General features: G+C 39.8%; 1 protein-coding gene across 7 annotated transcripts; it reads right to left on the bottom strand.

Moving 5' to 3' along the window:
* Positions 1-79,976: 79,976 nt before the first annotated feature.
* On the bottom strand, positions 79,977-128,919 carry wu:fa25f02 (uncharacterized protein C11orf24 homolog). 7 transcript variants are annotated; one of them, XM_052028888.1, is made up of 6 exons: positions 128,816-128,919; positions 128,426-128,649; positions 119,921-120,031; positions 86,013-86,252; positions 82,089-82,211; positions 79,977-81,573 (listed from the first exon to the last, which is right to left on the bottom strand). In XM_052028888.1, the coding sequence occupies exons 4-6, from the start codon at positions 86,167-86,169 to the stop codon at positions 80,600-80,602; spliced, it is 1,254 nt and encodes a 417-aa protein (XP_051884848.1). In that variant the 5' UTR covers positions 86,170-86,252; positions 119,921-120,031; positions 128,426-128,649; positions 128,816-128,919; the 3' UTR covers positions 79,977-80,599. The 7 variants fall into 7 exon arrangements, with proteins under 7 accessions (XP_051884848.1, XP_051884850.1, XP_051884847.1 ...); XM_052028890.1 differs by lacking the exon at positions 128,816-128,919 and having other exon boundaries at positions 119,921-120,068; positions 128,426-128,768; XM_052028887.1 differs by lacking the exon at positions 128,816-128,919 and having other exon boundaries at positions 128,426-128,768.
* Between the last annotated feature and the right edge of the window lie 1,087 nt (positions 128,920-130,006).

Genomic DNA, 130,006 nt, shown 5'->3' with positions numbered 1-130,006 from the left:
AATTCACTGGAAGGACAAGCAATCCAATGTCATCTTCTTTGTCTGGCCATCATCCCCAGTACTGGGGCACTAGTTATACTCATCATCTTGGATGGGTAGACCACATCATTGGCATGCCCACCACCAGACCCCCCAAACTGACTCTATTCTGAGCTCCATCATGGGAAGAAATTACCAGGCACGCACAGGAAAAGATTCAAAGATGTGCTCAAAGCCACTTTGAAGAAATGCAACATTGCCATTGACTCCTGGGAATCTTCTGCTCATGGCAGCTCAAAGTGGAGGAAGAGCCTTCAGGATGTTATTGAGAACCTTGAGGCCATACACATGCAGCACACAGAGGACCTATGTGGGTGGCAGAAGAAGTAGGCACTTCACAAACTACCCAAAAACAGCAACCACCTGTCCCATCTTTGGAAGAGTCTGTTTTTCCCACATTGGCTTCATTTGCCACCTCAGAACCCACAAAAATGGAGTGGAAGTAAGTCATCCTAAGAAGAAGAAGCAGGACTAATGATAATAATCCTTATTACTCTTATCCTTTATCCCTGATAGCCAACAGCTCAATTAACTTCTTTCCATTTTAGTAATAAATCTGTGCTGCATGCAGCAAATGGTGACACTTTTGGCTCCAACCTTACCAGATTCTTATGATATGATTAACAGTAATAAAGGCTCTGACATGGGCCTTGTTACATTTTCGCTGTGCTGTTGTTGGTCTCCAATAAAGTCATGGCTACAAATGCTGGCCCTGATATCCCAACAACCATCTGTTAATTCTCTTGTGACCTTCAAATAATGCAGACATACTAAATGTTTACATAATAAAAAGATTATAAGTGCTCCTGGATAATGGATATTAGTATGAAGGATCACAGTTGTGTGATCATAAACCATGTCCACGTTTATTGAGTGGTATTTCTTTCCTGTTTATGTATGTATCTGTGTGATGTGTGAAACCCTGTTGGCCACATGGGTTCCATCTATAAAGTTTCTTGGGAAGCATGCCAGAGAGTCAGACTTCTGTTGCTTTTCCAGTTGGTATATCTTCCCCACTGCAAAAGTGATTGAAGATTTTCCCTCAGAAAACATAACATTAGCCATTTGTTTCAAAGAGGAAAGAACTGAAAATAAGTTTATGAGACCAATTGTAGGCACCGGACTTCAGGAAGGATGTGACAGCCTTAAAAAAAGATTTAATCAAATATCCCCAAGAGTGAGAGACTTCAGTTATGTGAATATCTGAATAAGCTAGTGTTGTTCCCCTTACAACAGAGAAGATTAAAAGGTGATTGAAACCATGTATGATTTAGACAATATGGAAACATTTCCAGAGGCCATGAATTTAAGATGACTGGAAAAAGAACTGAAAGCGATGCAAGGATACTTTTGTTCACAGACCATGTAGTTAGAACCTGGAACTATCTGCATGAAATAGTGGTTGAAACAGACTCACTCATGGTTTTCAAAATAGAATGAGACAATTTCTGAAGTTAGATGATGGAACTAGAAATGAAAAAGCAAAAAAATTGCAGGTGCTTGAAATGTGACATAAAAACAGAAAACGCTGGAAATATTCAGTAGGTCAGACAGCATCTATTGTGGGAGAAACAGAGAAACATTTCAGTTTGATGACTTTTCATCAGAACTAGGAAAGATTAGAAAGCAAGTGTATTTTATGTCGTGGAGAATGGGGAGAGGTGCAGAGAACAATGGAAATATCTATGACCAGGTTGGAGACTAAGAGAGACTGAATGGTGTGTCTGGCTGAGAGGAGATAGTAAAGACTTGTCAATTGCAGATGATTGTTCTGAAGGAGATGTAAATAGGAGGTGAATGAAATAGAAAAGAGAGAATTTAAAAAAACTGGAACTGTGAGAAATAGAACACTGCAGATGCTGGAAATCTGAAATGATAATGCTGGAAATATCCAACAGGTGAGGCAGCATCTATGGAGAGCAAAGAACAATTGTAGGGCTTCCAAATACCTGTCACTTTAGTTATCCATCCCACACCCATACTGATCTCTCCATCTTTGGCCTATTGCACTGTTTCAGTGAAGCCCAACATGAACTCGAAGAATAGCATCTCATGTTCTGTCCAGCCACATTATAGCCCTTAGGAGTCAACACTGAATTCTGCATTTTTAGCTTCTCCAGACTATACAAGAACTGGCTAGTTCAGTTGAAAGGTAATCAGACTGTAATCATTAACCTATTCACAGACATTCTCTTTGTTCTTTGCACCCCTTCTACTTATCTGCAATTTTAAATTTGCTTGTTTTCCAGCTTATCCTAGTTCTGATGAACGGTAATTGACCCAAAGCATTAAATGGGAATGGGACTAATAGGCCCTGTAGGTTGAAAAGCCTCATGTGCTGTAAAGATTCTATGATAGTATGAGAAAATTTAAGTAGTAATTTTATAGGCCAATGCTTTTTTAAGTGTTCAGAATTAATGGGGTAATAAAAATACTGTCTGAGGATCATTCCACACATCAAATTGGTAAGCATATTACTGCATGCAATGATCATTTACCAGAGTGATGCAGAGCAGCTTATTGCAATAGTTGATTGGCATGATGGCTACCATTTTGGAGCTCTGTGCATGGGCAGCCTAACTACACACAGCTGATCACATATTTTAGCAGCCCCTAATTACAAATATGTTGCAGCCTAATTTACTCTGCAAGTTGCTGGTAGAAAATGGTGCCTTCCCTTGACTTGACAGTGACTGTGAAAAGAAGCAATGGCAATGCAGACTAAGACAACTGCAAGGAGTGAAAGGAGGAACAAGATGAAGAAGAAGAGAGCTGGCACCTCAGACAGATCTTTCCGCATGTGCTGTACATGAGAAAATAGTTTGAGTATGATTCCAATAACCAAAATCCCAATTCCCCTTTTGCCTACTGTCCTTCAATCAATTTTCCTTTTTTCATTAAACATCAAATCATCCTGTTGACCACAGTACAAAAATAAAATCCAACACAAAATAACATTCCAAACCAAAATTCTAAATTGATTCTAATTCCTACAAATGTAAACTAATTTATTATTTTTTTGTGCAGTTGTTTATTATCTGTTCTCCATGCACTCTTGCCTGTCCTTAGTGATGCACAAAAGGACATTTTAGGGCCATTGGGATCAGTTCTGAAAAATGGGAGATCTATACAAGCTGGCTGAGTTGCACTTGAATGGGGTCAGGACCAGAATTCTCGTGGGGAGATTAAATAACGTTGTGGAGAAGGATTCAAATCTTGGAAAAGGGAGTGCATGAAGGAAAATAAAACAGCAAAGAGGGAGAGATGGAAATAAATTGAGAAAATGAGCAAAGTAGACCAGTATGATGTTGGAATGCATGTGTGTTAATATGAGAAGTGTTAGAAATTAAGTTTGACAAGCTACAGTTGTAAGTTGCCACATGTGATTATACTATTGTGGCTTTAATAGGAATGTGGCTTTAATGGGAATCTGGCTTAAACATGGGCAGAAATAAGAACTCACCATTCCTGGGCACATGTGTTCATGAGGAAGGGCAGGAAAAAAAAACAGTGGGATGGTTATTGATGCTGTGTCGGGAGCATATATATGAGTGGGACTGCAGTATTGATCTTAGATTTTAAAACATTCAACGGATATACGAGGAAGTTCAAAATTGAATCTATTTAGTTAGAGTTATGTGAAGAGAAAAAGCTGTTACATTGCTGGTTGTTTATTATGGACACAGAGAGTGAAAAGAAGGCAATGGAGCAAATCTGTAGGAAGGTTTCATTGAAATTTTTTAAAAAAGATATGGTAGCAGATCTACAGTTATCCTAACGTACAGTGAAGAAAAATGGAGTAAAGACAGGATAAAGAGTGTAGGGAAAATTATTTTTTCCTTGTAGTTCCAACCCAAGGAGAAAAGAAACAGCATTCACTCTAGTTCTGCATAATGCAATAAGTGCAGTGAATTTCAGTCAAAGGACATATGGGTAATAGCAATCAGAGTGTAATTAGGTTTGGAAAGAGGCAATAAAACAAAGTGAAAAATACCCAACCAAAAGATAGCTAATTTCAGTGATTTAAGAGCTGACCTAGTACAGAGAGGCTGGATAATAACGATTGGCTCAAACAACAGCAAATGAACACATTCCTATGAGAAGAAAAGACAGCTATAAAGCTAGAGTTCCCAGCATGACAAACAAAATAAAACAGAAAATGGAAATTTATGACAAATGCCATGTACCAAATATGGAATACAGGAAGAACATGGAGAATGCTGGAGAAATTAATAAAGTATATAAAAAGGACAAAGAGATAGGATGGGAAAATATTCGCAAATAACATAAAAGTAAGCCCAAAGTCTTCTGTAATAGTAAAAGGATACTGGAGGCAACAGTGGAGGCAATTATACATCAAAAAAGAAATTTTCTTGTGGAGCTAGAGGCCATGTCTGAAGTACTGAATTAATATTTTGTGTGTCTGTTTTCACAAAAGAAGATGGAATTAATCTGGCAGTGTGAAGAGAGTTGGGGAAATGTAGTAATAGTGGTATTGGATAGGAAAAGAATGGATAGAAAGGCAGTGCTAAATTGATTGGCATTCAGCCCAGAAAGGATGCATCCTGGATTGCTGAGGGAAGTGAAGGTGGAGATAGCACAATCTCTAATCAAAACTTTTTACTTGTCCTTAGGGATTGGAATGGTGCCAAAGGCTGAAATAAAAAAAGTGAAAATGTTGGAAGCATTCAGCAGTTCAGGCGGCATCTGTGGAAAGAGAAACTGTGTTAACATTTCAGGACAGAGGCTCTTTGTTAGAACTAGTAAAGGGAGGTTAAAAAGGGTAATTTTAAGTGGCAGAGAAGATGGTGGGAGGAATGGATGGGATAAAGGGAATATCTGTGATAGGGTGAAATGAGGTCAAATGGATTAATGGGGCAGTTGGAGGGTAATTATGCTTCTTTGTATGTGTTATGTATTGCTTATAGCAGGGCTATACAGATCGAGATGTACTAATGGAGAGAAAAAACTGAGCCGAAAGCACAGATGGCTGACTTACAGCTGAAATGGCCAATGTGTAGAAGTGACAGATGGCATCCAAAAGTGGCACAGATATAAGTGGGAAGAGACTAGATCAAAGGAGATAGGATGCTGAGAAAGCAGGAAGAAATAAGTTTGGTGGGCATGAGCTGGCTGAAACAATGGGTCTGCCCAGATAGTCCTGCTTGTGGATCTTGGACAGAAGGTAGAAGTGGGCTCTAAGGCTGGAAACTGTGAAAGGAAAATCTGAAGAAATGTGGTCCAGGGCTGAATGGGATAAAATAGCTTGATGTTCAGTGGTGGAGTCATGATTCAGAAGGAAGTATAAAGATGTCTCTGAGAGCTGATGTTGGCCTCTGCAAGGTCAGTTTGCCAGACCTCAACAGCACCATATTTGTTGGCAGGTTTGATGACAATATCAGGATTGATTATTAATGAGTGGAATGCTACAAGTTCAGAAGAGGATAGGCTAGGTGAGTGAAAGTCAAAGCAGAGAGTGTTTTGACTGCAATGAATAAACCCTGAGAGGGTAAGAGGTCAGAGGGAGGGGTTCATGTGGAATAGAAATTCTGGAGATGGGAGAAAGGGTCTGCAGTCTGGGGAGAAGATTCCTGGCTAAAGAAATGGTACAGAGGCAGCAGTAGAAGAGTTCAATTTCATGTCAGGCTCAGAAATTATTAAGATGGGGATGGAGGGCAAATCGGAATCAGAGGAAGATCAGAAGGGAAGGTGAAATGACAGCAGTGGGGTGTAACTAGGGGGAGAGATGAGGTTAGAGGAAAGTGAAAGGGACAAAAGGTCAAGATAGGTATTGGAATCCAGGAGCTGTTGAAGTTTGATACCTTTGGCGTCTGAAAGGAAGGAAAAATTTGTCTATTGCAGCCGCCATTGCAGCAGAGAATAAAATGGAACAATGGACCACACAGCTTTGAGATAGAGTGGGTGCAAAGAGAAGTCAGAGCATAGCCTGGAAGATTACAATGGTTACATTCCTCTTTCAAAAATGGGAGAGGATTAAACCTGCTAACTACAGGCCAATAAGTGTTCTCTTTTAGTTTAGTGATGGTGGTAAGGGAACCATGAAAGGCCGTTGCCAAGGACCAAATTACTTCACTTTTGGAAAACTATGGATTAGAAAAGGATAGTGTGGACTTGTTAATGGTAAATCATTTGTGACCAGCTCAGTTCAGTTTTCTGAAGTAACAGTATGCACTTGATAAAGGCATTACAGTAGGTGATGAGTATATGTGAATTTTTATGTCATTTAATACATTACTTTGTGAAAGACTTATTTGGAAAATACCAACCCATGCTTTTAAGAGGATGGTGTTAATTTAGGTATGTAAAGGGCTAAGGGATAGGAGGAAGATAGTAGCATTTTTTTTCTGATTAGGGAGAAATATGTAGTGTGTTCTACCAGGGATTCATCCTAAGAATATATTTCTTGGTTTTTTTGGTTTATGTAAATGACTTACACTCAGCAATATCAAGTACAATTTCAAACTTTGCAGAAGAAGCAGAACTTTGTTAGAGCAGTTAATATTGAGCACGAAACACATTATAAGAGTCATTTACTGGTGAAAAGAGCAAACACTTAACAAATGCGATTTAACGTAGATAGCTGTAAAGTGGTAGACTTTGAGAAAGGCAAAATGGATTACAGGTATAGCCTGAATGGTACTGTGTGATGGAGTGGTGGAATAGAGGGAACTTGGTGATATGTATTCACAAGTCTTTGAGCATGGAAGGGTAGGTTTTTAAGTTGTTTTCTATACATTTTTAGACGTCATAGGGTATGATTTTTGAAAAGCACATAGAATTTGCTCCAGAATGATAAAATATGAAGAGTATGCCCTGATCCTACATTATCACTGGAAGCAACATGCAATTTGCACCAAATTATGCTCAGACGGAAGGGTAATGGTCATAGCTGCCTGGGTGCTCTGCCAGTTTCTCACTGCTAAATGTCTTGTTCATGCATCCAAAGAAAACTGCTTACAACTATTGAAAGTCAAAAAAATGCAGATGCTGAAAATCTGAAACAAAAACAGAACAAGTTGAAAATACACACTAAGCAAAGTAGCAGCTATGGAACCAGATCTGATGAAGGATCTTCAACCTGAAAAGTTAACTCTGTTTTTGTTTTCAATGATTCTGCCTAGCCTGCTACGTATTTCCAGAATTTTCTTGTTTTGTCACTTACAATAACTATAGGTAGAAATACTGTACATCAATGGTAGGCCAGCAAATTTCTCACATTTTCTTATATCGGAGAATACTGGGGAATAGAGGAATCTTGGTGTAAAAGTCTATTGATCTCTAAAGGTAGTAGCACAGATTAAAAAGGTGGTGAAGAAGGCTTACAGGTTATTTGTCTTCATCATCTATGGCATAAAATATAAGAGCATGGAAATCATGGTAAAATTTTATAAAAATTTGGCTAGGCAGAGCTGGAGTGTTGTCTGTGGTTCGGATAGCCACATCATAAGAAGAACGTGATTGTGCTGGAGAAGGTACAGAGGAGATTTACCAGGATGTTGCCTGGGGTAGAGGGTTTCAGTTATGAGGAGCGACTGGATAGGCTTGGTTTATTTTCCTTGGAATGGAAGAGGCTGAGGGGGGACCTGATAAAGGTATACAAAATTATGAGGGGCATAAATAGGATAGATAGTAGGAAACATTTCCTCAGAAAACCAGAGGGTGTGGGTTTAAGGTGAGGAATAAGAGGGTCAGAGGGGATCTGAGGAAAATGTTTTTCATTGAAATGTGGAACTGGGAAAGTGGAGGAGGCAAGTACTCTCACAACATTTAAAAAAATGTCTGGATGAGCACTTGAATCGACAAGGCAATCAACAAGTATGGACAGTGCTGATCGATGGGATTAGCACTAGGTGGTCAGCATGGCCATGGTGGGCCCAAGGGCCTGTTTATGAGCTGTATGGCTCTATGATGATCTCTTCCCACAATTGAGAAACTTACTGGATATTGGTGTGACTTTCAGAATTTCTCCATTAGACACATTAAGATTAAAGATTAGCATCAAATCCTGAAGCATTAACTTTAAATGTTTCTTAAATATATTTTTAGTGGTTTGAAAATGGGATGTAACAATTTTAAAAACACTTGTAGGTAGAAATGTATCTTTGGTCACTTGCTTTACTACTGTTGCAGTGTTGTACTCTGCTTCTGATATATGGTTGCATCAACATTAATGGAATTGAAGTTGGGAGGGGACGACAACAGGTAAAGTACCCGTTTAGTTCTGGTTACGAAAGACTAATTTCCACTCTTGGGTGTCACATAAAAGAGTTTTCTTTCAGTTGTGCTGAACCAGTCATTCAGTTCTGAGTGCTCTCAATTGCTAGTTGCAGTATAATTAAACTTGGAAGCTTTAGTTTTAGATTTTGAAATATTTCTTAAATTAGATCCATGTGACTGAACGTGGCAAAGTAAAGAGTTCCACCTGAATTCCCTGTCGACAAAGAGGAGTGTCGTACCAAGAGAGACCTGAGAGTTTTGTATTATCTCCAATATATTCTTTCAAATGGTGACTATTTCTTATGTGGAGGGATGCAGAAAAGGAAAAATAAAATGGTCCTTAAAAGTACATATTTTACATGGTTTCAAGATATATGGGAGCACCTTTAATGTTAGGAAGTATCTTTGCTTCACCGTTGTGTTATATGATATACCAGTTCTTCCCAGTTCCATTGTAGCCTTGAAAATTATTTCCAAAGGTGTGTTATTTTTAAAGAGGAAAGGACTTTTTTGACTTTGATAGATACCAAAATGCACAGAGATTTACAATCTCTTTGGTGTACTGCCACTCGGATTGATCAAATAAATATTCTGGACTCATAGATCCTGTGTGTTTTGCTCTGCTTCTTGCTACAACTAAATCAATCTGGTATTAATGGCACCCATGATATAAAAGTAAAGCTAATGGAGGGGGAAAAATGTCAGAATGAAGCAAAAAAAAGTTTAAAATACTTAGCCAGTTATGCAACAATGTTGCAAAGAGACACAGAGTTAGCATTTCAACTTGATGATCATTCGTCAAAAAGTAATTTGGAAGCTGGAAACTCTACTGACTGTAAGACACACCAGTGACACAGAGATCCTTTGAGCTTGTTACTTGTAGCCCAGTGCTCCTTTAAATACTATTTCCAGTAGTTTTGATATATAAATGCTTCTATGTTTCAGGTGATGGATAATAGCTGTGCAATTTCACATTATAATCAGATTTGGATACTAATTACATCACAGAGTCAGGACTTTTATGAATTCATAAAGATTTCATCAAATTTGATGGGCACTGATGATATTTTAAAAAGCATCATAAAATGCATGCCAGTTGGAAGCAGTGGAAAAAAACAGATTTTTCTGAAGCAAATTTAATAGCTTGCCCGTCTTATTTCCATCAGTGAGACACTTTGAAATATGTTCTACAGAAATCACTTCTATTGAGGTTGATCCTTTCATTAACCTAATTTTGACCCAGTGTTGACTGTTCTCATTTGGATGTTGTCTGCAAAGTTAACTTGGAGACGAACAACCTGTGGAAATAAGTTTCTGAGAAATATGGCATTTTCCATGAGCCAATATTCTGAAAAATGATTTGAAGGTTACAGGGAGGGATTTGTTGAACTCTTGATTCTTGCTATGCCATTTTGTAGTGCAAGACATCAGATTAATACAGGACTGTTCCATTACGCTTGAGATGGAAGTATTATTTGCTACAGCAATTATTTTATTAAACTTGCAAGCTTCATGAAGATTCGTCAGGTCATTCCCACTGTCTACACCAATCTTAAAAAAGATTGCCCTGCTTGTTGCTAATAGATCCACATAGCATTAAACCACAAAAGGAGGCCATTAGGAAGAGTTGTCCTTGGAACTGGGTTTTAAGAAGTGTCTTCTTTAAGGAAGGCAGAAGGGTTTAGTAAGGAAATTCTAAAACTCAAGGGTCTCAGTTGAAATGGTGATGTGATTAATATCAAGGAATGCAAAAGAGGCCATTGGAGGACAGAGGATATCTCAAGAGTTTACAAAACTGAGAATATGTGTTTATTTTTATAAACAATCACAGATTGAAAATACAGATCCATTGGAAGGGTCAAGAGAATTGGTGCTGAGGTAGATCTGGATGTCAATATTTCACAACCCGATGGTATTAAAACCTGATGATATTTTAATGGGGTTAAGGCATCAGTGACAGACATGAGGGTATTATTGTGCAGTTTGGTCATCCCAGAGTTGTTCTGCTGAATAGAATTGCAAAGGGTGGACAGTTGATATTTTGAAAGTGAAATTAGAAGTGAATTGAGAGAGAGTTTTTCTGGGCTTGGACATAGAACTATGTGGGAATGGGAAAGGGAAAGAGGATGTGGGTGGAAGGTAATAAAAAGTGAGATTACCTTATCTGGCATCCAAACAATGGGAACATCAAAGCCATGCTAGCCTTCAATGAGGAAGAATGTAAGGATGCAAGGGAAGGAGTAGTTGTTGTAACTGGATGATGTGAAGTACAATATTCTGCCCATATTCATCAATGATAATCAATTCATGTACCTTAAATGTGTAGCCATTTTACTGTACGGTATATTCTTGAAAGATACAGCAAGCAGTGTAGTTGTGTTGCATGTCGTAGAGCCATACAGCATGGAAGCAAGTCCTTTGGCCCAACTGGTCCATGCCGACCAAGAGTCTCACCTAAGCTAGTCCCATTTGCCCACGTTGGGCCCACATCCCTCTCAACCTTCCTATCTATACCACGGTCAGCAAACATTCTATAACATTGAGTACTCATCTAGAGATGGCTCTGCTACCAGGAACTATTAACTTTGTGCACAAAGGATTCAGATAGTATTTGGCTTCAGAGTTATATTGCCATTTTCAATTTAATATCCAAACAAAATAATTTTGCATTGATATATGCAAAGAAAGAGGCTAAAAGAAATTTAACTTTGCAAATGAATCAGAAATAAGGTGAGAGATGCACAGAAGAAATTTTCAAAAGGACTGGGACAGACCAGACAGACCTTTTCATTTACAAAAGGAAAACTGCATTAAAATCATTATTTTCTACTCTTGGTTTTTGGTTTGACTGCAAAATACGATGGTTTGTGAATTAAGAACATACTGATGCAATTTATAATAATCCTACCACAGCATGTTGCGATTCCAGCTACTCTTTCCATAGGACAACATGCAAGTAAAGAACATGCTGATAAACACCCAGATTTTGGCCTGAAGGCAGTTTAACAGCAAATATGAAACATATTGTGACTGAATCATTATCCAGTGCATGTCTAACAAAGTAGTAACAGCAGTGGATCAAAGAGTTATACAGTATTGTTGTGCCAAATTCTCTTTAATTTTCCACAGGGTATTGCAAGTAGGAATGCCTTTTGAGTGTTTCTGTACTGCAATTATCTATTATTGCATTATAGGTATTTTTATGGAGCTAGCAAAAGAATTTTCTTGTAATTCTCTCAAAGTCTTTATCCATTTTCTCAGCCCTCCTTCAGCTAGGAAAGCAAGCTACTATAAATCATGTTGGTCTTATTGGTCATAAAACAGCACACTTCTCTACTCGGTGTTTACCTTACATTGACATCAAGTGAAACTGAAGAGAGGGAGGCTATTGGGATTAAAACGGGTACACAGTTACAGACACCAAGGAAAGCACAGAGTGAAAGGAAAGAAGTAAGTCTCATAAAATTTGTTTTTACTATATCTGCAGGTACAACTTGTTCCATGTCTTGTACTTATGACATTTGTTTATGGGAAGTAAGTGTGGGTTAATCAATATATTAGTGAACGCGGATAGAATGGAAATTATTGTAGTTGTAATGGGGTGTTGTAGCAATAACAAGAAGATAGATGAGCTGACGAATATCTGATGGCTGGCAAAGATGGTCCTTTGCCTCCTTTCACAGGAATTCTGGCAGCTCCCAAGAGCTTACATATTTTTCTGCAGCGGATCTGTAATGGGCTGGATGATGAAAACTTTGTAATCCTTCTTATTTATGTAGTTAATGGAATTATGAAATGGCTAAAGTGCAGTCCATGACACTGGGGTTTGCAGGATTCCTGTCACATGGTAAAATTGTAGTGCCTCTAGAAGAATGGGGTTGCAGATCTCTTAGAAAATTGATGCACTGGATAACCCCTGCAACCACTGTTGTGATTTACTTGGTGCATTTGTGCAAAACTGATAAGGAAATAACATAATTACCCATTTATCATAAAATTTTAGGGTCATGGTAACCTTTACAGTGATTAGCAGTGTAGAAATAATAGTAAATGTGATTTCTTGGTCTTGTGCCAGTACATGGGATGATTGATTATTAGACTTGTAATTAAAGTGTAATCTCCACAATCACTGTTCACATGGTAACAAGAGCACTTTGATGATAACTTGCAAATGCAAAGTGCTCCATTAGGTGGGAGCTAGCCACACCTCGTTCAGCCTGATAAATTTGGATTACTACTGTTCCTTCAAGAATTTGAGGTAGGAAGTGATCTCAAAGGAATTCCCACTACCATCACTCTGGAACAACTGAGTAAATTGTTGAAGCTGCCAAGCAAAAGATATTTAAGTAAGATTTTTTGAGTAATGAACAAAACAGTGTGACTGAACTTCAGAAAAGCCACAAAGTTAGAGCACTTACAAAGTGCTTACTTCAGTAATCTTTTAACTTGTCCTGCCTATTAGGTGGAACCCAAGTATATCCTAAATGTGGGTATTTAAAGCACTGAGTAGGACTGAGTTACAAATATCAGAAAAGATGACATCTTTAAATCTTGAAAATAATTAAATGAATGCTTTCAGATATCATTATTGCTGGCAGATAGTCATCAGCAGGGAGGAAGTACAGGATAACTGGGTGGACTGCAGCTTTATAAATCCGCACTATTGTCTGAAACTACCTAAACACAAGTGGTTAAAACATTAAAAGGTCTACTCTAGGACTCATTCACCATATCCTACTTTGATTCACTCTCTTTAAGCGTTGAACCTATATGATGTTCTTTGTTAACTTCATTTCTCACTTCATTTTGCAGACATTAAAAACTAAATTTTACCATTACAACTTCTAACCACTTAGATTGTAAAACAGAGGACAATGATCTTAGATCCATAACAGAGGTCTCTAAATCCAAAAAAAATACATAACAGGAGTACTCTACAACCTAAAAGTATGGGCTTGATGTCAGCTAACAAATTTTTCAATAAAGGGAAGTGAAATCTGGTTTGACCTGGAAAATGTTCTCTGACCCTGTGAATGCAAATTAGAATTCATGTGATGTGTGGTTCTTTAATCATGGATAATGTATATTAATTGTTATTTTCTATATCACAACCACTGTGGTCAGTTCTTATAAATCATCATTTGATTAGGACTATTCTGAAACTCCAAAGCAGCACGTTAAAGAGCTATATTCTTCAAATTATATGAATTAAAAATGAATGCCTGAACATTCAGCAAGGAGAAAAATTAAGCACCACTTCAATTAGTCTTAACTGCACGCTCGTTCTGTGCTCAGTAAAATGATAAAATGTTATTACAGTGCCTAATTTAGGCAGACTATTGTCAATTATTATTTAGTTGCTACATCTCCACGTGAATTGTACTGATAAACACCAGTTAAATCACAGTGCCAAATATAAATCAGCAGTAATTGTAAACTGTATTCAGTGTGGATTTTTGGATATATTTATTCAAAAATCCATAACTGTCTCACCAATGTTACACTGTTGTTTAGATGGGGAGTAGTAACTTGTAAATTCATATGCCAAACAATTCTAATTTAGTGGCTTCGAGAACAGTGTCTTCTATTGCCTGTGCTCCTCCACTTCCCCCAACCTTATTATTCTGGTTTCTGTCCTCTTCCTTTCCAGTCCTGATGAAGGATCTCGACCCAAAATGTCAACTGTTTATTTCCCTCCATAGATGCTGCCTGCCCTGCTGAGTTCCTCCAGCACTTTGTGTGTGTGTTGCTCCAGATTCCAGCATCTGCAGAATCTCTTGTGTTTTCTATTTAAGATGCTGCTGGAGGTATTCTGAATTTTTAGTTTTCTGTAACAGTCAAGATTTATGGCGATGAATCAAGGATGCATTCTGGAGATGTTCACCGTGCTCGATATTTATAATGAAATTATCGATGCGTATGCTGAACACGTTTTTTGTGTTTTTTTATACACTAAGTAAAAAATCTTCCCCTGTTGTCTCATAATTCTAAGTGACCCCATGAATGTTATTTGAAAATTAGCAGCCACAGTTTGGGCAAGATCAGCATTTCAAAGGCCTATGGAATTTCCAGGGGATATTAGAACATGTTTATTTCATAGATCCTAAATGCAATATTGGGTAGTTTTCTTTATATGAATCCATGCTGAGACCCGACATTGTTCAACCTGATCTTCATGCTGTCCACTCTTCCTACAAGTCCAATATGTTGCTGGCCTCACCAACAACAACTAGTGCAGTTTCTTTACTATTCACAGTGGCAAAAACATTGTATCATTGTAGCAGGACAGCTGCCAAAGGGAATAGGCTTACAAACCATGTATTATTGTTTGGTCTCTCTTTCGACACCTTTAACAGTTGAACAGGTTCTGATGAAGCAAAACTGCTCCCTTATGAATAGAATACCATAAACTTCAAAATTATCCCTTAACTATGGCATATGAGCACAAGAAATCATAAGGGATATGCACCACATACCTGTTTTCTCAACAAATCACCCCACTTAATTGTTGTGTTCAGGCTTAAACTAAAATTTGTTTACAGGTAGGATATGACAGAATAGTATTAAAATATTCCAGCACATCAATGCTAGAAAGAAAGTGCTAAAGATAATCAGTTCTTGAATGACTAAGTACCCTTTACTGTGTTGGACAACTAGGATCAGGTTTCCATTTTCAACAAGGATATACTCAAAAGGTGGTTGGAGCAGATATTCCTGAAAGGCAGTATCCCTGTTCAATCATCATAGCCGCACAATCGAAGCACATTAACACACTTCACTCTCTCTTGTAGAACAAGGTGACACACGTAACGGAAGGGGCCAGTTGAACTTGCATATCCTGGCTATTATTTGATTGGCTATTTCTTAATTCATGGCTATTGGTAGAACTGAATCAATTGAAAATAAAAATACCCTCAGCCACATCATCAGTGGAGAATCCTTGATGCAGAGTAGTCACCCTTTGGTTCCATGTAATAGATGAAATACAGCTGGTGCCTTTGATTGCCATGGAAAGAAGGCATCATGACTGCTACAAGATCTCAGGCATTAACTTCATGATCATACTCTATCTGGAATATGAGGTAGTGAAATTCCTTTCTGTTCCATAATAGGGGATAATTGATGCAGATGAAAAACACTATGATGCTGGAGGAAATCAGCAGGCCAGGCAGCGACCGTGGAGAAGAACAAGCAGTCAACATTTCTGGTTAGGACCCTTCTTCAGGACTGAAGATAGGAAAAGGGGAAGCCCAAAAAATCGGAGGGAAAAGCAGAACAGTGATAGGTGGACAAAAGAGGGGAGGCGGGGTGGGCACAAGGTGGTGATAGGTAGATGCAGGTAAGAGATGGTGATAGGCGGGTGTGGGGGAGGAGGGGAGAGCAGATCCACCGGGTGATGGGTCAAAGGTAAGGAGAGAAAGGAAGAAAAAGGTAGAGAAAAGAGATAGCACTGAAACATAAATGCATTCAGTGGCACACTGAATTATGTCACAAGTACCTTTGTATAAAGTCTTAGTGAGCACTTTACATCACAGTGGATGGTAAACAGACATTGCAAATATCTTTAAGTTGAGCCTGGAAGAAATCAATCCCAAAAGTTCATTGCCCTGATTACCTTGACAGCCAATGGCAATGTGGTCCTTCTGTGAGGTTGCAGTTGTGGCTGCAGCAGATTAGAATGAGAAAATCCAAATTGAAGAGTAAATATTTCATGCATTGCTTGCTGTAAAACAAAGGACATGGAAGAAATAGGGGGATAAGTGGGAACAACTGGTCTTTGCAGAAGCTTTAAATCATCAAAAAGTCCTGTTGAGCCTCTCTCAACATTCCCCTTGGAATTTAACAGCCGGAGCAACTATAGAAGACACAAAACACTTGAAGAATCACAGCAATAGCCAAAAGAAATCTGCTTGTTTTTTCTGTTGAGGAGCCACTCTGACCAGTGCTGCTTCTTGTGAGCTGAGTTTGAGAAATCCATTCTTTTCACTCTACGATACAATGTGCCAGCAAATAATAAGTTTGCTGTTTATATTTATCAATGGGAGACATTTCCCGAAATGCCTGATAAATAATGGGTACGTACTTTATTGTTGAATTTCTTAGCTGGATTTTAATTTTTGGGTGTGGTTTAAACATTAATACTTTTTGGGAAGAGAGAAACCAATTGTGTATTTTTAAAACTGATGACATTATTTGAAAGTAACAGAATGGTGGATTGTCACAATGGATTTGAAGAAAATATTTCGTAGAGTTGTACAGCACAGAAACAGGCTCTTTGACCTATCACACCCCACCAACAGCTATACTAATTCCATTTACTTGCATTAGATCCATAGCCTTCTATGCCTTGGCGATTCAAGTGTGTCTAGGTGCTTCTTAGACGTTGTGTGAGTATCTGCCTCCACCACCTCCTCAGACAGAGCATTTCATATTCTACCACTCTCGGTGTGAAAAATTGACATTTTTTAATGAGGATGTTTCTTTAAAATTAATACTATTACCAGCAGTGTTTTTCAACTATTTTATAGATCTGAAACCTTATGGAAGTTTGGAGTTTGGATATTCACCTCTTGAGGATGATGTACAAACACTGTTTCAGACATAAAATACCAATCATTTTTTTGTGGATTTCTCATGTCTGGTCAGTATCAATAAAAGTTGCCACCCAGTAAGGGAAAAAAAATAAGACAATACATGAAATATTACATACTACAAGTTTCCTCAAATTATGCCTTTCAGGCACAATTGACAATGCTTCTCTTTAATGGCACCAAAAATCTTGGCGAATGTCATTTGCATATTTTTAAGTTTTGCATAGATTGGCCACATGTTTGGTTACGTTCTTCTGGCTGTTTTCAGCAAGGAAGACATCTGATGGTGGCCCTGGGATAAGGCTGTTTCTGACTGCCTGCCTGCCTTCTCCAGATGGTACAGCTGTGACTGAGAAGGAGAACTGTCCTACCATCTGCTGCCACAGTGTTTTGGGCTTCTGATATGGGATACCTATGATCTGTCACTTTGCAGATATTTTAAGATTATCTCAGTAGATCTCTATTGTTCATTGATTTCTTTAAATTTTTAATTTTATTTTCTTTCAATATCTTTTTAATATGCTATATACCATTCCCTAGTAGGCCCAGGTTTCCATAATTTGCAATTGACCATTCCTGGAAAAAAGTCCTGTGGCTGTACGTGGATAATGTTAGAAATGCTTATTGGATTCTTGATGTAATTTAACCCTTTCCCAAGGGAAGACATGGTTTATTGTAATTTGTTCTCAAAATTCTCTCTGTACACAAATACCATTAAGGGAACTAGAACATAAAAAGTAGAAGCAGGGTTAGCCCATTCAACCCCTTGTGCTTGCCCCACCATTCTGTGAGGTGATGGCTGATCTTTTAACTCAGTGCCACTTTTCACTACTAAACACATATCTCTTGATTCCTTTAATATCCAAATATCTATTGATACACTTTCTTGAATATACTCAGTGACTGAGCCTCCACAATCCTCTTTGGTGGAGAATTCCAAAGATTCATCACCTCTCCGGGGGTGGGGGGGTGGGGAGGACAAGCTTCTGCTTATCTCATTCCAGATTTTGAGGAATGCAAATAATTGTAACATTTACAGATGTGCAATATTTTTACCTTGCTTTATACCATATAACTTCATAGAATTATCTAACTTGACCTTCACAAAACTGAGGAAAAGATCCTAAGTTTAAATAAGGCCACTTGATCTCATTGTTTGACAATAACATTTTTTCTGACTATAGCATCTAATTATTTCATTAATAAGTGTTATATTCTGGCCTTAATTTGCCCGTTATATTCTAATACTTAACATTCTCTATGTTAACTGCTTCCAAGTACATTTTGACAACTTTCACTTCTTCATGCTGTAGGAAGTGATTTGAATTGACTGGACACTGCCATCTGGATTGGCGAGAACATTAGAAAGAGGCTAAGTGGGCATCTGCCCATCTAGATTGAAGGCACCTGCAAACAATTCAGCCTTGTATTTTGTTAAATATTCTAAGCTCAATGTTAAATAAGTATTTAGTTGTTAACAGAGACTACAGGAGGAGGCTCCTTGTTTCTGCCTGATTCCAATGTTTGCCTGTTGTGGCCCACTTGTAAAACAATTAGAAACATTGATGGTGTCACAAACTACACCTTTAAAAATATTCCACCCTCACCACCAAGACGCACTTAAAAATTACTCACTTGGACATACTGCTGAAGGGCTGCAGCTGCCTGATGAAGAATATCTCAGCAAGTGCTCATTCAGGAGCAGAATGATGAGGCTGGGGCTAGGGAATATCAATAATTTGGACAAGGGCTCTGCAAGTGGTGAGCAGTGAGAGGAGTCTTAGGAGATAGATAGAAAGATAAAAACACAAACAAGAAAATATAAGACTGATAATCTGTTATATGGGATAATGCTTTTTGTTGTAAGTGGGGTTCTAAGTTTTATACAATGTGGCATTGAATGCAAAAACACAGGTTAAAATTTCATGGTATTTCATAAACCACAGTTTGAATAATGCACGTAGATTTGGTTATCATATTATGGGAAGGATATTACAGCCTTTGGGAAGGATATTCCAGCCTTTAGGAAGGGAAGAGCAAGGTTGAACTGGAATAGTACAAAACATGAAAGAGCTTACTAATGAAGAAAGGCTTGAAAGAAAGGGACCTTAGTTCGATGTAATTTTTAATGGTGATAATAAGTTCTCAAAATTACAGAAGTTTTCAGTATGTCAGCAGTGAAGGATTCTTTTCAACTGGTTAGTAGAGGTTATCAAAAAAAGAATCAGAAGAAGTGTGAAGATATTTTTTGCAATAAAAATCTTTCGGGTATGAAATGTTTGGTCACAAAGTGCACCTGCACAGCTAGTATAACATGAGTTGTAAAAGTATTTGAGAAGCAAGGAAATAATACATGGGGAAAAAGCCAGAAAAATAGAATTATATTTAAAGAAAGTTTCATTTGAGGTACCATCAGCAGCTCAATCTTCATATCTGAATTTCTTCACAAGCGGATGGCATTTCTAATGAACCTATGGTGTACTCAATTGCCTCACTAGCCTTTCATAAGTGTGGAGTGTAGAGGCTTAAATTCCAACCATTCCTTTGATGTGGTTCACTGCAGATTAACTATTACATTTCAACTTTCATTTTAAGTATAATTGATCAAGAAAAGAATGTTCAAAAGAAACTTGCGTAGTTTATGCACTAGTACCTTGAGAAGTAATTAGTATGCATTTTACTTATTCACAATTTAATGCACTGGAACAAAGGAAAAACTTGCAGTAATTTTTTAAAACAATGTATTTTAAATATACAATGCTCTACTATTAAAAGTAACAAACAATGCAGGAGATCAGGGAAACTATAATTGCTGAAGGATTTGCATTCAAATGAAGATAGATTTTATTCTTTACTCTCTGACTCTTATTCATGGATTAATCTTTAATGAACTGTCCAAAGAACTCAGGAGAGAACAAACAATATAATCAAAACAGTGTTATAGATATTGAAAGTAATAAGCAGAATGGGCTGTAAACATGCTGATCACATTTCAGGAGTTATTGCAATCTCATATCACTGGGAAAAAATCAATGAACAATGATGATGACATATAATATTTAAAGAAAGCATGGACAATCAATGTTAAAAATTATCAGAAAGGATTTTTTTAAAAAATGGGAACTGTATGATTGAACAGCAATCCCCTTCTTATTTAACATGAAAAATATCGATGTACAAGAAGATGATAGCAACAACAGAAAATTGTTGTTCAGTACCGCATAAGAGTTAAAGATTACAGTCATGAAATAGTTGAAGAGGGATGTTGATGGGTCCTGGCTTCAAAATCTGTATCAGCTGCAGAAAAGCTCTTCCAGTAACCAGTTGTAACTTGGAACTCTGGTGCCTTGACACAGATCATAAATATGCATCCAGGAAGCTCAACAAAAATTTCCAATAGGAGGTCCAAGAAAAGAAAGATCCAACAGCTTTAAGCGTTTATCAATTCCAGAATGACTTAAGTAGTGTCTCCTTTAGTATAAAGCAGTCTAAAAATTTTGAAAACCAAGGCTAGGCTTGATCCCAAGTTCACTCTTATGAAGAAAACAGCCAAAAGAAACAGATTGTTTAAGAAATGCCAGAACCCTTAATAAAGTACTCCATGTCCTTTTCTTCCTGAACAAACTAGAGGCACAATGTCAAGGTGAATGTTTTTGACAGTAGTTGATATGTCATCTGAACCGGATGCTTTGCTTCATTAAATCTTATCTGTTGTTAATAATAAACATGTATGCTTATCTTAGAAAATACTTATATTTATATTTTGCCTTTCAAATCCACTAGATTTCCCAAAGTGTTTTACAGCTAATTGATTACCTTTCTGCGGTGTGATCTCTCCTGCGAAGAAGATAAAGGCAGCAGTTCATTTGCGCAAGGTTTCATAAATGGCAATGTGATAGTCATCCATTCATTCCCTCTTTTTGGGTGTGAGCAGAAGGATAGATCTTGACCAGAACACTATAATAACACCTTTGTCTCTTTGGGTATAGGCCAAAGCCTTTTGCATTCAAAAGTAAAAGTAGATAGCATCTTCAAAATAATGCACTCCTTCAGTACTGCAGTAGATTTGGACAAGGTTACAGAGTAAGGTTTAGGTTCATATTCTTATAACCTTGTATTTCCACTAGCTTCTACTTCTTCTTTATTGGTGTTGGTATTGGTTTATTATTGTCACTTGTACCGAGATACAGTGAAAAGCTTGTCTTACAAATCAATCGTACAGGTCAATTCATTACACAGTGCAGTTACGTTGAGTATTGATGTAGTACAGGTAAAAACAATAACAGTATAGAGTAAAGTGTCACAGCTACAGAGAAAGTGCAGTGCAATAAGGTGCAAGGTCACAACAAGGTAGATCGTGAGGTCAGAGTCCATCTCATTGTAGAAGGGAACCGTTCAATAGTCTTATCACAGTGGGGTAGAAGCTGTCCTTAAGTCTGGTGGTATGTGCCCTCAGGCTCCTGTATCTTCTACCCGATGGAAGAGGAGAGAAGGGAGAATGTCCCGGGTGGGTGGGGTCTTTGATTATGCTGGCTGATACACCAAGACAACGAGAGGTAAAGACAGAGTCCGAGGAGGGGAGGTAGTCAATGGGGTACTGGTACAGCAACAGTCAAAGTAGCTAAGAATTTCTAACAAATGAGTACATAATCTACTTGAGAAGAAGAAAAAGGATTGCCACAGGCATTTGAAATTGAATCGCAACACTGTTAAAATTATTAATTTAAAATGGCAATGTGATCAGAAAGATCATAGAATTAGTCAACGGGGTACTGGTACAGACATAGAAAAGAAGGCTTTCAATAATTATGGTATTCAGAGGAATTTATGAAATGGCCAATAGATTCATGCAGGCAAAAGAAACTGAGTACATTAATAGATAATAGAGATGCAACTTGTGATATTGAGGGAAGTAAATTATCCTGGACTAGAATAAGACAAGTACTGGTAGCAAAAATGCAAAAAACTAGTAAAATTCCATTTCCTCAATTACCACTATTGTTGGTAGAATCTCAGATGGCAATGAGGAGGCTTACAGGAGTGAGCTAGATTGGCTGGCTGAGTGGTGTCGCAACAACAACCTTGCACTCAACGTCCGCAAGATCAAGGAACTGATTGTGGATTTCAGGAAGGGGAAGTCGGAAGAACACACACCAGTCCTCATTGAGAGGTCAGCGGTGGAAAGGGTGAGCAGCTTCAAGTTCCAGGGCATCAACACCTCAGAGGATCTATCCTGGGCCCAACACATTGATGCAATCACAAAGAAGGCACGCCAATGGCTCTACTTCATTAGGAGTTTGAGAAGATTTGGTATGTCACGAAGACTCTTACAAATTTCTATAGATGTACGGTGGAGAGCATTCTGAGTGGTTGTATCAGAGCTTGGTATGGAGCCTCCAATGCACAGGACCGCAAGAGTCTGCAGAGGGTTATAGACTCAACCAGCTCCATCACGGGCACAACGAGGATATCCTCAAGAGGTGGTGCCTCAAGAAGGCGGCATCCATCATTAAGGACCATCAGCATCATGGACATGCCCTCTTCTCATCACTACCATCAGGGAAGACATACACGAGCCTGAAGACCCAAACTCAATGATTAAGGAACAACTTCTTCCCCTCTGACATCAGATTTCTGAACGATCCATGAATCCATGAACACTACTTCATTATTCCTTTTATTTTGCACTATTTATTTATTTTTTTGCTATTTATATAATTTTATGTCTTTGCACTGTAATGCAACAAATTTCTAGGCAATGGGTTCCTAAAATTTCTTTGGATTTCCATCACCCTAGTTTTTTTTGCCTTTAAAAGATATCTGTACTTGGATCGCTCCTTAATTGCTTAAACATCATTGACCTCACATTAATGAATGTACATGGAACACTGGTCAAATGTATTCATGGCTCACTCATTGGTTGGGTGGAATAATGTTCAAATAAGGCTGAATTTTAAAATGGATATATCAAATTTGATCTCACATCCTTCTACACTCCTTCTGAGTAAATGCCAATCCACTTCTATGTTGAATGGTGTAATAAGCAATGGCCACATGCAGTATTCAATATCCTAAAATGCGTCTAAAGAAAATATAGGATAATAATTTTGTGCTTCTTCACCTGTGCAACCAGGCTGAGTGTACATGCTTCACTGGATTAAATAGGACAGCTGTGAACTATTGACAGTTTACATTCATTTGCCTCCTCACCACCTCCTTCCCCTTCCCCCTCCCACTTCTACCCACTGAAAGAACATGTCTAGGGCTGTTGCTGGTGAATTATCTGGTCCACATTCAATACCTGCCCCTTTCAACAGTTTGCACAATGTTCCTTAATTGAGGCAATAAAACTATATCACTAAGTATGGTCTGTCCACTCCTCCAAAAGTTCAGCTTCGGATCATGTGTCATGGTAAACTATGGGGTAAGGTATTAGAATGTGAGCTCTTCTAGTCCTCCTTCTTTGAGATCACTCCATTTCACTAACTCATTCCAAGGGCTCTTGAAGTTTACCCACAACTAAAATAAGAACAACCAGCCTGGTTTCAGTGGAGGTACAACCTTGGCTCAATAATAATATTACCATTTCTGAATGCAAAGATTGTGCATTCATAGTCCAGCAATTTCAGGTGAACGTAAAAGATTATACATTAATATTCAAAAGTGGATACCTACCACTCAATCAAAGCTAAGTGGACACATCCTTTTTGTGGGACTTTGCCACACTTAAGGGGCTGCCATCTTTTCTTATATTATAAGAGTCTATACTTCAAAAGTATCTGATCAGCTGCAATGTGCTAAAAATTAAAATTTGATGGCTTCTGGGGGGCTGTTGACATGTCCTTAATGTTATTGCAGTAAACATGTGCACATGGCTCTCTAACTTTCCTGTTTTTTAGATGGTTCTTTGCTTGGCATCACTAAATCTGAATTTTCATACAGCTGTTATTTTGGGGCATCCTGATATTGTTAATATAGCACTTGATGCAAACTGCTGAAAGGGCAGGTACTGAATTTGGATCTGATAACTCGCAACAGCCCATAGACCGGTCTGGTGGTGGGTCGGGGAACATGGTGAAGAAGCAGAAGAATGTGCACGGATTGAAAATTGATTGTTTCCAGAGTGGAACACGATGATGGCAGTTACTGGGTTGAATTGAACAGCTCCAGAAATTCAATTGAATATTTTCAATCAGGAATTTTAGGTGTACCAATAATACATTTTCTGTATCAGAGATATATCTAACATCATCAATTGCAGTGCAATGCAGTTTTAGAGTGCTTGCAGTGAAAATTAGGTAATGTTGGCACAATAAATGACACATCTTTGGGCAAGCCAACCAGGTCTTCATAGCACTACTTGCTCTGTAACAGCATGACTTAAAGGACACTCGCATTTCATGTTCCAACTTATGCAGTGTGCTGAAGAGTACTCCGAAGGCTAACTGCTTATTTTGGTGGCTGACTGCGTATTTTTAATCTGCTTATATTGACCACAAATATTTCTATCGAGGCCTATTGTCATGTCAGCACTTTGCAGCTATTTTCAATGGGTGCATCCATGCTGATCATGTTGTCTGTTTTTTGAGCAGGAGTTACAGCTCAGGCTTCACACATCACAACATACAGACTCAAAGACCAAGGAAGGAAGCTGAGAAGACCCTATCCCCTCAGAGCCTACAGGAATGCAAGCTCTTATCCAGAACATTCTGAGGAGAAATGTCTCTACCAGCTACGGTTAACAAGATCATTGGTCACAGAGGTATGTGATATTTTGAGGGCAGACCTTGGGCCAGTGCTAGGACTACTCTATCCACAAGGTCCCTGTCACACCTAACTTTCAAGCCTCTGGATTATTTCAGGCAGCTGTGTTTTGCCATGTCTCACAGTTTGTTGCTCTCTGTTGTATTAAGGAGGCCAGTAATACTCTGCAGTCGAGGAAAAGGGAACTCCTCTTCATTTACTTTGGTTTAGACAGTGAGGTTGATTGAGTGTGTGGATTTGCTCACGTTGAAGGTTTCTCCAAAGCTTAGGCAATAATAAACTGCCCTTATGACTCTTCAGGCTCCCCTTAAGAATCTTGCTCTCATGTTTACAGGGACATCTAAACCATCAATGGTCAAGTTGTGGCCAACTGTGAGAAGAATTTTCGCACTTGTATCACTAGATATCCACGCAATACAAGACTCACTCTTGATCCTTCGGTGGCTATGCTATGACATTGAGCTCTCCTTAGCATCCCAGTACAATCTTCTTCTGTTGGCATCCATCAGATGTCCAGGAGGGCCAACTGATGTTGGCGTTGCTGGGTTACCATCAATCCCAGTTGCACCAACCTCAGTGGACACTCCTGAATGGGGGGATTGGAGGGAGGCACATCCATGCCAAGCATCACAAAGCTTCTGCTGTCCCTCTGATCTGCCCCAGCAATTTAGTTGATCGTCGATATATCTTCACTTTTGCTCCAAACATTTAAGAGTTATTCTACTAATAACCTCTAACCCCATCAAAGCCCTCCCTGACCCTCCTTCGATCTGTTTAAATGAAGCACAGTACCCAAAATGTTTTGTGTTTTTACAACCCTGGGAGGAGCAGGATATCTTCTCTAGGGCTATTTAAATAGATTAAAGGAAAAACACCCTGTTGCACTGCCTAATGCACATTATAGTCAAAGTCATGTCTGGGTTAAGTGCAGCGTTTGAGCCCTGGGACCTGAAGGTTCATAGTCTCTACCAGCAGCATGGAGTCTTCAATTGAAGTGTATTTAAGCAGGACTAAACAAAAACTGTGGCCAACATCCAGATAATTGATGTACACCCAAAAACTCTTCAAAATATTTTGGAGTCTCTCGATCTCAAGTCAATCCAAGCCATCCTGAATATCCAGCTTCTCCCCAGCACCCTAGTATGGATCCGGAAACCTACTGTGAAATTCAGGGCAGCCGCTAGCCATACAGTCGTGGTAGTGCAGCACTTGGAAAATTGCTGGGTGCTGCCAGCCCATTGCAATAATACATCTGAGACCAGAAGCAGCAGACTCCCCAATGCAATTGGTGAGTTTGTTCAGAGTGCTGGCCCCTGAAAGATCTCTCTCATTGGCTTTGAAATGCATGCTGTTTGTATTCACTGGTATTTTACCAGGCCTCAAAGAATTATGGGCAAGATTACATGAACTACAATATGTTCCCCAATAATTGGAAAGTTAATGTGTGATTTGGTTGAGATTTTTCAGATCTTGAAAGGAATTGAGTGGATAGCAACATCTAGGTAGGAACATTTTCTGCAAGTGGGAGAATCCAAGCACAGAACATAGAACTGTACAGCACAGGAACAGGCCCTTCGGCCCATGATGTTGTGCCAAACTAATTAAGCTAATGACACCTCATCCCTTCTGCCTGCAGAAGGTCCATATCCCTCCATTCTCTGCATATTCATGTGCCTATCCAAGAACCTCTTCAATGCCTCTATCGTATCTGCCTCCAGTACCACTCCAGCAGTGCATTCCAGGCACCCACCACTCTCTGTGTAAAACAAAAACTGCCCCACAGATCCCCTTTGAAATTTCCCCCCTCACCTTAAATGCATGTCCTCTGTTCAATTTAACCCAGAAGCATATCCTTAAAATCAAAGCCAAAACAAATCAGAATTCAGAAAAGTAGGAAACACTTCATCCAAAGGGTGATAGAAATGTGAAGCTTTCTTCCACAAAAAGTAGTGGTAGTTAATTGAAATTTGATAGATTTTGTTCCCACGACTACAGATCAATGTGAGACTTGGAACTAAAATGTTACAATATAATTGAATGATGGAGAACAGGCCGGAGGGGCTGAATGGCCAATTTTCCTTCCTATCTTCCCCTGGTTGTGAATTAACCTACTTCTACATTAAATGAACCATCTCCCTGACCAAATTTTTGCAAGATTCATTTTCATATTTCAATGCATGAAAACCATGGTCTGTAAACTGTGGAAAAAAATTATCAGTGGTTCAAGCTGGACTTTGCTGTTATACAATTACAGCTGATATAGAACTATTTATTTTTTTCTTGGTACTCTATTGATTTTATTTTACCTTTCTGGATCACATTTGCCTAAATCAGGAGACACTACTTCATTTAATTTGTTTTAGATTCCAATTTTTATTCATTATTTTGTGGAATTTTTTGCCATTTGCCACAAAGTATCTCTGGTTAGAACACTTTCTCAGCTCAATGCATTAATTTAGCTAATTAATCAGTTAATCAGAGGATTTTCCATGTTGTTTCCTCACACTCGCTATATACTGTTATATGGAAAGCTCTGGGGTTGCTCAAGAGAAGTACACATTGTTGCTTCAGTAGAGGTTACATTTCATGGCTTAAGGGGAAGGTGGAGGTACCACAATTATTTTGTAATATCTGTAATCATGGATCTCCTTTAATATGCTGACTTCCTTCAAGTGATCATGCAACAGAGAAAGATTTCTTCACAGCTTATGTACAGCTGCCTATTCTTCTCATAATTCTTTGAGCTAAATGGCAAAATGGTGGTAGGAAGGAAAGTATATCCTGATACAATGTGGACAAACAAAACAACTCTTTAAAGTCTACATCCTTAGTGTGGTTACTGTAAGCTTATTTAAATTAACAAGAAAGTCTGGAATTTCTAGAACATTACCTTGGATATTTACCTGAGCTTCACATAAAATATTATCCTTCTGCTGAACCTGAAATTACACTGTTCCATTTAAATTGTTTTAGTTACCAAATCATTTTGAAATTTTTTGCCATCTGCTATTTACCTCTGGTTGGAACAATTTCACAGCGAGACGAATTAATGTATCTAATTGTGGAGTTAATCGCTGGATTTCCTGTGCTGTTTCTTCACTCCTACTGTATTAGAAGAGAATATTATGGGATAAAATTTTTAAATGGGCTGGAAAACTTAGTAGCATCCTGACAAGGGTTTCTAGAGGCTGTTCATTTCAAGGAATTTTTTAAAGCATATCTTTTAGTAGCACAATGATTCAGTTCTGAAGAAAAATCTGTAGTGAAATTTTTTTAACATATGAAGATTTGCTGCAGTACATTGATTTCAAAATTAATTGTAAATATATCCTAGGATCCTCAAATCAGAATTGCTTTCACTAGCGTGTTCTTTGTGATACTTAATACGGTTATTTTTCTTTTGTGTCATGCTATCTATGCTATCTAACAAGTTGAACAGGCTAAGCAGGGTGTATGCCACATATTGCATGATTCTTCATCCTGGGTAATTAGAAAATGATGGAGAAGCAACAGTTGCAAGGGGAGGGTGGGGTGGTGAGGAGAGGGATCATGAAATCATATTAATACATTTCATTGCAGCTGAAAGGGGTATGTATTCAAACAATGCAGTGCATGTACTGTCAGCTCCATACCCTCAACACTAAAGTGGCAGGCATGGAATGAAACCACCTTGTATTAATGGAATAAAGCAACCAATTATACAATTATTGTAATCTTTGCTGGTTAATATTCCATGTTGTCTGCGACAGTTCTTTGTTTTGCCATTCCTCTTTGGTGGTTAAGGTTAAGGAATGTGCCAAGGTGGGTACAGGGACTTAAATTTGATAGCTTTTGGAGTGCATATTAAACATATGTGCATAGAATGTTTATTGATTACTGGGGGCTTTGTCCTTGCTGGCCCTTGACCTATGGGCATGCACTTGTGAAAATATCATCAGATAACAGCTGTTATTTTTCTAGAATTTGGTTTGTAATCAGTTCAAATTTTTCTGCCTGAATTTTTCTTCCACTTCCATAGAATCTTAAAATGACAATGGCACAGAAAGAGGCCATTCAGCCCATCATGTCTGTGCCAACTCTTTACCAAAGCAATTCACCAATCCCACCTCCCCTACTGCCCTCCTCACTGGCTCTTTGTCAGTGGCCCTCAATTTCTCCTTTTCCATATATTTATCCAATTTCTTGTTTTGAAAGTCCCAGTAGAAATTTCCTCCACCACATCTGCAGGGAGTGCATTCCGGATTCCAACAACAGGCTGTATAAGAATAAGAGTAACATGAGGAAAAACTTTTTATTTTCTTCCCCTTTATTTTATCCCTGTGACTTCTAGTCCTTGACTCTTCCACCAAAGGGAACAGCCTCTCACTATCCACTCTGTCCAAACTCCTCATCATACTTCGATCAAATCTCCCCTCAGCCTTTTCCCTACAGAAAACAGTTCCTGTATCTCCAACCTATCCATATAAATGTCCCAGGAACATTTTCGTAAATCTTTTCTGAACACAGCCCAATGTGCTTGCATCATTCCTAGAATGTGGCAACTGGAATTGAACACAATACTCTAGTTGAGGCCAGACCAGTGTGTTATATAGGTTTAGCATGACATCCCTCCCTTTATACTTTATTCGTCACTTAATAAAATCCAAAAGTGTGTATGCCTTACTAACTGTTTTCTCAACCTGCCCTGCCATTTTCGATGATTTGAGTATGCATATCCCATCTTGTCCCACTCCTGTATCCTTTAATCTATATTTTCTCTTTTTGTTCTATCTACTAAAATCAATCACCTTGTATTTCTCCATACTAAATTTAGTCTGCCATGCATCTGTCCATTCCCCAAGCCTATCTTTATTCTGCTGCAGTCTATCACAATCTTCCTTGCAGTACATAATACTGCCAAATTTTGTATCATTTCCAAGTTTACATTCTGTGGTTTGCACACCGGAGTCTAGGTCACTACCACAGATCAAAACAGGCAGTGGCCCCAACACCAATTCCTGAGAAACCCCCACTATTCACCTTCCTCCTGTTTGAAAAACAACAGTTCACCATGACTCACTGTTATCTGTTACTAGGCCAACTTTGTATCCAAGCTATTAATGGCCTTTTTATGCCATGTGCTTCAACTTGTTTAAAAGCCTGTTATGTGGCACCTTATCAAAAGCCTTCTGGAAATCCATGTACAACTCATTGACTACATTACCCTCATCAACTGAATCTCTTCATCAAAAAATTCTATCATATTGGTGAAACATGATTTGTCCTTAAATCTGTGCTATCTTGCTTAATTAATTCATTTTCTTCCAAATTACTATTAATCCTGACCTGGATCAATGTTTCTAAAAGTTTTCTTCAGTGGAGAGTTTAAACAGTGTGGCCAGTAGTTGTTAGGCTTATCCTAATTCCCCTTTTTTAAGAATAAAGAAGTAACATTTGCTTCTCCCCAGTCCTCTGGCACCATATCCGCATTCAAAAAGTCTTGAAAGATTATGATGGGTGCCCCCATGAGTTCCTCCTTTATTTCCATTAAAATCCGAGGACGTCTCTCATTCTGGTGATTTACCTACATTGAGTTCAGCCAACTTTACTTGTATTTCCAGGCTATCAACTTTTAATCTAGCTAGTATGTCAACTATCTCCCCCTTCATTATTATTTTGGAACCACTCTCTTCCTAGTGAAGACTAAGTATTCACATAGCATCTTAACAGTGTCTTCAGTATTCCATGTGCAAGTTCCCATTTTTGTTCTTAATAGGCCTCATGTACAACTCATTTACTATTTATATGTCTAAAGAACACTTATAGCTGCCAACATAAATGAGAATCTAAACTTTTCTCATATGTTCTCTTTGCCACTTATTTGACTTTTCACTTCCCTTCTGATTCTTCTGAAATCCACCTAGTTCTTGTTGGCAACCTGACAATCATCATAAGTAACATTATTTTGATTTATCTCTATCTCTTTCATCATCTAGGGGCTCTGGATTGTTTGTTTTTCCTTTGCCCTTAATGGGAACGTGCCTCACTGTATCTGAATGTACTCTTCTTTGAAGGCAGTCCATTGTTCTGCTATAGTTTTACAGTCAACCTTTGGTTCCAACTTACTTGAGCCAGCCAGGTCTACTCTCAGCCCATTAAAACTGGTGTTGCCCAGTTAAATAGTTTTAGTTTGGATTGCTCCTTCTCATTTACTACAGCTAACATGAAGCTTGTGATGTCGTGATGACTATCTCATAAATATTCCCTTACTCAAGTCAAGGAAGATGTTTCCCTACTGAAGTCCAGTTCAAGGATTTTCCCAAACCCAGTCAAAGTTCAGGTTTACCTAAATTTCCTGCCCTGACAATTACTGTGACTGGGGATCCATTCTATTTCACCTCAGCCTTCTTCTCTGGCAGAGCCTGATACTGGTAAGATAAGCAACAAATAGCAACCTGGCTCACCAAAGGCTTTGATCTTTTAGTTGCTGCTGAAGAAACAGAATGTTGAGGCGAGAAGATTGGGAATGCTCCATTCCACCCCATTTGTGAATCGGAGAGTCGGGAGGGAGAGGAACAAAACAGTAAGTGGAAGTTAGAAATATAGTAAGGAAAATAAATTAGCAGCGGAAACAAAGGCAGGCAACAAGAGGGGTCAGAGTGTGGAAAAATATTAGAAGTCCAAATTTCAAGGCCTTATATCTAAATGCATGATGCATCTACAACATGAATAAAAAGAGCCATAAATGGACATGATCCAATTGCCATTATGGAAATGTGACTGAAGTTTGACCAAAGCTGGGAACTAAGTATTCATGGGTATTGAACATTCAGGACCAACAGTCAAATAAGAAAAGAAAGTGGCACAGTGTTGCTAACAAGGAAGGATATTAGTATACAGCAAGATTACGGAACAGAATTGGAATCAGTTTGGGTGGAACCTGAAGCAACAGGAGCCAGAAAACATTGATATGAGTTTTTTATAGGCCTTAGCATAGTTGTAGTGATAAATGGTGTGGTATAAGTGAGAAAATTACACGTTAATGTAACAAGTTTCATAGAGTAATCGGGGGTCTTTAATCTAATTATTGATCAGGTAAATAAAATTAGTACGAACAATGCAGAAGATGAGTTCCTGAAATATATAACAAGATGGATTTCTAGAATCAGTTTGTTGGGGAGCCAACTAGGGAATAGGCTACTTTAGATCTAGTATTTTGGAATAAGAAAGCTTTGATTCATAACCTTGTTATAAATGAGCCCTTATGAAAGAGTGATCATAATATGATAGAACTTTACATAAAATTCAGAAGATGTAGCTCAGTTTAAAACCAGGGCTTTCAATTTTAAATAAAGGGAACCATTAAGGTATAAGGGACAGGTTGTCTGTCATTGATTGTAGAGTACATTAAAGGGTATCTCAGTGGATAGGCAATGGCTGGAACTCATATGGCCAACAACTTGTCGGGTGCTTTATGACTAAGATCAAATAGAGAAAAAGTAGCTCTTGTGAATCTAGAATATATGTCCAATTTTGGCCTTTCACACAGAAGAAAATCCAAAGAGGACCTCTAAGTTAATAACTAATTTAAACCTCTTGGTTTCAATGATAGGCTTAGAAAGCTGGCTGTTTTTGTTTTAAATGTAAGAAAAAATAGACTTTGAGAAGGCTTGACTTTTTAAAGAGTATTAACATAATACGAGATTAAATTTCATCTGTGTGGTTAGGTTATGTGAGCCAGACTCATTGATGAGAACAGAGGATTTGTGTATAAGTTACATGAACGTAGAACCAGATTAGTAATCAGGATATTCTTCTTTTGAAAGAGTCATCAAGTATTCAAATGAGTTTGTTGGCTAATGCCATTAGTACTGATTCAAAAGGGAACAAGGCAAAGGTCCAAAAGAAGTTGGAATACAGGAAGTCATGAAACATTTGATGTTTTGAGAGACTGAAGAGGGATTTAGCAGATTTGGTTTAAAACCAAATGCATCGAGGAGGACATCTGAAATAAAAACAGAAAATCTGCAAGTATTCTGTGGGTTAGGCAGCATCCCTGAAGGGTTAATGTTTCAGGTCAGTAACTGAAGGCTATCAACATGAAAACATGGACATAGGTAGAAGTGGTCTGACCTGTAGAATATTTCCGGGATTGCTTTTCTTTATAGATTGTTTTTATTTCCCTCTTTCTTTCAGAGCATTATATGGATCAGAGTGTTAGGGCAATGTCAATATGGAGATGAGTCATGATGTGTTCATGATTGACCATTTGTGTATGAGACACTCAGTGGAAGATCTGGCATTTTCCTATGCATAACTTTCAGATGTTCCAACGTATGAATTCTCGGACCAAGCTATAAGATTCATTTGTGGCATAAGTCCATTATTTGATGAAATAAACTTGGCATGCATGTTTCCACTTGTCTGTTCAGATGTTAAATGGGCTGAAATAATGTAAGATGACCATGATAGATACTTCCAATATGCTGAAGATTCTACATATAACCTTATATTTATACAGTTCTCTGCAGCACCCTCAGAACTTCACAATACAGTGAATAAATTAGTCTTTTTAAAGAATTATTAAACTGGGTTTTAACTCTTCATTGTATTATTATGATACTTAACTGGAGAATTTAGTATGTATGATCTTCTAACATAGGAAAAAGAGTGCTCACAAAGGGGGTAGATAAGGTGGATAGTAAAAATCATTTTCCCATGGTGGGGTCTCTGAGACAAGAGGGAATAGGTTTAAGGAGAGAGGAATCTGAGGGGGAATGTATTCACAAAGAGAGTGGTTAGAGTCTGGAAGGCGCTGCCTGAAGGGGTGGTGGAGCCAAATACGCCAATGACATTTAAGAAGCGTCTAAACCAATACTTAAGTCACAAGGCAAAGAAGGGTTCAGACCTAATGCTTGTAGTTTGATTAGTGTAGATAGGTACGATGAGTAGTGTGGTGGGCCCCAGGGCCTGTTTCCAGGCTATACTTCATGAATATGACAATTTCTATGACTCTGTGCAAGTTAATAATCAATCTCTTAGTATTTTGTTAATTTCTCCTTCTAAGTACTAATGCACAGATTCTTTTTTATATTCGGCACAGAAGTGGGGAGATTTGCCTCCCATCTGTCTGGGGCAATCCTGCACACACCTTCAAGGGTTAAGATCCAAGCATGGTCACACTGGTTACAAATTTTTGATCCAAGTCTTATGCCTTATTCTAGGAAATTAAACATGAAGTTTCTTGTTGTACAATGTCAAAAAATGTTCACTTTTACAATGTGCCACAATTTAGAAATGTGCAGTCTGGTAACTGATGAATAAATCATTAAATTAAACAGTAACTCGTCTGCAACAACTTTGTTGTACAACTATTATTACAATCATCTGGATAGTTGATGGAACATGCGTCAAACAGGCCGCCAAGGCTGAACTAGCAGTTGTTGTTCAGGCATTTTAATGACTAGATATTTTAGGTTCAAAAGTTAACCATGAATGCATGGATGTTTATTTAAAATAAATTCCACACTTGACATTTATTTTTGTAGCATTGTGGCAATCAATCAGACTATCGTAACTACAACCATTCAAACATTAGAGCCATACAACATGATAATAGGACCTACAAACCACCAAGTCTGTGCCAACCACCAAGCACCCATTTACACTAATCCCACATACATCCCATTTTAATCTTTCCACATTCCCATAACTATCCCCATATTCTGCAGTCACCTGCACACTAGGGACAATTTACAGTGGTCAATTAACCTACCAACCCACACATGGGTTGAATGTGTGGGTTGGTAGGTTAATGTGGGAGGAAACCATAACACCAGGAGGTCACCTAGAATAGGTAAATTCCACACAGATGGCACTGGAGGTCAGGATTGAACCCAGGGTGCTGGACGTGTGAGGCAGCAGGTGCTGAAACAAGTAAGCATTAGCAAAAGAAAGAGCATTGGGGAAATTAATGAGATTGAAAGTTAATAATACCCCAGGACCTACTAGCCTACATTCTAGGGTTTTAGAACAAGAACAAAGAACATTGCAGCACAGTACAGGCCCTTCGGCCCACAATGTTGTGCCGACCCTTTAAGCTACTCTAAGATCAAACTAACCATTCCCTCTCCTTTCACATACCCCTCTATTTTTCTATCATCCATGTGCCTATCTAAGAGTCTCTTAAATGTCCCTAATGTATCTGCCTCTACCAGCACCCCTGGCAGCGCAATCCATGCACCCATCACTCTCTGTGTAAAAAAAACTTACCTCTGATATTCCCCCGTACTTTCCTCCAAACACCTTAAAATTATGCCCCCTTGTGTTAGCCATTTCCACCCTGGAAAAAGTCTCTGGCTGTCCACTCGATCTATGCCTCTTATCATCATGTACACCTCTATCAAGTCGCCTCTCATCCTCCTTCTCTCCAAAGTGAAAAGCCCTAGCTCGCTCAACCTATCCTCATAAGACATGCTCTCCAATCCAGGTAACATCCTGGTAAGTCTTCCCTGCACCCTTCCTAAAGCTTCCACATCCTTCCTATAATGAAGTGACCAGCACTGAACACAGTATTCTAAGTGTGACCTAACCAGGGTTTTATAGAGCTGCAACATTACCAAGCAGCTCTTGAACTCAATCCCCTGACTAATGAAGGCCAACATGCCATACGCCTTCTTAACAACCCTGTTAACTTGCGAGGCAACTTGAAGGGATCCATGGACTTGGACCTCAAGATCCCTCTGTTCCTCCACACTGCTAAGAGTCCTGACATTAACCCTGTATTCTGCTTTCAAATTTGACCTTCCAAAGTGAATCACTTCACACTTTTCTGGGTTGAACTCCATCTGCCACTCCTCAGTGCAGCTTTGCATCCTATCAATGTCCCATTGTCCTGCGGAACACCACTGGTCACTGACCTCCAGGCAGAATACGCTCCATCTACAACCACCTTCTATTGGCAAGCCAATTCTGATTCCACACAGCCAAGTTTACCTGGATCCCATGCCTCCCAACCTTCTGAATGAGTCTATCATGGGGAACCTTATCAAACACCTTACTAAAGTTTTGAAGGAGGTGGCTTTGCAGATCAGAGATAGACTGGTTGCCGTCTTCCAAAATTTCATGGATTCTGGAACAGTTTACATGGATTGGAAAGTAGTAAATGTAACCCCACTGATAGATTGATTAGCCTGACGTCAGTAAAAGCAAAAACGCAGGAATATACTATTAAGTAAGTAGTAATAGGACATTTAGAAAAATAATGATAGGATTGGGCAGCATCAATGTGGATTAAAAAAGGGAAACAGATGTGCATGGTGAAGAAGGTGCAGATGATTCAGGAGGATATGTATAGATTAAGGGAATGTGCAAAGACATGGCAGATGGACTGTAATGTGGAAAATGTGAGATCATTCACTTTGGTGGAAAAAATAGAAAAACAGGGATTCAGAAGGAGCTGGTTATCCTTGTTACATACAGGTACAGAAAGCAATTAGGAAGGCAAAGAGTATGCAAGTCTTTATAGAAAGAGGATTTGAGGACATGAGTAGAGGCATATTATTCCAATTACAAAGGGCCCTGGTGAGATTTCATCTGGAATATTGTATACAGATGAGCCCCACATTACAGAGTGGGTTGTGGTCCTAGAAAATGGGCCATATTGCAATTTTCCACAACACAATGCTGCATCATCCATGCACATGTCAAGAAATACAAACTGGAAAACAAACTTTATTTATTTATTTACATAAATACCGTGAAAGTGAATTTTATTCCGTATCTCAAACTTCTGTGAATTGTATAAGGGTGAATTCCTCTTACCCAAATGCCCATATCACTGGGGTCCCTATCAAGGAAGGGTAGTCCTGAAATTGTGGGATTGCAGCAAAGGTTCACCAGGTAGATTCCTGCAATGGCAGGCTTTCTCATGGGTAAAGATGGGTAGAGATTAAGCAATCTGGGTGTCTATTCTCTTGAATTTTGAAGAATGAGAAATAATCTCATTGAAATATATGAAATTATCTTGCTTCTGTTTTTTATTTTGGATTTCCACCATCTCTATTTTGTTTTTTGATGAGTATGGATACCTTGGTTTAAAAAGAATAATATGCCATATATATTTATTTAAATCTTTGAGCTAGTTCTGTCATATACCAGATTTTTCAAAAAATGGCTGGACTGTCACAGGAATTTTAGTTATTACTGTCTCTAAATGTAGTGCTGCATCTTTCACAGCTGAAAGTTAGCATGCTGGTGAAGCAAGCAAGCACACCCAAAACATCCCAAAAAAGCAGATTTTGCACTGCAACTTGCATAAAAAATATCACCTTTAAGAAGTGCAGAGATTAAAATTAGATGAGGATAATATTAGTGAAAATCTCCCAATTTTCAATAAATTTAAAAAAATTTGATTCAGAAAAGGCATGCTCTAATTTTGGATATGCTATCAATTCCTGTCTTAATTTTCTTTATAAGCCATGAGTAGCCATGCATCCAAAATAATTAAATAACTCTATACATTCAAATAGATGTGTAGATGAAAGAGTACCTTACAAAACAGCCCATAGTCTCCAAGGGTATTGTAGTTTGCTGCATGCTGCAATCAATACGGGACTAATAATAGAACAGCTGGAGGAATGGAAACCCACCCACAGTCTAGAACAAAGCAAGACACTGACAATTAGCCAAAAATTATTACTGTTAAAATACCATTACTAGCAGACCATGCTACATGTGACAGTACCATTAAGATATTTGACAGACTGCCACATCCACATAACCCACCAGCATTCCCTTTTACACATGTTCATAATGCATTTGGCCAGACCATGTTCATCAACGCTGGCCTCTGCGATAACTCAACTATGTTAGTCTACAAATTTAGAAAACAACTCTCCAGCCACAGTTGAAATAAAGTGCAGCCACATTTAACTCCCTAAATGTGTTTAGTATACAAAGCTATGTTTTATTGAATGGTTTGTACCTTTGCTGATTGCGGGTGCTTTGCACAATTTATATCTTATTCATATCCCACTGAAAACTTTGGTATCCAGACAATATGCACCCTGTTAAATGCAGGCTCACTGAGGTTTAAATCACTGTTCTCTGCAAATGAATGAGGATGCAAATATTCTTCAGCCATCACATTGCCATTCAGGTCCGACATACATCACCTAGTACAGCCTCCTCAAACTCTCTGAGATGGAAATACCTGGGATAGGTGCTTTCAAGGAGATGAGAAAATGACACAGAATGCTGTGGTGTGTTTCTTCTTGGCATCACTGTAACCAGCTGGTTACTCTTCTGCCAAACCACAGAAAGAGAAAGGAATTTTAACTGCTGGACTCCCTTCAAATGAAGGTTACACAACCAGCAATGGACCTCATGATGGTGTGATGAAATACATGCATATGAGCAAGGGGATGAACACTGGAGAAAGGAAAGCAATAGCCCTGACTTTTGGGAAAGCCTATTTTACTCCAGCCTCATTCAAGCATACAATTATCTTCCCTTTCCCTCACCTCTTTATACTGGCTATCTCCCCTCTACTCTTTTAGTCCAGATGAAGGGTTTCAACCCAAAAAGTTGACTGTCCATTTCCCTTTACAGATGCTGGCTGACCTGCTGAGTTCCTCCAGCAGTTTGTTTTTTGATCCAGATTCCAACATCTGTTGTCTCTTGCGTCTCCATGCAGATATCAACCATGTCCTGTTCACACTGATTCAACAATCATAAATTGTTCATTATATTTCCTCCTTCTTTTGTTTTGCAAGCAAAGAAATACTGTAGAAAAGCACAGCAAAATTGAGAATCAACTACCTGCCAAGTCAGTTGTGTTTCATTCAATGAACTGACCTCGTATTCTGTTAGAAGAAATGAAAACTGTTGGAAGCCTTTAAAAAAACAGAAAATGCTGGAAACAGGTCAGGCAGCATCTGTGGATAAAGCAGCTGTTTATTTTTCAGGTCCAGGACCTTTTGTCAGAACTGGAAAGGAGAAATACAACTTAGTTTTAAGTAGGGAAAAAGTTGAGGGATGTGTAGAACAAAGGGAATATCTCTGACAGGTTAACTCCAAATAACTTAATGAGGACAATCTGAAGCACATTAAGCTTCTTTGTCCATGTAATGGTGAGGCTGTGGGACATGCCCAGCAGGCCAGACTATACAGATAGAATAGGAAAATCTGAGCCAACATGATGGCAAGCAGAAATGTCCAATTTGATACAAACAGAAAGAGAATTACCTAAAGTTGGAGAATTCAGTATTGAGAACAGAAGGCTGCAGCATGCCCAGGTAAAAAATGAAGATTGCATTGGGCCTCTTTATAATAGTGCAGAAGGCCACAGAAAAATTAGAGTGGGAGTTGGATGGTGAATTAAAGTAGCAGCAAAGCAGAAACTTAGGGTCACTCCCACAGACTGAGTGCAGGTGCTCCACAAAGCAGTCACCAAATCTGTATTTGCTTTCTCCAGTGTAGAGGAGGCTGCTGCTTCATCTGGAAGGACTGTTTGGATTCCTGTTGGTGAGATGAAGGATAAGTGTTGCATCTCCTCCAGTTGAATAGGAAAGTTCCACATGATGGGGGACTGGTTGGTGCAGATTGAAGAGAAAACCAGGGAATCATAAAGGGAGTAATCCCTGCTAGATGCTGAAAAGGGAGAGGAGGGGAACGTGTGTCTGGTTGTTGAATCTTGTTGGAGCTGGTTGAATGCAGCAGTTGGTGGGTTAGAAGGTAAGGATGAGGAATGGTTCCAAGTAGGACTGAAACTAAGACTGTTCCATGTATCCCACAAAATAGAGGCATAGCTTGGGCCCACATGATTGCCCATAGCTACACATTTGATCTGGAAAAGATCAGAATCGGGTTTGTTATCACTGACATATGTCGTGAAATTTGTTGTTTTGCAGCAGCAGTACAGTGCAAGACATAAAAATTACTATAAGTTATAAAAATAAATAAATAGTGCAAAAGAGAAATAATGAGGTAGTGTTCATGGGTTCATGGACTGTTCAGAAATCTGATGGCGGAGGGGAAGAAACTGTTCCTGAAACATTGAGTGTGGGTCTTCAGGCTCTTGTACCTCCCAAGTTGTTCAATATAAGGACAAGTTCAGCCAGGTGAATGAGTTTGATGATGGAATGGAACTGCTTGGACCCCTGTTCAAAGAAGATGTGGAGGGCCTTCAGACTTTCGTGATGTGGGATGGAGGTGTGGAGGTATTGTACATCATAATGAAGATGAACTGGTTGGGACCAGGAAACTGGCTATTATTCCTATCATCATGTTGGCTCAGATTTTATTATTCTTTTTGTATAGTCTAGCCTTCTGGCCATGTCACATAGCGTCACCATTTACAGCATGTTGCACAGACAAAGAAGCTTAATGTGCTTCTAACTGCCACATTAAACCACTTGGACTTATCCCATCCATCAGAGGCATTTCCTTTGTTCTACACATCCCTCCCCTACCTTGTCACCTATGAGTCATGACCTGAAACACAAATTGTTTCCCCTTCTACAGATGCTGCCTGACCTGCTGACTGTTTCCAGCACTTTCTATTCCTGTGGGGTGTCTTGTATGTATGTTATGGGATCATCTTTCCAAAATATGATGTTAGGACTTGTAGTTTGAGGAGAAGAGTTATGGTCAACTATGTGATGTTTGATGCTACAGGCACACACAGGAATCTTGGAAGGCTGTTCTGTGAGGGCTTAGCTTGCAGACTTATGCATTGTACAATGTGATAAGATGAAACTCATTGTGTCATGTCAAATTTTCCCCTCCAATTGGTACATAACATGACAGACTTCTCCAGAGGATGATAATGATAGGACTTCAATAGTTTGAGGAGAGGGCGTGATTCCAGGACTATACATTGCCTCCCTGGTATTGGAGTTGAGTGGCTGCATAACATCTGGAAAAGGAAGGTGAAAAGCAAGATTTTGAGGGTTCACATCAGCATCAACAACACTGGTAGAAAAACAGACAAGACAGATTTTAAGGTGCTTGGAAAAGTTAAGAAGTAGAATCTCAGAAGATGTGCAACATGGGTGTTTTATATAATACTGGTTGTTAACAACCACTTTGTTTTAAGACTGCATCACTTTGAATTCTATGTTCTGTGACTAACTGCTCTCTGTGTTTGCTCTACTATGGAGCTTACCAGGAGCTGTTTGTACCTGTGGAAGAAAACCACAGTAAGAAAAGCCTGGCTCTTTTATTTGTTGTTGGTTTGAATTACTGATTTGTTTTACAGAATCAGAGAAGGAAATACTGAGATATGATGTCAGAAATGCTGGTTGGTGGTGGAAGTATGAAATTAGATGCTGTGCCTGAACTGGCAGACCAAACACTAGGATTGATCTCTCCCAATTGATATAAAGTGGACATGAGCCAAAAGAGAGCAAGCTATGTGATTCAGTTGGGACAGTACAAGATGCCCAAGTTGCTGAATTACCAAGTAAGTAACTTGCCTAAGGAATGGAGATAGTTGAAGGAAGAGTTTATATTGTGTGTTGAATTGGTTATGGCAGGTGAAAGTAAGATTTTATTGCATCTTGTTGGTCATAAGAAAAGAGAACTATAAATATAGATTTATGACCAGGAAGATTGTTCTCTTAATAATTTCCTTCTTTGAGCCAAGTCTCCATTCTTGTTGGAATAACATTCCTCAGTGACATCTTGTTGTTGCAGCACACCAACACTGTTTACTAAGCTTTGTGCATTTGCTTACTTGTACTACAAACTTATCTTAGAGTGCCCCCTGTCTTATCCCTTCTACATCTGAACTGTCCTTTGCTCTGTTGTTATTTGTCTTGCCTAGTCCTCTGTGTACCTGATCCTAATACTGCAGGAACTGAAAGCACTCCCTTTGTGTAACACCTTTCCTCCAGCCCTAGCATTCCTAAAATCCACACCATGTGGCATTGGGAATAATCCAAAGATACATCGAAGTAGTGCTTTTTAACTTTCTCCTTAAACCCTGCATTGAGTTCAATAATCTTGCTTCATATGTCATTGGTTCCTACATGGACTATGGCTTCTAGGTGTTGCCCTCCTGTACCCTTCAAAATGATGTTTTTAACTTGATGCTAGAGACACAACAGATCATGTGGGACTATCAGCTGCAGTTGCAGGGACACCTGTCTGTCTCTTGGCCATCAAATTTCCTATAACTTGTATTTTCACAAACACTTATGGCACTCCTATAATTCTCTTTGCTCTAGCAATTGCCTGCAGTACTGCTGTTGAAATACCAATGACTACTCCCATGTTTCTCTGTGCTTTGTTGACAAGCTTATAGAAAGTTATTTACAAAATGAAGGTGCTCTTCATCCTTGACTGGCTTTTTCCAGCCTCTAGCTGTTGATTTCCTCCCTATGCTGAATTTCTCCCTGATGCTTGCCAAGTGCTTATGATGAAGCCAACATTGTAAAAAATCAGGTATATTTGACAGAGTATAGCTTTGGGATACACAAGACCTGCACTCCAATTTTGTCACTTCAGCACCAGGAAGAGAAAGTCAGCCCAGTACTGACTAAGGCATTTAACTCCCATTCAGTAACTTGACAAATGTACAATAAAATGAGCTTATGGGAGATAAACTTCTGTCTATCCAGAAATGGAAAAGAGCCAACAACATCCAAAGTGTGAGTTGCTGTCAACTTCAGAGTTTCATGCAGGGCTGTATGATCAATGGTTATGAATCTTTATTCAAGTTAGTACAAAGATCAAGTCATTTATTTGCTTCACCTCCTCTGTCTGTGTTAGATTTATCTTTCATTAACAGCCAAAAAGCTTCAGTTGAACAGACAAATTTTCTTTGAAGACTATGATCGCCTTGGTTATTTTACTTATTCAAGCAAAAGCCACACCCATCACAATGTTAGGTGCATATACTTGCTAAAAGAAAGACCTTGAACTGTTAAACTGAGAAGATGAAAGTTTCACACATCCCTTTTAACTTTCTGGATGAAAATTGCTGGATTGAATTGATTGATGCAGATTCAGATTTTGCTGTCAGTATAACACTGAGTTTAAAGGCACTCCCCGTTATTATTATTTAAATCAAGCAACAACTTGTGGTGAGGAAGAGATACTTCGTGAATTGCCACATTTCTGTGCAAGTTGGGCAGCTCCCTCTCAAAATCATGAATTTCATGGAAATGTCACACTTGTGCATTAATTGTCAGCTGAATTCACTGCAGAAAGTGAACGCGACAATTCAACAGCGTCATCGCCATTTGAATGAGGATATTTATAAGAATATACAAGAAAATAGGAGGACGAGTATGCCACCTGACCCCTTAAGCCTTCCCCTCCATTTGATATGATCATGGCTGACCTGCCTCAGGCCTCAACTCCTCTTCTGTGCCAGTTCCCCATAATACTCAATTCACCAATTTTTCAAAAATATATCTACTTCCTCTTTAAATACCTCAAGCGATCTAGCCTCCACAACCTTCCAGGGTAAAGAATTCCTGAGATTCACCATTGTCTGCAAGAAGAAATTCCTGTGGATCTTGGTTTTAAATGACCACCCACTTTCCCTGTAATATTGTCCCTTTGTCTGAGGCTCTCTCACTAGTGGCAACATCTCAATATCTACCATGTGATGCCCCTTTAGAATCTTACTTGTTTCAATAAGATCACCTCTCATTCTTTTAAACTCCAAAGAATACAGACCCAACTCGTTTAGCCACTTGTGGTAGGTTTACCCTGTCATCCCAGGAATTAGCCTAGTGAATCTCTTCTTGATTGCCTCCAATACTAATAAATCTTTCCTAAATAAGTGGATCAAAACTGTACACGGTACTCCAGATTCAGCTTCATTAACACCCTGTACAATTGTAACGACACTTCTCTATTTTTAAACTCCAATTCCCTTGTAATAAAGGCCATGCGCCATTTGCCTTTTGAACTACTTGCTGCATTTGCCCGCTATCTCTTTGTAGTTCATTCACTGGAACACCTAAGCTTTTCTCTACTCCACTCATTTGCATTCCCTCTCCATTCCTCTTAACTAAGTGCATGACCTTACACTTTGCTAGATGAAGCAAGGTTTCGCCAGCTCACTCAACCAATCTATAAACTGGCCTAAAAAGGTACTAAATTACCATTTAAAATGTGAGATTTGAAACATTTTTCTTGTTTTTTTCTTTCTGTCCCCCCTTTTCTGTCTCTCTTAATCCAGCTTCTCTTTCTCCTCTCATTTCTACTTGTATTTCTGAGTTGATTCTAATTCACTGTATTTTCTTCTTTGTTGCTCCTCTCTGTTTCTTTCTCAATCTTTATATCATATTGGTTCAGATGATACATAGTTGGTCACCGATATCCCTCTGCCATTTTTCTGATGTTATTAACTTACACCTCCAGCAAATTATGGTGAGCAACATTTTTGAACTGAAGGGTGCAGATAAAATTTAACAAGCAATGCCATGAGATATCACACTCCAACAAGATCAGATCTTTTATTGCTACCGCAGAATATCTATGGTACAATGCAAGCCATGAAAATTATCATCCAGAGTTCCCAATGATGTATAAATGAAAATGAAAGAACTGCAGATGCTGGAAATCTGAAATAAAACAGGAAGTGCTCAAAAGAGAAAAAGAGTTACTGTTTCAAGTCAAAGACCCTTCGTCAGATCTGAGAAAGAAAGAAAATGTCAGTATTAAGTCTTAAGAAGGGTGGGGAAGGGATGGATAGGACAAAGGAAATCATTCTGAAAGATTGAGGCCGGGGTGGCCTGGGGTTAAGCTGTAAATGAAGTTGTCTGGTCGCTAGGTTAATGGGGGTTGTTTGGGAGAGAAATCATAGTTCTTTCTGCATAAAATCTATGATGTGAGGGCAATTAGAGAGTGGGAACATAGAAAAAGGAATGTAAAAACTGTGAATTGCAGAGCAGTAGATCAGGCTGTGCTTGTGTCACAGATGGATAACCTAGCCCATTTTGATACAGTGTAGGTATAGTTATATATATCAGGAATTGAATACAAAATAGTCTTGTGCTTCTCTGCCAAATAATCGGTGAGGTCACTTTGCAATCAAGTTTGCCATCGTACAGGAGTTAAACAGTGGTGGTCCAAAGACACAAGCCCTAACTTCAGTCCAAAGAACTGAAGTTAGTTAACACTTCCGCATGCAAAGGATGGTAGATGGAGAAACGAGAGACTTCACTTGCTGGAATCTAGGGCAACACACAAGATGCTGGAGGAACTCAGTGGGTCTGAAGGAAGGTGGACAAGTCCAGATAAAGGGTCTCGACCCAAAACATCCACTGTCCATTTTCCTCCATAGATGCTGCCTGAAGTGCTGAGTACCTCCAGCATCTCATGTATTGCAAAGGATGGTAGATGTTTGGAACTTTCTTCTGCAAAAGATGTTGATTGTGTAAAAATTGTAAATTTTATATTTGACATGGATGGACTCTTCAAGATTAGTGAGATCACAGGTCATGATTACATTGAATGGTAAAATGGCTACCTCCCAAGCCCGGCATTGAGATAGATAGAGCATGAGGCATGTTTTTGATCATAAAAATATGCAACTTCAGGGTGCACTGGAATTTTGGTTGTAGTCACCAGATCAGTTTCTTAGCTCTATTTTTCCCCATTATTCCTTTCTTATTGTAGTATGGTTAATGGTTATTTTTATAAATTTATTGCATTGATTTAACTGCCCTTTTGAATGTCAAATTTTTAAACATGTTGTCTCCATTTTCTCAGAATCAGCTCTTTTGGATGCATTGCCAACTGTAACATCACATGTGGCCTGTGCCAGTTCCTTTGCTTGATATGTGTTCCCTCACCAGAGATATGGTGCAGAGGAGATTTGCTAGGATAGTACCAGGGATGAGTTGGGTGGAGAGATTGGCTGGTTCCTCTGGAAACAGAGATTCAGGGAATATTTAATAAAGGCTTTCAAAATCATGAAGTGGTTTGATAGTTTATATGAAGGCAAATAGTTTATCGCAAGTTGACTTTCTCTTCAGCACACCAACCACTAATTTAGTTTCCACAAATGACTCTGTCATCTGCAGTTTAGCTTCTCTTATACAGGATAAATGCTAATGTCAGAAATTGTCAAAAAATTGACTTCATATATCTTCCTTCCAATTTTCTGATAGGCTGCTCATCCATGGGCATCAGTCATTTTCTGAAACCTCAACCAAGTGTTGAATTTTAAAAATCTACAATCCTGTTTAGTAATGTCAGCGTCAATTTGACTTTTACGGGAAGGGAGGGTGGAATCACAGCCAGGTCAGATCCTATCCTTAATGATAGTCACACGGATAAATATCAAGGGGAAGGAACAGGCTGATCTTTTTCTCCCCCCTCACTCTGTCCCTGAGCACCAGAGTCAACTTGCCATTCAAATCAGACATAGCAAATATGGTACAGACCATGGATCAAATCTGCAAGCTCTGGATCTGTTTGGCTCGGTTCTATTTTGAGCTCTGAACATATCGACACAGCTACCAGCTCAGCTGCAAGAACTAATTTTATACTAAGAACATAGAACATTACAGCACAGTACAGGCCTTTCGGCCCACAATGTTGTGCTGACATTTTATCCTGCTCTAATACGTATCTAACCCTTCCCTCCCACATAGCCCTCCATTTCTCTATAATTCATATTATTTTTCAAAAAATGTCATTTGTGGATTTACAAGGTATATGATATCATGAATTGCTGATCAGCCAGGCCCTCCTAATTCAACCTCTGTTCAAATTTGAACATTTTAAACTGTACGTCAAATAAATTGTTTATTTTTCCATGAACATTACTAACCCAGTAGAATATTTAATTTCTTTTAAATTCAGTTCCATTTAGATTAATTAAGTTTAACCTGGATTATAATCTTCAATTCTTCCATTCTCAAAAGTGCTTTTTTTTCTTTGAATAATTTCATTCTTGGTTCAATGATTTGTCCTAACAATCTAATGGAGTTCCTAATCATTGGTGTATGATTACTCACATTTCCACTCACTTGAGCAGACTGCCTTTGTAAATATGGCTAATTTTGTTTCCATTCAAATGATTAAATTATAATGTTCTTCACTTTGTCATACCTCTCAGGAACATACTAAAACTTCTTTGAAATTCATATCTATTTTCAAGTTCTATCAATGAAGATAATTATAACAAAGCTAACAATTCACTCATAAGTTTCAATATACTGTATAAGATTTAATCCACTTTGTGTTAAGGGTAACAAAACCTACATGAACTTGATGTATTTAGACACTATTCAACGTGATGATCTGATTCAGATAAGAAGAAAGAACTTGTCGTTATACCATGCTGTGGTCTCAGAACATCATGACATCCTTTTGCAGCCGTGTTATTACCTTTGAAATATTATCATAGTTATTACATGGTTGGCACACTAGCCAGTGAGCACAGACAAGTGTTCACGAGGACCTATTGGGGGGTGGGGTGGTGGTGGGGGGGGAAGTAAAAAAAGATTGATCAAGACATTAATAAAGTCCCTTTGCTGTTCTTTGAAGAACTCTTTCCCATTTGACTAACATGTCATTGAAACTACTGCATTCTGGAAATTATATTGCACAGTGCAACATTTTATATGAAAAAGCTGCTGTCAAAGAAAATGGAGCTTGGCACAGGACAGTGAAATCCGATTTTTCTTCCAGACATGCATGGTGTCCACACACCTCGGTGCAGCTTCTGTGATTTTTCATTGTGCATGTATGTCCTGGAGGTGACACAGGCCACTCAGGCAGAACCAGCCCTCACCGGACATCTGGCGGTTAGCAGTGAGAACCATTTCAGGTAGGTCCTTTTTGCTTAGTAGCTCTTGTGATAGTTTGGCCTTGGTCCTCATCTAAGCCCATCCTATGTGAAACCAATATCCCAATCTGGCTGAGAGCCTCCTCTCCCATTCCCCACCATACTAGCTGAATATAACCACACCTCATCCACACTCCTTTCAGTGTTCTGAACTGACCCTTAATATTCCAATCCCACAACTGATACTCCATGTTACACCACCCCCCCACCCCACCCCACCACCCTGGCTTTTTCTATCCACTCCATGACCCTCACCTATGATTTTTGAACCCACCCATTTTTCTTTGTGCAGAAGATCTTTCAGCACACAAGGGCCTCAAATGCTGCAATATTCACAGTGGTAGGCCCTTGAAGAAAACATTTGTCAGCCAACGGCACACCATCAAGTTAATGTGTTTCTCCATTTAATTTCTGGGTTTACAGCTTATTTCGCAGATTGGAATAGCAATGTACACGTGTATGGTCTGGGAGGGGTTGAAACTACAAACTTCTGACTCAGAGATGAAAGGGTTCTCTTTGAGAAAAAAATGATCAAATTATTCAGTACCACAATGCACAAACCTGTGTTTAGTTTATTCATACTTATTAGCAGCTGATGTATTGAAAAAGGAACTTCAATATGTAAACATATGCCAAGAAATTCTGTCGCACCACATATTGTTTTTATGTGCTGCATGAAAGAATATTTTAACATGGTTCATCAGTAGGGCACTTCCAGATTGCCTACCTCATACAAGAACCTCATGGAGGTTCCTGAGCATGCACATTGACAAGTGAGAGCATTAAATGTTTGTTTTGATTCAACTTGCACAAAATTCTAACACGTGTATGTTTCTGTGAATGGGACTTGAAAGAGTACTTGCAAAGTTGATGTTTCCTTTATTTCTAGAAATAGGGCTTACAATTTCTCATTGAACTGGCCATTCAATGCAGAGATGAGAAAAAATTTCTTCACCTGGAGGGTAGTGAATATTTGGAATTCACCACCCAAGAGCCTTGACCATTGAGTATACTCAAGACAGGGATCAATTAGATATTTATATATTAAGGGAAGCAAGGGAAATGCAATTAGATCAGGACAGTGGAGATGAGCTGAAAGATCAGCCACAGTCTTATTGACAGGTGAAGCAGGCATGAGGTGCAATGGCCTCCTCCTGCTGTTCTTATGTTAGCATGACTTTCTCTGTACTGTAACACTTTATTCTGCACTCTGTTATTGTTTTACCTTATACTACCTCAATGCACTGTTGTAATGAATTGATCTGTATGGACTGTTTGCAAGACAAATTTTTCACTGTACCTTGGTACATGTACTAATAATAAACCAATTTACCAATCATGTTCATTAAATTTTCTTGACAATGGATTAGTATATGAATAGAAATTTTCTGATAACATCTCAGACTAAATTTTAACTGCAATAGTATTCCCGTTATTTATTTATTCCTCTTTAATAACCACTTCCTTTCTCTTTTACCTGCATCTCTGTAGCTTTGCTTAATTTACTGATTGCTGAACCCAACTTTCAGTCTAAGCCATTCAACACTCTTGTGTCTGGGAGCTCTGCCACCAAGCAATGTCAATCTTTTCCTGCACCAAGCAATGTCCAACTTTCACCCTGATCCTCACTGACTACTATAATTCTTGTTCCCCAAACCTAGTTCAATCCATGGCCTCTGATATTTTACGAAAGCCGCCTCCTGAGCCACATACTCCTTAGGCTCTGACCTCATGTGCAAGCCTTTCCCTTTTGTCCCACATTGGTAGTTATATCTTCAGTCGCCCAGAGCCCATTCTCTGGACTTCATCCCAGCTTCTTCTCCTCCTTAAAATCCACCTAATTAGCAAAGTTTTGTTCACAACTTGTAAAAGTTTCACTTTGGTTTGCTGTTCAATTCTTTTACTTATGTCTCTGGGCCATTTTTTGCATTAAAGACATTATTTAAATACATAATCTTGTTGCTCCAGAGTCAATCATGTTATTATAAAATATGCCATACTTAACTTTTCTTAAAACCCTTTTTAAGTGGTAGAAATTTATCTTTAGCTGCTTGTGCTACATGCACATTATAGTACAAATTATACCCATGTCTGAAATTCCATTTGATCAAAGTCATATGATCAAAATCTGTAATCAGAATGGCAGATTAAAGAAATTGCCATTCTAATTGCTTAGCAATTTTCACTAAACTCAACATAGTCAGCAGTCTTAAGCTTTACTTTCTTTTTTGAAATCAATCCACATATTTTGGTAACTTTACAATCACTTTGGTGCATAAATTTCCAAAACTACAAAAACAAAATTAATAATGAATGGTGGAGGCAGGACATTTACTTACCTCAAGTTTCAATTTTTCTTCATAGAAAATGTTGAAAGAACTATATAAAGTATACATATTAAAGATAATAAAGAAATGTATGTACAATTTTTAAGAACCTTTTAAAATGAAGACCATAAAATGGTAAAAATATAAAGTGCATTTGTTGGGAGATAATGAGTTAAAATATTCAGCAGTGATTTTTGTGTAATGTCTGTAGCCATTTTACTTGCACCACGGAGAACTGAACACCTCATACTGTACCTCTTTCTGAGTAAATTCCTATTACAAAATATCCCCTGATACTAAGCTATCCCTGCCAAGCTAATCTACATTTGCATGAAGCTTTTGCTTTTACACACAAATGCTTTGCTCTTCCCATTATATCTGATTCTATATTAATAGGTGCTTAAGGATAAAGTTGAGTAACATTCCAAACCTATTGTTTAATCATGTTGAACCCCATAAATCTCCGTAGAAAATGGTCTCTGCACATATGGAATACATTTTAAGCAGACTATCTCCCAGCTGCACTGTTGAGTCTGGACCACAAGCAAGTAATTGTGATGCCAATTTGGAAAAAAAAGTGTGTTAAGAAGCCACAAACAAAACCAAACCAAAAGCAACCACATATAATTTATCATTATACATCTTACCATTGTCCTGTGCATATGCATTGGAATTAATTTTGTATCTTAGACTTTTTGGGCAGCATTCCAATTTAGATGCATTCTGACATTTAATATCTTTGAGCAAATGATCCTTTTAATAACCTTCCCTTTGGATGTTGTTCATAAAATAAGTTTAACAAAGGCAGTTTTAAAGACAGAGGCATGAAATTACACCCTGGCTCATTTGCATTTGAACACATAACATTTATGTGAAATTCCTTTCTTCATTTTCTTAATGAAAGCAATTCTCCAATCAAGATAAATAAATGGGATTGTATTTTAAGTTGGGATCAATTTTCCTCTATTTAGCTGACGACATAATATTGCTCTGTTTCAACTGAGAAATTTTAACCCAGTTTTTTTTTCTTTTTTTTGTTTGTTTTTTTTTGAAATTTTTCTGTTTAGTTTAGTTTAGTTTATATTGTTTATAATTTTTCTTATTGATTTGGGTTTTTTTTTCTTTCTTTTTTTAATTTATATAATAAATCTTTTTCTTTCCTTTCTTTTATATTATATTCATTTACTAAGAGATCGTTGGATCTACAGATTTTTTATATTTTATTGTTCTTTATGATTATCTATGCCATGATTGTTCTCCTGATCTCTTTGTATTACATGTACAAATATTGATGCTATATATCAATCTGTATTAATTTGAAAACTAATAAAAAGATTGAAAAAGAAAGAAAGCAAGATTTTCCTCTATTTATGTATGAATTGGCTTCTATTATATTAAGCAAAGGAAAAGGAAATAACATAGAGAAATAATAACAAAGACAATTAAATTTGAGAGAGCAGCAAAAACCTTTTGGATTCAGATTAAGAGAGGTTGTGTTCTAAAAACTTACTGCATCACCAAACCAGTGCAGTTCTTGGCAACCTGAAATATTAGGCACTGCATCAATATGCCAATACCATGTATTAAAGATTACCATCTGTGCAAAGTATCAAAATAAAACACTATAAATCTTGCATGGATTTACATGTAATGAACAGTATTTTCCAGTTCTTTTATAAGCTTTACTTTACCATACTATAAAGCACAAAACGAAAGCTGGTAACGTCACCAGGGAACAACTGCAAATTAATATGCAGCAAGCCACAGGAAAAGAGAGCCTTGCATTTATAAAGCACCATTCACATTCCTTTCAGGATGCCTCAAAGCACTTTATGCTCAATGACATACTTTTGAAGTTTAGTCACTGTTGTAAGGTGGAAAGTCATGAAAACAATAGTTAAGATTAATTACAATAATGATAGTGGAGGAAGCATCATAGAGATAAAGTTCCAGACAAGATGCTAGTTTACTTCAGGTCTTTTACCTTGACATGTATATGCATGTTAAGCATAATGTACAAGTATGGCGTATGTGCTACTGCTTCTTGCTTATAGATTTCTCTTTTGAGTCCCAGCTTACACAACTAATTTTCTTATGAAACACAAAACAACACTCAATAGTTTGGGTGGAGTGAAATTAAAGAAAACATGCACGTATACAAACTCCACACAGACAACACCCAAAGTCAAGATCAAAGCTGGGTTCTTGGAGCAATGAAGCAGGAGCACTAACTGCTGAAACCACTGTAAAGTGAGATAACACTGGGATAAGTGCAGTGCTATCCTCCATGTTACCTTCATTGCCATTGGTGTTATCTGTGGGTGATTCCTAAACAAGCTGGAGCAGCAGGCCAGGGATCAGGAGCAAGGCAGGTTTGTCTAGGACCTAGAGGATAAGAAGGTCTTGTGTTTGTAGACACCATTCTTGAAGAATGTTCAGAGAGATAAGTGCTCTCTGAAGAGCAATATACTTAGAAACTTAGGTTTTCCCAGTCTATGGTGACAAAGATCTGTTGCTTTATGTAGGCAGAATCATATCCTTGCACCTGTGCATAAACATCTCTGCCCTGGGAAGTGAAGGTCCTCCTGAACTATCCTTACCACTGAATCATTTCTGGTGGCAGCAACTGATATACACTGTAGTTCTCAATTTGCTGTATGTTGTAGCATTAGGAAAATGTTTGACATTCTCTACTTGAAAATTTCCTATTCCTTGAGCAGAAAACAGCTGGTTAATTGCCCCAGCTACCCACTTGTACCACCAGCACCTCAATGACAGTCGCCCTCACCGACACACTAACCTTTGTTTACAGTAAAATCTGCAAGCAGCTTGTGCAGAGCTGATCATGATAGCTGACCAGCTTTCATTGAGGGATACAGTATTCATTGTTCCTAGAAAGCAATTCCAAAGCTACAAGGAAGCAACGATAACCTTCTTATCTTGAATAGAATTCGCTATCTGAAACCACCAATCAATTTTGATGGTTGTGACCTAATGTAAGACAACAAAAAGAACTTTGTCAGCAAGTGTGCTCATGAGAATTTCTCAGCATATCCAAAAGAATGAATCAAACCTATCAATTCTCCAATTAAGGATTATTTAGTAAAGTGCCACAATTAAAATCTCTATAACTGATACAGAAATATCATACATCCAATTTCTAAATCGATGCAGATCTACCTTGGAAGACAAGATCTTTAGTTCTGTTAGCTAAATTACCGTACACCGAGCAACTGAGACGAAAACGGGAAATGCTGGAAGCACTCAGCAAATCAGGCAGCATCTGTAGAGAGAGAAAGAATGTTAACAATTTAGGTCAATAACTTTTATTAGAACTGGAAAAATGAGAAAATGCAGTAAGGGGGAGGAGTGAAGAGCATGTCCGTGATAGTGTGCAGATCAAAGCTGTCAAGGCTACAATTACTTTAAATGGAGATGAAAGCAAAGACAAACAAAATGAAACTGAAATACCCAAAAGTAAAAGGATGGTTACCTGTAATTTTTGAATTCAATACTGATCTCCAAGTACTGCAATATATCCAAATGAAAGATGAGGTCCTGTTCCTCAAGCTTACTTTGAGAATCATTTGAATAGTGTTAGTAGAGAGGTCTAAGTGGGAATAGGATGGAGAATTAAAGTAACAGGTGAATGGAAGCTCAGGGTTACCTTGTGGATTGAACAGAGTCATTACACAAAATGGTCACGCAATGTGCATTTTCTTTCTCTGATGCAGAGAAGACCACATTGTGAGCACCGAATGTAATACCCTGTACTGGAAGAGTGCAAATGAACTGTTGGCTCACCTGAAGGGACTGTATAGATCCCTGGATAGCGGGAAGGGAAGAAATAAAAGGGCAGGTGTTGATCTTCCATGGTTGCCATGATGATGAGATGGAGGTTGTGAATGGTTCCACTGTATGTTTCAAGGAAATGTAAGAGAGGGACTTGGCTAAAGGTCAGAGCACTAACAATATATTAGCATATCTTGTAAATTATGAAACAACTTCCTGCAGTCTCTGTTCCCAACTTTGTGGGGAATCTTTGCAGGAACTTAGCTCTACAGTCTCCTTCTGCGATCTCCTCTTGATTACCACTCTGAGCATATTCCTGACACAGAATAACCCTGGTGTACACAAAGACAGATAGATTACAAAATAACAGGTGGCTTGGACTTTGGGGACTATTGTCTCATTGCCATAGAGATCTGACTAAAACCTTGAACCCATTGTTGAAACCAAAAACATGGTAAATTTGTGAAGACATTTTTATATCAATGTAAACATTGAAACATTAAAAGCTTTGTTTTCCACCATTTTACTCTCTGTACAAAAGATCACCAAGTCTTCAAGGCCCAAGACCAATAACTGAGTATCAAAAAACATTCTCCTTATTCCTTTGGAGAAGTTATTTTACAAATATTTAGTATAGACTTTATTGTACAGTGATCCCTTTGTTGAATATCTGTCTGTTTTAATTAGGATTGCTGCTTTTTGCCTGGTGCAAAACCAGTCTAGGGCAGAGATAACAACAGATCATGGAGAGGGAGAATAGGGGTGGTGGGTTCATGAAGTTCGAAGTTTCACCAAAAGTAATAGAATTCATTTAAGAGACATAGTGTTGGAATAATTATTTTAATATACAAACTACATTTGCATTGCCTGTCTAGCAGTATTAATCCAGTCCATTCATTATATATTTGAAGTTAACAAGTTTGCCAATGCAGTGATTCCTCAAACAGCCACAGTGCAAACTGCAAGATAGACTGGCCAGACAATTATTTGTACCCCACCTACCCTTTTGCTGACTAGTGTTATGATGCCCAACAAACACATAAATTGGAACCCTAATTTGGTATGGCTTTTACTATTAGTAAGCCATGCACTCTATGTATGTCATTTTAACATAATTATTTTAATACAGTAGTTTAAATTCTTCAAAAGGAACAATAAATGCTGTTTCCTGCATTTGTTGATTTTAATTTCAGATTTCTAGGTTATGTAGAACATAGAACAGTATGGCACAAGAACAGGCCCTTTGGCCCAATGTCGGCACTATACATGATGCCGAATTAAACTAATTCCCTTCTGCCTGTATGTGATCCATATCCCTCCATTCCCTGCACATTCATGTGTCTAACAGCCTCTTAAATGGCACTACCGTATCTGCTTCCACCACTACCCCTGGCCCCACACATCTGCTTTAAACTTTCCCCCTCTCACCTTAAGTGCTTGTCCTCGAGTACTTGACATTTCTACCCTGGAAAAAAGATTTTGACTGTCTACCCCATTAATGCCTCTCCTAATCTTATAAACTTTTAACAGGTCTGCCCTCAGCCTCTGATGCTCCAGAGAAAACAATCCAAGTTTGTCCAACCTCTCCTTACAGCTCACATCCTCTTATCCAGGCAGCATCCTGATAAACCTCTTCTGCACCCTTGCCAAAGCCTCCACATGCCTCCTGTGAAGGGGTGACCAGAACTGCACACAAACACTGGTTTTCAATTTTCAAGGCTTTTGTATTTCAAAGTTCCAGATTTGTTTTTTTCTCTCTCCTTCACTGCTTTCATTTCAGCCCCTGCATCTCCTCCAGACAGATCATCTATGATTAACAAGCTTTCATCAATGTCTCTCAGCCAGTACCATCACCACTTGTTTTACTCAGTCTTTCTGGGTCCCCACTTATCACAGATACTCCCTTTGTTCTCTCCACTGTTCCTCACTCTCCGCAACATATTTGATTTTTAATTTTTCTTTGCTTTGATGAATGGATATTGATCTGAAATGTTAATTATTTCTCTCACCCTAGATGCTGCCTGACCTGCACTTCCAACATTTTATTTATTTAACTATCAGTTTCAGACGAGCACAGTGTCCAATGTACATTAAAAATTAAGCTTAAGAATGCTGTTTTGAATAATTCCACTGTCACTGGCCCCAATATACCTGAGTTTTTTTCCCAACTGTACATAATTAATTTGAGCATTTTTGTTTAATTTCTACTGATAATAAAGAAACTATATTTCAATATCAGAATTTGGAGAAACAGTAGTTCTATACTGAATTTTACTTTAACAAAATGTTCCTTTTAAAATGCAAACAACTCAAAAAATTATTTTCCCAGTGCTTTTGTGCCAGCTGAGTTAATATAACAAAGGCTTCCCATCACATTCTATAAGTTTTCAACGAAACTCCCTAAACAAAGCTTTCATCAAATTAGAAAAAGAACTCAAGCAGAAGGTTTAACTTTTAGAATGTCTCATGCTCCTTACAAGATAACCTGCTAACTCATACTGTCCTGGGTGTTACAGGAAAAATGGCTATTTGGGCAATGTATAACAGAGCAGCCACCGCACTGAGACCATAGCCAAGCAAGAGTAAATGCCTAAAAGAGGGGAGAAGAGTGAAGAAAGTAAGTGGAAAGGACACAAAAAATAAACCATCTTCGGTGTACCATTCTGCAAGAATATAACTAAAGTAGAGTTAGGAAAGCTATAAAATGTTGGCCTGATTTTTCTAGACCAAGGCATTTGCTAGAGTTTTAACGGAGGGTTTTAATTGCTAGAAGTATGAGTTGATAATAATACAGTGAAGAAAACAGGCATCGGGAATCTGAGTGAACAGTACTAGCAAGTGTGCATCTCCTTAGTCAATCAGATTGAAGGACTGTGAAACTACTCACTCAAGGACTATGTTGGAAGCCAAATTAGGTACGGAAAGAAGAATGAGTAATGGATTAAGTAGGAGGCTAAAGAAAAATGAGAAAGAAAAGTAGAAGCAGAATTGATTTTAAGTTTCACACATTTCAACAATTAACAAAGGGTGTTTCCAATAACCTGGATAAAAGATGTCTACAAAAACCTAGTAACCCGTGTGGCCAGAACTTTCCTTGCTCCAGTGCCTACGGCTGTTGTGTATCAATCCAAAGGGAGTCCTGCTATCCAGCAGCTGTGAAGTCATCCAGTTGGCTGAGCAGCAGTTGGTATTAAAGAATTCTGAGGTAGGAAACTGGGAGACATTTATTAATGAAAACAACAGGTGAGGCAGCATTCTGTCGAAAAAGAAACAGGGTCAACATTTTAGATCAGTGATCCTTCATCAGAACTGGAGAAGTGAAAAAAACAAATGTGTTTTAAGGTGCAGTGAAGGGGGTGGGTAGAAAGAACAAAAGGAATGTCCTGTGAAAGGGTGGAGACCAAGGTTGTCCATGGGGAAGGCAGCATCCGGGGAGAGAAAATCTGAGTAAATATGAAAGATGGTTAAGCTACAGCAGAACTGGAGCAAATATACAAATTGCTGGAGGAACTCAGCGAGTCAGGCAGCATCTGTGGAGGAAAATGGACTTTTGACCAGGTGGTTACACTCAGGCTGCAGGATTCAGGTAGTGGATGGGTGTGCACCGAGAGAGGAACGGGGAAGAAAATGTCAGTGCAGGGTCCCCCTGTGGCCATTCCTCTCAGCAACATCATACCCCTTTGGATACTGCTGAGGGGGATGACCTATCTGGGCAAGGCAGCAGCAGCCAGGCCAGTAGCACTGTGGTCGGCTCTGAGGCTCAGAAGGGAAGGGTGAAGTCAGGACAAGCGATAGTCATAGAGGACTCGATAGTTAGGGGGACAGACAGGAGATTCTGCGACCGCAAAAGAGACGCCAGGATGGTGTGTTGCCTCCCGAGTGCTAGGGTCCTGGATGTCTCGGAGCGGTTGCCCAATATTCGTAAGGCTGAGGGTGAGCCTGAGGGTGAGCAGCCAGAGGTCGTGGTGCACATTGGTACCAATGGCATAGGCAGGAGCGGGGTGGAGGTACTGTGCAATGAGTATAGGGAGTTAGGAAGGAGGCTGAAGAACAGGACCTCCAAGGTAGTAACCTCTGGATTACTGCCGGTGCCATAAGCTGGTGAAGAAAAGACTAGGATGTTAGCACAGACAAATGAGTGGCTGGGGAGATGGTGCAGGGGGTAGGATTTCAAGTTCCTGGATCATTAGAACCTTTTCTGGGGAAAGGGTGACCTGTACAAGAGGGACAGGTTGCACCTGAGCTGGAGGGGAACCAATATCCTGGCAGGGAGGTTTGCTAATACTACAGGGAAGGTTTAAACTAGCTTCGCAGGGGGATGGGAACTGGAACAACAGGTCAGTAAGTGAGGGATCGGGCAGGACGGTTGATGTCAGGGAATGCAGTATTAGGCAGATTCCTAATAACAGATGTGATGGGACGAATGGTTTGAAGTGTTTGTACTTTAATGCTCGGAGTATTATGGGCAAGAATGATGAACTTAGAGCATGGATCAGTATGTGGAACTATGATGTTGTGGCCATTACAGTGACTTAGTTGAGGGAGGGACAGGAATGAGTGATCGATGTACTAGGGTTTCAAAGTTTCTGGAAGAATAGAGAGGAGGGTAAAAGAGGTGGTGGAGTTGCAATACTAATTAGACATAATATATCGGCTGCACTCCGGGAAGACGTAATGGAGGGCTCGGACACAGAGACTATATGGGTAGAACTCAGGAATAGGAAGGGTGCAATCACTCTCTTGGGGGTGTACTATAGACCTCCCAATAGCCACTGGGACATTGAAGGATGGATATGCGAACAGATTAGGGAAATGTGTAAAAATTACAGGGTTGTGGTCATGGGAGACTTCAACGTCCCTAATATAAATTGGGACCTTTTTAGTGCAAGGGGGTTAGATGGGGCAGAATTTATTCAGTGTATCCAGGAGGGGTTCTTAAATCAATATGTTGACAGTCCAACAAGGGGAGAGTCTATTCTGGCCCTGGTGTTGGGTAATGAGCCTGGCCAGTTGCTCACCCACTAATAGGTGGGTGAGCAATTGGCAACAGTGACAACAACTCATTAACTTTCAGGATAGCTATAGATAAGGATAGGTATGGGGCTAGCAGGAGGCTTTTAAATTGGAACAGAGCTAATTATGAAGGCATAAGGCAGGAACTAGGTAGAGTAAACTGGGAACACCTTTTTGCTGGCAAGTCCACGTCGAACATGTGGAAAGTGTTTCAGGATCAAATACATAGGGTACAGGATATGTATGTCCAAATTAGAAGGAAGGACATGAAATGCAAAATAAGGTAACCTTGTATGTCCAGAGAAGTGATGAACTTAGTCAAGGAGAGAAAAGACAAGTATGTAGAGCTTCAGAAGTTAGGATCAGATAGAGCACATGAGGACAATAAAGAAGCTAGAAGTGAACTCAAGAAAGGAATTAGGAAAGCCAGGAGGGGCCAGAAAAGTCCTTAGCAAGTAGGATTAAGGAGAATCCAAAGGCATTCTATGCCTATGTAAGGAATAAGACGATAACGAGGGAAAGGGTAGGTCCACTTAAGGATAAAGAAGGGAATCTATGTTTGGATGCAAAGGATGTGGGTGAGGTTCTGAATGAGTACTTCTCGTCAGTATTTACCCAGGAAAGGGACATGCAGGATGCAGAAATTGGAACTGAGGGCGTGAACATGTTAGGGCATTTAGAGGTCAAGGAGGATGTAGTTTTAGGTCTCCTAAACAGTATTAAGGTGGATAGGTCCTCGGGGCCCGATAGGATATACCCCAGGTTACTGAGGGAGGTGAGAGAGGAAATTGCTGGGGCCTTGACCAGTATCTTTGTGTCCTCTTTGACCACAGGTGAGGTCCCAGGGGACTGGCGAGTGGCTAATGTTGTTCATCTATTTAAGAAAGGAATAAGAGAAAATCCGGGGAACTATAGACCAGTGAGTCTCACATCAGTTGTAGGGAAATTGCTGGAAAAAATTCTTAGAGATAGGATATACAAGCATCTGAAATCCAATGGCTTGATTAGGCTATGGCTTTGTGTGGGGCAAGTTGTGTCTTACTGACCTGGTTGAGTTTTTTGACAAGGTGACAAGAGAGACTGATGAAGGTAGAGCTGTGGATGTCATCTACATGGACTTCAGTAAGGCATTTGACAAGGTCCCACATAATAAGTAAATCAAGAAAATTCGGATGCATGAGGTCAGTGGAGAATTGGCTGTTTGGATCCAGTATTGGCTTGCCCATAGAAGACAGAGGATGGTTGTTGAAGGGACTTATTTGTGCTGGAGGCCTGTGAGAAGTGATGTTCCGCAGGGATCTGTGCTGGGACCTCTGCTGTTTGTGATGTACATAAATGACCTGGATAAGTATGTTGATGGGTGGGTTAGTAAGTTTGGAGACAATACGAAGATTGGTGGAGTTGTGAATAGTGTAGAAGACTGGTGACTGATACAGCCTGATATAGATCAGTTGTAGATGTGGGCGGAGAAATGGCAGATGGAGTTTAACCCAGATAAATGTGAGGTGTTGCACCTTGGTGGGACTAATGTCAAGAGGCAGTACACTCTAAAGGGCAAGACCCTTAACAGTGTTGAAGAGCAGAGAGACCTTGGGGTGCAAGTCCATGGCTCATTGAAAGTGGCTAAACAGGTGGATAGGATGGTTAAGAAGGCTTATGGAATGCTTGCTTTCATTAATCAAGGTACTGAGTACAGGAGTCAAGAAGTTATGATGCATCTCTATAGGACTCTGGTTAGGCCACATTTAGAGTATTGCATGCAGTTCTGGTCACCTCACTATAGGAAGGATGTCGAGGCTTTAGGGAGGGTGCAGAGGAGGTTTACTAGGATGCTGCCGAGATTAGAAGGCATGTGCTATCAGGAGAGGCTGGACAAACTTGGGCACTTTTCTCTGGAGTGACGGAGGCTGAGGGGTGATCTGCTGGAAGTGTATAAAATTATGAGGGGCGTAGATAAGGTGGACAAGTAATATCTTTTTCCCGTTATTGTGCAATCCAATACCAGAGGGCATGCATTTAAGGTGAGAGTGGGGTAGGTTCAGAACAGCCATGAGGGGTAAGTTTTTTACTCAGAGAATGGTGGATGCCTGGAATGCATTGCCTGATAGGGTGGTGGAGGCAAATTCATTGGGGGCTTTTGAGAGGAGGTTAGATGGGCACATGAATGAGAGGGAAATGGAGGGATATGGGTGTTTTGTAGGTAGGAGGGATTAGCTATATCAGCACAACATTGTGGGCCGAAGGGCCTGTTCTGTGCTGTACTGTTCTATATTCCATGTTCTATGGACAGTTGATGTTTTGAGTCAAGACCCTTTGTCTGGACTAGGGATTGGACATGCATGGTGAAGATGAGCTGGTTACCACCTAGAAACTGGAAGCTAGCAAATTTGGAGAGTGCATCAGAGTTCTCATAGATGTAATTGGGAAAGAACTGGTCAAGGGAAGGAAGAATAGAGTCAAAGTATGAAGAACAAAATGGGATAAGAACAGGCTCAAACAACCTAGACAGTCCTGCTTCTGGAACTCTGTAGTTAACTTTTCAAAGTCTTAGAGCGCTAAATAAACATTGGAATTAGCACTTGTGATTAGAAAAGAACCTGAAATGGAACAATGGAGACAAAAGAGACTGCAGATGCTGGAATCTGGAGTAGTTTCAGGTTGAAACCCAAAACAGTGACAATTCCTTTCCCCCCACAAATGCACCTCAACCCGTTGAGTTCCTTCAGCAGATGGTTTGTTGCTGAAATAAAATGAACTGCTTTTTTAAAATACCTTTTTTGTTTTAAAATCCTTCCACATTTGTGAAATAAATAAGGAAATAACAATCCACATACATAAAAATAGTCCTTTAGAATAAGACAGTTTACCAAGCAGTGCTTATGGTTTACTATGCCATTAAGATCGTACTTAGATCTTAACTCTATGGGACACGACAGCAGTGAGGCTAAATTCAAGTGAACTCAAATGATTTTAGCTTGATTGTGCTTGAGGATCGTGCATAAGCACAGCCTAGTAAAGGCACACTGGATCATTGAAAGCATTTTTAGGGTTTCCATATTAAGTTATAAATACATGAAAATCCTAAAGTCGCTAACAATTGCACAGAGTAATGACAGTGGTCATTGTAATTGGACTAGTATTGTTTCTGAAAAATTGAGGGTGATTTTTGAAGGAATGTAATTATAGTTGTTAATTTTCAATGTTAGAAAGATTGATTGGCAATAATTAACAATTATTCCATTGTTAAACGTGCACTTAGACTTGCAGTGACAAGTCTTTACTTACAGTGGTTAGGCAGACAGCAGGAAGCTGTTTTGCAAAGTTAATAGTATAGTGTTACAATTCAATCAGCAAATTGGATTTTTGCATTCATCTGCTCCATCTCTTGCCTGAACTTGTTGCATTATTGCATGTAAATAATGGTAAGAGCTATGATCTTCACTGTTAACATGAGAGAAGAATCTGTCCCATTCTTATTTGTCCCTGACTGGTTTGAAAACAGTGGATAAATAATACATAATGCAAGAATTTTTGTTTTGGAACATGTGAAGTATAACAGCAGAAAGATAGGTTGCTCCTCTAAAATTCACATGCAAATTTTACTGACTTACAACAGATCCTAGAAATAGAAATTGATGTTATGTTTTACTTTTGCAATAGTTACAAATACATTTATTCTAGATAATTTGCTCTAAGTTCCATTCACAATGGTCCCATCAATCTTTTGACAGCAAATCCTGGTCACTATTGTTATCCGTTATTTTGAAGTCCATCAGTGTGTGGGAACAGGACTTTCTGTCCTTGCAGACTAATGCTCTGATGGGAGATTGAACAGGGGATGCCTAAACTACTGCAGCATGTAACATTAGAAAAGAGGAAAAGTTGTATGTATAGAGAACTGAGTGGTAGAGTAAGAAATAATTGAGCATTAGGTGGGAGAAGACAACAAGAGATTAGCAAAGATAATTGGTTTATTATTGTCACATGTACCAAGATACAGTGAAAAGCTTTATCTTTATTGTATAAGAGGTTCATCTTTATTATATAAGAGGTCCATTCAAGAGTCTTATAGCAGCAGGATAGAAGCTGTTCTTGAGCCTAGTGGTATGTGTTCTCAAGCTTTTGTATCTTCTGACCAATGGAAGGGGGGAGAAGAGAGAATGGGGTGGGAAGGGACCTGATTATGTTGGCAGCAGGAAGTGTAGACAGAGTAAATAGAGGAGAGGCTGGTTTGCATGATAGACCGCATTCACAATTCTCTGCAATTTCTTGTGGTCTTAGGCAGAGCAGTTGCCATACTAAGCTGTGATGCATCTGGATATGATGCCTTCCATTGTGCATCTGTAAAAATTGATGAGGGTCATTGGGGACATGCAGAATTTCCTTAGCTTTCCGAGAAATTAGAGGTGCTAGTGTGCTTTCTTAGCCATTGTGTCTATGTGGCTGGACCAGCACAAGTTATTGGTGATACACCAAGGAACTTGAAGCTCTCAACCATCTTCACCTCAGCATCATTGATACAGACAGGGTCATGTACTCCGCTCCGCTTTCTGAAGTCAGTGCCGCCTCTTTTGTTTTGCTGACATTGAGGAAGAGGTTGTTATCTTGACACCATGCTCCCTATCTCCTACCTGTACTCTGTCTTGTGGTCACTTGAAATGTGACCCACTGTGGTAGTGTCATCTGCAGACTTGTGGATGGAGTTAGAGTAGAATCTGGCCACACAGTCATGAATGTACAGGGAGTAAAGTAGGGGCTGAGGACACAGCCTTATGGGGCATTGGTGTTGAGGATAATCATGGTGGAGGTGTTGCTGCCTGTCCTTACAGATTGTGGTCTATTGGTCAGGAAGTCAGGGATTCAGTTACAGAGGGAGGTGCCGAGTCCTAGGTCTAGGAGTTTGGAGATGAGTTTGTGTAGATGATGGATTGAGGGCAGAATTATAGTCAATAAATAGGAGTCTGAAGTAGGTGTCTTTGTTATCCAGATGTTCCAGAGATAAGTGTAGGGCCAGGGAGATGGCATCTGCTATGGACCTGTTTCAGCAGTAGGTGAATTGCAGTGGGTTGAGGTTGTCTGGGAGGCTGGAGTTGATGTGTGCCATGACCAGCCTCTCGTAGCACTTCGTGATGGTGGATGTCAGAGCCACCGGTAGTCATTAGGGCACGTTACCTTACTTTTCTTCGGCACTGGGATGATAATGGTGTTCTTAAAGCAGGTGGGAACCTCAGATTGGAGTAAAGAGAGGTTAAGGATGTCTGCAAATACTCACGCCCTATGCAGGATCTGTGGACACAGCTGGAGACTCCATCAGAACTAGTCACTTTCCATGGGTTCACTTTCAGGAAGGATGATCTGATGCTTGCGATGGTAACCATGGATACAGGTGCATTGAAGGCTATCAGGGCAGGTGGTGTCATTTCATTGACCTTCTGTTCAAAATGTGCTTAGAATTCATTGAGCTCATCAGGAAGGGTAGTGTTGTTGCCAGCAATACTGTCTGACTTCGTTCTGTAGCCCATTATAGCATGTAGCCTTGCCACAACTGATGGCTGGTCTTGGACTCTTGTATTGTCTCTTGGCACACATCTTGGCTATCTTCTTCATATTTATATGTCCATAGAAACTCCTCTCAAAATCAATTTTCTCCCCATGAGCTTTTCAGTCTTTCACTGCTGGATCCTCAAAAATTCCCAGTCCCCTGGCCTACCACTAGCCTTTGCCACTTTGTGTGCCCTACTTTTCAATTTAACATTCTCCTTGACCTCCTTTGTTAACTACAGACAGTGCCTCTTTTTCATGGAATCTCTTTTTCCAATTGGGATATATTCCTGCTGAGTATTATGGACCAACGGTTTGAATATTTGCCATTGTTCAGCTGCTGACCTGTCTCATGGTTTGTTTTCTCAGTCTACCTTAGACCATTCCCTCCTCATACCATCATAATTGCCCTGATTTAAGTTTTGGTTCTGTGGTGTTCTTCCTCAAACTGCACCTAGATTCCTGTCAGATTGCGATCACTATCTTCTAAGAGATCTTTAACCATAAGATCTCTTATTAATCCTTCCCCATTACACACGAACAAATCTAAAATAGCCTGTTCCCCGTAGGTTCCTTAAACATACTGCTCTAAGAAGCAATTCCTGATGCACTCTATAAATTCTTCTTCTATGATCCCCTTGTTAGTTTGGTTTGTCCAATCAATATGTAGATTAAAATATGCTCTGCCCTATGAAGAGGTTATATTTTGGAGGCCAATAATCTATTCCCATGCACATCTTCTTTCCCCTGCTCATGATTTCAACCCAAACCAATTCCACATTACTATCCACTGCCTTGATATCATAACTCAACACTGCTCTGATACTTTCCTTGATTAGCAATGGTACCTGCTTCCTATCTGGCCTCTTCTTTTGGAACATTGGATAACCTGGAACATTGAGCACCCAGTCCTGGTTACCTTGGACTTCATTAGTAGCTATTAGATCATTCCCATATGTAGCTATTAGTGCTGTCAACTCGTTCACCATATTGTAAGTGTTACACTCACTCAAATAAAGATGACTAAGCTTTGACTTTTTACAGTTATTTTTACTAACTCAGGATTTTGCTGTATACTTCTGTTTACATTTTCTGCCCCAGCCTGTTACACTTCACTTGGCAATTTCCCCCTCACTATCCTGTGCCACTACTCTCTCTTGATTTATTAAACACCCTGTTCTTGGCGCCCTCCCTCCTCCTATTTAGTTTAAAACTGTCTACAACCCTGTTTCTGTGATTCACCAGAACACTGGTCCCAATATGATTCAGGTGAAGCAGCTCTCTCCTTCCCCAGTCCTGGTGCTGGTGTCCCCATGAATTGGAACCGATATCTACCACACCATGCTTTGAGCCATGCATTTGGCTCCCTAATTCTATTTATCCATTGCTAGTTTGCATGTGGCTCAGGTAGTAATCCAAAGATATTCACCCTTGTGGTTCTGCTTTTCAATTTTGCCCTGAGCTCCTCATAATTCCTCAGCAGAACCTCTGCACTTTCAGGCAGCATGTTCCAGATTGTAACCACCCTCTGATTGAATTGATGTTTCCTCAAGTTCCCACTAACCCTCTTACTTCTCACCTTAGACGTTCCCATTATGGGGTAAAAGTTTCTCATTATCTGCCTTATCTATGCTCCTCAAAATTTTGTATGCCTCTCTCAGGTTACCCCCTTAGCCTCCTCTGCTCTAAGAAAAAGAAAACCAGCCTTGCCAGTCACTCCTCATAACTGAAACATTCCATGCTAGGCAACATCCCGGTGAATCTCCTCTGCACCCTCTCCAATATCGCCATGTCTTCCTATCATGCGGCAACCAGAATTGCACACAGTATTCCAGCTGTGGCTGAACCAAAGTTATATAAAGTTGTACCATGACCTAGGTGCTCAGAAAATTCTACACCCTAATGAAGGCCAGCATTCCAAATGCCTAAATCACCACCTTTATGCTGCCACCTTTAGGGATCCTTGGACTTGTACACCAAGGTCCCTCTGCTCCTTAATACAGGGGTCCTTAATACCTAGGGCCCTACTATTTATGGTGTATGTCCTACCCTTATTAGAACTTCCAAAATGCATCAGCTCACACTTATCAGGATTAAATTCCATCTGCCATTTTTCCAGCCAACATAACAGCTGATCAATTGGTTCTGTAACATAAGACTGTGCGTTTGCACCAAGGATATTATAAACTTCAATTATATTCTTGGAGACTAGCTTCCTGAGAGGTTGTTGCTTTTCCCTTATTTGTTGTCAGTGGAGTCTTGTTTTGCCGACAAAAGGACTTGCTGCAGCCATTTGGAGCTCTAGATCACAGGGGAAATACAATAAGAAATATTAAGGGACAATAAAATAAAAACTGAAAATTATGGAAACACCTAGCAGGTCAGGCAGCATCTATGGAAAAATAAACTGTTAATGTTTCAGGGAAAGGGAGAAAAACAATTTAGTTTTAGTAGAAGAGAAGGCAGTGGAGAGATGGGTAAAACAAAAGGAATATCTATGATAGGATGAATTCAAATGGGTTAATTGGGGCAGTTAACAGCACATTAAGCTGTTTTGTCTGTGTAACATGTTGTTAATGGGGATGCTGTGGAACATGCCCAGTAGGCCGGACTAAATTAATAGACAAACTAAGCTAAAGTGATGACGGGAAGAAATGGCTAGTTCTACTACAGACAGAAAGAGTGATGCACCTAAAGTCAGAGAGTTTATTATGAGTCCAGAAGGCTATAAAATTCGCAGGCAGAAGATGAGGTCTCATTCCTTGAGGTTGCATTGCACCTTATTATAACAGTGCAGGAATCCACAAACAAAAGATCAGAGTGGGAGGACATGGTGAATTTCAGTGGCAGGCAACCACAAGCTCAGGGCCACTCCTGTGGACTGAGCGCAAATGCTCAACAGAATGATCATCCAATCTGTGTTTGGTTTTTCCAGTCTGGGGGAAGGCCACATCGGGAACACCAGATCCAATACACGAGATTGGAAGAAGTGCTCACGAATTGCTGCATCATCTGGAAAGATTGTTTGGGTCCCTTGATGGTGGGAAGGTAAGAGGCAAAGGGGCCAGTGTTGGATCTCCTGCAGTTGCATGGGAAAGTGCTGTGAGACGGGGCATGGTAAGTGTGGACAGAATAGCAGACCAGGGAATTGTAAAGATTCCTTCAAAATGCTGAAAAGGGTGGGAGGGGAATATGTATCTGTTGGCAGAGTCTTGCCAGAGCTGTTGAAAATTGCAAAGGATGATCTGTTGAATGTGTCGGTTGATGAGCTGGAAGGACCAGGGATCTCTGTTCTGGCTCTGTCTAGGAGTAGAAGGGGTGAGGGCACAGGTGCGGGAAATAGATGAGATGTGGTTAAGGGCTCTATATACACAGGTAGGAGGAAGTCAGCATTCAGGAAGAAGTAAGACTTTTCAGAGGTTCCTGTGCAGAATCATTGAAACAAATGAGACAGAGATGGGAGACTGGGAGAACGGAATGGAGTTCTTATAGGAAGCAAGGTGGGAGGAAGTATAATCAAGATAGCTGTAGGAGCCTGTGGGCTTATAATGGATGTTTGTGGCTGGCCTATCCCCTGAGATGGAGATGGAAAGATCCAGAAAGAGAAGGGAAGGGTTAGAGATGAACCAGGTGAAGGTGGCTTTAGGGTGGAAATTGGCAGCAAAAGTGAAGAAATTTTCAAATGCTGTATGAATGCAGGAAGCAGCATCAATTCGGTCATCAATGTACCGGAAAAGGAGTTGAGGAAGTGAGCCCGAGCAGGACTGAAACTGTTCCATGTGTCCCAGATGAAAAGTATAGTTTGGTTCCTTACAGATGACCATTGCTACAACTTTGATTTGAAGAATGGGACATTTGAAACAATTCACTGAACACTATTGGCTTGGAGAATAAAGAACTTATGTAGAAAAGCAAAGGAACAAGCAAAATGTTACCTGTGCTCTTGGGATGACAGCCAATTTTAAAATCCACTCCGTGAGCCCTATGGAGAAGCATGTTATGCAGTTCCCATTTTCAATTCTTCATGCTTTAGGAAGATAGTATTTAATTAATATGTTACTAGAATGGCACTTCCCTGCACTGTGGTAATGGCATGTGTATTGTGCAATCTCAAGCGGATGTTCTAGGAAATTATGATGTGTGAGCTATGCCTCTATGCATTACCACAATTTAGGATTTCTGTATCACTATGCCAAAAACATAGGTGCAGTCTCAAACCCTAGACGAACAACCATCCACCTTGCTTGCAAGCTAACAGCAGCTTCCTGTGCACCTGAACCTGTGGTCACTATTGAGGACATAAGATCAGTCTTCTGGAGAGTGAGCCTGCAGAAAGCATCTGGCCCGGATGGTGTCCCTGGCGATGTCCTCAGATATTGTGCTGATCAGCTGGCAGGGATATTTGCAGACATATCTAACCTTTCCCTGCTTCAATCTGAGGTTTCCACCTGCTTTAAGAAGACCACTATCATCCCAGTACCTAAGAAAAAAAAGGTAACATGCCTTAATGACTACCAACCGCTGGCTCTGACATCCACCATCATGAAGTGCTTTGAGAGGCTGGTCACGGCATGTATTAACTCCAGCCTCCCGGAAAACCTCAACCCACTGCAATTCGCCTACTGCAGAAACGGGTCTACAGTGGATGCCATCTCCCTGGCCCTACACTCATCTCTGGAGCATCTGAACAGTAAAGACACCTACATTAGACTATTGTTTATTGGCTACAGCTCCACCTTCAATACTATAATTCCAAGCAAACTCATCACTAAACTCCAAGACCTGGGACGCAACACCTCCCTCTGCAAATGGATCCTTGACTTTCTGACCAACAGACCGCAATCAGTGAGGGTAGGCAGCATACCTCCAGCACGATTATTCTCAACACTGGTGCCCCACAAGGCTGTGTCCTCAGCTCCTACTCTACTTCTTATATACTCATGACTGCATGGCCAGATTCTGCTCTAACTCCATCTCCAAGTTTGCAGATGATACCACTGTAGTGGGCCGAATCTCAAATAATGACAGGTCAGAGTACAGGAAGGAAATAGAGAGCTTAGTGACACGGTGTTATGGCAACAACCTTTCCCTCAATATCAGCAAAATGAAAGAGTTGGTCACTGACTTCAGGAAAGGGGGCAGTGCACATGCACCTGTCTCCATCAATGGTGCTGAGGTCGAGAAGGTTGAGAGATTCAAGTTCCTTGGAGTGAAAATCACCAATAGCCTGTCCTGGTCCAACCACTTAGATGCCATGGCCAAGAAAGCTCACCAGCAACTCTACTTCCTCAGGAGGCTAAAGAAATTTGGCATGTCCCCTTTGACACTCACCAACTCCTTTCGATGCACCATAGAAAACATCCTATCTGGATGCATCATTGCTTGGCATGGCAACTGCTCTGCCCAGGACCCCAGAAACTGCAGAGAGCTGTGGACACAGCCCAGCACATCACGGAAACCAGCCTCCCCTCCATGGACTCTGCCTATACTTCTCGCTGCCTCAGTGAAGCAGCCAGCATAATCAAAGACCCCACCCACCCGGATCATTCTCTCTTCTCCCCTCTCCCATCAGGCAGAAGATACAAAAGCCTGAAAACACGCACCACGAGGCTCAAGGACAGCTTCTATCCCACTGTTATAAGACTATTGCATGGTTCCCTAGTATGATAAGATGGACTCTTGACCTCACAATCTACCTTGTTATGACCTTGCACCTTATTGTCTACCTGCACTGCACTTCCTCTGTAGCTGTGACATTTTACTCTGTATGCTGCTATTGTCTTACTCCCTCAATGCACACTGTAATTAATTGATCTGTATGAACGATATGCAAGACAAGCTTTTCACTGTATCTCCGTACAAGATACAACAATAAGCCAATGCCAATACCAATGCAGATTTCCCCAATTTTATTCTAGTTTTTGCACTGTTACTACATTAGCCTTTTAAATAAATCAAACTTTTTAGATAAAGCAACTATGTCCACCCTGTAATCATTAAAAATTACCTTCAATTATTAATGAACCTTTGCCTCACATTTCAGTATCAAATATATTGCAAAGGTGGGCATTGCAATACTTTACGTTCCAGTACTTAAGCAGGAAAAAAAACCAGGGAATGTCTGGAAGGTTCATGAGTGCTGGATTCCAAAAGTACCATTGGTAAGAACTTTCCTAAAACTTCCTTGTTCCATTTACTATATTTAAAAAAAGCCATTACAATCATTTATTTAATACAAACTAAAACTTTGTATGCATAATTTTTGATTTTCTGAAAAATTATTAATTTTACCTGTGGTTTGTCAAAAGATTGTAGATGTTTAAAATAACATAAATTATGCATTGAATTATTTAATATTAATTAATATTACTTAAAATATTATGCATTAATTACTGCCATTTAAAATATAATTGAAAGATATAATAAGAAATGATATGTTTTGAATTAGAACCGTAGAACCATAGAACAATACAGCACAATACAGGCCCTTCGGCCCACCATGTTGTGCCAACGTTTAAACCACGCCTAAGACTATCTAACCCCTTCCTCCCACATATCCCCCTATTTTAAATTCCTCCATATGCTTATCTAACAATCTCTTGAACTTGACCAACATATCAGCCTCCACCACCACCCTAGGCAGCGCATTCCATGCACCAACCGCTCTCTGGGTGAAAAATCTCCCTCTGATATCTCCCTTGAACTTCCAACCCATTACTTTAAAGCCATGCCCTCTTGTGTTGAGCATTGGTGTCCTGGGAAAGAGGCACTGGCTGTCCACTCTATCTATTCCTCTTAATATTTTGTACACCTCTATCATGTCTCCCCTCATCCTCCTTCTCTCCAATGAGTAAAGCCCTAGTTCCCTTAGTCTCTCCTCATAATCCATACTCTCCAATCCAGGCAGCATCCTGGTAAATCTCCTCTGCACCCTTTCCAATGCCTCCACATCCTTCCTATAATGAGGTGACCAGAACTGGACACAGTACTCCAAGTGTGGTCTAACCAGGGTTTTGTAGAGCTGCTTCATTACCTTGCGGCTCTTAAACTCGATCCCACAATTTATGAAAGCTAACATCCCATATCTTTCTTAACTACCCTATCCACCTGTGAGGGAACTTTCAGTGATCTGTGGATATGAAGCCTCAGATCCCTCTGCTCCTCCACACTACCCAGAATCCTGCCATTTACCTTGTATTCCGACTTGGAGTTTGTCCTTCCAAAGTGTACCACCTCACACTTCTCCAGATTGAACTCCATCTGCCACTCGTCAGCCCAGCTCTGCATCCTATCAATATCCCTCTGCAAGCTTCGACAGCCCTCCAAACAATCCACGACACCATCAACATTTGTGTTGTCTGCAAACTTGCCAACCCACCCTTCTACCCCCTCATCCAAGTCATTAATAAATATCACGAAAAGTAGGGGTCCCAGAACCGATCCCTGTGGGACACCACTAGTCACAGCCCTCCAATCCAAATGCACTCCCTCCACCACAACCCTGTGCTTTCTACAGGCAAGCCAATTCTGAATCCACAAGGCCGAGCCTCCCTGGATCCCATGCCCTCTGACCTTCTGAAGAAGCCTACCATGTGGAACCTTGTCAAATGCCTTACTAAAATCCATGTAGACCACATCTACTGCACTACCCTCATCAATCTTCCTGGTCACCTCCTCAAAGAACCGTAGTGGGCTTGTGAGACAAGATCTTCCCTTCACAAAGCCATGCTGGCTGTCCCTAATCAGTCCATGATTCTTTAAATGCTCATAGATCCTATCTCTTAGAATCTTTTCCAACAGCTTGCCCACCACAGACATAAGGCTCACTGGTCTGTAATTCCCTGGACTATCCCTACTGCCTTTTTTGAATAAGGGGACAACATTTGCCACCCTCCAATCCTCCGGTACCATTCCTGTGGATAACGAGGACTCAAAGATCCTAGCCAATGGTTCAGCAATCTCCTCCCTCACCTCACGGAGCAGCCTGGGGAATATTCCGTCAGGCCCTGGGGACTTATCTGTCCTAATATTTTCTAACAGCTCCAACACATCCTCTCTCTTGATATCTACATGCTCTAGAACATTAACCTTACCAACACTGTCCTCAGCGTCATCAAGACCCCTCTCCTTGGTGAATACTGAAGAGAAGTATTCATTGAGAACCTCACCCACTTCCACAGTTTCCAGACATATCTTCCCACCTTTGTCTCTAATCAGTCCTACCTTTACTCTAGCCATCCTTCTGCTCTTCACATATGTGAAAAAAAGCTTTGGAATTCTCCTGAACCCTACTCGCCAAAGCCTTTTCATGTCCCCGTCTTGCTCTCCTCAGCCCCTTCTTAAGTTCCTTCCTTGCTACTCTATATTCCTCACGAGCCCTATTTGATCCTTGCTGCTTACACCTTAAGTATTCTGCCTTCTTCTTCCTAACTAGTTGTTCCACCTCTCTTGTCACCCATGGTTCCTTCACCCTGCCATTCTTTCTCTGCCTCACTGGGACAAATTTATCCCTAACATCCTGCAAGAGATCCCTGAACAACGACCACATCTCCAGAGTATATTTCCCTTCAAAAATGTCATCCCAATTTACACTCTCAAGTTCTAGCCTTATAGCCTCATAATTTGCCTTTCCCCAATTAAATATCTTCCCGTCCTCTTTGCTCTTATCCTTGTCCATGACAATGCTAAAGGTTATGGAGCGTTGGTCACTGTCCCCCAAATGCTCACCCACCGAGAGATCTGTCACCTGACCCAGTTCATTACCTAATACTAGATCTAATATGGCATTCCCTCTAGTCAGCCTGTCAACATACTGTGACAGGAATCTGTCCTGGACACACTTAACAAACTCTGCCCCATCTAAACCTTTGGCACTAAGCAGGTGCCAATCAATATTTGGGAAGTTGAAGTTTCCCATGATAACAACCCTGTTATTCTTGCACCTTTCCAAAATCTGCCTCCCAATCTGCTCCTCAGTATCCCTGCTGCTACCAGGGGGCCTATAGAATACTCCCAGTAGAGTAACTGCTCCTTTCTTGTTCCTAACTTCCACCCATACTGACTCTAGAGAGGATCTTTCTATATTATCCACCCTTTCAGCAGCTGTAATAGTGTCCCTGACCAGTATCGCCACCCCTCCTCCTCTTCTCCCCCTCTCCCTATCCCTTTTAAAACACTGAAATCCAGGAATATTCAATATCCATTCCTGCCCTGGTGACAGCCAAGTCTCTGCAAGAGCCACAATATCGTAGTCCCATGTACTTATCCAAGATCTAGTTCATCACCCTTATTCCTCATACTTCTTGCATTTAAGTAAATACACTTTAGCCCATCCACCTTTCTGCCTTTATAGCCTGTACTCTGCTTCTCCTTCCTCAAAGCCTCTCTACATGTTAGATCTGACTTTTCCACATCCACTTCTTCCTCTGACCTACCCCTCTGGTTCCCATCCCCCTCGCAAATGAGTTTAAACCCTCCCGAACCACCCTAGCAAACCTGGCTGCAAGGATATTGGCCCCCCTCGGGTTCAGGTGCAACCTGTCCTCTCTGTATAGGTCCCACCTTCCCCAGAAGAGATCCCAATGATCCAAAAATCTAAAACCTTCCCTCCTGCACCAACTCCTCAGCCACGCATTCATCTGCCATCTCCTCCTATTCCTACCTTCACTATCACGTGGCACTGGCAACAATCCTGAGATTGCTACCCTTGAGGTCCTGTTCTTCAGCCTTCTGTCTAGCTCCCTAAACTCACTTTTCAGGACCTCATCCCTCTTCCTACCTATGTCGTTGGTACCAACATGTACCACGACTTCTGGCTGTTCTCCCTCCCGCTCAAGAATACCGTGGACCCGATCAGAGACATCCCGGACCCTGGCACCTTGGAGGCAACATACCATCCGGGATTCATGCTCACTTCCACAGAACCTCCTATCTGTTTCCCTGACTATCGAGTCCCCTATCACTACTGCCCTCCTCTTCTCCTCCCTTCCCTTCTGAGCAGCAGGATTGATCCCAGTGCCAGAGACCTGGCTACTGCTGCTTGATCCCTGCAGGTCATCCCCCTCAACAGCTTCCAAAGCGGAAAACCTGTTATTGAGGGGAACAGCCTCCGGGGTCCTCTGCACTATCGGCCTGTTCCCTTTCTTTTTCTTTATCTCTCTCCTGACAGTCACCCTTCTATCTGCTTCCTGGACCCTAGAAGTACCTTCTCTAAGGGGGGGGGTGACTGTCTCCTGATGCACAGTATCTACATAATTCTCTCCCTCCCTGATGCTTCACAGTGTTCGAAGGTGCGACTCCAGCTAATCAATTCTGAGCCGAAGTTCCTCCAGCCTCCAGCACTTACTGCAGAAGTGGTCACCGTGAACACCAGCAGGGTCCACGAGCTCCCACATCAAGCAGCTGAAGCACACCATCATGTCCTCCATCTGAACTAATTCTTTCCCTATCTAGTTTTATCCTACTTAAAATTTATAACAATAACAGGTAACAGGTAAACCTTACCTTTACCTACCAGCTACTCACCCGCCTCGCCCATTACTGCCAAAGCCCAATCACTCTGCTCCCTCTCACTCCGCTGCCCACTCTGAACGTGGGTTCAGGTTATAAAAAACATTAGGTCCCAGTTAATTCTGTTTTGTAACAAAACAATTGCTGTACCACTCTTTTCAATGAAAGCAGAAGAAAACAGTCACTGACTATCCATCTCCACTTTAGCTCAACTATACCTGGATCATAGCCAGGGTTGAGCCTCCCGATCATTTACAATACTTACGAAAACTTTTCAGTATGAAGGCCTAACAACTTTGACATACTTCCTTAAACTTTAAGGCACCCAATACCATTGTTGTAAGGAAAAAACACATTATAGCTAATTGAAACTAATTGTTCAGCTCTTTCCAAGAGCCACAACAAGCTATGTCTGATTCAATGACATATAATTGCAAAAATTAAATCTGGTGGTGCTTTAACATCTGATATAATGCAAGAGTGATGCTGATAATCAATGAAATTTGTATTATTTCTTGTTTGCTGCTATTCTTAGCGCAGCAGATAATGTTTCCCAATATATTTTGATGTAAATTTGCCACCAGAGGACGAATATACTCAGCACTCTTATTTATGATCTTTATCATTTTTGCAGGAAATTGGAACCTGGTTTCAATCAGTTACTTTTATTAATCAGAGACAAAAAGTATGTTAACAAATAAGTTTATCTTTTCCATGAGAAGCAACTCTCTCATCTCCCCCCTCCCATCAGGCAGAAGATACAAAAGCCTGAAAGAACTACAATCAGGCTCAAGGACTGCTTCTATCCCACTGTTATAAGACTATTGAATGGTCCCCTAGTTTGGTAAAATGGACTCTTGACCTCACAATCTACCTCGTTATGGCTTCGCATCTTATTGATTGCCTGCACTGCATTTTCTCTGTAACTGTCACACTTTTATTTTGCGTTCCCCTATTGTTTTTCCCTTACTACCTCAATGTAATGATGTGATGAAATGCTCTGTATGGATGGCATGCAAAACAAAGTTTTTCAGTGTACCTTGGTACATGTGACAATAATAAACCCAAAAAAAGTGTGATCAGAAATAATTTTCTGAAAGCTACTCGAGGTGAGTTTTGGCATAAAAAGTGTAATGATCTTTTTTTAAATGACAGACTTTATTCCCTAGTTCTTCTCAGTGCAATTTTCTAGTGAGCCTTGGTTTAGACCAGGAGTCTGCCTTTATTTGCAATAAATACCAGGACTTCGGGGACTTGCAGATGATCACCAGTTCCTGGGATCACTCTCCTCTCACTTCACTGTGATTGTTATCTGGAAGACAGCACACCTGCCAACACTGACCAAGGTCCTTAAATGTGTGGGATGAGGGAGGAAAGGAGATTTGAGTGCTGCTTCCAATTACTTGGTAAATTTAAAAAAAAGTCTTTTGTGTTTTATATCATGGGTTATCCATCTTATTAAAGGAAGATGGGATAAGAATGGGGTCACAGCCAATTGAATGAAACAAGCCACAGCGGGATGAAAAAAAACAATATGACCATTAACCCTACCCTAGAGCAAAAAAACAAACTACTGAAGGAACTCAGCTGGTCAGGCAGCATGTGTGGAGGTGAAGGGATAATCAATGTTTCAGGTCAAGGAAGGTGATGAGTGGAACCAGATAAGGGAGTGATCACCTTCACCTTCTGATAAGATTTCATAATTTGCAGCCCTTTCTTGCCTCCACTTATCGATGTCATGATCTCCACCCTTCCCTCCCCCATCTGGCTCCATCTGCCTATCAACCCTTTCTCACCTGGATCCACCTATCGCTTGCCAGCTCCTGCATCCCTGTCCCCCTCACCTCTTTATACTGGATACCTCCCCTTTACACTCTCAGTGCTGATGCAGGCAGAAGTTGTTGACAGCCACATAACGAGGTATTACCACAGATGATCAAAAATTTGGTCAGAGAGTAGGTTTTAAGGTGTTTCTTAAAAGAGGAAAGAGAAATAGAAAGACAGACATGTTTTAGAAGGTAAATTTTAGAGCTCAGGATCTTGTCAGTTGATGACACAGTGCCATTAAGTGATTTAATACAGGATGCACAGGAGTTCAGAATTAGAAGTGCCAAACATTTCAGAGGGCTATAGCCTGGAGGAGATTACATGCTTGGGCAGGAACAAGGCCTGTTTCTCAGTCTGTATGGGAAGGCAGTGCACAAATGGATGGATGTATTGGGCCATCAAAGATGGGAGGGTGGGGTGGGGTGGGGTGGGGTAATGGAACGCATGAGCTCTTGTGACAAAATAACTAGGGATAAGTCCAATCAGAAAACAACCTTGCCCACATCTCACAGTGGGAGAAACTTCTGATGCTCATTTTATCAGTTCATACTTAATGAACAATAACTTGGATGAAGTACTTGAGTACCTGACGAATTGTGTAGCAGTGTGAACCATTGCCTTCTTATGTTGATATCAATGCCTGTTTTTCATTGTAATTTTCCGTGATATTGCAATGTGATAACAAAAGTCATGGACAAGTCATTTTATATTAGATTGTTTTTGTTCTATGGAGAAAGGTTACTGCCCCACAAATCTGAAATATTTTAATTATGAAAATACTTTTGACCACTATGTGGTGCTGTAGAAATACAAAAGAGGCATGGCTTTGTTATATAAGCAATATTAAATGGTGATTAGGTAACTAATTCAGCATAAAATATTTCATCATGATTTTAATAAATTAGCATTATCTTCTGAATATATAATTACATTTGGGAAATATCAAAATTTCCTTTTTAAGAAATAAAGTAAATGTCTGATCATGCCAGGCAGAAGTTAACAGTACTCAAATCAAAGTGTGAGTGGCCAATATAATAATCAAACTATTCTAGTTAGAAAAGTAAGACAAAGTTGAATTTTGCATGTTTTTTCTTGGTTCATACCTGCTGCAGTTTTTTTACTTTGTTTAATTTCACTTTGTTCATTTTAATGTTTTTAATTATTTCATTATTTTTAAAGCATCATTTATTATGCAGGAAGACGTGGGTTCATCTACAGTGGATCCCATTCTTTCCTGATTATCAGACAATGATTTTTCAGGTTTGCAGATCAATCATTGTCGTAATCACACAACCAATGCCTTCCATTCTTGCCTCTGAACTCAACGCTCCGATCACCCCTGCAAACCACCCTCATGACTAGAGCCAAGGGCTGGCTTGTACTCTCCTGGCTGGAACCTGGAGAAGGTTCCTAGTCTTCCAGCTGGATCCCCAGGATGGTGGTCACTCTCAGCTGGAGCTTTGGGGTGGGCACTCTCCAGCCTACCTGGAGCTATGGGGCAGGTAGTCTCAATCCTGGCCGGAGCTCTGGTCATACACCCTCTACCTCAGCTGGAGCTTTTGGGCAGGTATCCTCTATCCTGGCTGGAGCACATTAATTACAATAGTTACTTGGCTGCTGAACAGCTCTCAGTTAAAAATCTTCTTGAGTTGTGTTCCATAAACAATAAACTGCAAAGTATTGATCAATGTGTTTGGTGCCTTTTAATGTACTTTATTGTGCTTTGCACTATCCTTTGAATTTTCACGATTTTGCATTATCCTCTCTACAGCTAACAATCAAGTCAACTGCATACTTGAGATAGTGGGGGGGTGGGGGGCATGAACATGGATCATTAAAATATCATGGCTAGGTTGAGAAAATAACTATAGAATATTGGTCTTTATAACTGCAGGACTGGTGTGCAAGAGGAATAAAATTATGCTCATCTGTACAAAACTTCAGGTTCTACTACACCAGGAGTGGTGTCAACAATTTGGGAACCATACCTTATGGGACCTGGAGGGAATGCAGTGTAGAGTTACTGGAAAATAACCATACTCTGTGAGTAATATTAAAAGTACAGTTTAGAGAAACTGCTATGGTATTGCCTGGAATACAATGGATGAATTAATTGACGTTTTCAAGTATTAAGAGTAGTTGGGATTCAGCAAAACTATTTCTGCCTGGTTGGTAAATCTAAGATTTCTTCAAATGGCAATTGACGTGAGGTCACTTGTTAATGTTAAATCTAAAATTGACAGATTTTTGATCATGGAAAATGGGGAAAAGGAAGGTATAGCAGGTACACAGAGTTAGCTCATGGATGAGCTATCATATTGCTGTATGGTAAAACAGGCTAAAGGAGCTAAACAGCCTACACTCCTGTTATCACAGAGAGGAGGGATTGGATTATTAAGACAGTGGTCACAAGATTATTGCTTCTTTGATCGCTTCTTTGACAATTGATTATTGAATGGGATGAATGGTCCATTGGCTGTAAAGTGCTTTGAGACATCCTTTTATGTTTCATGAATTGTAGTTTCTCCTTGCTTCAATCATGGAGTCACTCCAGTCATGGAGACATTAAAAAATTCTTCCTACCTCCATCCTTCAAGTGTTAATTTGGAGCAATAAAATATCACAAAAACTGCAGAAAAGCAAAAGAGACTGCTGAATTTGATGATGATTCCCCAAAACTTTTCCTTGCATACATAGTATATCTGAAGCCTTGCCATGGTTTCAGATATAGTATATGTCTACATTTTCAACTCTGTCCCTTGCTGTCTATGACTTGCCTTTTTGCTTTGTATCAACCTGTTACAAGGTCCACATTGCAATAGTTTCATTTGGCAAAGGTTTCAAAAAATTGAACAGGTTAATTTGTGAAAAAGTAATACAGACTTGAAGATAATCTAGGTTGTAATGCATTTGCATGTAAGGTTTTATCATTTAACATCCCAATGGTTTACTGGAAGTTGGGCTTCAACTGGGGATAGCAGTTGCTATTTGTACCATCTGAGCAGATTCAAGTCCATACCCGTCTCCTTTCCAAAGGAGTGATAAGAAGGTGATCAGATGCAGAAAGTCAGGTTCATGTTTTCCTTTCTTTTTAAAGTTTGGGACACCAAAGCCCTTGGCAGACCCAAGCCCAACTACTGCTACACTGAGAGGAATTAACAGTGTTTGTTGAATCTCGCAAAGCTGATTGTTAATTTATTCTGATCCAAGTGCTGGCATTCACCTTAGAGATTAATAGGAAAAAATAGTCTTAGCTTCAGAACACAAATAGTTTTCCAATGTCTTCTGTTGTAGCTCAGTGCGCAACACATTTTCTGCATCTTGGGATTTAGTGCAAGTGAGAGAAAGAATTGACATTCATCTTGGTCTGTTAACAGATGTGGATAGAGTGACTGAGTTGTTTTTAATACTACCATATACTAAGTGAAAGATCCACATTGAAGTGTTGCATGTGAACTTTGTGCTTATTTTGTTTACTATTCATTTTTCCAATAAAAGAGCAATGCAGTATAAAAAAGCAGAGCGTTCACAGGAAGATACAATAGTGTTTCAGTAATGAATACACTGGAACCAGTTTAATAGTGATATGATGAAGTAATGCCAGGTATCTCATAAAATTATACAGAAGCACCTCCCAAACAGATTTAAATTTCAGAAATATAGGATAAAAAAAATTAAATTTTAAGGCAAGAAACTGCATAGTGGTACATTGCAACTATAGAACATGGCTTTGTGTTCAATGGCACGATTTTAGCAACTGTATTGCTCGAAAGGTTGAGATTACTGAATTGTCCTCATTGAAAACTTATTTTATTGCAAAATTCCCTCTGAATCAAAAATACACCAAAGTGACTTTGTTTTAAACAGTGGCCTAAGGAGAATTTTTTTTGTTGCAAGCTAGTTAGAGCTAAATAGTGCAGCTCACAAAATAATTACATTGATGTTAATTATAATATCAGAAATTCACAATGATATCTCAATTGACATCCTCCGAACACTCTTTAGAAGTTCCAGAACAAGGCAGTACTGTTTGACTTATGGCACATTGCAGATGATCTGCATTGTAGTTTATAGAATGTGCTTAGTTTAATGAAAGAAACAGTCCCATTATTACAACAGCAGAGTGTTATGTTTCCTATATTCTTCACGTTTCTTTTTTCTTACATATCTGAATCTGCATACATTCCATTTATTAGATAATCCACCTGCACATAATCTTTCCTTTTATAGCTTTCAAATGCTTTATGTGCAAATAATATAATACTCACTAAGAAAAACAACAGTCCAAATATTAGAATAGCCATTAATGAGCTTGTGTCAGCTAAATATTTGATTAGAGCTCCAGCAGGCACTGAAGGAAAGACATAATTCTTCTCATCATTAAATGCAACTGTAGTTCTGCTTTTTATTTTTGGTGACTGTGACACTCCTCCAGTGATTGTGCTTGCATCGGTTCGAGTTTGTTTCTGCCTTGTTGTTGTCTCTAGGATTAGCTTTGTTGTAGACACTTTTGTTGGGGTAACAGTGGTTAGCTGTGAGGTCGAAGACTGAGTTGTTTTTGGCGTGGAACTCAACAGTTTTGTACTAATTGGGTTAGACTGAAGGGAAGTTGTAGAATCCTTTGAAATACTATTAGGTGCCATAGTTGATACAATTTTGCTCGAATTTGCTGGAACTGATGTAGTCTGTTGACTGTGTACAATTGATGCAGTACTTTCATGGGTGGTGGACAATCCCGTTAAATTAACAGTGGTATGCTGCTTACTGACTTTTGTTGATGCTGTAGTTATTGATGTCACTTCAGTGGTGATCATTTTTGAGTTACTTGTTGGCGATGTTGCTGTCACCATGGTTAGAGCCGGTAAGGTGGCTGAAGTACTAGAAATAGAACCAGAAGTACCAATGAATTGTTTGCTTGGTGTTGATGCTGTAGCTGTAGCATTAATGGTGTCTGTGCTGGAAACTTCATTTGACTCTGTACTTGAATTGGTGACAGCTGTTGAAACTGTTGCAGACATGCTTGTATTACTGTCTGATGACAACATATTAAAAGTTGATGCACTACTGTAAACTGAATGGGTATCTCTTACTTCCTTTTGTACAGGGTGCAAATTCTTGACTGGTGAACCTTCTCCTAGAAAACAAACAAAAAAACTTGAAAACATGGTGAATCCAGCCATCTTAAAAATGGCACATGATAATTATGTTTGGAATGTCACACATTATATCTGCCTGACGGTTCAAATCCTTCAACACAATCCACATAAACAGAAAAAAAGGAACGATTCTTACTAAATGCATCATTGTAACATTTCAAAGCAGAAAAAATATTTCCGCTTAGGTGTGAGGTAGTCTAATTATCTTCTGATTGGCCTTGACAGTGGAATTCTCATCTCTGTCAAGGGAATTATATCCATGACAGTCAGAACATAAAAATATACAAATACAATTAACTTCATAAAGAAACATTAAAAAACTTCAAATTATTCTGGAGGCCTCAACTTCCATGGAAGTCATTTACAGTCAAAAGGACATGCTGATAAAGTGGAAAAAAAATGCCAGCAGATTATCTGGCTTTGAAAATCATCTTGCATGGCATTGGAGGAGTAGTGAGTGCATCCTTAGAAAGTAAACAGAATCTGCACCTACCTATTTGCAAAGCTTTAACATCTTCCACAGTTGCTCCTTTACAGATAGAGATATCCAGACAGTACAAATGAAAACAGAGATTTTGATTTTCTTCAATCACCACCCAATTGCACTCCAAGCCACCTACAACAAAAAAAATTTTTAAAAACCTAAGTGTCATCTGCATAGTCAGTCACACATATCCTTAAAATATTTGTGTGTGTTCTGTAACAACAAAGAAGGCCACAGATGGATAGGTCAGAGTGGGATGGGGAATTAAAATATCAGGCAACCAAAAGCTCAGGGTCGCCCCTGTGGACTGAACGCAGGTGCTCCACAAAGTAGTCACCTGATCTGCATTTGGTTTCTTCAAGGTAGAGGAGACCACAACGTGAACCCCAAATGCGGTGCCCTAGATTGGAAGTAGTACAAGTGAATCACTGCTTCACCTGGAGAGACTGTTTGGGTCCCTGCATGGTGGGAAGAGGTGAAAGGACAACTGCTGCATTGCCTGTGGTTGCATGGGAAAGTGCCATTAAAAAAAAGGGGCTGGGTGGTGGGAATGGAAGAATGGTGCAGGGAGATGCAAAGAAAATGGTCCAGGGGTTCCTTCTTCCTGCACTGCAATTTCTCCTCTACTATTGTTAATAAAGCCCTTGATTGCATCTCATCCAATTACCGCATGTCTGCTCTCAACCCTTCCAGGATATCCTACCAGCCTCCACATTCAACAGAACATTCTCCACAATTTCTGCCACCTTCAAAGAGATTCCACCACCAGAAACATCTTCTCCATATCTCCCCTTTCAGCACCTCACAGGGACCATTCCCTCCGCAACACTTGTCTTTTTATGATGTGGTCTCTTCTACATTGGAGAAATCATATGCAGACTGGGTGACCACCTTGCGGAGCACACATTCAGTCTGCAGGAGTGGCCCTGAGCTTCTCATTGCTTGCCACTTTAATTCGCCATCTCACTCCCTCTCTGAACTATTGGTCAGTGGCCACTTGCACTGTCACAGTGACAAAGAAGTTTTAAACAGAATCTGAGGGGTAAGTTTTTATTTACACAGAGAGTGGTTGATGTCTCGAATGCACTGCCAAAGGTGGTAGTGAAATCAGATACAATTTGTTTAAGAGGCATTTCAATAGACACTCAAATAGACAAAGCATAGAAGAATATAATGCTAATGTGGGCAAATGGGATTCATGTTGATGGGCAAAAAGATTGACATGGATGTGGTGAGCCGAAGGGCCTGTTTCTGTGCTGCATCACTATAGGATTGCATGCAGCGAAGGTTATGGGAGCAGATCATCCCAGGTGTAATACTTAACATTAACACTCCAGAGCTTGCTGTGGTTCTAGACAAGCTGTTCCAAAACAATGCAAGGTAGATGTAAGTACTGTTAATGTCAAATATTATTCATGTGCATTCTGTCCAATAAATGCAGGGCAAATCTAATAGGGTTAATTATCACCCAGTCAAACTATATGAAATCAATAGTGCTATCAGGGAATACTTACTCACCAATCGTCTACTCTGATGCCTAGACTGGATTTTTCCAGGATCACTTTGCTCTAGGTCTAACCATGGAACTAAGAGCTAATTTCAGAAGCAAAATGAAAGGGACTGCCTTTAATATCAAGGCACCATTTGACTGACTGTTTCACAAGTTGAAACTGAAGTCGAAGGGCAAAGGAAAAACAGTGGAGTATACAATGCACAAAGGAAGGTGGTTGTGGCTGTTGGAATTCAATCATCCTGCCCCAGGATATCACTGTAGGAGTTCCTTTAGCTATTTCACCAATGAATTCCCTTCCATCGTAAGCTCACAAGTGCTGAAGTCCGTTGATGACTGCACGATGTTTACCCAGGACATCTCCTCAGGATATGAAACAGTCCATGCCTGCACACAGCAAGACCTACACAACATTCAGGAATGGGCTGACAAATGGCAAGTAACAGTTGCATCACAAAAATGGCCATCTCTAACAAGGCGAGGTTAAACCACCTACCCTTAATATACAAAGGCATTAACAGTGCCCAGTTCCCCAGCAATATCCAAGGAGACTCCACTGACCAGAAGCTCAATTGGCTGTACAAATACCATGGATAAAAGAGCAGATCTGAGCTAGCTATCCTGCAGTGAGTGACATCCCAAAGCCTTTCCACCATTCGCAAGGCACAAGTGTGTGCGCAATACACTTCATATCTCAGGTCAAATGCAGCTCCAACAAGACTGAAGCAGCCCACTTGACTGGTGCTCTAAGCACCACTCTAAATTTGTATTCTCTCCACCACTACTGGCATCTCTAAAATATGGCTAGATTACTAGAAAAGCATACCCCAACTCTGCAACCACTGCCTACAAGGACAAGAGCAGCAGATGCATGGGATCACCAGCCAACCCACTGCAGGATTTTCTTCTGTGTTCTGGCCTTCAACATAAACTGCAGATCTAAGTCTGCTTTTAATCAATAATCACCTCTACTGGTTTATAGTTTCCATGTATAATCCAGATTATAGTTCAAAAATATCACTTTCACTCCAATGATAATCCATAACAAAATCACAATTCCACTATTCAACCACCAAAAATAAACAATGATAACGTTTTGTGTTGGATATATATGAAGCAGGAAGTACTACACCTTACATTGTCTATTATATAAGAGGAAATGCATTCTTGAACTTATTATGAGCATTGCTATAGGGGTTCTGCTGGTAAACGTTTTATTATTTGCTTAAGTAATTAATAAAAAAAAGTTCTACATTTGAGCCTTTTGGGAGGGAAATGTGATATTAGCATTAGCAAGTGATTTTACTTTTAACTATTAGCAGATGTGGCTGCTGTTGGCAAGGACAGTATTTATTGCCTATCCCAAAAAGGCCTTGAAGCCACTTCCTTAAAGCAGCATTCCATCTGGCGAAGCTTCTCCCACCGTATTGTAGGAAAGGCAGTTACAGGATTTAGTCCAACAGTAATGAAGGAATGGCTGTATCTTTCCAAATCAGGCTAAAATGGCATCTGGGAGGGGACCGTACAAGAGGTGGTGTTCCCATGTGCCTACTGCCTTTATCCTTCCTGTTGTACAGATCAAAGATATGGGAACTGGTATCAATGAAAGTTGGCAAGTATCAGCAGTGCGTTTTGCAGGTGATACACACACCCGGCATGGTGCATTAATGGTGGAGGGAGTGAATGTGTAGGATGATGGATTTGGTACCAAAAAAGCCAGCAGCCTTTTCACAAAGGTTTCAGGTAAAAATATCCCAAAATAACTCAAATGTAATTGCATTTTCTGAATAATTCTACAAAGAATCCCCTTTGGGTTTATAAAAGTTTAAAATAATCATAAGGCAGTTTTATTATCACATGCTTTATATGCATTTTCAATTAGGTATGACACAGCAAGCTTATTATAAATGTTATTAGTACTACCCACAAGTAGTTCATTAATAGATGGGTTAAGCTTAATGTTCCTTGGATTATGGTGTACTCTTGGGGTAAGATTTGGATTTGAACTATCAAAATTTGCTGTGACATAAAAGTAACAGGCTAAGCAAATAGAGAGTTGTCCTGGGAGGATGCTTCAGAGGTTCACAAAATAGCGACAGTGGGAAGAACATTCATAGACCCTTTTCCTCTTGCTTGCAAAATTCTGGTAATGCCTCTTGGCTAGTCACTCCCTATTATATAAAAAAAATTCTTCTTGATAAATGCTCTTATGTTAACACTCAGCTGGTTTGAAACTCACTGTTGAGATCTCATACGTTTAAAAAAAAGGATAGATAACAGCACTACAAAGCACATCCTGCATACCACTTACATTCAATATATTTGCAGATTTTGAGAGACTTTTGCTAAAGGGGAGTGTCTCAGCCATTATATCTGTCTGATAAACCGTGTACATAGTATATATGCACATTGATATACTTTACCTTGGTCTGTTACAGAGTCACAAGTTTGATTACATTCTTCTGCACTGCTGACACGTAGGAGTTTTAGCACTTTGATTCCATTATCTTGCAAATTTTGCATTGAGGTCTTAGTTAAAAAGGAAATTGACACATAAAGAAACAAACCAAGAGTCCACATTTTTGAGGAAAATTCCTTATGGCCAGAACTGCAGTATTAAGTGATCACAGGTCAATTGATTCAATGTTTGCTTTTTGCTGAACCTGAAAAGAGAAATATAAAAATAATTAAATGTACTGTTACTTTCTTTTCTTTGATACAGTATTGCATTAAGAAACCCATGGTGCATAATTACCATCTCCAGTCAGTCTCACAAGCTTATCCTCATTCGGGCCTTGACTCTGGTTTAGTAATATAATTCCAGTGCTGTTACTAGGCATTGGAAACTGCTTGGCAACAAAGCTTGAGGGTAATGGAAAAGCTCTGAGTATAATTAGACCTCCAAAAGTGAAATACACCCATCACCAAAAAAAATCTTTCCATGGAGGGTCCAGCCCTAAGTAGAATCCATTATTTTCACAAGATGAATAAAAAAATTACAACCACTGGAAACACAAAATTTGTACAGCATCAGGAGCAGGCTTATATCAAACAGCAATCAGTTAAGGAACATGGAGATCAATCAGAAAAGAAGGGTTGAGGAAGAATTTTATCTCAAGGCAATTATGGATGGGCAATAAATGTTAACATTTCCAGCAACACCACATCCTTTAAATGAATAAGGTACTAAATGATAAAAAGGCTCAAGGGCTTATGACCTACTTCTGATTCTTGTGTTTTTATTTTCCTTGTATTTGTAAAGGTATTAACCACATTCATATCAAGCTATTTTTTCTGCCCTGTACAATTATTAGTATTTAGAATTAAGGGGGATAATGTTTAATTCTTAAAACAGCTGAAGGTGAAAGGTTGTAGCTAGGGCTGACTCAGCAATTACACTATCCATGTAATAGAATTTTGCTGCAGTTTATACCAATAATCTCATGTCAGTTTCCAGTCTTGGGAATATTGTTGAAGAGAGGTACGAAGGCTTAATGCTTTCATACAGAGAAAAAAGTAAACAAAACAAGTGAATCAATGCATCCTTAAGATGTTTGCTAAAGGGTATAATAATATTAGTGACTGTCTATTCCTGCAGGGAAATTGTATGGAGCAGAGAGTGGGAGTGGTGGTGGGGGATGGGGTGGTAGTGACAGGAGAAAACAAGAACAATGCTTAACTCTGTTTCTGAAGCTTTGAGCACACGATGATATTTGACTTTGCTATTTTTAAAGATAAATGCAACTGTTACAATCAGTACTTTAATTCAGTGTTGCAGAGCTCATGTTAAACTTTCCAACTGTGTAGGATTCAAGAGTGCCCTCGACAAGAAGGTTCCAGTTCCAATTACAACCTTTCGAAAAGTCAGCTTTGCTTCTTTAAATAACCTCAACATGTCTTTCTATTAAACATCATATCTCACAGGAAAACAACTTCCAATACTGGTTGGTTCTCTTTGTTTTCTCCATCTTTTCTCCATCTTAGGGATGGAAAGTGTATTTTTCCCAAAACAACATGATGCAAAGATGTGATAGGAGAATGAGTGACTGCTCTGGTTGATAGTTCAGATCTAGTACTAAATCGGCGGAATTTCAGGAAAACTGTAGCCACTTTCTCGAGTTCTTACCATAAACTCTGTGCTCTTATTGATGACATATCCCCTCCCTGACCACTATCTTAAACTGACCCCAACCTTGGCCTTCTAAGTGACCCCAGGCTGAGTATCTGACCCAAGAACTTTTCTATAACCAACTTCCACCTCTGTGATGATGGTTTTCTCCACCTTGACTCAGTTCCTCAGCAGCTGAAACTTTCATCCACGCTGCTGTTACTTCGAGACAGGATTGCTCCTATGTTCTTCTGTCTGGTCTGCACCTTATACCTTCTATAAATTTCAACTTAATCAAAACTCTGCTGCCCATATCCTAACTTACCCTGCATTCTTGTTGGTATTTGGACAATGTTTAATTTTTAAAACCACTGAAGATGAGGAACTATAGCTAAGAGTGACTCAACAGCAATACTAACTATGTGCATTGATGCAATAGATTGAATTATTGCATCAATCTTCAAGTCTATGTTTGAAAACATGAACTATGAAACTCCCTTCCAAAACTTCTCTGCCCTTTTCCTCTGTGATAGTCCTTAAACCCTATCATGCTGAACTTTCATTTCTGTTCACTCGTCCTAATTTCCTTGATTAGCTGGTAGTTTTATAATAGTCATTTGGACATTTTCTAATGTTTAAGGCTCTATACAAATTCAAGTGTTGTTGATGAGAATGGAAGGAAAACAACCCAATATGATTAAACCCGTTAGAATAAATTTCATTTCCTGCTGTAACGATGACCTGCATCAGCCTTGTTCTTCACCATATTAAACTGGAAGGAACATCAGCATCCGCCAGAGAATGCATGGGAGATCTTAGTGGAGATTGATGTGGTCAGGGTGCTGCTGCTGCTGTCCTTCATTCCTTAATGGGATTCAAATTCAGTTTTCAGTGGTAACATAAGAAAAAATATTCTTCATCACCAAAGGTTCTTTAAGGATGGATGCTATGGATGCACAGCTTTAACTGGAAAAATTTAGTTCCAGGATGTGAGCTTAACCAAAGTGGTCATAACAACATGAAACAGCTCCTTCCTTTATATCAGAACTGCCTCATTTCATTGGAAACACAGCCATTTCTTTGCAACAATTCACCCATTCATGCTGTTGGGAACTGACACAAACAGTCAAATGATGCTGTAGACAGGGTTTAAATTTCAAGCAGACTCAAAACTCAAGATCAAGAACACAAAAAATCAAGCACTGCAAGCCATTATGCAATTTATTGAGTCTAAATGTTGGTTAGATACACTTCTGACTTCAGACACAAAATACTGAAGTTCAAACTGGAATGATTGCTCTGCAGAAATCTTGTGGACCTTATGGCTCTAGTCATAGAGATACAGCATGAAGGAAACAGACCCTTAGGCCACTGAGTCTACACCCATTGTAAACCACCCATTTACATTAATCATTGATCCTATTTGTATTCTCTCCACAAACTAGATTGCGAGGGGGAAGGGAACCGGAGGAGAAGGTCAGAGGAAGAAGGGCATGGGGAAAAGTCAGATCTAACAGGTGGAGAGGCTTTGAGGAAGGAGAAGCAGAGTACAGGCTACAAAAGTAGTAAGGTGGAGGAGCTAAAGTGCATTTACTTGAATGCAAGAAGCATCAGGAATAAGGGAGATGAACTGAGAGCTTGGATAAGTACATGGGACTGCAATATTGTGGCCATCACAGAGACATGGCTGACATCAGGGTAGGAATGGATATTGAATATTCCTGGTTTTCAGTGCTTTAAAAGGGATAGGGAGGGGGGAGAAGAGGAGGAGGGGTGGCGATACTGGTCAGGGACACGGTTACAGCTGAAGAAAGGGTACATAATGTAGAAGGATCCTCTCTAGAGTCAATATGGGTGGAAGTTAGGAACAAGGAAGGGGCAGTTACCCTCCTGGGAGTATTCTATAGGCCCCCAGGTAGCAGTAGGGATACTGAGGAGCAAACTGGGAGGCAATTTTTGGACAGATGCAAAAATAACAGTGTTATTATAATGAGAGACTTCAACTATCCAAATATTGATTGGCACCTACTTAGTGCCAAAGGTTTAGACGGGGCGCAGTTTGTTAAGTGTGTCCAGGACGGATTCCTGACACAGTATGTTGACAGGCCGACTAGAAGGAATGCCATCTTAGATCTAGTTTTAGATAATGAACCAGGTCAGGTGACAGATCTCTCGGTGGGTGAGCATTTGGGGGACAGTGACCATTGCTTCATAACCTTTAGAATTGTCATGGACAGGGATAGGAGCAAAGAGGACGGGAAGATATTTAATTGGGGGAAGGTGAATTATGAGGCTGTAAGGCAAAAACTTAGGAGTGTAAACTGGGGTGATATTTTTGAAGGGAAATGTACTATAGAGATGTGGTCGATGTTCAGGAATCTTTTGCAGGATGCTAGGGATAAATTTGTCCCGGTGAGGCAGAGAAGGAATGGTAGGGTGAAGGAACCGTGGGTGATGAGAGAGGTGGAACAACTAGTTAGGAAGAAGAGGGCAGCACACATAAGGTGTAAGCAGCAAGGATCGGACAGGGCTCATGAGGAATATAGAGTAGCAAGGAAGGAACTTAAGAAAGGGCTGAGGAGAGCGAGAAGGGGACATGAAAAGGCTTTGGCAAGTAGGGTTAAGGAGAATCCCAAGGCTTTTTTCTCGTACGTAAAGAGCAGAAGGATGGCCAGGGAAAAGATAGGTCCGATTAAAAACAAAGATGGGAGGATGTGCCTGGAAGCTGTGGAAGTGGGTGAGGTTCTCAATGAATACTTCTCTTCGGTATTCACCAAGGAGAGGGGTCTTGATGATGCTGAGAACAGTGTAGGTGAGGGTAATGTTCTCGAGTATGTAGATATTAAGAGAGAGGATGTGTTGGAGTTGTTGGAAAATATTAGGACAGATAAGTCCCTGGGGCCTGAAAGAATATTCCCCAGGCTGCTTCGTGAGGCGAGGGAGGAGATTGCTGAACCGTTGGTTAGGATCTTTGAGTCCTCGTTGTCAATGGGGATGGTACTGGGGGATTGGAGGGTGGCGAACGTTGTCCCCTTATTCAAAAAAGGTAGTAGAGATAGTCCAGGGAATTACAGACCGGTGAGCCTTACATCTGTGGTGGGTAAGCTGCAAGAAAGGATTCTAAGAGATAGGATCTATGAGCATTTAGAGAAACATGGACTAATTAGGGACAGCCAACATGGCTTTATGAAGGGAAGAGCTTGCCTCACAAGCCTGATAGGGTTCTTTGAGGAGGTGACCAGGAAGATTGATGAGGGTAGTGCAGTGGATGTGGTCTACATGGAATTTAGTAAGGCGTTTGACAAGGTTCCACATGGTAGGCTTCTTAAGAAGGTCAGAGGCCAAGGGATCCGGGGAAGCTTGGCCGTGTGGATTCAAAATTGGCTTAACTGTAGAAAGCAGAGAGTTGTGGTGGAGGGAGTGCATTTGGATTGGAGGGCTGTGACTAGTGGTGTCCCGCAGGTATCGGTTCTGGGACCTCTACTTTTTGTGATACTTATTAATAACTTAGATGAGGGGGTGGAAGGCTAGGTTAGCAAGTTTTCAGATGACACAAAGATTGGTGGTGTCGTGGATAGTGTGGAGGACTGTCGAAGCTTGCAGAGGGATATTGATAGGATGCAGAGCTGGGCTGTCAAGTGGCAGGTGGAGTTCAATCCAGAGAAGTGTGAGGTAGTACACTTTGGAAGGACAAACTCTAAGGCGGAATACAAGGTTACTGGCAGGGTTCTGGGCAGTGTAGAGGAGCAGAGGGATCTGGGGGCTCATATTCACAGATCACTGAAAGTTGCCTTGCAGGTGGATAGGGTAGTTAAGAAAGCTCATGGGATGTTAGCTTTCATAAGTCGGGGGATCGAGTTTAAGAGCCGCGAAGTGATGATGCAGCTTTACGGAACTCTGGTTAGGCCACACTGTGTCCAGTTCTGGTCGCCTCATTATAGGAAGGATGTGGAGGCGTTGGAAAGGGTGCAGAGGAGATTTACCAGGATGCTGCCTGGATTAGAGAGTATGGATTATGAGGAGAGACTAAAGGAGCTGGGGCTATTCTCATTGGAGAGGAGGAGGATGAGGGGAGATATGATAGAGGTATACAAGATATTGAGAGGAATAGATAGAGTGGACAGCCAGCACCTCTTTCCCAGGGCGCCAATGCTCAAAACAAGAGGACATGGCTTTAAGGTACTGGGTTGGAAGTTCGAGGGTGATGTCAGAGGGAGGTTTTTCACCCAGAGAGTGGTTGGTGCATGGAATTCGCTGCCTGGGGTGGTGGTAGGCTGATACATTGGACAAGTTCAAGAGATTGTTAGATAAGCATATGGAGGAATTTAAGTTAGAGGGATATGTGGGAGGAAGGAGTTAGCTAGTCTTAGGTGTGGTTTGAAGGGTGGGCCAAAGGGCCTGTATTGTGCCGTATTGTTCTATGGTTCCACTAATAATCTAAAGCTTTAAAGTTCCAATCCCATTGTGGCAGACAGATTTAAAATCTGGAATTGAAAGTTGATTTTAGTAAAAGTTGCAATGAAGCTTTCTGCTCATTGTTCACTAATTTCAAAGAGGTCAAAACTCCAGTCTCACACCGATGTAGACGGCTCTTGGCTTTTCTATGAAACTGGCCTTGCAAACCACTTGGACATGTCAAACTGCTACTCGGCAATTCAAAATGGCAGCTGCAGGTCAAGTGCATTCACACCTTCTAAATACTTCTAAATAATGACTTAGAAACAAAGATATACTTGAATCCAAGTAGCAACTTTAACTAGTTTGTTAAACTTCAATCATTTTTGTACATAAGTGTGTGCAGCAGCAGTTGAGAAAAAATGAGAGCAAGACTGAGAAAGGGAGTACAAAAGAACAGGTGAGTAGAGAATAGACAATGGCTACAAAGCCTAAAGGAAATCACAACCTGGATCAGCTAACTACTTATGCTTTTCCAGCCCACATATAATCTTCAAGTCAAATTAATTTGTATAAATAGGAGAGAACCTCAGAATGGTTATAGCATGGAATGGGCTGAACTTCCTCATTATGTCAGCATTGGCTCAATGCAAGAACAAACCATCTGGTCCCACTTCCCCACAGCCCTGTTATTATTTCCATTCCAGTCCTGGTCCAATCCTCGTTTCAATACCATAACTGAATCTACCACCACTACCTGCCCTGGAGAGCATTTGAGACTCTCAAATTATGCATCAGCATAATTTTTTTGTATGATTTTGTGGTTTATTTGTTGATCATCTCTCATTCTTAATCTCTGGTTTTTGACTGTTCCACCAAAGGAAACCATTTTTAACTAATTTGTTTGAACCTTCTGAACTCTGCACGATAGTGCTATTGAATATTCAGGGACAGTGGTTAGACTTCATCTTATGTTAGATGATCATTGTCTGGAACTCTGGAGACACGAATGTTACTCATCACATCAGAAATGCCCAAATATTGTCTAGGTGCGTACAAGCATTGTCTTCTTCATTTATTGAGGAGAGGGTATAGGAACTGAATATTGTACATTACCTCTGAAATCCCCATTTCTGACCTTACAATGGAAAAAAAGGTCATTGATGAAGGAGCTGAAGATGGTTGGGTTTAGGACACTACACTGAGGAGTCCTGCAGTAATATCCAGGGACTGGGATGATTGAACTCCCATCGGCACAACCGTCTCCCCTTGTGTAAGGTATGACTCCAAGCACTCGAGTGATTTCCCTTTGATGCCCATTGACTTCAGTTTCACTCGGGCACCTTGGATTAAATGCTTCCTTGTATTGGTATTGGCTTATTATTGTCACTTGTACCAAGGTACAATGAAAAACTTGTCTTGCATACTTATCGTACAGGTCAATTCATTACACAGTGCAGTTACATTGAGTTAATACAGAGTGCATTGAGGTAGTACAGGTAAAAACAATAACAGTACAGACTAAAGTGTCACAGCTACAGAGCAAGTGCAGTGCAATAAGGTGCAAGGTCACAACAAGATAGATTGTGAAGTCAGAGTCCATCTCATCGTCTAAGGGAACTGTTCAATAGTCTTATCACAGTGGGGTAGAAGCTGTCCTTAAGCCTGGTGGTACGTGCCCTCAGGCTCCTGCATCTTCTACCTGATGGAAGAGGAGAGAAGAGAGAATGACCCAGGTGGGTGGGGTCTTTGATTATGCTGGCTGCTTCGCCAAGGCAGTGAAAGGTAAAGACAGAGTCCAAGGAGGGGAGGCTGGCTTCCGTGACATGCTGGGCTGTGTCCACAACTCTCTGCGGCTTCTTGCGGTCCTGGGCAGAGCAGTTGCCGTAACAAGTTGTGATGCATCCAGATAGGATGCTTTCTATGGTGCATCGACAAAAGTTGGTGAGTGTCAAAGGGGACGTACGGAATTCCTTTAGCCTCCTGAGCAAGTAGAGGTGCTGGTGAGCTTTCTTGGCCGTGACATCTACGTGATTTGACCAGGACAGGCTATTTGTGATGTTCACTCCTAGGAACTTGAAGCTCTCAATCCTCTCAACCTCAGCACCATTGATGTAGACAGGTGCATGTACACCGCCCCCTTTCCTGAAGTCAATGACCAGCTCTTTTGTTGACACGTTTGGTTCATGTTTGGACCACGGCTGTGATGAGGTCTGGAGACAAGTGGTCCTGGCAAAACCCAAAATTGTCATCACTGAGCAGACTATTTATCAGCAAATGTTGCTTGATACCACTGTCAATGATAGCTTCCATCAATTTGCTGCTGATTTGGGATCAGGCTGATCGGGTGACAATTAGCTCGTTCGCATTTGTCCTGCTTTTTGTCAGCAGGACATATCTGGGTAATTTTCCACACTGTCAGTTAGATGCCAGTGTCATAATTGTACTGGAACAGTATGGCATAGCTAATTCTGATGCAAGGTGAGATATTGTCTAGCCCCATAATCTTTGCTGTATCCAGTGCTATCAAGCTCTTTCTTAGTATCAAGTAGAGTGAATGAGTTTCACTGGAGACTGACTTCAATGGTAATGGGGATCTTAGGAGGAAGCCAAGATGGATCACTTATTCCCCACATCTGGCTGAACATGGCTGTGAATGCTTCAGTTTTTTTCTTTAGCACTCATATGTTGGGCCCTACCATTGTTGATGATGAGGATTCCTTGCAGCCTCCTCCTCCCATTAGCCATTTAATCGCATTTACAGCCAGATCTAGTAAGACTGCAGAGTTCTGATCTGATTGTGAGATATCTTGGGTCTTATCTATAAGATGCTTTGTTTATAGTGTAGCGACTCACCGCACCAGCATCAAACCAGCTGCCAACATCACGAGCGTCGGAGGCCTCGATCCAAGATGGCGCAGGGCCCTCCTTCTTCCCCATCTTTGGGCTAGGAAAGCCCGCAAGCTGGAAGGTCAGGTGACCCGCACGTGACGTCAGCGCGGGAACTGTAGCGCGGGAAGTTTTCGGATATTAAAGGCGCACCGCGCCCCTATCATTCATACGACTTCTGATTTCAAACCAGCGACTGTGTGTCTTCATTTCGTAGTGTGTAGCTGGCTGCTACAATAGTATAATCATGAATGGAGGACATATGCTACGAGAAGAGGTTGGACAAACTGGGGCTGTATTCTCTGCAGCGGTGGATGCTGAGGGGAGATTTCTTAGAAGTTTTTAAAATTATGTGAGGCATTGACAGCCGGGGTGGTGGTAGAGGCAGATAGCATCGGAGTATTTAAGAGACTCTTAGATAGGCATATGAATATGCAGAGGAGAGGGATATGGTCAATGTGCAAGGAAGAGGGATTAGATTAATTAGAAGTCATTGGTTTAATTAGTTTCACACAACATCGTGGGCCAAAAGGCCTGTCCTGTGCTGTACCGCAGTTTCACTTGGCTGGCACCTCATCATTTTTAGATATGCCCAGTGTTGCTCCAAGAATGCATTCTGTACTCATCATTAAACCAGGGTTGACTCCCTGGTTTGATAGTCATGGTAGTGTGAAGGATATGCTTGCCGTGAATATATAGATTGCTGTGGTGTTCTCAGTATGAGAGACAGGACTTTGGCTTCACGGGGACTGTGTGGTGATCACTCCTACCTATGCTATCAAAGACAGATCTTGCTGCCACAGAGATTGGCAAGGACATGATCAAGCAGCTTAATAGCCATCAGTCCAGTTGACTGTTATGTCCCTCAGGATTCAGCTAGCTTGGTCAACAGTGGTGCCACCAAGCCACTCCTGATGATGAATATTGAAGTCCCACCCTGAGTACATTCTGTACCCTGGCTCTTTGAATTTTCCAAGTTCTTCCTTTCCAGTCCTAATGAAGGGTCTCGAACCAAAACATTGACTGTTTATTTCCCTTCACAGATGCTGCTGGACCCACTGAGTTCTTCCAGCATTTTGTGTGTGAGGCTCCATTCCTGCAGGTTTTCCTGTCTCCCTCACTTTCATTCTGATGGAGCCACCTTCTATACCAGTGTTTCCAACATGTCTTTCCTTTTTCTCAAATCAAGAATTCCCGTAATAATGGTTATTAAAGCCTTTCATGATTTTCGTTCCATTTCCTGGATTTCAACTTTCATCCTCTCTTCCGTCCATGGACCCCTTACAGGTCTGTCTTGTCCACATGTTCCACCCCAACAGTTTCCACATTCAAGAGATATCATAACTTCCTTGATGCCAACATCTCTCCCCTTCTGCCTTCACTATACTGAAAGGACAGGTTCTTCTTCAACATCTTGATCCTCTCTACTACAATCCTTCACCTTCTAAAATGATCTTCTAGTGCAAGCAGAACAGATGCAACACCTAGCCTTTTATTTTCTCCTTTCCCACCATCCAAAATCGCAAACATTCCTTTCAGGTGAAACAGTGATCTACTTGTCCTAATTTAATTTTCTCCATCTGCTGCTCATGATGTTTGTGGTACATTTCTGTTCATTCCACAAACATGACTCCAAGCTGCCTGCTATTGATTTAATTCTGTTCCATGCACTCCAATCTATTCATCCTTGGTTTTCCAAACTGTTCCAATGAGGCACAATAATTTTTTTTGAGGAAAAGTACCACCTTTTTGATTAGGCACAGTACAGCTTCTAAATTGAACAAATGATCAACTATTTTAAATCACAATCAATGTTCCTTTTTTTTTAAAACTAGTTCAGTAATGATTTTGTCTCATCTTTAATATCTCTTCTTGACCCATCACTTATTTATTTACTCACCTCATTTTGCCTTGCACTAACACCCTACTTGTTATTTAAATCTCTGCAGCATTCCACCTTATCACAGATCTTCCTTTTTGGTTTTCTGACACCTCATCCTTTTCCCACATCTGAACTTGTTTAAAAACGCTTGCATCTCAAACCACAGATGTTATCCAACTGGCTAAGTATTTCTGGCACTTATGTTTTTATTTCAAAATACAGGTCTGGGTTAAACCATCATCCAAGATCATACTTTTTCCAATCTGAGATCTCCTATAATATCATTCGAAGAGATTAGACACAATTCAAATAAGGTACTCTGCCACATCCCATGTACAATATACCACAAGTTGTAAGTTTTATCTAAAGGACACAGAGGAAGATACAGTTTTGCAGCATTTGAAGAACTTTGCAATGGAATGTCTCCAGACTTTGACTGAGCTCGTCAATTATTCTTCAAGTATGGGCAGTCAGGTAAATAAGGCTAGCCTCACATCAGTGGTAGGGAAGCTATTGGAGAGGATTCTTAGAGATAGGATTTAAGCGGATTTTGAAATCTCCCAAACTCAGCCTCAGCCCTGTATTTTCCATCATATGCAGCAGAAGGCAGGGAGGAAATCATGGAAAAGTGATTCAGTGAGGATACTGAAATTTGCTGCAGGTGAAATTTCGCTTCCCTGCTGTGCAATGACCAAACAACATGTCTTTTATAGTGCAAAGCAATTTCTCACTGAGAACCAGAGGGTGCTAATTTACTCAGCCACAGCCAGGAGGGATTGTCAAAAGGAAGTCCAGTTACTGAAAAGATTTTTGTTTGGTTCCAACTGAAAGCAAAATTATAACATTACTGATAGAAATCAAAACTATATAAAATGGCTGCTATTTTTAAAAAGAGTATTTTACTTCACAATAGCTTCTGAGATAGTATAGTTTGCTATCATACATAAACAGAATATTTATGTCTGAGCTGGAAATAAGATTGTTATTTGCATTATAACTGCAAATTAAGATTCAAGTATTATCAAACATATTTCCAATTTTATTTTGTTTGCTGCAGTAAACATCAGAGCTGTTTGTGGATCAAAAAAACTTTCAGGACAGAATTCTGAGCCAGGCCACATTTAAAATGATATTCCTGTTATAATGCATATCTGGTGAATATTTTAAAATGAACCCACAGCACTATGTTCTATGCCTCATTTTCTCTTACCCCCTGATTTCAGATAATCTAACAGTCTGGCATTAGTGGGAGACAAAGATATTCAAGGCATTGAGATTACAAGATGAAGGCAGAATTGGAACGAGGTGAAAGATTCAGCACCACAACAAAATCATAAGTCACTCATCTATTCTCTTGTTCGCTGCAGATGGCAACAACCCTTGGAAATTATTACATTTCTGATAATCTTTGCTTTCAAATTCTGTTTATTAAATACATTTGTTTCTCAGTTGATGAGTATTCTATTTAGGAATTTTCACAATAATGCTACTGACTCTTAGGGGATATATGTCTTTGATTAACAAAGATGTGTTTCACTGCAACAAAGTGTACTACTCAGTGCATATGAATATATTGTATCAAATGCCAATAACACATTTCATCTAGGTTTTTATTTATATATATAAAAAAAGTACTGAACAAGTGTTTTCCAGGAACAAATTCCTTTCACAGCTTAGAGAAAATTCATTAAAAGGTTACAATCTTAGGAATTAATCAGATTTTTGAAGGTTTGAATAAATGAGGCCTCAAAACCCAGAACAGACTTAGAAATAAGGAATGGACTGTTAATACCACCTTGCATCCTGCGAATAATACATCTTTTCATTTTAACTTATTCCTGCAGGTTTTACGTAGGAAATTCCTGTTCATAAGAATATACATGACAAGCGCAGAAATAGACCAATTGGCCCCTCAAACATACCTGACCATTCAGTATGATCATGGCCAATTCAATCCTGGCCTCAACACCACTTTCCTGCTTGCTCTTATGTCCTTGCATTTTTGTCCTTCAATATCTGTCAGAAGGTGGAACTTTGTCATTTCCATCTCAAAGAGGGGAATCCTTATTTAGAAATGACAAAGTTCCACCTTCAAATGCTGCAAAACTGTATCTTTCTCTGTGTCCTTCACTGTAAATTCTATATTATTGTATAATATTTATCATCCTGTGGAACATCTCAACAGTGAATTAAAAGTATGTTGGGATATTATTAGGAGTAATATCCAGTAGTCCTGAAAATCTGCTGGTCTGACACCACAAGTCCCAAGAGTGCTGGATTATCTGATTTTTCCTGTTTTTTTTCTTTCAATTTGATATCATCCTTAACTTCCTTATTTGAACACAGATGGTGCATCCTTCTCAGCAAACACTCTCACTGGTATACACTTTGCTGAGATTTATGAAATACCTCTAACGTCTGCCACTGCTGAAGTACTGTTTTACCCTTTAATCTAATTTCCCAGTCACTTTGGTCAACTCCATCTTCATACCATAGCAATTGCCTTTACTTAAGTGCTAAATTTTGCCCTGACGATTTATTTCCAAGCAAAATCATTCTACATCTTGAGCTTCTGAGCTAATATCAATAATCACTAATTCAGGCATCTCATCCTTTATTATCAAAGCTCCCCATTTCAGAATGACAAGTAACCCTGAATTTTCAGTTCCCACCCTTGGTCATTTTGCAACCATGTCTCTGTATTGGCCATCAGATCATACCCATTCTTTTCTATTTGTGCTGTCAACTCACTGGTCTTGCTATTATTACTGTGCACATATGATAAAATTAAAGGCGTTTTATCTAATCATTTTTCATTATTCTAACTCTATTTGCTGGTGAACTCTTTTGCTTGTATGTTCTGCCCCTTCCTGATACACTCTGGTGTATCATTACCCTGTCCTTGCCCTGCATTATTGCCTTCTTTCTCTTTGCCTTTCCAATACCCCTTCACCTGACTCCTCATCTTCTAGTTCCAGCTTGGCTCAGATTCTTTCTGATTCTACCCCAGATTCCCATTCCCCTGCCAAGCTAGCCTAAACCTTCCCCACCAATAAAATTGAACCATTTTGAAATAATAAACAAGCAATTGCATGCAAATTACCACAGCAGAGTTCAAAAGGCTAAAAGATTAAGCAACGATTGATCATTTCAAAATGGGCTGTTTCAGTCCAAGTTTCTTCCAAATAGCTAAAATTTTCAACAATGAAATTTCCAAGATTCCATTCCTTAAAACTAAAGCACTCGGCAATGAATTAATTTGTTCTGAGTTTCTATTTTGTACAAGAATGGAATTTTGTGTTAATTGATAGAAATGGGTGGCCAATTGCTCTGCAATTGGAAGGAGTAGAAACCAACAATGAGGGTTTGAAAGTGAACTGTAACTGCTCTTTTTCACAACAGATACTGCATCACAAGTAAGAAATGAGATTTTCTCAGAAATAATTATTTTTGCACATTAACTGATGACAGGTATGAGAACAAAGGGAAAAAGCTGTATTAGGGTATCAATAGGTAGGTACCATTTTCCACTGGCTTTTCAGTGATTGAGTGATGGACAAGCCTGTATACGAATTTACATGTGGAAAAAACAGGGTTCCAGACAGTGGTTCTACTGGAGAGAAATCACAAGCAGTGAAATCAATATCTGAAGCTGCATTATCAGATGTCTGTGCAGACATTTTGGATCAGTGCAGAACAGTAATATAGATCTGTAGCTTATAAACACAAAGCTCTGAAAGCAATAAATAACTGTATTGGTGCCCTCCAGATGTTAGCTAATGAAGGACCAATGGCCTATCTCCAGGGCCTTTATGTGAAGTAGGCCTCACATTCCATTAGTCTGTAAGCTTTGCACAGGGTCCAGAAAAAAAAACCAAAAGGTTTTGAATTTTCTTGGCAGCCTACCAAATAAATGTGGAATATTGTCACTGATTATAGTTATTCCCTTACAAATGTAACTAATTCAGTGCACGTTTAGATTTCTTTTAAGTATCCCAATTTATACTCACAGATTTACTTTGGACAGGCTGACTTTCATCCAGCTTCTTCAAAAAAATGAGAGAGAGAGAGAGAGAGTGAGGGATATATAGAGAGAGAGAAAGAGAGAGAGGGATATAGAGAGAGAGAGAAAGAGAGAGGTATATATATCTATATATATATATAGAGAGAGAGAGAGAGAGAAAGAGAGAGGGATATATATAGAGAGAGAAAGAGAGGGATATAGAGAGAGGGAGAAAAAGAATAAGAAATCACTGATTTCACACACAAGTGTTCGTAAATACTGCGTTGCACATCAATCCTGGTGACATTGGCGGGGTCACAGCACTGCAGGTTAGTGATGCAGCTACTAAAGAAGCTGCATACCATCCAAAGATTGCACACTGCTTAAGCAGGTTCCTAGATAAAGGATAAAGTCAAACATTCTGTTGAGTCTAAATGCAAGTACATGTTAAAAGCCTATATCTCTTTTATTCTTAAGACTTATACAAAATAAAATCCCCATGACAATTCATGTTTTTTTTTAGAAAACTGATAATAAGCTTTGCAGCCCAGTAATCGATTTTGCTGAGCAATTGCTTTCACACTAAATATTGCAATGCATTGAGTGAAAAATATCAATTTGGCACCAATTTAAAGGTAATTTTACTTGTTGGGATACAATCCTCCAAACTGGATCAAGGCACACTCAATTCAAACAGCATCTCAACACGCTTCAGATATTACCCCTCCAGTGTCACATTCATTCCAGGCCTGGGTTTCAGATTGCATTTGAAATGATGTGTTAATCATTCCCGTGAATTTGCTTCACTCCATTTCTACTGTACCACATCCCTCAAATGAGAGTCCAAACTGTGAGTATCAGCAGACTGCTTCACATCAGAGCCAAGCCCATCCTCATCCAAATTCATGACCAGCAGGGATCATTTAATAGGCACCAGCAACAGGAGTCCTTCCAACACCTAGAACACTGCAGATGTGTAACAGTTGAGATCACACAAGTATAGTCCATGGATCCATCCTGCTCTCTTCTACACAAGTCAGTTAGTGCACTTTCCTAGTGAGGCACCAGAGTGGCTCCAAGTTCAATTTTAGTCTTCCATTTTTAAAAAATCTCTCAGAGGTTAGCATAACGCTATTACAGCGCCAGCGACCCGGGTTCAATTCCGGCCTCTGTCTAGAAGGAGTTCTCCCTGTGTCTGCGTGGGTTTCCTCCGGGTGCTTCGGTTTCCCCCCCACATTCCATAGACATATGGGTTAGGAAGTTGTGGGCATGATATGTTGGTGCCAGAAGCATGGAGACACTTGCAGGCTGCGCCCAGAACACTCTACGCAAAAGATGCATTTCACTGTGTGTTTCGATGTACACATGACTAATAAAGACATCTTATCTAAACCTAGCAATAAAACCTCTTTGCCAAAGCATAATTTTTTTGATGAGAACTTTTATTTCTTCAAGAATGTTCCTGGTCACGCTTCACTGACAGCTTGGAAGGCTGCATTTGGGATTACTGAATGAGAACAAGATCTGGTTTGGCTACGACTCTCCCACACACCACTCTGCCTGCTTTTATTGTCAATGTCATATGCTATTTTTGGACAATATAGCAATTTATTAAGAAATACTTGGTACCCAAGAAACTATATCCCAGGAATCAGTACCTTAGAGGGATGGAGGGTGAAAAAGCAGGGACAAGATTTCATGTCTCATCATTCAACACGATTCAACCCACCTTGCCCTCGAGGACATCTTCAAGAGGCAGTGCCTCAAGAAGGCGGCATCCATCATTAAGGACCCTCACCACCCGGGACATGCCCTCTTCACGTTACTACCATTGGGGAGGAGGTACAGGAGCCCGAAGACCCTCACTCAAAGTTTCAGGAACAGCTTCTTCCCCTTCGTCATCAGATTTCTGAATGGTCCATGAACACTACCTCGTTATTTCTCTTTTGCCCAATTTATTTATTTTTGTAATTTATGGTAATTTTTATGTCTTTATATCCTGCACTGCTGCCGCAAAACAACAAGTTTCACCACACGTCAGTGATAATAAACCTGATTCATGTCATATTCCACAGGTAAACAAATGGACCCGACTCCATCCACTCTAGTGCCAACTATTTATCACTACTCATCCAACATACAGGATTTGATGAATAGAATCCTGCCACTTTAACATTGGGATGACGGTGCCACAAATTCTGCTCTTCATCGTCTACTATCTGATACAGAAGCTGACTATTCACAAAGTCTACATTCTGTTTTGCTGGAATTATCCACAATGCCATGACCAGTGAGTCTCTGATGATCCAGAGTCTGGCGACTGTGGAGGGAGTGCAGGAACTGGGGCACCAATCTGTGGGAAGGGAGCGCAGCAAATGTCACCTGGTGATACATTTGATGAACCATAGGGATTTGTGATAGTGGATTATTGTAGTTTTATTGTACTTCAACCTCAATGTTATTCATTCATCTTTCCTCCTGCCATGCCTATTGCTGCAAAAGTTTAGTCACATGAAATATGAACAGTATTGTAAAAATATTTGCTGCTGATTCATGCCTATGCTTGTATTCAATTAGTCAAAAAATTTACAAAAAATGTAAAGCTGCAAGAGACTTCCACACTTGAGAAATAAAGTCCTCTTAACCCACATGCATTATGATAAATTACCATTAAAACCTTACGTCCCATAGGTTGGTAAGTTGAGGATATTCAGTCAAACACCGGAAACAAAAAAGATAGATTGCTTCAATTTGGGTAAAAGCCTGTGAAAATCAGTTGATAACCTTTTATAGATAAGTGAATGGCCATTGGCTGCTTACAGACAAAGAACATAGTGTTATTCTTTCTGCTCAAACCTCCACAGCATATGTTAGAACCACAGAAAGGAGCTAATCATTTAATTCAGCATGCCATCTGCAGCAGAAATTAGAGGCAAAATCTGCCCTTATAAACCATTTTAAGAGCACTACAGACTTTTTTTTGTTACAAAGATATTGCACAATTGCACTTCAGACAGAATTCAGCACAAAGCACACATATTATCAATCCTTGTCATGACTTATTTGGAAGAATAATAACCGAAAATTTCAAAATAAGGAACAACAGCTCATTGCAATAATCCAGGTCAAAGTCCATATTTTATGCTTCACTTACTTGCAATTGCAAAAATGGAAGAATTCTTTTTTTAAAATCATTTCCTCCAAACTTGCAAAATAAGCTACATGAAAACAATAAAATTTTGCAGTTTCATGCAAATAGTACCTATATTATATTTAATACAAGGAACAGCTTTGAGAGAAACCCAACAGCTCAGCACATCGACAGTTTGCTCCAAGCAGATGGTCTCATGTTCTGAAAGAGTCCTTCCCCCTCAAACAATTAAGAGGGGGATTTTCCATATCCCAGTTGGTACATTTTAGCAATACAAATTTGCCATTTTACAGAATTTTAAAATTTAGTTCCTTTTACAGCAAAAAGGATTTCTTATTAGTTTTGTAATAAATAATATCAATATCTTTGACACAGGTACGGTAACATACAAAAAACCCACAAAACAGAGTCACAAACACAAGATGCTGGAGGAACTCAGCAGGTCAGGCAGCACCTATGGAGGTAAATGAATAGTTGATGTTTTGGGCCGAGACCCTTCATCAGGACTCAGTGCAATGCTTATTGTTCATCTTAATAAGGAGTTTAATTATTGAAATAAAATGCCCAATTTATGGAATTTGATGCATTAGTCCAAATAAAATGATGAAAGATTGTGTTGTGCAGGTTGTATATTTGGTTTAGAATTTTAATCGTATCTAAAGCATCTTGACAATAATTTGGCTGAACTGGGTTGTAGTCAGAAACCACACTGGTGTACAAGTTCATCATTCACGTCGCAGGAATGACATTTCTTAAAAACATCCCATCTGGACCAGAAACAAAATCCGAAATAATTTTTCCGAAGGAATTAGACTTCTCACATCTAATTTTATTTTCAGGTCCAGAGAGGTTATTTAGAGTAACTATGGCGTTGTATGCCATTAAAAACTCAAGTACACATCATTCAAGAATGCCTTGCATTTGTTAATTACTTCCTGGAATCTCCTGGTTGTTCATATTAAACCAGTCCTGGTATTTTCTGGGACAGAAGCCAAGAGGATCTTCACAGGTGGTAATTCTGGCAGACTTCAGAGGAACTTAGATCCTGTGGGGACTCTGGAGCTCCTGTTGCTTGAGGATCATCAGGTTGTTATTGAGACACTGACTGAAGACAGCCGGTTTTGCAGTCTCCTTGAGACCCTCAATATTCAATTTTTTTGCTATGACCTTTTTGTTGCAAGGCTGAAGGAGATTACACTGCAGATTAGGTCAATTCAACAGCCTAATGCAAGATGTTCTTAGATTGGAAAATCCAACAGGCTAAAGTCCAACAGAATACTCATGACATAAAGAACACACTGTGGGTATAAAGAATTTAGGAGGTCCAGCAACTCGCCAATAACAATGACACATGCAAAGTCTTCAGTGCAGTCAAGACCACCTAACACCCAAGGGCTCATTCCACTGAGAGACAAAAACAGAAGAGAGCTCATCAAGGACAGGCAGGCAGTCTGTGCCCATGGAATGACGACTTTGTCCTCAACAAGAACATCCTTAGCTCCATCCCATGACGGACTATCCAGTCCAACCTCACCTCCACCTCACACTGACAAGTAGCTGAAAAGGCTGTATGCCAAATGAAAAACAGCAAGGCCTCAGGAACAGGCAGTGTCCCTGCAGATATTCTAAAACTTGGTGGAAAGGACCTTCAATCAAAATTTCGCCAGCTCATCTCCCAAGTCTGGAAAGAAAAGAACATGTGAAAGGAGACCTCAGAGATACGCTAAACATTACAATCTTCAAGAAAGGAAAAATCTGACTACAATAAAACTTCAATAATCTGGGATCCAATGATTCAGAAATCCTGATGATTCGGCATCTGGTTTGTCGGGAAGAGTTTACCACACTCCCTTCCCAATCACCAGGGTGCCACTTCCCACACTCCCTTTCAACATAACTAATTTACTGGAAAAGTTATTATACTGTGTAACATCCCAAAAAAAGTAAATTAAAAGTATGTTGCAGTATTAATAGAAATAAAATCCAGCTATCTGGAAAATCTGCTTGTCTGGTATAACTAAAGTCCCAAGAATGCCAGAATATCATTTACCGTACATTAACTTCAAACAGGTCCAACTGGATTTGCTACAGGGAAAGTCATCTCCAAGAACCTCCTTAAATGTCTTTTCATAGAGCTGCTCTGCTCATCCCAGTGTGGATTGCATCCAACTAGGGCACAATGGAAAGAATTTTGATGGTGTATCTACTTCAAGAGAAGTGCATGGGACAGCATTACCCACAGTATGTAGTCGTTCTTGACTTCAAAAACCTCTGACCCTGTCAATTTAGAGGAACCATAGAACCTCCTCCTCACATTTAGCTGCCTGCAGAAAATCATCTTTATCTTATGACTGCATGCAAACTGTGATTTTAACCAACTGGTCCACATCATCACCCCAATACTTTTCTCAATACTTCTTGCTGCTGTGCTGTACCTCACCTCCAACAACCTTCCCACTAGAGTAGAGCTGATCTATAGGACAGATGTCAAGCTGTTCAATACCCAGTCTCTTCCACTCCAGAACCAATGTCATCCAACTTCAGTCAAAATGCTGCAGAATTCAGTTGAAGCTTGCATAGTGGCAAACCATCTTTGTCTCATTCACTGAAGTACAGGAGAATGATTTTACAGTAAACATCCATAATATAAAAAATCCTCTTCCAACATTGCCCCAATGCACAACATCTACAACAATAAAGATTCATGATACAACCCTGGAAAATGAAAACATATTGATGAGGAAATTCACAATGCCTTCAGAACGTCACATAGCCTTTGAATGTCTGAGGAAAATATAGTTTCTAGTTCAGGACCTTAAACCCAGTATAAAGTCCATGGGCATTGGTGATCCAGTGACCCTGACCTCCTGCACATCTCTAAAGCATGGACTACCTACAAAGGACTGGAGAGATACCACCAATGCTGGTCTCCACAAAATTCACTGGGAGGATAAGCAATCCGATATTAGTACCCACCCCCAGGCCAACATGAGGCCCAAATGACAGGCCACATCATTCGCATGCCCAACAGCGGACTCCCAAAACTTAAACTCTGCTCTTAGTTCTATGATTATCTGATAGATAGAAGAAATTATTCAAGGATGTTCTCAAAGCTTCCTTGATCCTTAGGAATTACAGGTCTGTAGCTGCTCAGAACAGAAGGAGCAGCAATTGGGATAGAACTGAAAACCTCAAGTCCCTTCATCATGAACACAGAGAACCCCAGCATAAATGGCAGATGGAATAATCTGCCCCAAACCATTCACCCTGTTAAGTACCTCCTGCCCCATCTATGGGGGAGTCTGCAGGTTCCACAGTGGTCTCCTCTGCCTCCTTAGAATCCACAACTGGAGTGAAAGCAAGACATTCTTGGCTCCAAGGGACGGCATAAGAAGAAGGCATCTCATTCAACAATCCTTTGTACAACAAGAATGATTTCCAAATGACTGAAGTCAAATCAATTGTTTAGAATTGATTCAGTCTACAACGACTGCAACAGCCGGCCAGGAGCAGGATATCACTGGCACCAACCTCTTAACTTCCATACTGAATTGCATGTGTGCAGATGCCAGAATTCTATGTCAATATCATAGCATATTGACAGCAAATGCAGACAATTTCACCATTGCTATTGACCTGGACGTTGCTGTTGGAACAACAGATGAGGTAATTGACTTCAGCCAAATAAACTGGTAACTTTTATTTTACATTATGCTTCAACCAAAAAATAAAATCACCCTCATTGATACAAGTTTCAGAAATTTGCAGAACATGGATACTCAATTCAGATGGAAGAGAACAATTCACAATGGTGCAAATCAGGGGGTCCCCCCCACAGAGTACCCAACATAAAAACCATAAACTTCACAGCTCCTCCCAGATACGAAATTCAGGAGTAACAAGGAGAACCAGAGGGAAAGTTAAATTTCAAGGAAAACTTTTAATTTACGATAAGGAATCCAGACAACCACTGTGAATCAATAGGCAGATAGTTATGAAATTTGTGGGACGTGATCTTTTCTTGAAGCACTATTAGCATTCATAACTTGCCCAAGAGTACATACTTAAAAAAACTTAAGTGAACAGGATACATCTTCAGTCATGTTTTAATTATTTTTAAAAGAAACTACAAACTCTGGTTCACATCTAGAATCCCCACTGTAGATTGGATTAAACACAGATATACGTGTGCTTATTAAAATTATTTGTTGGACATTATTTTAGCTTTCTCCCACCATTCAGCCAAAAGACAGATCCTATGATAGATCCATGAATTATAATGTTATTGGTGACACAAATAACAGTATCCCACAAAACTGCTCAGTTCGCATTATATGGTATATAACATCCCACTGCCCATTTTATGGTACGTCAGCATATTTGTGGGCTACCCAAAAGACGAAGACAAAGGTTGAGAGAGAGCTGGAGGGACTATAGTATCATCTGAGCAACAGAGTGCAAGGATGTTGCATTACCCATGCAATACACAGGAACAGTCAGACTGCTGTATCACCTCCCTCAACTTGCCTCCAAAACAGTGACAGCAATAGCAATGCTGCTGCAGGAAAATAAATATACAAAAAAATTGAAGACCCAGTAAAGAAAGTTCTGTTCAGTCTATGCCTCACACTTCAACATGCTTCCCAACTAGAGTAGAGCTAATCTATAGAACAAATGGCACTGTTCAACCCAGAGCCTGATGCTCCCAAACAGCAAGAACTGCACATTTTCCATAATACCTGGTTAGCCCTAAAATCCACCAAAATTGACACCTGTAAAAAGACCTGAAGAAAACAAAACATCTTTAAGATCAATAAAAACATAAAATGCTGGAAAAACTCAGCAAGCCAGGCAGCATCTATGAACAGAGAAACAATGTTTGAATCCCAAAATTGAAACATTGAGCGTTTCACTTTCATCTACAGATACTCCCTGACCTGCTGTGTTTTTCCCAACATTTTCTGTTTTTATATCAGATTTCCAGCATCTTCAGTTTTTGACTCTATAATCCGGAAGATTAAGGTCCTTCACCAACCTGCCATCACTGCACAACACCACCCCTGACAATAACGATCCATCACAAGACCTTGGTCACCGTGGATCACTTCCTTTACCTTGGCAGCCACCTTTCAGACTAGGCAAGTATCAATGACAAGATTCACCACCTCAAACGCACCAGCGCAGTCTTTAGCTGCTTGCAGGAAAGTGTTTGTAAACAGAGACCTTAACCCAACATCAAGCTTATGGTTTACCACGGTTCAGTGATTCCCCGCCCTTAATGCAAAGAAATGGACAACTTACAGAAGGCACTTCAAAATGGTGTTTTTGCAGAATCATCCAAATCCACAGGAAGAACCAATGAACCAATGGCATTGACCTCTCCTAGACCAACGTGGCCAGATTCCCAAAGCAAGCACTTCTGACATCCATTTGAACAAGCAATTTTCAAGAAGAGGACAGAATTTCCAAGAATTTCCTCAAACCTTCTTGAAAAATATATTGTAGCTTCCTCACTGAACCATGGGAACCCCCAACCCAGGACTGCTCAAGCTGACAGTTAAACTGTTGGGTATGCACTGAGCGCTTTGACCTTCTCCTTCTTGGAGAACTGCAAGCAGCAGAAAGCCTATGTAATATCCAATCTACCTACGTACCTAGGCTGTCAGACTCCACCTATCCCACTGGTGGTAAAGGGCAGCAGAGTAGATATAACTGATAGATATACGGCTGCTGTCGTTCAACTCCCACCTCTCTCCACCTGGCTCCATCTACCCATCACCCCCCTTCTCACCTGGTTCCATCCATAACCTGCCAGCCTGTCTCACCCCTCCCTCTGACTTCATTATACTGGCCATCTCCCCCTGACACTCTCAGTCCTGGTGCAGGGTCTCAACCCAAAATGTTAATCATCCCTCTGCCTCCACAAATGCTGCCTGACCTGCCACGTTCCTCCAGCAGTTTTTCTTTGCTCCTGACTACAGCATCTGCAGTCTGATGTCTCTAGAATAATTGAACTTGGGTGCTGTCTGTGGAGGTTGCACAATCTCTCTTTGTGTTTCCTCCAGGTTCTCCAGTTCCTTCCCTCATCCCAAAAGGCATGCTTATAGAATAATTGGCTATTGCAAATTGTCCTGTTGGAGGTAGGTAGCAGGAGAATTGGGTGGAATTGAGGGATATGAGAGAAAATAGGTTATTGGGAAATATGTGAAGTAATGGGATTGATGGGATTGCTTTGAGAGCAGCATAGACTTGATGGGCTGAATGGCCTCCTATGAAATAGGAAAATAATATAAATTTAAAAATTCCTCAGAGGACTCACTTGTCATCTGTGAATACACAAGAAAAAATGTGCTGTACATGAACCCTGAGCTTGCCTTGAGTGGATAGGCAATCCTTTATATCAGTAAACCACCTCCTTCCCCCAAACTCCTACACTGAAAGGCATAATATACATCTGTTTGCATAGGAGATTGAAAAGGATACATGAAGTTATATGCCAAGCAGGTTAGTTACAGAAAACCAGAAACACAAAAAAACAGTAACGTGATAGTTTACTTATTGCCTACATGTTTGAAATAAAACAGAAATAAATAATCTTTGGAATCCATACTGGTAACATTCAAAGTGAATTTCTGATGAAACAGTACACAGATAATCATCGCTATGGAATAAGCTAAATCTTGACGTGAAAGCAGGAACTGGAGTCCTCAAAATAAACCCCTCTGGCAGTTCTTTTGGAGTTTCAGTTTTGTCCAAAGATCAAGTAGATTCCTTACAATAGTCAGGAAGTTAAGATTGTTGCAGGTGTTAAACTTGAAGCAAGCATTTCCTTTGAAATAGACCTCAGTGCAACTGAAATCATTAACATTTCAATGGCAAGAAACAACTTCTGATGCAATTAACATGAACAATTTGTGTAACAGTGATAAACTGGATGAACCAGATGGTTTTCACCACCCATGGAAACTGGATATCACTGGACACTTCGCATATTGTGTTCTCTTTAAAGGCAAGGCAAAATTAAAATTCCAGTTTGCCATTTGAGGAGAGAAAGTGGAAATGATTCCCCCCCACTCCCAGTTTCAGAAACCTGTAAACACAAGGAGTGAGGCAGCCTACCGAACTTTTTCTTTTGTCTGGCAGTGTGAGTAGGGCTGGGTGGGGGAGGAAGAAGGCAGGTTAGCCTTGGAGGAGAACACCAGTTCCTGGGGAGCAAATAGTGCTGCAGAATTACTTGCCTCTGCAGCTCTCTTTTCTTTAGATGCCACATTTTCTGAACTTGGAATCCCAGCTCATGGGTATTAATTCGAAAAGGCTGCTAAAATTTGAAGCATGCCATCTGATTACAAATACTGTATTTATCTGTCTCAAAAGAGCAAGTTATAGAACCATCCTGGTTTAACTAGAAGTTTGTCAAGGGTTGGGTTTAGGTTTATATTTATATAATTCATGGAATACATACATCATGGTGATTAGACCCACCAGCCATCCAACTTAATATCTCGTGCATCTTATTTTGTTAGAAATGCTTTAAAAACAGCAGATTCCTGCAACACACACAAAATGCTGGAGGAACAGAACAGGTCAGGCAGTATCTATGGAGGGAAATAAACAGTCGACATTTTGGGTCGAGACCCTTCATCAGGACTGGAAAGGAAGAGGGCAGAAGCCAGAATTAGAAGGTGGGGGGAGGGAGAGGAGCACAGGCTGGCAGGTGATAGGTGAGTCCAGGTGGAAGGGAGAAGATTCCTACAAGTTAGATTCTCAGCTTTAATAAATACAAGAGTGCACAGAATAGCATCTCTCAGTGAGGACCAATTCTGAATTTGGGTGACCTTGCAAAATGGGTGAAATTTCATGCCCAATCTACATCCCTTCTGATTTTAATTTCATTGGAGACAATGGGACATAGAAAGGATAGCTGAATCAATTATCACTAATCTTAAACATATTGCAGCATTAACATTATGTACTGATTATATACACACATACCTGTAAATTCTCAAATTCTTGATGAAAACCAGGATACCTATCAGGTTATTGAGGAACATTTGTACAATTCAGGATTAATTATTTTTCAGGAAAACTTGATCAGAAACTTAATAAGAACATGAGTAGGAGTATGCCAATCATTCAGTAAGATCCAATCCTGCCACTTTCCTGATCTTTTCCCATTCCCTTTCTTTCCCTGGCAGTTCATAGTCTGTCAATCTCTGCCTTGAATACTTTCAATGATCTGCCTCCACAGCTCTGAGGTAGAGAATGCCAAAGAGTTATAACCTACAGAGAAGAAATTCCTCCTCACCTCAGTCTTAAATTGGCAACCCCTTTTCTGAATCTATGCCGCCAGCTTCCCCCCTCCCCCACCCAGTTCTAGGTATCCATCTTGGGAAATTATCACAGCATCCAACTTGTCAACCTCTCCCAGAATCTTATATACTTTAATAAGAAATTTCTATGCACCTTGAAATAAGCAGCAACATTCCATTAAATTTTCCCAGTTTCTTGCTATACCTGCATGCCAGCCCTTTGTGTTCCATGTACAAGAATTCACAGATCCCTTTGTAACAATTTGTAAGCTCACTGTTTTTAAATAATAATTTATTTTTCTCATCTTCCTTCCAGAGCCAATAACGTCACAAGTTCCTATGTTATATTGCATCTGCCAACATCTTGCCCTCTCATTTAACCCATCAACATCCTTTTGCGGGCTCTGTGTCCTCCTGACAACTAATCAACCTATTTTTCTTTGTATCATCAGCAAATATGGCTACAGTCCCCTCAGTCCTTTCATGCAAGTCATCAACATAATTTTCTGAGGCACCTGTGTTTCCTGGCACCTCACTACTTACTGACTGCTAATCAAAACATGGCCCTTTTATCCTGACTACCTGTTTTCTGTTAGTTTGCCACTCCCCTATCCATGCCAATATATTACCCACAACTCCATGTGTGCTTTTCTGCGGTAATCATTTAAGTGACACCTTATCAAATGCCTTCTGGAAATCCAAATACACCACATCTACTTTGTTTCTCTTTATTCTCCCTGTGTAACTTCCTCACAAAGCTTCAACAAATTTATCAAACATGATTTTCTTCCATAAAATCACATCAAGCTTGCTTGATTGCCTCATTTTCTAAATGTCCTGCTATAACCTCCTTAATAATGCATTCCAGCATTTTCCCAGTCACTGATTGGCCCATGGTTTCCTGCTTTGTCTCTTTTTCTGGTTTTCCAATCCCTGTCAGACTTCTTCAGAATCAAGATCATTTTGGTAGCTGATAACCAATGCATCCACTATCTGTGCAGCCACTTCCTTTATGACCCTGGGGTGTAGATCATCAGGTCCACAGGAGCTGTTGGCCTTCAGCTCCTTCAGTTTCCTTACAGTTTATTTTAAACTTATGATAGCCCCTTGGTTTTCTATCATCTGTGTTTTTTGTCACTTCTACCATGAAAACTGATCTAAAACAATTATATAGAATCCTTGCCATTTCTCTCTTTTCTATTATTAATTCCCCAGCCTCATTCTGCAACAACCAATGTTTACTTAAGCTATTCTATCTCTTTTCATATATCTGCAGAAGCTCTTACTATCTGCTTTTATATTATCTGCTTGTTCATCCTCATACTATCTTCTTCCTCTTTACTCTTAGTGGTTGTGGAATAGAGATCAACAGAAAGTCTAACTATACTCATGGTTAAACAGCAAATCAGAGAGCAACTTCCTGTGACATGTTTGACCAGGACTGTTATGTACCCTGCACTCACAGCAGAGGCAAGTAATTTTTATAAGATAATGAGATGGCGTTCATCAAATGTTTGCAGTCACTTGGAATTAAAGGAAATTGGGAAGTTGCTTCCTGCTTTGCCCTCCTCCAGAAGTTTCACTAGTATCTCTCCCAGGGACTTGGCATGGAAATATACTATAGGGCATAAAGGCGATATGGCATAATATCTGCTAACCACATAAACACATTTCAAAGAGTGAATGGGGCTTGTGTATACATGTGCAAATGAAAGAGCTGGGTAAATTTTAATTGCTGCCAAACAATTGTTTTGATTGTAGAAAACTCAAAAATTAAGTATTTTTACTCCCCCCCCCCCAATCTTTAGTATTGCGACTTAACCACTATGCTATTGTATCGTATCCTACTCGTGCACATCTGATGGAGAATACGTCTGATCAATGCAAGTGCAGTTCACTACAGGAAGTGGCCAATTGAATTTTCCGAGTGATGCATTTTGACCCAGAAATTATTGTAATTGCTCTCTACTCTGAGCAGATAAAAATTGATATTCCCCCACCCCAGTGCTGAAACAGAAACACTTATGCAATCGAATTTCTAGGCCCCAGACTTTCTTACACCAGAAGCTATTTGATGAAATTGTAGCAACTGTGCTGTAGAAAGTGTCAGCCAGATAAAATGGAACATGACAAATGGCAGCTGACTGCTTTGCTCCGACTTTCACAGCCTAGTACTAACCAATATTGATTAAAGAGGTATTCAGCAAATGAACAAAGCCAGTACTTTCGGCACCACTCATGTTGTCTGGGAAGCAAATTAACAGAACCTAATTAACCCACCAATAGCCAGATGTCTTCTGGAACTTCTTAGAAAGTACATCTCAAAGAAGAACATTTTAAACAATCATTTTTTGTTTTAGTCAGATTGGTAAATATTTGAAGGTAGAATCAGAATTTCTCATGCAGTATATCAAAGCTCTTCCTCTCTTAACAATGTGGCCATAAGGTCACTAAATGAAGAATAGGCAAGAAGGAGAGCAGAGCAGAGCAGATGGCCAGCCACTCTGCATGGTGCTCATGCTTGTGCAATACCACTCATGGCATAGCAGTAGTCCAACATATCCTCTCAGTTAAGGATGTTGTGTGATGCACAAAGACCAAGAGAGAAAATACACGAGTAAGCATGGAGTGGCCAGGCTGGGTGAATGCAGAGAGTTCACTAGATGTTAAACTCCTTATTTTAACGATGGAGTAAAGGGCAGTGTTTCTGAGCTACTCTCACACATCTGCTAGCTATAAAGGTGCCACTGAAGATATTAGCAGGAGAAATCTACAGATGGAACAGGTGAAAGAAAGCATCTGCTTTTGTTTTGCAATAGGATGTTTCTATTTAATTATATTCTTGAAATGAGGTTTAATATTTTATTTTAAACTTTGATTCAAAGGCCCTTTTCAAAATAGATGTGTTCAAATTTTAGTAGCTGTGGAGTACAGCCTATTTTAGCCTCTTTCTGGGATGTGTGAAACAATTATGAAGATTTTTTTTACGATGCACAAATTTCATTAGAACTAAACAAATGAAATGACAATCCACAAAGGAAAACTTTGACAAACCATTAATTATCTGCTTCTCTCTCAATGAGCTCAACATTATTACGACCATCAGTGCACACAATTTCATAATGGACATTATGAAACTTTTTCTATAGCTACCAGCTTAAACATTGTTGTTTAATTTTACAAATAAACAGGTTAGAGCTTCTAACCAAATGTCCTTTACTGATGGCAAACCATCATAACCCATAGTATAAACAGTTCATTAAAGAGATGTATATACACTGTACATTTCTTTCCCTGAAAAATTATTTTAATATTGCTGAAGATACTTTTTCCACTTACATCCCAACTCACACCACAATGTCAAGTCTGGGAATATCATCTCTACATATACACTCATCCAATTCCACCACAAATCCACTTGGTTCCACACTAATGGATGTTCAAGCAAATTCTTGCACATGCAAGCTTCGTATGCATTGACCAAACCTTTGAGTTTTCTCTTTTAGAAACTTCTGTATGTTTGTTTCTCTCAGGTGATGGCCTAAGCCATGAATTCCTCTACAGATAGGTTCTCTTCTCAGACTCCATTATTATCAGTGGCAGTACGTCACTGCCTGTACTGCAGTTACCACCATGCAGAATGTCACCCATCTTCACCATGCAGCCATACCCCTACTCCCCTTACTAAACAATTGGCCAGTGGCTACTGATAACTCATTCTCCATGGTCACCTTGTTAGTGCTGTAATGACGAGTCTCATGTGGTTGTGGCTGCAAGCTCTGGTCCTCTTGTCACCTACAAAACTCACTTGACCAGTGCTCTTCCTGGACAGGACAACTTCACCCTACAACTGAAACAAGGACCTTGTCACCTCCCAAAGTGGCAATTCTTTGAAACAGTCTTTCAGCTAAAAATTATGGCTGAGAGCACAGGTACATGACTCTGGCCTATCAGCACAAGAGGGAACTGACCCATGTACCCCTCCTGCACAGGTGCCTAACACCAGTTTACGCAAGGAAAAAAAACTAGTGTCCTCACTTGTAGATACTTTGAGGGATCTGCACATCCACGCAAATATGCCCCATCTTGTGTCAATTTAAACATCAAGCAGTTTTGAATGGGCACTCAGATGCTGGGTGGCTTCCACGACAGCAAAAGCAAGAGCTTTGTTACCCATGTGATTTGCAGCCTTTCTCCTTTGCCACTTTCTTCTGCCTTCACCTCAGGGTTGCATTTAAGCAAAAACATTTGACATTCAGTGATATCCTTTCCAGACTCTGCACTCTCCCTTCAATGTCAGAACCAGAGCATTGAGCAGTTTACTTGAATTTTAATTTGCCAGCCACACAGCAAACTATCCACTGGTTTAAAAAGTTGCACTTTTTTGGCATGGTCTTTAACCTGGCAACATGCTACACATAGTCCTAAAAGTCCCTGATTGCACATACCAAACGTCTAACTTACATACATCTCTGGAAGGCACTGGATTAAAAATATCCCACGGAAAACTCTTACATTATCCTTGAAAGAGACTTTGTCCATGGCTTGTCACACCAGTAAACTCACTAGCATTTTATTACATAGATATTAAAACTATAAAGCCTAAATGTGCAACTAATGCTTTGCTGTTCTTTTAATACACAGCTTTGTTCTCTTTCAGTATCTCAACACATCAGATGTTATCAGGAACATCTTCAGTCATTCCTTATATGGAGGAAATGGCTGTGACCTCACATACTCTTATAGCTCACCAACATGTCAGCCACATTCACTGCTTTTCATCATTACCAATCTATCTAAGGAATCCTGCCTTTTTCCCTCCACCTTGGTTGCAATTTCCTCAGTAGCAATATTCCAGACTCACTGCCAATGACACATCTGTAGGCTTCTCTATATTGCTGTTCATCAAGGTAAATAAAATAGTGTAGTTGACCAAATATTCTTTATTAACGATGAGCAAAACTCAACTAATACCTGTGGTCAAAATGACAGATATATCAAAAGTCATACCATATAGTACACAGACACACATATACATAAATTACAATTAGAGATCTCCTCTACACTGTCTCTAATGTTTCAAGCAGAACTGTATGCACTATTCAAGCTGTGGTCTAACTGATGCTGAACACAGTTCCTGCATATTCTCCCTTCTCTTGTATTTGATGCTATAGAAAAGCATCCCATGGGCCTCAATACCACTTTATTACCTGAGACTTCTTTCTATTGAATTCAATTTGCCACTTTTCTGCAGTCTCAAGCTTTCTTCCTCACTATCAACCACACAGCCAGATTTTGTATTATCTGCAAATTCCTTTATCATGCCCATTTATGTTTGAATCCAAGGTATTAACATATTTTAGAAAACAGAAGTATTGAGCCTTTGGAACCTGAGTAGTAACAGAATTCTAGTCATCAAGGTAATCATTTTTTGTTTATTGCCACGGAGCCATTTTTATCCAATTTGCGACTCTCCCATGGAATTTTACTTTTTTGACCAGCTTATCATGTGGGACTTTATCAAAATCCTTGCAAAAATCCATGTAGAATATATCAAATGAACTGCCCTCATCGATTCTCCTTGTTACCTCCTCAAAAAAAATGCAATCAAGTTGGTCGGAAACAATCTGTGTTTCACAAATATATGTTGATTTTCCTTGATTAATTTACGCTTTTTCAAATGAAAGTTTGCAGAGAATCTCAGAACTGATTCCAATGATCTGTTACCACGAGTTAATTACTAAGTTTATCTTTCCTTTTTACACAACGGTACAACATTAGATGTCCTCCAGTAGTCTGGGACCACTCCTGTAGATAGGCACTATTGAAAGGTAATGGTTAAAGCCTCTGCAATTTTCTTTCAACAGTCTTGGATAAATTTCACCTTGGCCCAGCAACCTTTCCAGTTTCAAAAATGATAAATCCCTTAATAGTTTGCCCTTTAGAATGTTTATCCCATCCATTATTTCAGTTTATAATGGACTCCTTCACATCTGCTATTAGTTTTCTTCTCTAAGCTATAAATGCACCTATAAAGCCATTATACCTATATATAAATTCTAATTAGCAGAAATGCCTTCAGAAAATTGAGATTCTTGTATACCAAACATTTGATCATTTTTAAATGACTGTATACATAATCCTAGCAAACAAATTTATCACAGAAAATGTATTCCTAGTCAAATAATAACTTGCTTTACTGCTGCATGTGCCAAGTGTAACTGCAAAAGATAAAAATCAAGGGCTTGTTAACTGCACACAAAATACCTATAATTCAGAAAGCATTTTATTTTGCTTCAAAAATCTCAATGAGTTACAGTGAACACATTAATGTACACACTGAATACCTGAGCTTAGTTTAAGATATTTAGCCACACATTCCATCAATAACATGTGATCACTGGTCACAAGGTTGGGTGGCGATCCATTATACCCACCTCCCTACGCATATTTTATGGGGAGGAAGATTGAAACATGGCTGAAAGTAGCTGCAACCAAAAAAGGCAGAAATTTCATTTGGATAATGTGATGTAATTGAGTCTCTGTAAAAAAGTTAACACTGAATGAGCTTCTCACTCATATTAAAAACATGTCCAGATCTGTTAAATCCAAGTTGCGCACAGAATGCAATTTAAAAATACAAGTGTTCTTACCTTGTTTTCCAACCAACTATTCAAAGACCATTTCTCAATCTAACAATCAGGAACCTTTATGGCAATTGTTAAATTCAAGTCTTTTCTCCTACTTCCCTTAACACACAACTTAACAAAACCATAGATTCGTTATTGAGTCATACAGCACAGAAACAGGTCTTTCAGCCCACCATGTCCATACAACTATCAAGTATCTACCTATATTAATCCATTTGCCTGCATTTAGTCCTTAGCCGTGGCAATTCAAATGCTCAGCCTGATGTTTCTTAAATTTGAGAGTCCCTGCCTCCACCACACTCTCAGGCATTGGGTGAAGATCATCCCCAGATCCCTTCTAAACCTCCTACTCCTCAGATTAAACCTGTGCCTTCTGATATTAGGCACCTCTGCCACAGGGAAAGGTTTACTATCCATGCTTGTCATAATTTAGTATACCTCTCAGTCTGTCCCCTCTGTCCCCGCCCCACCCGCCACCTGACGTCCTCTGCTCCAAGGAAAACAAATCCAGCCTCTCCTCATAATAGAAACTTTCTATTCCAGGTAATATCCTGGTGAATCTCCTCTGTACTCTCTCCAGTGAAGTCACATGCTTCCCATACTTGGTGATCAGAACTGCACGCAATATTCCAGCTGTGGCCTAACCAACAGCAAAAGCAACTATTCGACCCACTAAATATGCTGGCTCCTAGTAAATCACTCCCATTCCCATACTTCCCACAACCCCCCAGTAGTCCTGCAAATTATATTCTGCCATGCCCATCTAATTCTATTTATTGATTTCATTTCCACCACCCTTGAAGACAGTGAGTTCCAGATGCTATCTATTCTCTGAGTGAAAAGCCTTTTACCCACATCCTACTTGAATCATTTGCCCAAAATTTAACATGGGTGTCCCTTGGCCATTGAATTAGTCACTGTGGGAACAGTTTGTCGCTACTTACCCTGTCAGTCAGGTACATGTACATCTCCATCAAACCTTCTCTGGTCTTCTTTGCTCCAAAAAACAGCAATCATCAGTTGTTAAAAAAAAAGAAGCTTCAACTGATGGATATCTGCAATTTAAAAACAGAAAATGCTGGAAATACACATCTGTGGAGAAAGAAATATTAGTTCAGATTGCTAGTCTTTCATCAGAACTAGTGTAATTTGGAAATCAAACAAGTTTTAAATTACAGGGAATGCAAGGATGGGGAGAGAAGTTAAAATAATCTCCGTCACTGGAGTAGATGTACCAGGAGCTAAAAACCTTCAAATAATTTTGAAAATGATGAGATAATTAGGCATAGTCAATGTGGTTTTATGAAAAGGTAAACCACTTTTGACAAATTTTCTAGAGGTTTTGTTCTGAGCTGAAACAGTAAATGTAGCGTATTTGAACTTCCCCAAGGCATTTGATAAGGTGCTACATAAAAGGTTACTGCACAAGAAAAGAGCATTGGTGTTAGGGGTAATATATTGACATACAGTAAATAGGGAAGTGAATAACAAAAATCAGAGTTGGAATAAATGGGTCAGTAACTGGTGGGTGCCACGTGGATCAATACTGGGTCCTAAATGATGATGCAAAAAAAAAGTGGGTTAGCAAGCTATGAAGACAACATTTAGAGCCTGCAAAGAATAGAGATTTTTAAGTGAGTGGGCCAAGTAATTAACAAATGGAGTATGATGTGGAAAAAATGCGAGATCACACATTTCAGGGGGATAAATGGAAAACAAATTTACTTAAACGTGCAGGGCTACAAATGTTTCCATACAAAGGGAACTGGGGTCCTAGAACAAAAACACAAGAGACTGGCATATAGGAAGAGCAAATTGTTATAAAGGCTAATGGAATGTTGCCTTTATTGCAAGGGTATGTGATCCATAATTTTTGCCACCTTCAATGCAATCTCACTATCAGACACATCTTCTTCTAGCCTAGCATTCTGAAGAAACCATTCCTTTCATGAATCCTTGGTTCACTCTTCCATCTCTACCAACACCTCCTCCCATTCTCATGGTACCTTCACGTGCAGCTGCAACACCTTGAACCTCTATCCTTCCCACCATTCAGAACCCTAAACAAGTCTTCCAGGTGAAGCAGCAATTCACTTCTACTTCTTTCAAGTTAGTTTAAGCATTCAGTGCTAACAACGTGCTCTCCTCCACATTGGAGTAACAAAACACAGATAATGTGAACACTTTGTGGAGCACTTCTATTCAGTCTGAAGGGCAATCCTGAGCTTCCTCTGTCAATCACTTTAATTCTCTTTTTCACACTATTCTACTGGAACTCATTGTAAGCTTGAGGAGCTGTCTCTCATTTTTCCCCAGCAGGCACATTACATCCCAAAGGACTCAAAAACAAATTCAACAGTGGCAGATAACACAACTTAACATAACTGGCCAGTGCTGATACATCAACATTCAATTTAGCACTTCTTCTTTCTCCACAGATGCTGCTTGGTCTGTTGATATTTTCATTATTTTCTGTTTTTACATTTTTATAAAAGTTATTGCAGATTCCACAAGCTTCTATCCCGCTGATATAAGACTCTTGAATGGACTCCTTGGATGATAAAGATGAACTTGATCTCTCAATCTATCTCATCATGGCCCTTGCACCTTATCTTTCTACCTGTACTGCACTTTATCTGTAACTGTTCACTATATTTTGCATTGTTATTGCTTTTCCCTTTGTACTACTTTGATGTACTCATGTGTTAAAATAATCTGTCTAGCTAGCAGGTAAAACAAAGTTTTTCCACTGTATCTCGATACACATGACGATAATAAACCAATTACCAAGCAGCCATTATTTTAAGCGAGTCCAACAGTCATTCAATATTCAACTGAGAAAGATGAGCTTCAGAAAGAATCACAGAAATTTTACAACACAGGAGATGACATATCTGACATTATATCTATGCCAGCCACAAAACAGTTGCTTAATTTCAACCCATCTTCTAGCACCCAATCCAGTAACAGCTCTTGCAGCACACAGCCATGCCATTTTTTTTAATGTGGTGAGGGCTTCTGCCTCTTACCACTCTTTCAAGCAGTAGGCTCAAAACCCCCACTACCATCGAGGTGAAAAACAAATCTTCATCTCCCTTCTTTAAACCAACGGCCCCTGGTTTTAGTTGTCTTAACTGAGGGAAAAAGGTCCATCCCGTTTTCTCCATCTAGGCCCTTCAGTTAAGCACCCCTCAGCCACTGCAGTTCCAATCAAATCTTTCCTCACAACTAAAGAGTTTCCAATCCTGGCAACACACTCTAAAATTTCCTCTGCAGTATAATCACATCTTTCCTACAATGCAGCTATCAGAAGTGTACACAATCCTCAAGCAGCAACCTAACCAGTGTTATGTACAATTTTAACATCATCTCCCTAATCTTTTACTCTATGCCTTGGCTAATAACGAAAACTATTTCAGCTATGGCTATGCCATAAGGTCCCCCTGTTTCTGCACCCTTCTCCATATTCCCCCACTTCTTGCATGTTCCTTGTCTTGTTGCAACTCTTCATGTTTTTCCCCCAAGTTAATTAGACGACCTGTATCTTCCTGCAGTCTAAAGTGATCCTCATCCCTGTCAATCATTTTTGTTTCAGCTGCAAGTATCTTTATCATGTCTCCAATATTTCAGACTAAATTATTAAAATTTACAGCAAGCAAGGGATTGAGTACACAGTCTTGTGGTACTTCATATCAAACAGATTTTCCTCATTGACATTCTTTGTTATCTCAAAACTTTAAAGTGAGGTGGACATGATCATCCCTTGAAATATCCATGATGATTGTGCTTCATCAACCTGCAATTTTCAAAATGAAGCCTTGTACTGTCCCTCAGAATTTATTTTAATAGTTTGACCACCACTGAAGTTAAATTAACTCCTTTCATTATTCAGTTTATCCCTTCCTCCCTTTTGAAATAATAGTATTACATTTGCAGTCCTTTAATCATCTGGCACCATTTCAGTGGCCAGGGGTAATAGTTGGTTAGAGCCTCTACAATTCCCCCACCACTTCACCCCCCCCCCCCCGCCCCTTACTATCTTTAAAGAACAGCCAGGGATACATTTCAGTAGTTGGTGATTTATCTACTTTCAAAGATGCCGATCCCATAAATACATCCTCTTCTACGATGCGTATCCCAACCAAATGAGAACTTCTACAAATTATTGCAATTGATAAAGATATTACTTTTCTGCAATGTTTCCCTGTCTTGTCCAGAAGTCAAATTTTATTCTTTGCACTTTATCCCTCAATGTAGGTTGGGCCTTAAGAATGAGCTGAATGCAGTCAGCATAGTATTATCCAGGACACTGTTTGAACGTTGAATTATTGATATGAATATCTGTTTGGAATGTCCACTCTGCCTTCAGGCCAATGGGCTATCAATGAAAAAAAAACAAGACTAAGTTTAAGATCATTTTCATTAAATGCTTTTAAAACAGAAGCACCATGAACACCATGAACAAAAAGGATTGTTGAAGTATCCTGAATTCTGGACAACTTGATTCTGAAAAATATGACGCATCACAGATCATGACGACTGACAGGCACTGGCATTATCATGCATTTCCAGAATTAAGAAGACCCCTCCGGCACATCAAAAGGAATAAGATCGACTTGAAGAGATGGCAGAGCAGAATCCAGTGGGGGCTCCAAAGCCACTTGGAAAGCTGTAATATAGATCTTCTTGAAGTCTGTCAGCTTTATCCATTTCCAGAAATAGTACGGTGAATGTGTCAGCTGTGGCTCAATCGATAGCACTCTCATAAGATCTGGGGTTCGATTCCCATTTCAGTGCAGTGCTGAGAGGGTGCCTCACGACAAGAGGGGTGCTACCTCTTGGAACTCAGATCCAACATCACCTCTCTGGTAAATGGAAAAGACTCCATGATAACATTTTAAAGAAAAATATGGGAGTTACTCCCCCATGTCTTGGCCAACATTTTATTCCTCAAATCAACATTACAAAGAACAGATTATCTTGTCACTAAACTGGCTGCCACATTTCCTACATTACAATCATGACTATGTAGCAGTTAGCGTAACGCTTTACAGCGCCAGCGACCCAGGTTCAAATCCAGCCACTGTCTGTAAGGAGTTTGTTTGTTCTCCCCGTGTCTGCATGGATTTCCTCCAGGTGCTCCGATTTCCTCCAGGTGCTCCAGTTTCCTCCCACATTCCAAAGACGTACAGGTTAGGAAGTTGTGGGCATGCCATGTTGGTGCTGGAAGTGTGGCAACACTTGCGGGCTGCCCCCAGAACACTATGCAAAAAGATGTATTTCACTGTGTGTTTCGATGTACATGTGACTAATAAAGATATCTTATCTTACACTTCATTAGATGCAAGGCACTTTGGATGCCCCAGAGTTGTGAAAAAACACAAAATAAATGTAAGCCTTCCTCTTAAATCTCAAACATTTCATGCTGATGAAAGCCTAAGATCTGTGTTCATGGTGCTTCTGTTTTTAAAGTATTTAATGACAATGATCTTAAACTTAACCTTGTTTTCTTTCATTGATACCTTATTGGCAAGAATGCATTTATGTTTGCTTATTTCATCAAGTCCTCGTGGGAATTTATAGTTACCTCACCCCCACAACTTTCTTATATTTTGTACTCTACTTCTTTGTGATTTCATTGAGGTTTCTGTAAATGAGAAATACTCAGCTGCAAAAACATTGGAATTTATGCAAATTGTCAAACTACAGCCTAACAGCAATCCAGATGACATGAATGACATCAATGAAGTAAGGCCTCATAATTTGCTCCTCATTGGTCCCCAAGCCAGTCAATGCTGGAGGATGTATCCCTGCAGTAACATTAATATAATTAAAATAATGCAAATAATGTTCTTGGTATGTGTTCCTGCTTGTGTATGTCTCATACATTTTTTTCTGTAGAGGCACAGTGAAAAAAAAAAGGGGAATAGGAAGATTTGAATTGCTCTATAAAGAAAATGGCATGGAATGGCAAATACACCAGTTATTCTACCAAATGTGCCTTTATATGAAATGTTGATTGAAACTTTTTTTTAATTACACCTCTAAATTTGGTGCTGAGTAATTAAATATTTCAGAGACAGTAGAAAGGATTTTTGTTAAGCAAAGAGCACCAATAATTAAAGGTAAAGGTATCTCAGAAAGATTATTGTGGTTGCTTAAAGTGGAAGTAATGATTGAAAGCTGCAGAAATGGCAAAAAAAACATTAAATGTTGTTCTACTTCTACCAGATTTGTGGAGATCGCATAGGAAGGAAAATAATTCTCTTAGAAACACAGCTAGGTAGTGCAAAACTAGGCAGTTTTTCTCATCTGAGAATATAAAACTAGAAATTGATTTGCATCATTAAAAGTACACTGAAGTATCATTGCACAGTCGATATTTCAATTGTGAGCCTTGCAGCAAAGTTCAGTAGTAAATAAGGACTAAGGTACCAGGTGCTATCATTTGCATTTGTGCACCATCCTTCAAGTGAAAACACAATATATCTATGACTGAAAGGGTGGAGGTGGGGAGGAGGGTTGGTTAATGGGGAAGAATCCATGGGGAGAGAATACTGGTGGTCATAGGCCCAATCTAGAACAGGGAGAAGAATACCTGGAGACCAAAGATCAAGGAATTATCTGGAAATCAGAATTGGCAGCTGGGGAGGGAAATGACTGGAGACTGAAGTTTAGGAAATTGTAGCAAGGTCAGTGGACCCCTGAGGAGATAGAGATAACAGGGACCTACATGGGTCTGGTCACCTGCATTGGGCTAGGTGCTGCTCATAGAGGCCCCTTTTAAACCATGCATAATGTGACCTAATTTCCCCAGGCATGACTGACTGTGGATATTTAACTGGCATTGTACAATGCTGATTTGTGAACTGAAGAGCTCTATTAAAGTTTCCAAAATGGCAAGGTTCGACCCAGAAATGGTCGAAATCTCATTCCACTCTGGAAATATGCATTTTCAGGTGTGTGGCACCAAAACAAAATTGACCCTTCTATCTTATTTCTATGGCACAATACCTTAAATGTGAAACAAATGAAGGCTCTGCAAGTTTATATGTAGTGGGTCTCCATAATATTCAATGATCTATCCTTGTTAAATGCAAGATGGCAAGGAGGGACCACTGCTTAATTTCTTGCTCCCAAGAGAAGAGATAAGTTACTTGAAGGATTTTATTGCAGGAATGTTTTCTATGGTTCACCATTTACTTGTATGCCGAGACATTAAGGGATGTTCAGATATGGAGTAATGTAGGTTATAAAAATTACCATTGTTGTGTTCATTCTCAGATGTAAATTCCAAGGTTCTTTTGCATACAACTAATAAATATTACAAGTTAGCATGTTACATCTATTTCACAAGTCAGAGATGCACATCAATAAACAGATGACTTCTCAGCCTAAAGATATTCAAACATGGCAAAACTGTCCAGTGCAGCAGCAACAGTTTCAAGTTCTGATGATTCTACATATATTTTGAAAAAAATTGCAGATGTTATTTTGAAAACGACCATGTAACATACTTAGTTATTACCGCTGTAATTGAGATAATCATAACAAGTTCTGTAAGAGGTACGATTGCATCAATGTCAGCCTCAACAGTGACAAGTTACCTTACCAGCTGGGAATGAAATAACTCAGTGGCATCAACTTGCCTGTCAGGACATCGGCTCCAGGAATTCCTAAAATAGCAACTTTGTTTCACAGAAGCAAGTGGTACCTAATATTACAGGTTGAACCAGAAAAGCATTGTCTTGGCACGATAGCTAATGAAGTGAGCGAGATATTTAAAAGCAGTTTGTTAGCTCAAAGGCTTTAACAGACAAATGTACAGTGCATTGGTGTTTAGCCAAAGTTCATAAACGTCACAAATTCTAAGTCTGGTCGATTAAGCTGCTTGCTGTGCAAATTTTACAACTGGTCTCAGCAATCTTGAGCCAAAGGATGAAAAATAAAACTGAAGTCTCACTAATTTCTTATGGAGGGAAACATACTGAAACTCAGCTATGAAACCCTCCTTGAATCAAATATCTGACACTTCCTGACCAGCTCACAAGTGAATAATAACTATTTGTGCGAAATGTCATGAATGCAATTATACTCCCAGACCCACACTCTGGAATAACCCCTTACTTTCTGAAAAGAATGGAGAAAATAGAAGGAAAAAGACATTTTAGGGAGAAGAAATATTTAACGGTCACACTGATCCTGTTGAAGACCTCCAAAACATCACAATTAACTGAAAATTCAAAGTAATTTATAAAGAATTGTTAACAATTTTATTCTGTACACCAAAGAGGAACAAAATAGGCAAGTCACTAAATGTGGTATGGAGTGGGATACTGATCCAAACAGTCAATTAATTTATCCCAACACCAATAAATACACCAACGTATTCCAACAAGTGCACACTTTACAAAGATTTTCTTGCTGCCAAGCAGCATCCATTACTTTCATTGGGAAGGTCTCTTTTTTTTGAGACTGCTGATACAGTAACCTGAATCAGGTGATCAGTGACTACAAACATCCACCTAAAACATTATCAGTTCCAAGATCCAATGAAATCCTGTAGCACTTCACACTAATTTGGTGTAGCCAAATGCAAGGATGCACTTGTATAAGAACACAAGATAAAGAAATTGGAGTAAGTCCCTAGAAACTGCACCACCTTTCATTTAGATCATATATGATCTGATCCTGGCATGCAACATATCTTGTGTTTGTATTATATAATTTGTTTATATAAAAGGAGTAACTATTAGCACATTGGCAGCATAATAATCAGCTGTACATTACCTCAGGTAGTGAATTTATCAACCTAATTTGGTGCTCCTGGATTAGTCGGATTGGGTCACTCAGAATACATAGTTTACAACTTTTTCGTACCATAATCCCCTGCATGTACCATCTATGAACAAATATACCTTATTAAAAATTGTAATAAAAAGAGAAAGAGAAAATGCTGGAAAATTTCAGCAGGCCACATAGCAGCTGTGGAAAGAGCAGTTAACATTTCAGGTCCAGGATCCTTCAACAGATTCAGGGTTCTGATGAAACGTCCCAGACCTAAAACATCAATTCTGTTTCCTTTTCCACAGATGCTGTCTGATCCGCTGAGAGTATCCAGCATTTTCTGTTTCTATACCTGTACTTGTAGCTATCTTAAGGAGATGGGGGCACACTACAAGACATAATGCAACCTGCAGAAAACAAGAACTCATTTTCTGCAATCAGATCATACAGTGGAGTTGCTGAATGAGATAAAGTCTGAATGATTACGGTATGTCATAAACAAGTACAGGCAGGATTTTATTCGCACTTCAACAAGGAGGCCTTTCTTCCGAATTGGTGAGGTTGTAACTCCACACTTTTAAATTCACTCGATTCCTTCTATTTAATTCTTGTACTAGGCCAGCACCCAACTTTGAAGTCTCAACTTTTGCTCTCTAACTTACCATGTTGACGAGAATTAAAGTCTTCAGGTTAGGTTGAGCTGCACTTCATTCAGCAGGGGCCGGGCTGTTTCTCCTCTCGGCATTCAAGCAAAGATAAAGCCCTGGAGCAGTCCCTCGCTGGCGGCGGACTGTGAGCCTGGATGCAGCGTCTCAAGGAAGCTTTCACTTCTGCAGCCTCGCTAGGGAAAGCTTGCAACGTCATCACATGCCAACACACCAAGTATCTGTGAAAACCCAAGTGTAGCAGCGTTGGCGGAACTGAACAAAGCAGCTCGGAGGAAGAGGTTTACTACATTGGAATTAAATGCAAATCAATAAATGCAAAGAGCCTTCAAACCCTCACTTCCCGTTTCACAGCGATTTTATTTGTAACGCATGATAATTACGTACATGAATAATAATTGCAGCACGTCTTCGGTGGACGCTTGCGTGTAGCTGTTTGCCAGTGCTATCTTTCTCTTGTTGGCATGGCTTTAATCAGGGCTGCGGGAGCACTGCCAGCGATGTTCAAGGCATAAGCTTTAGACTGGCTTTTAGAAAGAATGGTGTGTTTCAGTATTGGATTGATGCATCTGCTCAAATCAACTGCAACAAAAAACTGTATTGAACAAAATTAACTAGCCAATCCATTCATATGCACTCAATTTTAACTGGTTCATTTTAAACGATAAAATTCACAACTTATGTTAATAAACAATATATTTCAGGTAGCTACTTTGAAGGTTGCGCATTTTCTCTTTCATGTTTTTCGTATTTTCTAATGACACAAAGGGAGGCTATTCAGCCGATCGGGTCAATGCTGGCTCTCGGAGGATTTCCATCAGTCTCCTTCCCTCCAAATCCAATTCACTTATTTCCCTGTAACCCATTCTCCCTCACACGCCCATCAATTCATCCCTTGATTCTCCTGCCACCCACCTACACTAAGGGTAATTTACAGTAGCCAATTAACTTGCCAGCATGTCTTCGGGATGTGGAAGGAAAGTGGAGCACCTGGAGGAAATCACTGAGCAATCACTGAGAGAACGTACAAACTCCACATAGACAGGGACCAAGGTCGGGATGGAACCTGACCACTGCTTCACCACTGTGCCACAGCATATAGAGTGTTAATAATTTACTATTCTTTTCGTTGTTAAATAGCTTCAATTAAAAGGCAACAATCCTTTGTTTTTGAAATTATGAAGGGAAACTAGAAATTTGCCTGGTTTGGCATCCAATGGTTTTTTTAAAATTAAATAACCCACATTTCAAAAGCCAGAATCTCACCCTTATATAAATTCACACATGAATGATGTAGCTATGCTTCATAACACTATTCGATAATAGTACCCCCTCAGCCTCTGCACCAAGCAACTTCACATACCCAGAGATTTCAACCTGTACCTTACTGATGAATTCTCTGAATTCACAGCCCTCATATCCTTTCCAAACATGCCCCTCCATATAAGCTCTCATATCTCTATTCACAGCCACATTTTCGACCTCACCATTTCATGTGGCCTTTTTATTCCAGTCATGGATATGGTGGGAGGACCATGTTCCTGTTTATCCAGGCATTGTCCCCAAAAGGAGCTGCTG

This window comes from Pristis pectinata, chromosome 14 (genome assembly GCF_009764475.1).
Source record: "Pristis pectinata isolate sPriPec2 chromosome 14, sPriPec2.1.pri, whole genome shotgun sequence".
Taxonomy (NCBI): domain Eukaryota; kingdom Metazoa; phylum Chordata; class Chondrichthyes; order Rhinopristiformes; family Pristidae; genus Pristis; species Pristis pectinata.
This window is presented reverse-complemented; position numbering and strand designations above follow the sequence as displayed.

Coding starts and splice junctions, on each gene's coding strand:
- wu:fa25f02 (XM_052028888.1), bottom strand. CDS start 86,169: ATGTGGACTCTTGGTTTGTTTCTTTATGTGTCAATTTCCTTTTTAACT. Junction 82,212..86,012: donor TGACTCTGTAACAGACCAAG/GTAAAGTATATC, acceptor TTTTTGTTGTAG/GTGGCTTGGAGTGCAATTGG. Junction 81,574..82,088: donor TGTTAAAGCTTTGCAAATAG/GTAGGTGCAGAT, acceptor TTTGTTTTCTAG/GAGAAGGTTCACCAGTCAAG.